The sequence below is a fragment of the Elephas maximus genome, chromosome 3 (genome assembly GCF_024166365.1).
Source record: "Elephas maximus indicus isolate mEleMax1 chromosome 3, mEleMax1 primary haplotype, whole genome shotgun sequence".
NCBI lineage: Eukaryota > Metazoa > Chordata > Mammalia > Proboscidea > Elephantidae > Elephas > Elephas maximus.
The window spans coordinates 206,834,960-206,979,138 of NC_064821.1; the positions used below are offsets into that span (position 1 = coordinate 206,834,960).

The 144,179-nt window shown below is 45.4% G+C and overlaps 1 protein-coding gene across 1 annotated transcript; it reads right to left on the minus strand.

Moving 5' to 3' along the window:
• Window positions 1–3,415: 3,415 nt before the first annotated feature.
• FAM78B (family with sequence similarity 78 member B) lies at window positions 3,416–107,164 on the minus strand. Its single transcript, XM_049881137.1, has 2 exons — window positions 106,844–107,164; window positions 3,416–4,251 (listed from the first exon to the last, which is right to left on the minus strand). Exons 1-2 carry the CDS (start codon window positions 107,104–107,106, stop codon window positions 3,729–3,731), a joined length of 786 nt encoding a protein of 261 aa, XP_049737094.1. The 5' UTR covers window positions 107,107–107,164; the 3' UTR covers window positions 3,416–3,728.
• Between the last annotated feature and the right edge of the window lie 37,015 nt (window positions 107,165–144,179).

Here is a 144,179-nt window from a genome sequence, read left to right on the forward strand (position 1 = left end):
CGGATGTACTCAAGATTTCAAAAGAAATTACCGGCAATAAGGCTCTGGGGTAAAAATATCTGTGAGCGTAGAGTTTGCTCACTCAGCCCCCTTTCTATCTAAGGATCATTTAGGCTTAATTATAGAGTTCAGGCGTTCATTGCGTTTTTGATTAATTTTCCTTTCAGCTCCAAGAGTAAATGAGTGTAGCGGGTCTGTGCGTGTGTGTGTTTACATCTTTCTTTGCAACTCAGTTGAGAGCTGGCTCCGGCCATGTTTCCTTGTGCCCTTGGTTCTAACGAAAATGTTCAATGTGCCAAGCGGAGCTCAGGAAGCCATTGTTTCCCCTGCCTCTGCCCCCTGGGCTGCTCCTGCCGGTGTTGAGGCATGTGGCATTGAGGCCTGAGAGTGGCAGGGCCTCACTCAGCTGCGATCTCAGCTGCGGGAGGTATGCTCTCCTCCTCCTTTCACGCTCATGGTGTTTCAGGGATTCTGAGACCAGGAGAGCAGATTTCCTGCTCTGCTAATTACCAGGACTGTGCTAAGAGCTGCAGAGTGACAGCCAGCTCACCCACACTGCAGCCCCTGACAGGCATTTTTCTGGGCCAACCTCCCCAGGGATTACGAGGTTCTGTGCGTAAGGAAACAGCCTTCATTCTCTTGTTTCTAATATGTCCACTTAGTAGATTGGTAAGAACTACATGACTGTGCAGGTGAAAGTGACTTGCGTTCTCCTCTCCTTCCTTCTTTTCTGTGTCCTCTGGACAGAGAACAGCCTGAGTAGTGCATACGGTTAATGTGCCCAGCTGCTCACCGAAAGGTTGGCGGTTCAAGTCTACCCAGAGATGCCTAGGAAGACAGGGCTGGCAGAGGTCTCAAGGTGAATTTGCTTTTGTTAGACTGCCTCTCATTTGGCCATATCCTGACTAAGATGAAAGAATCAGAAAAGAAAGAGGGGCCGTTTCCCTGTAAAACAACTAGAAAGGTAAAATAATCAGCTGACGGGCAATAGAGAGTTCTGCCAGGCTGACTGAGACCCAACTGTAGAGTTCACAGTAGCAGAGCTGCCAAATTCACAACGCATGTTTGCATAGCGTATGAACTTTTACAATCACTTTCCCAACTACTTCTCTCCTTTTGTCATTACACAATTTCCCAGAAACTTCCTTGGGGTCTTTTCTTTGAAAACTCTGAAAAGTGTGAGTTTTCAGGAGGGAAAAAGTCTAGCTCAGTATAAATACAGACATGCCCTTGAAAAAGTTAGGTTATGTGAAAATATAACTGTGTGAGTCGTATCTTATTTAAATGGACAAGGGGAACGTGAAGACACATTTGATATAGGATTTCATAATGTGAACCATCCTTCTCATTAACCAGTTGGTTTTTAAAAATTTTGGATTTTTAAGTATCAGGTTTTTTTTTTTTTTAAACATGGGACCCACATGGGTCAGGATTCTTTCATTCTTCAGCATCCCTAAGATATTCCTGACAAAAGAGAAACTGTCCTTTGTGAATTAAATTCCAGGATCAGTATCTACTCTCTAGAATCCCCATAAGTGTGACATGTAATTCATGTTGTTTCTAGTGTCAGCATGGGAAATAGGCAGCCTTATATTTTGGCAAAGGAGCTTTCTGGGCTACTTCTCCCAGAAAAAGCAAAGAAGCATGGGAAGGGACAGAAGAATCCAAATGCAGCAGCTGAATTATTTCTACATGGAATGTCTCCAGGTCTTCTGTGAGTCACTGACATGTCATTAATGGGCTGTTATAAATAGCGCCCCTTGCCATCAATAACTAATCTATAAGAGAATAGCTGTGGGTGTGAGGCTAACACTACATAATGTGGAGTGGATCTGTTAACCTTCTCATCGGAATAAGCACCACCCTTTGCATTTAGAACCTGAAAGAAATTAGACACGATTGCATTTTAAATAAAAATAATAAACAAGCCCTCTTGATTTTCCTTCACCCCCAAACTCTGGTGGGAGACAGGTCTTTGGAGCAAACCAGGGACTGTAAAAACTGCTCTGAACCTCAGCTCTTTCATCCTGAAATCAGGCTAACAGCATCTACTAATAAAATCCACAATGACCCTGTAAGAGTTTTATGATTAGTGTGAATGGGCAGTCTCTGGAAAGGGAACGTTTCCATTATTGAAAATAAAGGGAAAAGCTCTTTTTGGGGGCAATTTAAGCTAGATGAGTTAGAGAATCCTTATTGCAAAGACAGGTAACTCTTTAAAAAGTTTTCAAAAAGTTTTTTACTAAAGGGGACACGGTCTCCCATCTTTATTTGATTGGATCTCAGTGATACAGGTTTGTTTAATGTGACTAGCTCAGATTTTCTTTGAAGAGCTCTGAAATAAAGCTGTGTGAAGCAGTTTTTCACAAATGCTCAAGCAGTTCAAGTTGAGCTTCTGTGAAACAGAGCCTAGTAAACATATATGGATCTGCAGTGTGTGTACTGTGTATGCACAAAGCATACAAGCCATATTCAGGAACTGCTGGAGGATCTGCTAGTAATTATGCTATATACATCCTGGCACACGTGTGTGTGCGCATCTGGCTGTGTTGTATGTGTTCAAATCATTTGGAAACTAAAAAAAAAAAAAAAAGGATAAAGATGCTGTTCATATTTGTTGGAACATTCTTGAAACCCTTTATGGCTTATGAACAATTATCTTTTTGCAAATTTAGGGGTGATGGGAACAGAATAAGCAGCTGTAAACAAAATTGCAATTTGGGTTTCACTAAAAATATGGTGTGGGCCCCCCAAATCACAGCCATCACAGAATACAGCAACTATGCACCCAAATGGAAACCCTGGTGGTGTAGCGGTTAAGAGCTACAGCTGCTAAACAAAACGTCAGCAGTTTGAATCCACGAGGCGCTCCTTGGAAACTCTATGCGGCAGTTCTACTCTGTCCTATGTGGTTGCTATGAGTCGGAAGCAACTCGACGGCAACGGGTTTTGTTTTTGGTTTTACGCACCCAAATACTGTGATTAAAAATACTTTGAATGAACAATTTCTGGGAAGGGGTGGGTAGATGTAATCATTGTGAGTTCTCAGGATTTTAGATCACATCAGCACCTTGGACAGTTCCCAGGAGGCTCCACTCCCCCGTGGAGCAAATGCCAACATTTCTCCAATTTTCTAAGTGTTTCTTTCATTCTCATGAGTGTGTGGATGATATGACGATCAACTAAGAAATGCACAGGCATTACTTTGTAACAACAGCATATTCTCTCCTCATCACCCATTCTCTTCCCCACCCAACCTTCATTCAACCCCTCTCCCCAGCACCCTCCAGTCAGACAGTGGGACTGTCTGTCTTACGAACACCTGGTGTGGATGTTTTCACTTCCACTTGTAATTGGTTTGGAAGCAGCATTTGCCACAGGCACTGTTTAATTTCATTTCTATCCTCTGCATCTCACAGGAAAGAAATGGTCAATAGTTCAGATAAAAGAATCATCCTGGTCGGCTCCAAAATATGGCTACTTGCATGGTAATCACAGCAAGTCTGTCAAGTCAGTGACTTCTTTTACTCCTAAAAGGAAGGGACTTTTCCTAAGGATTATGGTTCTACCACCCAAGGAGCAGCCCACTCTTCACAAGTGGCTGCAAAGGCTGACAAACCAAGAGGTCTGCTTTGGCTCAGAAACTCAGTTTGGCTCCTGCCACCCCTGGCAAGCTCACTGCGTGTCTCAGCAGCATATGCTCCACACACTGCCAGGCCAGTCTGCTTCTACTTAGGTGGGATCACGACCAGAGGTGGCCCCCGCTTGGGCCTCCACATGAGGACCTGGGCATCATTGGCGTTGGGTTTCACTAGTGCGTTGGGGGGGATGGGTTCCATCCGGCTCAGGATCCGGGGCTGCTCCTGCTGAGTCCTGCCCACCAGTCGGGCCCGTTGCCCCAAGAGCTGAAGAGGGTCCACCTCAATGTCCACCTTCATCCTCCACTTGATAGTCTGCAGAATGATCTTTTCCTTCGTGGTGGTGTTCATGGCCACCAGCCACGTAGTAAAACTTTGGTCCCTCTTGATCCTCGTGAGCAGTGGCACATTGCTGTCACTCACTGGTACTGCCCATGTCACACTGGGGTAGAAGTTGTCATTCATGCTGACGGAGAACCTGGAGATCTTGTTGGTGGGGCCAACCAGGGTCACAGTTTCTGTGGTGTTCCCGTACCAAGGATAGCTCACCCCATCTGAGTCACTGATGGCTTTTACTCTCCCTTCCCTCAAGTCAGGCAGTTCCCAGCTTGACCTGGCAAAGCAGAAGAGATGCACAAGAAAAGAGGCTGAATGAATTTTTCAAAAGCTGGAGAGATGCCCACCACTTACTAACATGATCAACTTGGGTAAAATGGGAATTTTGGAGAGGAATTCAGGTCAAAAATATCTATGCTGTGCTGTTTCAGGAAACCCTGGTGGCGCAGTGGTTAAGTGCTATGGCTGCTAACCAAAAGGTCGGCAGTTTGAATCCACCAGGAGCTCCTTGAAAACTCTGTGGGGCAGTTCTACTCTGTCCTATAGGGTCACTACGAGTCAGAATAGACTCAACGGCACTGGGTTTTTTTTTTTTTTTTTGGTTTGGGTGCTGTTTCAGGATAAATGAAAGCAAGATAAAATAAAAAAAAATACCAAAGCAAATTAAATAAAACCATAGCCAGCTCAGTTGGAAGCAAGAGGCTCACAAAGGCAGCTGTGAGACCCACAAAGAGGCATCAACTAGTTGGGATGGTGGAATCATAATCAACAGGTTACAGGCATTCTACTGTAAGAACCACTTTCTCAGGAAGTATGAGTACGTGCAAGATTTGTTGACTGAGGAGCAGTGGTGGTTGAAATCTGATGTACTTGGAAAGAAGTATCAGGTGAAAAGGAGGCAAAATTAAAGGTTACACTGATTTCTTAGGAAAGCAGCAGAATTTTTACTCAACAAACAGTGTTGTTTAAATTCAAGTCAGCAGCCAATCCAACGTGTAGAGAGCATAAGCATAGAAAATGATAAAATAAGGAGATAATGGTTACCTTCCAGAAACCACCTCGGTGTGGAAGTTGTGCTGTTTCTAATATGCTATTCTTCCACTGGCTTCAAGTCCAGCCTGGAAGCCTAATTGCTTAGTTTGGCCAACTTGCCATTCTGGGCACCTGCCTACTCTTCCATCCCAACTAGTTGATGCCTCTTTGTGACAGGAAATCCTGCAAGGATTTATACCAATGGCCTAAAAAGAGTTGCAATGTTGACTTGATGCTGATAACATCTCAAAATCCCATACTGTCACATGGGGACATGGGGACACTAACCCTGCTGCCTCCTGCTGGCTTCTGATGGCATTTCCTATTTGAGCCAGCCCCAGCCTGAATGAAGGGAGGGCTGAATGCCTAGGAAGAGGTGAGCCCACACTCCAGGAGCCCTTTCTCTTGTCTCTGTACCTGTGAAAACTGCTGGGAATAACTGCAGTGTATCATGGTTGGCAGAAACTAAACAGGAATTGATCCAACTCAGAAAGGTAGAGAGAACCCATTTTGCTGCACATGCTAATTGTAGTCATGCCATAGGGGTAAAAAAAAAATCAAACCCGTTGCCCTCGAGTTGATTCTGACTCATAGCAACCCTTTAGGACAGAGTAGAACTGCCCCATAGAGTTTCCAAGGCTGTTATCTTTATGGGAGCAGGCTGCCACGTCTTTCCTCTGCAGACACTGGGGTAACTCTCAGATAATTCTATAGCCATTTCTTACTGGACAAAAGGCAGTAAATGCTGTTTGAGTGGGTAATCACACATGCCTCAGAGGTTGGCTGGAGACCCATTCTGCTTGTTGGATTTATGAGATAGCCATGCTGGAGTCAGCTTGATGCCCCCAGCCAACAGGCTGAGACAGGTACTCGGTCACTAGGCATTTATTTTCTGTGTTGCCTAAAGCCTGGGCTTCATTTTGGGTAGTGACCAGGTCCTGCTGGCCTTTGGGTTTTTCTCTGGCATTGGAGGACAAGGAGTCTCAGCAGTGGTGACTGTATCTGCCTTCCTGTCCCAAACACTGTGCCAACTGTAGTGTATTGCCTGGGGAATTTGGTTTTGAGTGGATGTCCTTTTATTCTATTATAATGCTCTCCTTTGATGATTGGCTATCTTGGCTTGATCAATTTCATTACTTTGTCAATAGAGACTTTACTGTTTGTATTTTAAACTCATGTTCCTGCCCCGAGCCATGTCAACAGAGACTTGGGCCAAAGGTCTAGAAGTAAATCTTATGGAAAAAAAGCACAAAACTTAGTTTGATTCAGATTTTCTCAAAATGGAGATAATACAAGAAAGTTACAATTTCATGCCTGTCATGGGAGAGAAGGAAGATACCCTTGTCTTGGAGGATTCTCTGAAGTAAGGGAATAAAACAGGCTTCTTAATCATCACATCAGAACAAAGAAATCTGGCCCAGTGCAGTTGTCGCAGGGTGTGATGGTTTTGGGCGGCGGGTGTTAATTCCATCCACAGGCTGCTACTGCTGCCACTGCTCCTTTAGAAGTATCTTCTGTGCTCGAGCCATGTTCTCTTCCACTATCCCAGTGATCCCAAGACTACATCATTAAGACAGGGTTTGAGTTTGCAAATAGCCAAAAGTCATTATGCCCTAAGTCCAATGAATCAGGGAGTGGTTTTCTCTCTAAAAAGTATTATATCATCTTAATTTCTTTTATGAAATATAGGGGCTTAAGTGGCCTTTTTTTGAGGGGGGGTGGTTGTTAAAAACAGAGTTTATGCTTCTAAAATGTATGACTTGTTTATGCAGCTGATAAATTCCTTTAGAGAAGTCCCTGAAAAGTTCTGAGAGCGACCATCACTTTCTGACCAGTTAAGGGGACTACTTTGAGTGGGACGGCAGAGACACTTCAAATTCCACACGGTTCAAACCAAATTTATCATCTTCACCATCAACCAGACCTTCTTCTCCCCATCTCTGCTGCAGGAGGTGGCCCCTACTCACCCAGTTTCCCAGGCCAGGACCCTGAGGATCATCTTTGGCCCTTCTCATCCCTCACGCTGATTGTCACAGCTGCCGTATCACTGCATACTGTCAATTCTACCCCATAAGTAACGGTGAGTTTACCTCCTTCTCTCTGTCCCAGCTCTTGCTGCCCTCATTTAATTCAAGCTCTCAGAATCTCTTACCTGGTCTACTGTAATTGTCCATAATTAGTCTCTTGCATCCAATCCTGATCCCTCTCAAATTCATCTTTTAGGCTGCACTAGTGTTAAAAAATGCATACTTCCCTCGTTGAAGACCCTCAACGAGATAGATTGACACAGTAGCTGCAACAATGGGATCAAGCATAACAACGATTGTGAGGATGGTGCAGGACTGGGTGGTGTCTCGTTCTGTTGTACACAGGGTCACTATGAGCCACACCGACTCGACGGCACCTAACAACAACAGTAGTCAAACAAAGAGCCCTTGTGGTGCTGTGGTTAAAGTGCTTGGCTGCTAACCGAAAGATTTGCAGTTTGAACTCACCAGCCTCACCATGGGAGAAAGATGTGGCAGTCTGCATCCATAAAGATTTACAGCCTAGGAAACCCTATGAGGCAGTTTTATTCTGTCCTTACAGGGGCGCTACGGGTCAGAATTGGCTTAAGGGCAAAGTTAATATTCAAACACACCAATCTGATCCTGCCCTTTCTATACCTCCCAGTACCCAGTGCCGTCGAGTCGATTCCGACTCATAGCGACCCTATAGGACAGAGTAGAACTGCCCCCATAGAGTTTCCAAGGAGCGCCTGGCGGATTCGAACTGCTGACCCTTTGGTTAGCAGCCGTAGCACTTAACCAGTATGCCACCAGGGTTTCCTTTCTATACCTGACACCCTTCAAAGGTTCTTCTACGTGGACATGACTGTTAACACCCATGGACAAAGTGAAAGTTTCTTAGTGGGACATATGTGGCTCTTGATGACCCCTCTCCGACACACCACATTGTTTCTCACCTCCGCTTCTTTGCTCGTGCTGTGCTTTCTGTCCGGACTGCTCTTTCCCTTACTCATCTCTTCACTGGGTCTAATCACTCATTCTTTGAGTATAACTTCCTCCAGAAAGCCTTCTTTTCCAGATATTCACACGTACCAAGTTATATTATAATTATTGGCTTATGTGTCTGTAGTTCCTATCAGATTATGATTTCCTTGAGGCTTGGCAATGTGGCATTTACTTTTGAATCAGTAGTTGTCTACCACATTGCTGGCACATGTAAAAATCTTTGTTGAAGGAATAAATGAATCTTTTCTTTGCATCATTTTCATGCCTATGCACCTGAAACATGATAGAGCTGTATCAGCTTTACACTTTATATATTCACTCACTTTGTTTTTGTTTTTTTAAAAACCTAACATCTCCTATTTAGAATTATTAGACTATCGCTATTCTTTACTGAAAGTTATTTACCCTTGGAGAGGGGTAGGAACAAGCCACATTTAAATAAAAGTGAATGAATAAATGAATATATTCAGTGACTATTCAAGCCACCATATACCTATATACAACAAGGATTTGCACAGGCTCCACGTGATACAGGAATTCAGAGATGTGGGCATGCACACAGGCTATGGTGGGGGAGAGCTTTGTGGAAGAAATGAGAATGAACCGTTGAGAACGAGGGAATAAAGAAAGGCACTCCCATCATGGGCAAAGGCATGACATCAAGCATGAACGTGGAGTGTCCAGAAAACAGCGGAGGGACCACCTGGGAGGGTTAGTGTCGGGAAGAGTGGAGACAAGGCTGGATAGGCAGGGTGGGTTCAGTTTGTGGAGTGCCTTTAACAATGGGCTAAGGAGTTTAGACTTCATCCTAGAGGTAGTAGGACTTCTGAGCAGGAGAGCGATGTGCCCAGAAAGAAGAGTAACGTTAGAAGGAGAATCGGAGGGCAAAGGGGAGGTTGTGAGGTCATTTAGGAGCTTTTGCAACATTCTAGGTGAGATTTAATGAGGCCTTCGTCTAGGTTGGTGGCAGAGGGAATAGAGAGGAGGGACCACATATAAGATCTACTACAAAGGTAGGTTCTCTGAGGGTTGGCAACTGATTGCCTACGGAGACAAAAGAGGAGATAAAGTAAAACAATCACTTAGGGGAGCCCAGTTTGGGTGACTGAGGTGGATGAAGTAATTCACAGGTGTAACAAGGGTGCATGCGCTCTCACTGTCTGTAACATCCACCCTCATCACTGGATACCTCCCACAGCAGCATTTCAGTGTGTAAAGCTCTGACATCCTTCATTAGAAAGTGAATCTTTGAGAGTCATGTTTATCTTTGTATTCTTTGCACAGAGCACAGTGCCTGACACACGGTACATGCCTACCACTCTTGTTTCTTCTTCTATTTAACTGATCACTCTTTTTCAGTATCCTTCGCTGGTTCTGCCTCATCTCTCGACATATTAACTCTGGAGACCCCAGGGCTCAGTCTTTGCTCTTCTTCTCTTTACTATTTACTTGCACTTCCTTGGTGATACCACCCAGGCTCATGGCTTCAAGTACCATTTACACTCTGATGACTTTCAAATTTCTGTCTCCAGCCTGGGTTACTTCCTTGAGCTCCAGAACCATATATTCAACTGTCCACTTGACAGCTCCACGTGGATGTACATCTCAAACTTTGTCTCCAAAGTCTAATTCCTAATCTCTACCCCTTCCCTGCCAAGCCTGTTCCTCCTGCAATTTCCTGGTTTTGGTGAATGGCAGCTACTTCCTTCCCATTGCCCAGGCCAAATAAACCTTGGAGTAACCCTTGACCACTCTTTCACATTCCACATACTACCTATGAGCAAATCTAGTTGACAGCAACATCAAAATATGTCCACAATTCAACTTCTTCCCACCACCTGAGTCTCTACCACCCTGGAACAAGCTATAGATGTCTCTCCTGGATTACTGCAATAGCCTCCTTCTGGTCTCCTGGCTAATGTATCTGCCCCTCTGCCCTAGTCTATTCTCAACACAGCAGCCAAATGATCTTGCTAAATATATATGTTATCCCATCACTCTTCTGTTAAATGCTCCCATGGCTCCCAGCCCTCTCAGGACAAACCTTAGTCCTTGGAAGGGCCCACATGGCCCTGCATGACCTGGCTCCCCAGTTCCTCTCTGACCTCATCTCCTTTTCTCTCCCTCTTTCCTACTCTGGCATCCATGATGTTCCTTGAATATGCCAGGTAATTTCCCACCTCAGAGCCTTTGCAATTGCTGTTTATTTTACCCAGAATATTTTCCCTCAGATATCTGAAAGGCTTGCTTTCTTGCCTCCTTTGTTTCTGGCTCAAACGCCACATCTCAGTGCAGCCTTTCCTGACAACCACACTTAAAATTGGAGCACTGGTGGCATAGTGATTAAGAGGTTGGCTGCTAACCAAAAGGTCGGCAGTTCAAATCTACCGGCTGCTCTTTGGAAACCCTATAGGGCAGTTCTACTCTGTCCTATATGGTCACTGTGAGTAAGAATCGATTCAACAGAAACAGGTTTTTTTTTTTTTTTTTTTTAAATACTTAAAATTGCAACTTCCTGTCCCGCAACTCCCCACCTGCTGTCTCTGCTTTCTGTTTCTTCCTAGCACCTTCTAACATGTTATATAATTTACTTACTTTGCTTATGGTTTGTCTCCCTTCACTTCACTCCCCAAATGTAATCCCCAAGAAGGAGGAATTTCCTATGTTTTATTTACTGCTGTATCTCCAACACCGAGAGCAATACCTGGCACGTGGAATGAGTTTGTAAATATTTGTTGAATAGATAAGTATTGAACTGATCTGAAATGAAAGATGGGAGAAGATGATGAATTTCAATTTGGACACTCCTGCTTTTACGGAGTCAACTGGACATATGGGCATTAGGTCTGTGAGGTAGCTGCAAAGTTGAGTCCAGCACTTAGGAGAAAGTCATGGTTAGAGACGTAAATCTAGCAATTGTCTGCATCAGTTGATGTCATGGCGATGGTTGAGATCTTTGGGGGTGATCTTAGGAGGCCTGTTTACAGGACTAGAAGAGAAATCTGAAAAGCAAAAGAAATCTCCTCCAGCAAAGGAGAACTAGTTTCCAAAGTCAAGGAAGGAGAGAATCTCATGCATTCAGCAATATTAAAAGTCCCACTAATCCAGGAGAGAGGGGTTGAGAAACAGCCATCCAGCTTTGGTAATTATCAAGACAGCGTAAAGATATGCCAGTGGAGGCCATTCTGTATGAGGTCAGGGAAGGAATGAACGAACACGTGGAAAAATTAAGAGTTCAGGGAATTTCTTCAAGACATTGGACAATGAAGACAGAGAAAGCAAAGAGCTGGTCTAGCATCATGGCTGAAAGCAGATTTTCTGGAGTCAGGCTGCCTGAGTTTGTAAACCTAGCACTACCATTTACCAGCTATGTGAGCCTGGACAAGTTACTTGCCCTTTCTGTGTCAGTTTTCTTGTCTATCAAAATGGGGATAAATAACAGTATGTACTTGAAGCACCTGGTCTGAAGATTCAAGGAGATCATGAATGCAAAGTACTTAGCACTTTGGGTGGCACAAAGTAAATGACATTTAATTTTAGGTATTCAGTAAGTCACAGAGGTGGGAGTAGGTTTAGGGAAAGAAGGAAACTAACACCTATGGAGCCCTTCCATACACACACACTTGAGAGCAACCATAAGAGGCAGGAATACTCTGTTCATGGCCGAGGAAAGAAGGCTTGGAGAAAATGGTCCAAAGCCACACAGATGAGGAGGGGAAGAGGCAGGTCTGAAGCTGGGCCTCTCTGACTCTAGTCCTGTCTTTTCCACTGTACACCGCGGGAAGAGCTCCTTTGAGTTCTTCATCTCATCTTGCCTTCTTTGGAGTCTTTGGGATGGTAGGTGGAGGAAGCACCAAGACCGACCTCAGGAGACCTGGGTGTCAGCCCCAGGGGAACAGTTGGTGACTTCAGACGAGTCACCCCTGGCAGCCTCAGGTTTCTCATGTGTAAAATGGGAAGAAAAATAACTCCAGGCCTCCCTACATCTCAGAGCTATTACACAGATCAAATGAAGTGGTGATGTCTGGGCAAACGCTTTGCAAGCTCTGACGCACTCTGTCAATATTAGTCATGATCTCATTTCCCTCCTCCTCCTACAACCCTTCTCCGTGCTGTAATAAACACAGTGTTTTCCTTTTAGACACTCAACTATTGATCCAAAGCTCACAGCTAACAGACTTGCCAATGAACCTAATAATGAAAATATCGATGATAGCAACCTTCATGCTTTCTGCATTCCATTTTTAGAAGAAAGGCAAATTCCAATCAAACAAGCTCATGATAAGCATTGTATTCAACCAAGTCATCCCTGGGTTAAGGTCCAGGCTCCACTCAGCCTCGGCCAGTCTTCCCAGTGCCCACGGGAGCAGAGCAACCTCTCTGGGGAGCTTTGTTTCTCCCCCCTTGAAGCCCTGTGTCACCAGGAGGATGGGGGAGGCTGGCAGCAGCAATATGGGGGCAGGGCATGGGCAGGTGTGCAGGGGCACTAGTGATACTGATGTCCCTTGAGGGGGTGTGGGATGGGAGTCTGGGGGCCCGTGCATGAAGGGAATGGTGCTTTCAAGCCTGGAGAGCTCCCAGGTAGAGGCTTTGAGATTCAGGATGGTACTGTCCTTAGAATTAAAAGACAGGCACCTCTGTCTGGGCCCTACACTTTAGGGGACCCACTCTGGTATCTTCTGGCTATGCCCCTCCACATTGGAGCCTGTGCCCCTCCTTACAGACCACCCTTAGAGACCTGGGATCTTGGTATTCCTAGCCCAAATGGCCCCAAACATGCCTCCAGGTTCTATGCAGGCCTTTTTCCCTGCCTGTCTTCCAGAGGGCACCTGTGTATGTGCCCCTGGGCCCGAGGGGTGTCCAAAGGGTGGCTGTGTATGGGGATGTACATAAAATTTGGACATGTGTGTTGGGTGTCTACATACATGTGTGTGATCCCTCTCGATAAGGCACAAGGCCAGGGGTGAGAAGGGAAGTGGTCATGGCCAGGTGCTGAGGGTTGGCTTTTCCTATGCTGCCATATCCTGGCACAGAATTTTGAGGAGTCCAAGAATTCTAAATTTAAACCTGGCCTTCCAGGTTGTTAAAAAGGTAGGAGGATAAACTTATTTGATTAGCACTTTGTTTGTTTGATTTATTACATTTAAATGTTTGGCAATATGGTATGTGGGCCTTTGTTTGTACCCTTAGCCTGGACACTGCCAGTGCATGAGACAGGCCAGGTGAGAGATGTTGATCCATAGCTCTGCAACCCTGGGCCATTTCCATGGGGAATTTCTCTTTGGTGTGGTTTTTTTTTTTTTTTTTTTTCTCATACCTGGTGCTCTCACAAACTATCACATCCACTCTGGCATCAGTTGCATGAGATGAGCATCATTACGCAGTCCATCAAAGAAGGAGGAGCTTGCTCAAGGTCATACAGCGAGTGAGGGGCAGAGCCCAGTTACCAACCCAAGATCTAATTCCAAATCACATGCTTTCCCACAATGGCTCCCTGGTATTAAATCAATGGTCCCAAAGCTCTGAAAAATAATGGTAATAGACATGGATGATAATAGTGATATCATTGCTATGACCATAAAAAACCATACCAGGTGTGAAAATACTGAAAAATTTGGGGGGGGGGTACTCAGGTTCCTCCCCTGAGCCCTGGACCTCTCCAACATCTGTCAACTCAAGCATCAATGCTGGCACAGCGGGGCCTCCAGTACTCTGGCTGGGTATCAGTTCTGATGAAATCACTCCTGATCATAGCTAACGCGCGTAACTTCGCCCCACTTACAAACCAAACCGGCTGCTGTCGTGTACATTCTGACTCATGGCAACCCCATCTGTGCCTGAGTAGGACGGCACCCCATAAGGTTTTTGATGGCTGTGATCTTTTGGAAGTAGACTGCCGGTCCTTTCTTCTGAGGAGGCTCTAGGTGGACTCAAGCTGCCAGCCTTTTGGTTAGTAGCTGAGTGCTGCACCATTTGCACCAGCCACTCACTGCACTTCATTGCCACTGCTGTTGAGTCAACTCTGATTCACAGCAACCCTACAGGACAGAGCAGAGCTGCCCCATAGGGTTTCCAAGGCTTTAATCTTTACAAAAGCAGACTGCCACATCTTTCTCCTGCACAGCAGCTGGTGGGTTCAAACTGCCCACCTTTTGGTTAGCAGCCAAGCGCTTAACCACAGCACCACCAGGGCTCCTCCAGAGGGTGCAAAAAGAGGCTTCTACCTTTTCTCTTTATTTTAATGGTGTAAACCTCAGGAGTTATCATTCAGGCGTGTGGGACATTCAGTTCAAGAGTATACTACATGCTCTGAGAATCCAGGCTTTCCCCACAAAGCACCACAAAGTGCGTGGGTGCCCAGGGTACACAGAGGCTCAGCTCAGTGTCATCTGGGTTTGCCAAAGGAGCGCCTAGCACCTTTCCCTCCCCCCGACCCTTCCACAGAGGAGCTGGAGATAACAGTGATAGCAGTTGACTTTGACTCATAGCGACCCCATGTGACAGAGTAGAACTGCTCCATAGGGTTTTCTTGGCTCTAATCTTCACGGGAGCTGATTGCCAGGTCTTTTTACCAGAGCTGCTGGTAGGTTTGAACCGCCAGCCTTTTGGTTAGCAGCCAGCACTTTCCCGTTGTGCCACCAGGGCTGTTATAAGAGAAAGTAGTGTGAAGATAAACCACTTTCCAAGGAGTGGGTGGTACGGGGCTCAGGGCTGGAGAAAGGGGGGCGCAGAAGGTGGAAGGGTAGGGGAGCAAACGGGGGCTGAATCAGTGTCCCGCGTGTTTGTGGCTCATGAGCCCACTGCCTCCAGGAAACCCTGAGCCGACTCAGACATCAACTCCTCCCAGCGCTGGCGAGCCTCCCAATTCCCGATGGTTCACTCCAAGATTACAGAGTGAGTTTTAAAATTAGGTTTTTCCTCCTTCTGCACTGTTTATGTCAGACTCTGAGAAGCCTGTAAATACTCCCACCTCCCCTTCCACCCCCTTCCTTTCTGACCACATCCTTTTCTTTTTGGCACACAGGGAAGTATTTTTTCCCATAGCAGAAAAGATAATTTCCAGCGTTTTCAAAAGAGGAATCTGTGTTGGGAGAGGCTCCGTGTTTAAAGTGGCAGGGCTTCTTTCATGACCCACACTCATGTTCCGCTTTAATGACGTTTTTCTAGACTCTAACCTCTAAGCATGGGAGGTATCTTCTCCTTTCGTATTTTCTGTCACTGCTTGGAGAACAGTTAAAGTCGTGTCCCCTAAATTGTACTGGCTGGGTTCTCACAGGCTTCTGCCAGTTCGTTTCTACTTGACAGCCCTGAGGTCTCAGGTCGGTGGCCAGCTTTCTGAGTCATGTCTGAGGATGGTTTCCCTCCAATTCCAGTGCTGAGCTTCTTGGAGCAACACGCCTTTCCCCACACAGAAAGGCTACGGAAGCTGGGAGAGCCAGTTGCTGTGTGTCAGGGTAGAACTTCGCTTCACAGAATTTTCAGTGGCTGATTTACTGGAAGTAGATTGCAAGGACTTTCTTCTGAGGTGCCTCCGGGTGGACTTGAACCTCCAACCTTTTGGCTAGAGGCCAAGAGCATTAACTGCACCAGCCAAGGACTCCGCAGAAATCAGGGCAGACTTAAAAATGGCAGCACCCTCTCTTGCGTCTCCAGAGCAGGCTTTCAGATGGTGTCCAGTCAAGAGCATGGTATCCCCTGGCAAGGTGGCAAGCCCTTTTGATTCTGCTACGCACAGAGTAAGACAGGGAGCAAAGGCCCTGAGATTGGAGGGTGCCTGTTTGTGAAACAGCGAAGAGACTGCTGTGGTTACAGGAGAAACAAGTAAAAGAGAAATAGACTATACTATCAGGAAGGTAATAGGAGGTTGAGTGTGGAACCCAGAGACTTAGTAAGACAAGGAACAGAGGGGCCCCCAAATCTGCAAAAAAGGTAACAAGAAATGGGCCAGGGCCCAGAAACAAAGCCATTCCCCAGAACATTGGTGCAGGGTATCTAAAAATAGCCCGCTAACTTCTTCAAAGTTGCCTTTCAGAAGTTGTTGGAGAAGACCAGGCCCAGGAACATGCGCAGAACATCCACCTGTGACCGCTGTGACTTTCCACCAGGGGCAGTGAGGGGCTATAGCTCCAGTCAGGGAATCAAACCCAGGGAGCGAGAGACTGCACAGGCGTGATACCCCATAATAAGTGCTGCTATGAATCCCAGAGGCCACCGGGACAATAGCCATCTTGGAAAGCTGCTGCGCTGGCACCTTAGTTAACATATCCCCGCCTGTGCCTATGAATAAACATGAATCTTTTCCTGCCCAAGAACTTTTAAAAACTCAGGGCCATCTTTTGTTTTCTGAGATGAGGGTATGCATTGCTCTAGCCCCTCCTCATCTCTGCTTGCAAGCCTCTTCAGTAAAGCTTTGCTTGTGTGGAAAACTGTGTGCCTTACCCGCTCATTCTTGACCAGTGAGAGGCAAGAACCTTATTCCGGTAACAAGAGCACTGGGCTAAGCATGATGGGAGGTTTTGCCCTGTCCTCAAGGACCTCAAAGCCCAAGTTACAGGACATACGCCTTTCTGAAGGAGTAAAGTGACAGTGCGTGTCCAGCCTTTGTGTGTTAACAAGAAGCTGAGGGGACTGGAGTTGGGAGCGGTCATCAGGGAGGCTTCCCAGGGTGAGTGGGGCTTGAGTTGGGCCCCAGTTGCCATTGAGCCGCATTCCAGGAGGAGGCGTAAGCACAGTGTGGAGAAGCCCATCTTTCCCTCACCACTCTGATAACCCTCCCCCACGCTGTCCGTTGGTGTTTTTCCATTCTGCCTCCACAATACAGACAGAACTGTCCCTTCTCTCCATCCCCACCACCCTGGTCCAAGGATTTCATCTCTCTCTAGGACAGTGCAAAAACCTCCTTTTTGGCTCCCTGCCTCCAAGCTTCCTGCCCTCACAAGCAATGAATGTGGCTTCTCAAAAATGTAATCAGATCATGCCTCATTTCTCTGAAAAATTCTACAATGATATACCATTTCAACAATTCCACCAAAGGCAGGGGGGAATTCCAACAATGGCCTTCTGCATTTAGACCACCCACGTCTGCATCATCTGGCCCCACAAGTTCTCCATCCTCATCCCCACCAACTCTCTCCCGGCCCTTGAAGCTCCAGCAATACTGACTTTTCTCACCCTTGAACAAGCCAAGCTCCTTCCCACCTCTGGGTCTTTGGACTTGCTGTTTCCCTTGCCTGAAACCCTCTTCACTCAGTCTTCAGATGGCTGGCCCCTTCTCACTGTCAATTTCCAGCTCACAGTCACCTCCGCAGAGAGGCCACCTGAGTGCGTATGTATTTCAGTGTGTTTCGTATACTTGTTTGCACACCCATCTTCCCTACTAGACGGTGTATATCTCCACGTCAGCCATTGCTGCATCTCTCTCTCATGAAGAGCCCAAAGCAAATGCTTCCTTTGAGCTGTGGCCATGAATGGAGTGTTTCTGGTAGAGCAGGCAGGTCTGGCCAGCGAGGTTAATTCAAGAAGGCAGCAGAGGCGATAAGTCCAGGGGAGAGGCTGACATGAAAGCCAAAGGGATCGGAAGGGGTCCGAAGCAGACACAGTGGGACGAGTGTCCCTGGGGCTCCTGGCTTGGTGCAAAATGTCCTCCATTTGACAATCTGCACCACCCATGACCCCAGCCCTGCAGGAGGGGCCGGGTGGTGGTGGTGGGGTACAGCACAGGGGTTCAGCACACAGTCAGCCCAGCCTGTAGCAATTAACTGAGTCTTCCCATCCCTGGGGCCAGACAAACTGTGGGTAAGAGGAGAGGGGGGCTGGACATGCATTTTTCTCTTCTGATTTTGGAATTCTGTTCCTACAGGCAGAACCTTAGTGAAAATTAAGAAAGGACAGTATTGGATAAAGACACTAAAATGTTAAAAGTGGTTACCTATGGAAACCCTGGTGGTGTACTGGTTAAGAGCTATGGCTGTTAACCAAAAGGTCAGCAGTTCGAATCCACCAGGCACTCCTTGGAAACCCTACCCTGTCCTATACGGTCGCTATGAGTTGGAATTGACTCGATGGCAATGGGTTTGATTTTTTTGGTATAATCATGGGACTACGGGCATTTCCCTTTTATTTTTATTTTGTATATGTCCTGATTTAAAAAAATTAATTTGCATTTATTCTGTAATAACAGGTAATGCCTTACTTCACAGGATTTGCACAGCATGATTGTGAAGCATTTTGGGGGAAAGGAAAGAGGAAGAGGAGCAGAAGCATATGCTAGTCTGGACAGAGCTGGGCAGGCTGAGAGGCTGCTCAGGTTGACTTGGTGAGGCAGTTGGGGTGGGGAAGAGTGTGGTGTGAGGAGTCACAGTGACCTATGTGCCAGTCTGCACATCACCACCTGCTGACCAGCTGGCTTTGGGCAAATGACTAGGCCTCTTTGGGCTTCAGTTTCCCGTGTGAATGAGGATAATAATATACATTTTGTTTTGCTTTTTGGAAATAAATAAGAAACCACCTGGAAAGCAATCTGTACAGTACCTAGCACATAGTAGGTGCTTTGTAAACGGAACCTACAAGTGAACAGAAAGCTGACTGGCTAGGAGTAGAGGGCCGCACCTCATTTACCTAATGGGGACTCTGAAGTAGGGAGACAGGAGATGATGATGTATTCATGACATACACCAAGACAAAGGCCCATCCACATACTCATTGCACAAGATTTTTCTGAGCACCTACTTTGTTCCCAACATTGTGTTAGATTTTTGTGGATAACACAGAAGAGGTAGAAGATACACACACACACAAATTCTGCTCTGGAATACCTCTCATGTTCTTCTGGGATGACTTTGGGCTACCTTCTCCAATTTTTTTTTTTTTTTCTTCTCCAATAGGAACCCCTCACCCTCAATTTCCTCATCTATAAAACCAGGAGGCTGGGATAAACAGCCTCATGGATAAAGCTGTCTGCTCCCTATATTCTTTGACCAAAGATCTCCATCCTTGTGCTGATGGTAAATAGGATTTTCAGGGCCACAAATAGCAGAATTCATGGTTTCAGGACAGAGAAATGCAGTACTTATTCCCCAGGAATGAGCTGCTCCTTCCAGAACACAGGACCCCAAACAACTGGTCCTCTCTGGGTTTTGAGGCCAGCAAAGACTCATGGTGGCTTCCTTGGATCTGTGCTAGGCCTGGGTCCTCCCTCATTCACTCTCCAGGCTTCTGGCACACGCTACTTTGAGTCTCCTACACGACCCACTGCTGGGGAGCTGCTGCAGCTCTTGAGCCCTGATGACACCTCTGATTTGCTGGTTGTCAGGCATCGAGTGGAAGGAGACACTGCTCCTTGCCTTCACACTGCCCGGATCACAGCCCCAAAGCCAGGCCTCTCCTGAGCTCCTACCGGAATCTAGAATCCTGAAGCCCTTATGACTATATCAAGGTCTTTGAACTGTGAACATCTAACCCCTTTCTTTCTCTGCATTTTTTCTCTTTTGTTTGTCATTGACTGGGAGGAGGTATGGTTCACTTATTTCTTTTTGTGTCATTCAAATGGGATTCCTAGCATGGAAACCTCTGGTGGATTCCTGGAGGGTGAGATCTTGGGGTCCCCACATTTGCCCTTCTTGGTTAACTGGCACCATCAGGCACTGAATGCTCTGTAGACTCATGAGCTGTTGCAGCACACAGCATCTGCAGTTATAACTGTTATTTATAAAGACATGACTAGTTTTCTGTAGCTGGATCTAATGGTGGAGATGATGAGCAGTGAGGATGGCTGGCAGGGCTTTGGGTGGCCCTGAGGTGGAGGACAGCCACTCTACCATCCTCTGGCAACTGGACTAAAGCTGGTGTTTCAGCCTCAGAGGCCAGGGCCAGAACTTAAGGTCTCTTCAGATCTGTGGGCCAAGATAAGAAGCTGTTGAGATTTCTTCTCATCTGATTTTGGAAATCATGATGAAGAAAGAATCTTCAAGGTCAAGAAGATATTGGTAATGACATGATTGCCAAACTTTCTCCAAGACACGAATAACTAAAAAACCAGTTGACGTCGAGTTGATTCCAATTCATGGTGACCCCACATGTGTCAGAGTAGAAGTGTGCTCCATAGGGTTTTCAGTGGCTGGTTTTTTAGAAGTACATTGCCAGGGCTGTTTTCTGAGATGCCTGTGAGTGGACTCAAATCTCCAACCTTTCAGTTAGCACCAGAGTGGGTTAACTATTTGTACCACCCAGGGACTCGAACAGATTAATAGGAGTAACTAAATATTTGTCAGATGAGTGAATGAATGCATAAACTAGGGCAGGATTCCTGGGCATAAGTGTTTGAGCAGACATGCAGGGGCACCACCAGCTCACTGGTATCAGACAGCATTCTTGCCCTTTTCCTGTTTCACAGAGGCCTCACCCACCTAGTGAGAAGTGACCAAGACCAGGACAAGTCCCCTACCATTTTGTTGAAAGCCAGCTTCTCTGACTATAGCTGTCTGAGGCTCACTGATGTCCAGGTACTGCCCAGCCTGGGGAAGGGAGGAGATTGCCCCCTTCCATCCCACCCATTCAGCTAACCCTGTAGAAGGGCTCACAGGGATCAGGCAGCACCAAAGGGCATTTGCTCTGGGGAGCTGGAGCTGAGGAACAGCTAGAAAGGCTGACAAACCAGAGTGGATAGCCCACAGAGGCCTGGATCTGGGCTGTCGAGTTAGGGTGGGGCTCAGAAGGGACCCAAGGGTCTGGGCACCAGGACTCAGTGCAGAGACTGGCCTCAGAAGTGTAGAGGGGTCCAAAGTCTGGAAACCAAGAAATAAAGTCAAAGTCAAAGAGATCTGTTTCTTGAAGCAACAACAAGGCCAGGGGGACTGGAGTGGTGACAAGGTTGAGATGGCCAAAGCAGACAGTGGCAGGCATCTCAAAAGTTGGGTGTTATTAATATTCCTGAACTGATAGTAGCAGCTAATATTTACTGAGGACCTATCATATGCCAAGCCTTTGGTAAGGGCTTCCTAAGCAGCCTCAAGGTAGGCACTATATTACTCCCTTTCTTTGCATAAGAGAACGGAGGCCCAGGCCAAATCACTTGCCAGTCACAGGCAAGTAAGTGACAGAGGTGGGATGAAACCAACTCTTAATTCCAAAGCCTACTTTCTTCAGCACCTGTGCCCACTCTTCTCAGACCAAAGGCTGCTGGCAGCCATACTGACTGGGGTCCCCTAACCTCCTCCCCCTAGTATTCCCAAAGCACTGGTTCTCTTCACAGGTGACACTAGTGCCGAGGCATGTCCCCAGGGGAGAGATGATGGCAGAGGACAGGACTCTGCCAGGTGCTGCTGGCCAGCTGCTGGGAGGGTGAGGGCGAGAAGATGGAAACAGCAATGGCAGAACGCCCATTTCCTCTTCTCCCAGCTGCCAACACTCCCACGTCTCCTTCATGGAGCTTCCCAGTTGGCACCAAATAACACCCAAGTGTGGATAGGAGAAGAGGATAGGTTGGGTTCATGAAAGCTGAGCAAGGAAGGAGGCAGACACCAGACACAGAGGGCCAAGGCTGAGGATGGTGGTGAGTGGTCTAGCAGCACAGACGTCGAAAACCAGAGTTTATTGTTTTCCACTTTGTGTGTTCTCCACATGCTACGTTTCGCTGGATGCTGAGCGGGGCACAGCTGCGGGAGTTTCCGGCAGCAGTGAAGCCGAGGGCAGAAGATATGAGGGCACCAGCAGCTCAGTGTGCGTCCAGGTGACAGGACCGTGAAAATATCTTACTAGGCCAGCTCCTGCTTAGCACCCAGAAGGGATGCCCGTCTGCAGTGTGAGGAGATGGGGCCCTCCTGACGCACGCGCCAAACCTGACGATTCAGAAGTACAATCCACACAGTGTGATCTAGGTGGGGATGTCCCATCCAGCAATTATCTAGGTCAATGTTTCACACACCTGCTCTCCGTCAAGCCTAGAAATGCTAACAGGTGGTGACTATTATTACCATCCCATTGTGCAAATGAGGAAACTGAGACACAGAGAGATTAGGTAATCAACCTGGGATCACACAGCTGATATGCCACCAAGTCGGTATACGCTGCCACAGCCGAAGTATAAGCACCTGGTTCTCCGAAGAGGGAAGGAAGCTAACACTTTTTTCTTTTCTAATGTTTGAATTTTTATTTCATATTAGCGTGCCAAGATCACACAGTATTTCATGTGTTAACACCTCTCGGAAAGTGTATACCAGTTGCCATTGAATCGGTTCTGACTCACGGCAACCCCATGTGTTAGAGCAAAGTTGTGCTCCATGGAGTTTTCAGTGGCTGATTTTTCAGCAGGAGATCACAGGCCTTTAGGAAGCTACCATTTTTTAAGCAACTTCTATGTCTCAGGAGGAAACCCTGGTGGCATAGTGGTTAAGTGCTGGAGCTGCTAACCTAAAGGTCAGCAGTTCAAAACCACCAGACTCTCCTTGGAAACTCTATGGGGCAGTTTCACTCTGTCTTATAGGGTCGCTATGAGTCAGAACTGACTCGATGGCAATGGGTTTGCTTTTTTTTTTTTTTGGTATGCTTCTGGAGCCATGCTAGGTGCTCCATATGAGTTAACTCAGTCTCCATAACTGTTCTTGTGAAGGAGGCATGATTACCACTGTCTTACAAATGCAGCAATGTAGACTGAGAGAAATTAAGTAATTTGTTTATCTTCTCACAGCTAGTAAATCCCAGAGCTGGGAGGTAAGCCCGGGAAAGCCCCCATGCTGGTTTTCTCAACTGTGTGCCTCTCATGTCATGACTGCATCATGTTTCCAATTTTTATAATTTACATTATTTATCTGCCCCTTGCCCCAGCTGCTTGCTTGCTGATTAATTCCTGTAACACATACGTTTTCAAATCCTACTGCATCCAAGGCAATATGGAGGGAGGGGACACAGAGATGACCATGACCTGGCTCTTGTCCTCAAGGAGATTTCGGTCTGGCGTCATAAAAAATATAGCTGTGCATAATTTACTGTGACGTAAAGAGGAATGTGAGGAGTGCTGTTGAGACCAGAGAACATTCTAGGGTGCTGGGGATGGCAGAGAATACCTGTGTCTGCTACTCCCCTCTGTACCCTGGGTAAGGTGGCACAGAAGTCAGCCTCATCCACCATAAAGCCCAGCCTGTGTAAGATTTGAGCCCATTCTGCTCAAGCTATTGGTCATCTCCATCAAACCATCCACGTGACTGGTTTTTGTCCCTGGATGGGTTATTTCTGCAGTGATGCTTCAGGGGTCAGTGTGAAAGCCAGCAGAGAAGCCGGAGTATAACACAGACCTCAGGAACCTCACACTCTTTAGATGTTACATTGAAATCAGGAGCTTATGACTTGTCCTCTGTTGGAGAGCCCATCAAAGTTGTGTGGGAGCTGACATAGATTCAGAAGGAACACCAGCATCATACCTGTCTGGCCCTACATCACACCTGCCTGGTCCTTCATCACACTTCCCTGGCCCTACATCACACCTGCCTGGCCCTTCATCACATCTGCTTAGCCCTACTATATCACACCTGCCTGGCCCTCCATCACACTTGCCTGGCCCTATATCACACCTGCCTGGCCCTACATCACATCTGCCTGGCCCTTCATCACACCTGCTTAGCCCTACATCACACCTGCCTGGCACTTCATAACACCTGCCTGACCCTACATCACATCTGCTTAGCCGTACATCATATCTACATGGCCCTTCATCACACCTGCCTGACCCTTCAGCTTCATTTTCTTCTTACTCTCCTCCCAAAGGAATTTTCCCTCTTCTGTGGACCCTGCTGGGTGGGCCAGAAAGGGCAGAGGTCTCAGAGTCAGAAGATCCAGGTCCACATTCTGGTCTGTCACTCAACTGTGTGACTTTGTCACAGAAGCTCTCTAGTCCTTTGTCTCAAATGGAGATGATAATGCGCCTTCACAAAGCCACTGTGTGGGTTACATGAAAAGTATGTGGAATGTTGGGTTTTATGACTACTACAATTTCTGGGCCTCACTGAGTAACGTCCACCTGTGGCCAAGCCACTTCCACCTCAGCATCCTCTCTGAACGGCTTCCTGGCAGGTCCACCCCCTGACTTCTGGAGGGCTATGGAACTTTTTCTACAGCACTCAGCCACCTAGGCATAGGAACCGAGGTGGCAGATAAGGGTTAGTCTGGGGTTTGGGCTTTGCTAGGCTGGTGGCCTTCCTAGTGTACAACTCTTCGAAGTGTCCCTCTTGGTAAAAAAAAAAAAAAAAATCCACCCCCTAACTTGTTTTACACAGCCCATATAATCTTACCTCTGACTCTTCCCGCAGCTTCATCTCATGCTATGCTCTCTTCTGGTTCTCAGCACTCCATTCCCGCCAGTTTACCATATTTATAGCTCTCAAACATGCCAGGCCCTTGGCACATGTTATCTGCAAGGTACTTCTTCCCACTTTTCACCTGAGTAACTCTTTATATTCTTTAAAGTTTTAAAAAGTAAAGATGCTGTTTTGTTAATTAAGGTGTGTCAGGCCAAAGCCAGGGTCTTTCCAATCACCTCATATGCATGTAAAAGCTGGAAAATGAAAATGGAAGACAAAAGAAGAATTGATGCATTCAAACTGCAGCATTGGCAAAGAATATTGAATATACCATGGACTGCCAGAAGAATGAACAAATCAATCTTAGAAGAAATACAACCAGAGTGCTCCTTAGAAGCGAGGATGGTGAAACTTTGTCTGGCTTACTTTGGATAAGCCAATTACGAAAGACCAATTGCTAGAAAAAGACATTGTGTTTGGCAAAGTAGAGGGTCAGTGAAAATGAGGGCAACCCTCAACGAGATGGATTGACACAGCTGCCACAACAACGTACTCAAACGTGCCAACGAACTTGATGATGGTGCAGGAATGGGCAACGTTTCGTTCTGTTATATGTAAGTCTCCATGAGTCGGAGCTGGCTTGACTACAGCTAACAACAACACTGGATAACCTGTAGGACTAGGCGTACCCTCCCCTCAAATAAACCAGGTCTCTCTTATAGAGCCACAGTCTTTGCCTCCCAGACCTTACCACCATTTGTAAATACTGATGTGGGAGTGTGTTTATGGTTTCATGTCTGTCTCTTCATGGGGGCAGGGACCATGTTAAGCCTGATTCCTGTTATAGACTGAGTACCTGCCACAGTGTCTGGCACAAAATGGTACTTAGTGAACATTTGTGGAATGACTGAATGTCTGTGCAAAGGAGGTAATGACAAGAGGCAAGAAGATGGAGGATATCAGGGAAAAGTGGCGGCAGTGACGTACCTGAGTGGTCAGGAAGAGGAACAAGGTAGGGGCAGGCAAGGAGAAAGCAGAAGGCTCTATGAGCTGAAAGAGCCAGAAGAATGACCCAAGAGTGGGTAGTTTGGATTTCAGATTTCAGAGGAGCAGCAGTGAAGGCTGGTCTGTTCTGATGATGATGGGTCAGAAGACTCCTAGAAAGGGGCACGTATGACCTTCTGATGGGGTCTGGTGCAGTCAAAGCAGAGTGTTCTGGGAGGTGAAGTGGGGCCAGGTAAGAGGAGGGGGCCCCATGCCAGGGGGGACAAGTTTGCCCATGTCCCTGTGTTAGGGGGTGGTCCTGCCCTCCAGGTGTCTGAGCAAGTTGGAGTTTCCACAGTATCCTGTTGACTCAGTAGGAGGGGGCTGACTCTGCCTCCTGGGATCCAGGGAGCTATTAACCCCAGTGGGGGTTAATGTAGCAGCTTCTCCTTAGGGCTCCAGAGCCACTCCCTAAGCTTCTGCTTGCACTGTCCCCTTGCCACACTGGGCTGTTTGTCCCTCTGGCAGCAATGATGAGGTTGAACAGCAGGGTTAGGGAAGGACCACAAGCTAAACAGGAAGCAGATAATAGCCTTTTGCAGAAGTAGCACTTTTAAAAATAAAAGTGGGGTCCTGAGGTTTGTACCCAGGTCACTTATCCAACATTCCTCCTGTCCCTCCCAGACCCCTAGAATTCTTCTTCCCAGTGTCTACTTTCTGACCCTGGACTCTTCAGAATTCCTGGCAGAGGCTAAAAGATGGAAAGCCAGCACGCAAAAAGCCCTATCCCTGGTGCACCACCTTTCAGAGCTCCTGAGCACACAACCATAGTGCTGACTCTGTCTGCTGCAGGCCAGAACCACTGCAGCTGTCAGTTCATTCAATGGACCTACCCAGCCCTGGGACAGGTGAACGAATGCCCTGCTCACTGACTGACGCCCCATTCACCAAGAAACCTGGGCTGAAAAAGCCAAACTCAGCAGGCAGAATAGGTGCCAAAGGCCAAATGAGGAGGGCATGTCTCCAATGGCAGAGGGATAAGAGCCACCCAAGATCATAGGTTACTAAGTCCGTTCTTCCATGGCCACAACTAACCCCATTGAAGGCAATGTAGTCTCAATCAGAATCAATAATAAAGAAAACCATGTCAGAAATGTTACCCTTTTTAAACCAATTCAGTGAAGATTTCTTGAACACTTAGCATATGCCCGGCACTGTCCTGGGTGTGGAAGACACCAGGACTAATGAGACAGAGTCTCTGCCCTCAGGGAGTGCCTACATTATGGGGAAGGCAGACTTAGGGCAGATCACCTCCATACAACATGGGACATTTAGTGACAGAGACAAGCCATCACAGGGCAACAGCAAAAGTGCCTACGTCAGCTGGGGAGAGAAGGCTGGTGGTGATAATGATAATGATAATAGCTAATGTTTATTGAGTCTGTCTTAGTCATCTAGTGCTGCTATAACAGAAATACCACAAGTGGATGGCTTTAACAAAGCGAAATTTATTCTCTCCCTGTCTAGTAGGCTGCAAGTCCAAATTCAGGTCAGCTCCAGGGAAGGCTTTCTCTCTCTGTCGGTTCTGGAGGAAGGTCGTTGTGATGCATCAGTCTTCCCTTGGTCTGGGAGCATCTCAGCCCAAGAACCTCAGGTTCAAAGGACAGGCTCTGCTCCTGGCACTGACTCGTTCCTTGGTGGTATGAGGTCCCCAATTCTGTCTGTGTCCCTTTCATCTCTTGAGAGATAAAAGGTGGTGCAGGCCACACCCCAGAAAAACTCCCTTTACCTTGGATCAGGGAGGTGACCTGAGTAAGGGTGATGTTATAATCCCACCCTAATCCTCTTGACATAAAATTACAATCACAAAATGGAGGACAACCACACAATACTGGGAATCATGGCCTAGCCAAGTTAATACACACATTTTTGGGGGGACATAATTCAATCCAAGACACTGATGCTTATTAATTTTTTATCTTTTTATTGTACTTTAGATGAAGGTTTACAGCCTGAACTAGTTTCTCATTAAACAACTAATACACATATTGTTTCATAGCATTGGTTGCCAACCCTATGACACGTCAACACTCTCCCCCTCTTGACCTTGGTTACAGAGCCTAATATTTATTAATGTGTACTCTGTGCAGACACTGTTTATAGCACTTCACACACATTAACTGGTTAATCCTCACGACAGCCCAGTGAGGTCGGTACTATTATTATCCCCATTTTAAACTGGAGGAAACTGAGGTTTGGGGAGGTCAACTGCCGACTGGCCACTGAGTAGACTCTTGGCTAAAGAATAAGTGGCAGAAGAGGGACCGGCATGAACAATGGCTCTGAGGTGTGGTATGGGCAGAAAGCGTAGAATGAGTAGTTTCTGTAGTACTTGAACATAGAGCGGGGCCAAGAGTGACAGAATACAGGCTGATGGGGAGGTATTGGCCTCAACAACTCCGTGGCTGTCTGGGTGGGTCTGTGCACAAAGGCGGTGTCTCTGGCATCATTCCTTGTGTGTCCCACCACCCTCCTGTTGCCATGGAGATGATCCACAAGTGTTTGGTGACTGACTGAATGGAAAAATAACCATGACTAAACATCAGGTTAACACTTTACATTTTACAAAATGCTCCTCATATAAATTATTGAATCCTCACAATAACCCTATGAGGCAATATTATTTCTTCTATTTTATAGACGAGGAAACCAATGCTGAGAAAGAGGAAATGATTTCCCCAAGTCCCAACGGTCAGTGAGTGACGGAGACAGGTCAGGTAGATCAGCATATTTCTCCCACATTCACCCTGCATCCGAGGATAGCAGGAGAGTCTGGAAACTCTGTGGTTAACATGGTTGAGCTATTGTTTTTTTTGGAAAACAAAAAGGGTGGAGGCCTTATGTATCATGAGTCTATTTTTCTGAAGAATTTTGCAGAACTTGGCTTTCAGGGAGATCTCTTCAAACTGCCTGTAATATACTCGGTAAACATAAGCCAGAAATAATTAGCTAATGAGCTACAGCAACACTAATTATCTGTGCTAATGGAAGCAAGCACTGATGTGGAGGATAAAAAGCTGTGGAAAAGTGGCCCTCACAGGGTAGGCCATGGCCCTGCTCCCCCAGCAGGGGATCCTGAGCTGGCCTGCCTCATTTGTAGTCTGTACCCCAAACCTACATGGTGTTCTTAAGGGGCCCCTGCCCACCTTAAGGGGCCCCTGCCTGCTCAAAGGGCCTCTCCAGGTGGTCAGTGTCCTCAACGCTCCCCATCCACCCACTCCTCTGTGACCCCTGTCTTGTCTCTGCTCTCCTGAGGACCCTTCACTTTGCCGTTCATTCTGGATCAATTGCTCATTCTCTGCCTAGCTGTCTTCAAGCTTCAAGCTTCCTTAAGTCTGTTCTTGTTGTCCAGAATGAAGCTCCTGGTTCCCCTAAATGGGATTCTCAGCTGCAAGCCAGCCTTGCCCACCCAGAATTCCAGTCCTGACTCCTGGACCCTGGGCACTGGCTCCTCAGAGAGAATCTTGTGTCTGCAGCACAGCTGTTACCTTAGGTCAAACCATCCCAAACACAGTCTTTCACGTTTGCTGAGATCTGCCGAGCTATTTTTATGTGATATGGTGAGAGTCAGAGAGTCAGAAAGGCCCTGAGAAATCTCACTCTAATACACAGTTTTGATGAATGAAAGGATAAATAACTTGTTTAATCCTCCCAGCAAGTCTGTTTAGGTAGATATGATCGCCATCCCCATTTAACAGGTAAGTACACTGGATCTCAGAGACATTCGGGCTTGCCACTAAGCGGCTGAGCTAGAATTAAACCTGGATCTATCTAAGGCCTAAAGCTATGCTCTTTCAAGTATGCTTGTAACTTCAATGGCAGTTAAGGATATGCAAAGAAACAATGAAATACACTGAGGCAGCTACTCATTAAAGGAGCCTTGCAGAGAAGCATTTTCGAACAGGAGAAATCTTTATATAAGTACCCGAAAACCTCATTGCCATTGAGTTAATTCCAACTCATAGAGACCCTACAGGACACAGTAGAACTGCCCAAGAGTTTCCAAGGAGTGCCTGGTGGGTTTGAACTGTTGACCTTTAGGTTAGCAGCTGTAGCACTTAACCACTACGCCACCAGGGTTTCCTTATGTAAGTAAGCACCCATTAATGTTTGTTTTATAAGTTTATATATCTACATATCTCTCGTTTTTTTATGTGGGGCATGTCAGTTTGTGAACAATGACCCAGAACAGGTATCTGGCAGACAGATGGTAAAGAAGACATGGCAAAGTCATGTCTCAATTCTAGGTTTGAATGTAAATGGTGAACAACAAAAGAAAAAAAAATGCAGATGATCTTAAATTCTAATTTTCAAGCACTTGTCCCCAGTCCCTCTCCTTCCCTTGCTCCCACAAGAGCAAAGGGGCCCAGCTGTCTCCTGTTATTGCCTTTACTCCTGGGCCAAAGGCAGAAGCGTCATTGCCCTAACACACCAGGCCCCGTATGATCTAGAGTTCAAGGCCCCCCCCCCCATTTTAAAACAGAGGCCTTACCTTCTTTTACATAAAGTATCTTTCTGGCTCTTCCCAGATGTAAAGACTCTAAGAGATCGACCCCAGTGCCAAATTAATGGAGAACAAACTCCTGAGAGAAAAGGGTGTCAGTGCAATTTTTTGCAGAGTAAAAGAATCCTGATTGCAGAGGCCTTGAGGGCCTGTAAATGGCAGGCAAGTGGGTCACATGGGAAGCTCTCTTCTTGATTTTTTTTAAGAAAGCCATAAAATTAGCAGATGTGGACCAGACACTGAAGGTAAGGCCACCACTGATTTTTAGGAAAGATTTGAATTGTGATTTGGTGAGCCCTGATTGGCTGGGATGATACAAGTATAAAGCCCCGGGAAGGGAACTGCATAGACCCGAATCAGTGATTGCACAGAGGAGAGGAGAGGAGATGAGGTGGGGGGGGCGGGGCAGGGGGGAGGTGGCACAGAGGAAGTGTGAACGAGAGTGTGCACGTGTATGCATACACGTGTGTGCATGCGTGCATTTGCATGTATGATGCGTGGTGTCCCTGGGTCCACAGCTGGAGGGGAAGCAGGAGGCTGGGATGCAGGACTGATCCCAAACAGGAAGAGCTGAATGCAGCTCAGAGAAGAGCCCATCTGAGTGGGACGGCACCCAGCAAAGATGGCCGTTCCCACAGCTGAGAGAAATGGTGGCAGGTGAGGAGCAGGAATGGGGAGGCAGGGACGGTGGACGTCACCGGGCCCCGATGGAATGGGAGACTACAGCACTTGGATGGGGGCAGAGCAGAAGCTGCCCCCTGATACAGAGGCAGGCAGACATAGAAGGTGTGTCCCGTGCTCGTTGCAGGGCTCCATTTCCGGTCCATGGTGGCCTCCCCTCTGGAGGAGTGTGCTATGCAGACGTAAGCACTCTGGTAGAGGGCTGCAGTGGGCACTTCCCATCAAGGGGACCCCAACTGTCCCCTGCCGTGCTGAATCAGAGCTGGGACATCCCCATGCATTCATGCTGTCCTGTCCCCTCAGGGTAGACTTTTGCTGCTTCACACAGACTGCACTTTTCTTAGAAGACCGAGTCCTAGAGAAGGGGGCACAAAATGTAACTTATTCTTCTGCAGTGAATGTTTGGACCCTCTAGGGGATGCGCCCATGAATCAAAATGCTCGTGTATTCTTGAAGGCACTCTGAGGAGCAGGAGGATGGTTGGGGCCAACCGAAGCTGAGGTCGTGCAGGGGGGACAGGATGGACTTCCTTCGTAGTGACAACAGTAACAACTGTAGTCGTAGTACAAGTTACTGCAGTTCCTGTTATTGTTATCAGAAGCTGCAGAGCCGGCCCCTGACTCATGGTGATCTCATACACAACGAAAAGAAATGAAACAAAACGTTGTCCCATCTTGTGCCATCCCATGATCAGTGTGCATCAGACTGTTGTGATCCACTGGGTTTTCATTGGCTGCATTTTGGAAGTAGATTACCAGGCCTTTCTTCCTAGTCCCTCTTAGTCTGGAAGCTCCTCTGAAACTGTTCAGCATCATAGCAGCAAGCAAGCCTCCACTGACAGACAGGTGGCAGTCGTGCATGAGGTGCACTGGCCGGGCATTGAACCCAGGTCTCCCACATGAAAGGTAAGAATTCTACCTTCTAACCACCACTGCCTGGTACTGCAGTTTATATGCCTATTAAATGCCGGATGGTGTAGGGCATTTTACATATATTTCTTCATTTAACCCTCATAACAACTCTCTGCACCATGGATATTATTAAATCCACTGTACATTTAAGAAGACTGAGGTTTACGGAGACTAAGCAACTTGTCCAAACTGACCAAGCAAGGAGGCGGCAGAGGTGGCAGGTCAGACCCTCAGACCACACCTGTCCCTTATCATTAGGCAAGATGGACGTTGGTCTGTCTGCACCCACCCTCACCAGGCCCTGCAGGAGCAAGTCCGCCGACACTGTGGCTGCATTCCTCATTCCCAAAGGGTGGTGTGTGAGGGGTGGCTTCCCTGGGAATATTTAGAGAACATCTAAATGTACTTCCCTTCCTTAAACCGAAAAAAAAAAAAAAAAATCAAACCCATTGTCATCGAGTCGATTCCGATTCATGGCAACCCTACAGGACAGAGAAGATCTGCCCCATAGGGTTTCCAAGGAGCGGCTGGTAGATTTGAACTGTCGACCTTTTTGGTAAGCAGCCGAACTCTTAACCACTGTGCCACCAGGGCTCCCCTCCTTAGCGTGTGGCAAACTCAATTTACTCGTCCCTCCTTCCATCCCAGACCCACAAGTGAGGGCAGGCCAGGCGCAGCCAAGGGTGTTGGTCCCAGGAGATCTGGGTAGTGGAAGCATGGACAGGTATTGCAGGTGGACCAGAGGTGTAAGAGGAGTCTGGACAGGTAAAAAGAAGGCAAGGGGCAGGTAAAGGCAGTGGTCAGGGTAGACAGTGGGTCAGGGGCCAGGACAGCCAGGCAGGAGAGCTCACGGCTGAGGGCTGAGAACACAGAGGAAGGCCTGGTATTGGCCTGATGTTTGACTCATCTGGGGGCATATATCCCCTTCACACAGTCTTGATTCTGTGGCTTGGGCTGTCCTAAGCCTCCAGGGAGGGGAGGTTAGCGTCTGCACGTGTAGGAGGGACACCTTCAGCCTTTCCAACAGGAGCATTAGAGCTGGCGCCTCAGCACACAGCCTGTCAGGTGCTGCCCTGGCATAGAATGCTGGCTTCTGCCTCTGCTCCACAGGGACCTAGCCCACAGAGACCCCCAGGCCTCCTCAGATTCCCTCTCCTCGTCACGGCCAAGAACGGGGTGGGGGAAATAGGTGGGGAATTGCCCAAATGATAGACACAGCGAGTGACGAGGAAATCCTCCCCGGATGAAAGTCTCTGCAGCCAGAGCAATGAGGGAAGCAGCAACTATTTGGGGGTGACACTCTGCTGGCAGAGAGGAATAAGGTGCCAACTTTGAGGACCAGTGACAGAATAAACACAGAGATAATCAGATACTAAATGCAAAAAGCTGCAGACAGAAATGTAATTCCCCAGCTGGAAACCGCACTACCTAAAAGTACGGAGCTGTGGTTCTCACAGGGATGCTCAATGGCCCACATTCAGTATAAAATGGCTCTGGATTATGGGTTAGAGTAAATAAAGAAGATCATCTAAGCAACGTAACCATCAGTTTTTGGCTTAACATGACATCTGGTACCAACATATTGTCTGTCTCTAAAACTCAAATTGCCAGTAGTCCTGGGAGCCTTGCTGCTCTCAGCAAGTTTTCATCCTGAGTTGCTCTGACTGGTGGGAACAACACGGGCTGGATTTCCGGCTCTCCTTTGGGCCTTCAAGTCCCTATAGCTACCGAGGAGCCACTGCTGGGGATGGGCCAGGCCCTGTTTAGCTGGTGACTCTGGCATGGGGCAGTGAGCTTGGTCAGCTCCACATCTGAGGAAGGGAAGCTTATCTTGGCTGCCCGTCCCAAACAGCCCCACTCGTACAAGGGTCTGTACTCCAAGAAAAACAACCGTTTAGCGCACGGATTCTCGAAGGTTGGTCAGTGGCAGCATTTTCTTCGTGAAGAGAGAAAACTCATTCCACGGTATATGAGATGGATTGACACAGCGGCTGCGGCAATGGGCTCAGACATACCTACTGCTGTGAGGATGGCGCAGAACCCGGCAACGCTGCATTCTATCATATGTGAGTTTGCTGAGTTGGAACTGACTTGACAGCATCTACCACCACCACCACAACGTACTAGCTATGAGACCTTGGGCAAGTTACTAGCCATTTTATGCCTCAGTTTCCTCATCTGTAAAGCAGGATAAAAGCATCTGACTCTGCTCAAGTAGTCAGAGAGGCCTGCTTCAATGTTTTTATCCTCCTCTCCCACCTCCTCTCCTCCTACAGGCCTGCCTTCCCTGGATATCCGTTACCCAGATAGCCTACGTCTTCCCCCTCTCCCTCCCTGACCTTTGACTAAGGAAGTCAGCCCAGTTGCCAGGGAAACCAGCCTGGAGTCCCAGGTTCAAGAGAAGGTGAGAAGCTGTCTTCAAAAGAAAAAGAGAGGGGACTTATCGTTGGCCTTGACCCTGCTGTTCCCTGGGGTATCGAGAAAGCTCAGCTTCAGACCCTCCCTTTGCCCAGTCTGGCATCTCTGAAGAGTCAGGCAGCAAGTGCCTGTAACTGTTCTCTTACTTTTGCCGTTTTGGGCATTATTCATTATCTATTTTTTCCCCGTGGCTTAGGCCAATGCAGGTGGTGTGCGGTCACTGGCTTTTTCTCCCACATGATGCTGCCCAAGCCCAGGTCAGCATCCACTTCACTATGCCTTCCCCGCTTGCCCGTCACTGAAGCAGTGGCTATATCGTATGTGCAGACTGGCTGGTGGCTACGTGGGCAACGGTCACTTTGGAAGCTATGAAGCTCTGAACTGAGCCACGTGGAGAAACCTGAGGTGTGCCCAGTTTGGGAAAGCAGAACTTGTGGCCCTCACAGTCAGAGACCCAGCTCCTGAGACCTCATCTAGCAGAGCTCTGGGAAGCTGAGCACGTCTGGACTTGTGAGCAGAGGGCAGAAGGGATAACAGGATAAAACGGTCTTAGGACAGGCTCAAGCTCTGAGTGCCTCTCTGCTGGTTGTTGTTAGTCGCTCTGGCTCATGGCAACCCCATGTACGACAGAATGAACATTGCCCAGTCCTACGCCGTCTTCACAATCATGGGTATGCTTGAGTCCACCATTGCAGGCACTGTGTATTTGGAGTGCCTTCCGACCTAGGGGGCTCATCTTCTAGCACTATACTAGACAATATCCTGTTGTGATCTGATCCATAGGGTTTTCACTGGCTCACTTTTGGAAGCAGATCGTCAGGGCTTTCTTGCTGGTCTGTCTTAGTCTGGAGGCTCCTCTGAAACCTGTCCACCACGGATGACCCTGCTGGTATTTGAAATACTGGTGGCATAGTTTCTAGCATCATAGCAACATGCAAGCCACCACAAAGGACAAACTGACAAATGGGTGGTGGTCTCTGCTGGTAATATCTGGGAATTAAAAAGTCTTGAGTGTGGGCATATACTGGCACTGCAAAATGAAGCTTTAGAAGGTCCTCTGCCCTATAAATGTATGGGGGAAATGAGAGAGAAACCTGAAAGGTTCCTGCTGGACAAGTACAAAGAAGGACCCAGATATTTTGATAACCAAAGTGACCAATATGAATTCTCTCTCTATAGTGATGACCAGACTTGGAGGCTGGAAGGTATACAGCCTCTGGGGGAAGACAAGCTGATGGGCACTGTAGACAGGGGTCTCCTAACCATGCCGGAAGTGCTGGCCTTTCTCTTTTATGCCTCTCCTGAGTCAAGCAACTCTGAGGCCCAGATGGCTGTGTCCATGGAGAACACTTCTCAATGCGCCTGCTGTTTTTTTTTTTTGCATCAAGGAGATCTCAAAATTGCTGAGTTTGTGATAAACGGGAACTGTTTCTAGGACTGATGGTCAAGGACAGAAAAAGTAGGGTTATACTGGGTTTGACATTTGCTCTCTGCACCCCAAAAAGTAGGCCTCTGCTTTCAGAGCTTGGTTGTCAAGTTCCAAGGGGCTTGATGTGGATGACCTCATTAAGTGCAGAGACGAAACTGGGAATCCCAGATGTGTCCAGAGGCTGGAACAGCCGTCATTCAGCAAGAACACATTGGCTGTAGCTGATGTACAGGGTCCCTGCTGTACCCACAGCCCATTCTGCAAAGGTAATACATCTCTTGTTTTAGTTACAAGTAACTGGGAATATCACTTATTTCTGCCCACCTTCAATGAGGAAGGTCAAACCCACAAGTCCCAAGAATATGTCTTCAGAACCAAAAGCTCTCAAGTGGTTACGGGACCAGGTTGCCAGGGCTTAGGATGAAGGGACAGAATAAATTAAGGCCACAAAGTTCCCAGCACAGTTCCTGGCACACAGGAAGCACTGGGTAAATGTTCAATATGATCTAATTCCCTGTAATACTTGCAACACAACCAGCCATAGAGAAGGACTCTGACTTCCCAGAGGCTACTTCGCCACCTGTTGCATTCCATTCTTTATTGCTCTCTGGCTAAATTTTCATCCAGGTCAGAGTGATTTTGCCTAAGAGGATACAAATTGAGTTCAGTAAATGGCCTGATCTAGGCTCTCAAAGACTTAATTAACATCGGGAGACACTACTCAGAGCTGTGGGCTTCCCCAGCTATCATTTTACAATTTCGTCTCCAGAAGCAACTGGACCTCTCCAGCATCATCGTCTCTGTTTAAACTCTTGGGATGTCTTTCTCCGTTGGTTCTGCAATTCTCTCCCAGCTCAGTCATTTCCATCTTCAGAGTGGGTTTACTAGGGATTAGCTTTCTTACTCATGTATCACATTTCTATTATAATTGTATTCACAACCCTAACCAAACCAAACCTGTTGCTGTCGAGTCAATTCCGGCTTACAGTGACCCTGTAGGACAGATCAGAGCTGCCCCATAGGGTTTCCAAGGAGTGGCTGGTGGATTTAAACTGCTGACCTTTTGGTTAGCAGCCAAGCCACCAGGGCTCCCTTACAACCCTGGTCCCTGGACATACAGACACAGAACAGAGAGAGGCTGAGGGAAAACAAAGGTGTGGGCCCAAAGCAGGGCTCTATGAAGCCCAGCCTACTTCTCTTCTGACCTCACTTCACCCCATTTATACAATGGGGTGAAGCAAGCTCTCTCACAATGGCCTTTTGGGACCAGTTTTGCTGTCCTCAGCCAGGATTCCCCTTCAGTGGGCCCTGGATTAATAGCCCTCCCCACAACTAGGGTCCTGCCTACAGGCCCCCTGGGAGACAAGCTTTGCAGGATGAGGAAGCTGAGTTTGAAATCTCATCTCTCTTCCTTGTAGCTATAGGTTTAGATTACTTCACTTCACTGCTCCAGCTTCAGCTTCCTCATCTGCAAAAGAGCTACTTCACAGAGTTGTGAAGATTAAATGTGTGTTGAGAGAACACTTGTAGAAGCTTTGTAACATTAGCAATTACGTACATTACTAAATTTACTTCCATAAGGGTGTGAACTACCTTTAGGACTAACTCTCCAAGAGAAACTGCATTTTAAAAGAGGAATTTGATAAAGCAAGTGAGGCTCAAATTTGTGGACTGTGTGTATGGCCTTAGGGCTCCAGGAGTCCCCATATTTCCTGCAGTCGGCCAGGAGGCCTGGAGTGGCTGTGTGACGCCACTACTGGGAGCACAGCCCTGCTGTGCAGCTTTGGCCGCCCTCCTTCACTCTCATCACGGGCTTTGCCTTGAACAGCCACAGACAGCAAATGAATTGGTGTTCCCAGAAACAGAAGGGCTGCTGAGTGGGGGACAAGTGACAGGGTCTGCCTGTGGATGGGCACAGGTGTGTAACCACAGGCAAGGCCTACACTCAGCTCTGCTCTGCAGGGAGCGGGGAGGGAGATGCTGCCTCCAGCAGGAGCAGTGGCAGGATCTAGGCTGGTGTAAACCAATGAAAGTCAAGCCCAGGTCTAAAGGAGGCAGCCCATCAGAACCCACTACCCAGCATCATCTACCATGTGGGGACCCACTAACCTGCTGGCACCTCCTGGGCATGGCAATTCTTTACATAACAAGACATGAGACAGTGAATAAATCAAGTAGACACTGCTTATCCTTTCAACATTCAGCCAAAGGCTTCCTCAGTGCATACTCTAGGCTGGGCACCTTGGGAAGATATGATGTATGATGACAGAATACATTCTTATTGCCCCTTGGAGTTTTTGAGGTGCTTACACATGTATTATCTAACTGAATTCTTGACACAAACCTGTATGGAACATACTCTCACGCCCATTTACAAGTTGGGAAAATGAGGCTCAGGGAGATAGACTATCTGGAAAAAAACAAAAAAACAAACCCATTGCCATCAAGTCAATGCCGACTCACTGAGACTTTACAGGACAGAGTAGAACTGCCCCATACGGTTTCCAAGGTTGTAAATCTTTACAGAAGCAGACTGCCATATTTTTCTCCCATGGAGTGCCTAGTGGGTTTGGACTGCCAACTGTTCGGTTAGCCAGGGCTCCTTAGACTATCTTAAACCAAAAACCCATTGCTGTCAATTCCTACTCATAGTGACCCTACAGAACAGAGTAGAACTGCCCCATAGGATTTCCAAGGAGCAGCTGGTGAATTCAAACTGCATACCTTTTGGTTAGCAGCCAAGCTCTTAACCACTGCACCATCAGGGCTCCTAGAATATCTTAAACCAAAAAAAACCAAACCCATTGCCATCAAGTCGATTCCCATCCATAGCGACCCTATAGGATAGAGTAGAACTGCCCCATAGGGTTTCCAAGGAGCAGCTGGTAGATTCAAACTGCTGACCTTTTGGTTAGCAGCCAAGCTCTTAATTGCTGCACCACCACGGCTCCTAGACTACCTTGAAAAAAACAAAAAACCAAACCCAGTGCCGTTGAGTCGATTCTGACTCACAGAGAAAAAAACAAACAAACAAAAAAAACAATCAGCTTTAGCCTGAGCTCTAGAGCTGAGGCTAAAGCTCATTTTCTCTTTCATTCATTCATTCATTCATAAAACAGGTGGAGTTTTTAGAACTGAAATTGGCACCGTTTGGTGTAGTAGACCTACCATTTTTGGCAAAGCCTTGCTGTGAGGCCAGAGGACCCAGGGCCTCTAAGAGGAAAGTGGCTGCTCTTCTGGACACAGCGGGAGGTGCAGAGGTGGAGAAACAGACCTTCACCTCCTTCAAACCCTGGCTTTCCCTTTAGCTCAGCTCTCAGTTGTATGGAGACTGATCACACTGGGGAAGTTGTAGCAGCCCAGCAACCATCACACTGGCATAAGCTGCCACTTTTACACTCTGAGTCCCCACAACATGCCTACAAAGTAGGTATTACAACTCCCGCTTCAGAAATGAGGAAAATCAGGTAAGGTGCAGGAAGCCGCGGTGTGCAATGCTCCCCACTGTCCTGCGCATCCCCGGGAGCTCTGGCTGCTCAGGGGTCTGCCCACTGGCCTGCATTTCCCTCCCTCCATCCTCTGGCTGTCACGGCTCTAGCCCAGCTACACCCACTTTCTCCTCCCCTGCGTTATTACAATTGTTCCATTGGACAGTCATTTAAAAACTATACTTACTGCGCACCTCCCATGTTCCAAGCTCAGTGCTGGACACGGGGGATATAATGATGAGTAAGACATAGCTACTGCCACTCTAGTGAGGGGCACAGACAAGGGAGCAGCAGGGACAGCAGGCAGGATGACTGCATGCCGGGGAGACATTCACCTGCTGTGCAGTCAAGTTGCAGAGGTGCCAGGGCCAGCTGGGTCAGGTGAAGGAGGTGGTGGTCATGGGTCAAGGGAGGCTTGGAATCTCCATGATGATTTCAAGGTGACTAACCTCCTAACAACCCCCTCTTGAGGGTCCTTTTGAAAATGAAAACCCAACCAAGCCATTCCTCTGCTCAGTACCCTTCAATGGTTCCTCATCACCAACAGAATGAAGGAGAAGCTCCTTGACGTGGCCCACAAAGTTCTCCCTGCTCTGATCTCCTCTCCCACCATACCCCCATACATAGGTCTGACTCCTCCAAACTGTAAGCACCTTGAGGGTAAGGCCTAGGTCCAATTTATTTTTCTCTCTCCAAGGCCCAGCACAGGACTTGCTGTACAATGTTGTTGTTAGGTGCTGTCGAGTCGACTGCAACTCAAACAGTGATTCCACATGACAGAGTAGAACTGTCTGACAAGGTTTTCTTGGCTGTAATGTTTATGGAAGCAGACTGCCAGATCTTCTTCCTGCAGAGTCCATGGGTAGGTTCAAACTGCCAACCTTTTCGTTGGCAACCAAGCGCTTAACTGGCTGTGCCACCAGGGCTCCTTCTCCCATGTATATTTATTAAAACAATGAATACATCCCTGAGGTCAGAGTTATTGTCTCAAAAAGAAGGTCATTCTGCTTTCCCTTGGGTCTCATGGTAGGAATGGCCAAATCCTGTAATTTTGGTCAGTGGAGGGAGAAGGGTGGTATACAAAGCAATGGGGCACATGACTCCTCTGGGATGTGAGGCAGGACAGCTCCTGCACACCCGAATTCCCAAGCCCAGCCCCATGGGGAGCTCTCCCTAAGTCTTGGGACAAGCCTCCCAGTTAGTTTGTAAGTCCTCTGTGGATGTTTCTTTTGTATGACCTGCCCTTCTCCTGTCCTAATTGCTCAAGCCCCCAGCCCAGTGCTCTGCACACATCAAGCACTGAGAAAGGTCTGTGTGCTCAGCTTCTCATCAGGATGGGGCTTATAATAGTGACAAATTCTCCTGCACTAATTTCAAGGAGAAAAGAAGTGCCCTTTAAGTGAGAAAATTGGGTGTCTGGGAAAGTTTCCAGGCAGGAGATTTCCAGCAGGACATGACAAAACTTAGTCCACCCTGCATCATAACAACACGGTGGGGATAGAAAGAATAGCCTTTCATTATCCTTCCCCCAGCCCTGTGCCAGTTACCTCAAGGACACAGAAGAGGAAGGCATGGGGCCTGCCCAGGAGTAGAACAATGTGCATTCTCTAACACAGACAACAGTACAGCTTAGGTTCTTTGTTTTTCTTCAAAAACTCAGAAACCATGTCTATCCCAGCCAACATTGTAGCACAGTTAGACCGTGTCCGAACCCTATCTACCCCTATGGTCTTCACTTCCTGGGAAGTCATCTGGCCATGTAGAAATCATTACCCTCATCCTTCTCCATTTGCCAGCACAGTAATGGCCAATCCTCAAATTTCTTAGAGAAAAGGATAAGAAGTGAGGGATTTGGCAGGGGCTTGTGGCACTACGTTGCACAATGTCCTCTCAGGATGTAGGAGAAAGCAACTTTTGGTGCCTTACTCCCACTGACAGGAAGAACGGTATGGTGTGTTCATTGATTTCACAGATATTTACTGAGAGCCCCAGGCTATTCCAAGCACTGCTGTCACAGTAGTGAACTTAGCAAAGCTGCTGCCCTCATGGAGCTTAGATACTGGTGGGGGAGGTCAACAATTAACAAATAAATGTTGCTGTTGTTAGCTGCCTTCAACTTGGCTCCAACTCATGGTGACCCCATGCACAACAGAACAAAACACTGCCCAGTCCTGCACCATGCCCATGATCGGCTGGGGATTTGACCAATGTGCTTAGTAGGGTTTTTATTGGTTGATTTTCAGGAGTAGATGGCTAGGCCTTTCTTCCTAGTCTGTCTTAGTCTGGAATTTTTGCTGAAGCCTGTTCGGCATCATAGCAACATGCAAGCTTTCACTGGCAGATGGGTGGTGGCTGCGTAGGAGGTGCATTGGTGGGAATTAAACCTGGGTCTCCTGCATGGAAGGTGAGAATTCTACCACTGAACCACCATTGCCTCCAACAAATAAACAGGAGAGAGGAAATAAGGAGGAATGGGGATTGTTTTTTAAGCCAGAGTCACAGGGAAGTCACATAGGTTGAATTGTTCCCCCCTCCTCAAAAAATATCTGTCAACTTGGCTAGGTCATGATTCCCTTGTATGGCTGTATGATTGTCTACCATTTTTTCATCTGACGTGATTTCTCTATGTGTTGTAAATTCTATCACTGTGATGTAATAAGATGGATTAGCAGCAGTTATACTGATGAGATCTACAAGATTAGACAGTGTCTTAAGCCAATCTCTTTTGAGATATAAAAGACAGAAATGAGCAGAGAGATAGGGGACCTCATACCACCAAGAAAGCAGCATTGGGAGCAGAGTGCATTCTTTGGACCTGAGGTTCCTATGCTGAGATGCTCCCAGATCAAGGGAAGATTGATGACAAGGACCTTCCTCCAGAGCTGATAGAGACAGAAAGGCTTCCCCTGGAGCCGGCGCCCTGAATTCAGACTTCTAGCCTACTGGACTGTGAGAGAATAAACTTCTCTTTGTTAAAGCCATCCAGTTACGGTATTTCTGTTATAGCAGACTAAAACAGAAGGCCTCTTTGAGAATGCGGCAATTAAGTCAACACCTGAATGAGCCGAGAAAGAGGACCACATAGATATCTGGAGGTAGAGTGTTCCAGGTGGAGGGGGCAGCAAAGGCAAAGGCCCTGAGGGGGGCAAGTATTTAATGTGTTTGAGGTCAGCCTTAAACTGAGGCAGAGGGGAGGTCAGAGAGGTAGTAAGGGCAGTGCAGATCTTGTGGGGCTCTGAAAGTCACCGTGAAAGGATTCTGGGCATTTCTGCTGATCTTCAATGTGCCAGACACGTCCTAGGATCTGAGAATACAAAGATGAACAAGTCATGGCTCCTGCCTGCATGGAGAATAGGATCTAGTGAGGGTGGCAGACAATGACAGAGAGGAGTCCAGGACCCTGTGGAACGTGCTGAGGGGTACTCAGAGGGGCAGAGGGCTCAGGAGAGCCTTCCAGAGGAGAAGACACCAAAGCTGGCAGGCACAGAGGTGGAATGAGCCTGAAGGTGGATGTACTCTGCACCCGGTCTTGCTCTACTGCCATCTGAGTAAATCCCCTGACCTCTGTGAGCCTCAATTTCCTTGTACACAAATTGCGAATAACAATACCTATTCTCTGAAGAGAAAAAAAGGTCTGATGTGTGAAAATGTTCTGAAAACTGTAAATCCTTGGACAAATGCTAAATACTGGTACTATCTCATTGTCCTGTTTTCTCTTCCTACGTACTTTGTGTTCTGTGTGTGAGTGTGCGTAGGTGGGTGACTAATGCAGGCAGGTAAGTGCCCGCAGGCGGGCGCGCCGGCTCCTATCATCTCTTCACACTCTTGGAACCCACCAGAATCGGCACTTTGATCTTTAAAGATCTAGAGCCAGGCTTCTTGACCCGAAGACATGGTTGCATCCTGTGGACTTGATGGTTAGCGGGAACTGCTCAACTATGCGTGCACACTTCCATTTGCTTTGGGGGCCCTCACTCTCTCCAACCAGAGCCAGCAAGGTGGCCCCTGCCCCTGCATCCCAGGCCCCAACAAGAGGTGGCCGCTGAGCTCTGGGTGTTTGGCTACCATTTGTTTGCACGTGGAACGGGGATGCTGTTCCCGCATTAGCCAGGTTTGGCTCTGTCCGGAGCTGAATTTCTCTATAGCAGGAGGCATTTTGCCAGGGAAAGAGAAGAGTCTGCCCTCTCTCTATAAGAAGGTACATTGGGGAGTAAATTTCCACCAGCAGATTGGCAAGGTCATGGTTTAAAACCAAACAACCCCCAACAACAAAGCTGGAATGAAGTGCATTCCACATGCCCTATCCCAGAGTTAAAAGCTCTTTTTCTCCAGGTCCCTTCAGAAAGAAGTCTCCCTCACTAACCCTGATGCTTTATGTATTTCATCTCCCACTATAAAGTCTCCAGTCAAAGCTGGCCTACAGTAAGCTCACCTGCCTCAGCTGAAACAGCCACTCTTGACTCATGGGACAACACCGGCAACCTTGGGGCTCAAGGTCCACCTGTAAAATGAGGGGAGCAGAGCAGATGACCCCAAGGTCCCTTTCAGCTCCAACTTCCAGGACTCCATGGCTCTTGGTTTCTAATGGCAGTGGCTGCCATCTGTTCTGGCTGAGAGGTTACTGCGTCTCTTGGCTTTAACCTTGACGTTTGCTTTCCTGTGTTCTCTTTCTGCTTTCCTCCCTAGTTTAACGGACACAAGTCCCTGGGTAGGATTCTTGCCTAATTTTGCATTTTGCACTTTGTGGAATATGTAGTTTGCTGTTGGTGTTCAATAAATACAACAGCAGAATAGCAGACTCTCCAAATAGCATGTTTTCCTTTCTTCATCCAGAAGATTAGCCATTACTCTCTGGACATGGTCAACCTTTTGAAGACTGTGGATAACTAGGAGTCAGGAACTTTTAAAGGGGCTTCCAGCATAGAGGGGGCTTTGGACTCTATACTCTCAAAGATCCCTTTGAGCTCTAAGAGTCTGAGATTTGATGTATGTGCCAATATAGCTATCTAACACATCATTTCAATTAATCACCCAGCGAATAAATTAAACCATAATTTTACCTTCTGATAGGTTTCATGCCTCTTGAGATAAAACATTCAAGATTACCATTAGAAAGAACCTTACTGGTCATCTAATCCACGGCCTGGCAAACAATGGCCCACCACTTGTTCTTTTTTTTAAAATTTTTATTGTGCCTTAAGTGAAAGTTTACAGATCAAGTCAGACTCTCATACAAAAATTTATAAACACCTTGCTATATGCTAATTGATCTCCCCCTAATGAGACAGCACAGTCCTTCCCTTCTCTATTTCTTTTCCAGTCTATTCAGCCAGCTTCTGATCCTCTCTACCCTCTCATCTCCCCTTCAGAAAGGAGATACCAACATAGACTCATGTGTCTACTTGATCCAAGAAGCTCATTCTTCACCAGTATCATTGTCTATCCCATAGTCTAGTACAGTCCCTGTCTGAAGAGTTAGCTTTAGTACTGGTTCCTGTCTTGGGCTAACAGAAGGTTGGGAAGCATGACCTCTGGGGTCATTCTAGTCTCAGTCAGACTATTAAGTATGATCTTTTTACGAGAATTTGCGGTCTGCATTCCACTGCTCTCCTGCTCCCTCAGGGATTCTTTGTTGTGTTCCCTGTCAGGGCAGTCATCTGTTGTAGCCAGGCACCATCTAGTTCTTCTGGTCTCAGGCTGATGTAGTCTCTGGTTAATGTGGCCCTTTCTGTCCCTTGGATTCATAACTACCCTGTGACTTTGGAGTTCTTCACTCTCCTTTGATCCAGGTGGGTTGAGATGCATCGTAGATGGCCGCTTGCTAGCGTTTAAGACCCCAGACGCCACTCTCGATGTGGGATGCAGAATGTTTTCTTAATAGACTTTATTATGCCAATTGCCTTAGATGTCCCCTGAAACCATGGTCCCCAAACCCCCACCTCTGCTATGCTGGCCTTCAAAACATTTGGTTTATTCTGGAAACTTCTTTGCTTTTGGTTTAGTCCAGTTGTGCTGACCTCGCTTGTATTGTGTGTTATCTTTCCTGTCACCTAAAGTAGTTCTTACCTACTATCTAATTAGTGAATACCCCTCTCCCACCCTCCCTCCCTGCCCCCTCTCATAACCATCAAAGAATATTTCCTTCTCTGTTTAAACTATTTCTTGAGTTCTTGTAATAGTGGTCTTATACAATATTTGTCCTTTTGCAAGTATAATGCCTTCCAGATTCCTCCATGTTATGAAATGTTTCACAGATTCATCACTGTTCTTTATCGATGCATAGTATTCCATTGTGTAAATATACCATAATTTATTTATCCATTCATCTGTTGATGGGCACCTTGGTTGCTTCCAACTTTTTGCTATCGTAAACAGTGCTGCAATGAACATATATATATATATATATATATATATATAGGTATGCATATATCTGTTCATGTAAAGGCTCTTACTTCTCTAGGATATATTACAAGAAGTGGGATTGCTGGATCATATGGTAGTTCTATCTCTAGCTTTCTAAGGAAGCACCAAACTGATTTCCAAAATGGGTTGTACCATTTTACATTCCCACCAGCAGTGTATAAGTGTTCTCTCCACAGCCTCTCCAACATTTATTGTTTTGTGTTTTTTGGATTAATGCCAGCATTGTCGGAGTGAGATGAAATCTCATTGTAGCTTTGATTTGTATTTCTCTAATGGCTAATGATCGTGAGCATTTCCTCATGTATCTGTTAGCCACCTGAATGTCTTCTTTAGTGAAGTGTTTGTTCATATCTTTTGCCCATTTTTTAATTGAGTTATTTGCCATTTTATAGTTGAGTTTTTGCAGTATTATGTAGATTTTAGAGATCAGGCGCTGATCAGAAATGTCAGAGCTAAAAATTTTTCCCACTCTGTAGGTAATCTTTTTACTCTTTTGGTGAAGTCTTTGGATGAACATAGGTGTTTGATTTTTAGGAGCTCCCAGTTATCTAGTTTTTCTTCTGCATTGTTAGTAATGTTTTATATACTGTTTATTCCATGTATTAAGGGTCCTAGTGTTCTCCCTATTTTTTCTTCCATGATCTTTATCATTTTAGATTTTATTTTTAGGTCTTTGATCCATTTTGAGGTAGTTTTTGTACATGGTGTGAAGTATAGGTCTTGTTTCATTTTTTTGCAGATGGATATTCAGTTATGCCAGCACCATTTGTTAAAAAGACTGTTTTTTCCCCATTTAACTGTTTTGGGCCCTTTTCCAAATGTCAACTGCTCATAGATGGACGGATTTATGTCTGGATTCTGAATTCTGTTCCATCGGTCTATGTATCTGTTGTTGTACAAGTACCAAGCTGTTTTGACTACTGTGGTAGTATAATAGGCTCTGAAATCAGGTAGAGTGAGGCCTCCCACTTTGTTCTTCTTTTTGAGTAATGGTTTACTTGTCCAGGGCCTCTTTCCCTTCCATATGAAGTTGGTGATTTGTTTCTCCATCTCATTAAAGAATGTCGTCGGAATTTGGATCGGAATTGCATTAAACATATAGATCACTTTTGGTAGAAAAGACATTTTTACAATGTTACGTCTTCCTATCCATGAGCAAGGTATGTTTTTTCACTTATGTAGGTCTCTTTTGGTTTCTTGGCAGAAGTGTACTGTAGTTTTCTTTGTATAAGTCTTTTACATCTCTGGTAAGATTTATTCCTAAGTATTTTATCTTCTTGGGGGCTACTATAAATGGTATTGATTTGGTGATTTCCTCTTCGATGTTCTTTTTGTTGCTGTAGAGGAATCCAACTTATTTTTGTATGTTTATCTTGTATCCTGATCCTCTGTTGAACTCTTCTATTAGTTTCAGTAGTTTTCTTGAGGATTCCTTAGGGTTTTCTGTGTATAAGATTATGTCATCTGCAAATACAGATACTTTTACTTCTTCCTTGCCAATCTGGATGCACTTTATTTCTTTATGTAGCCTAATTGCTCTGGCTAGGACCTCCGGCACAATGTTGAATAAGAGTGGTGATAAAGGGCATCCTTGTCTGGTTCCCGATCTCAGGGGAATGCTTTCAGACTCTCTCCATTTAGGATAATGTTGGCAGTTGGCTTTGTATAAATGCCCTTTATTATGTTGAGGAATTTTCCTTCTATTCCTATTTTGGTGAGAGTTTTTATCATGAATGGGTGTCGAACTCTGTCAAATGCCTTCTCTGAATCGATTGATAAAATCATGTGGTTCTTGTCTTTAGTTTTATCCATATGATGGGTTACATTGCTTTTCTAATGTTGAGCCATCCTTGCATACCTGGTATGAAACCCACTTGGTTATGGTGAATTATTTTTTGGCTAGAATTTTGTTGAGAATTTTTTTATCTAAGTTCATGAGGGATATAGGTCGGTAATTTTCTTTTTTGTAGAGTCTTTATCTGGTTTAGGTATCAGGGATATGCTGGCTTCATAAAATGAGTTTGGGAGTATTCCGTCCATTTCTATGCTCTGAAATACCTTTAGTAGTAGTGGTATTAATTCTTCTTGGAAAGTTTGGTAGAACTCTGCAGTGAAGCTGTCCAGGCCAGGGTTTTTTTTTTTTATTGGGAGTTTTTCAATTACTTTTTCAATCTCTTCTTTTCTTACGGTTCCATTTAGTTGTTCTACCTCTGTATGTGTTAGTTTAGGTAAAAAAAAAAAAAAAAAAAGTAGGTAGTGTGTTTTTAGGAATTCATCCATTTCTTCTAGGTTTTCAAATTTGTCAGAGTACAATTTTTTGTAGTAATCTGATATGATTCTTTTAATTTCATTTGGGCCTGTTGTAATATCACCCATCTCATTTCTTATTCTGTTTATTTGCTTCCTCCCCTGTTTTCCTTTTGTCAGTTTGGCCAATGGTTTATCAATTTTTTCAGTGAACCGTCTTTTGGTCTTGTTTACTCTTTCAACTGCTTTTCTGTTTTCTATTTCATTCAGTTCTGTTCTAATTTTTATTATTTCCTTTCTTCTAGTGCCCGAAGTTTTCTTTTGCTGCTCTCTTTCTATCTGTTCAAGTTGTAGGGATAATTCTTTGATTTTGGCCCTTTCTACTTTTGGATGTTTCCATTTATTGATATAAATTGACCTCTGAGCACTGCTTTCGTGTCCCAAAAGTTCTTATAGGAAGTGTTTTCATTCTCATTGGATTCTATGAATTTCTTTATTCCATCCTCAATGTCTTCTATAATCCAGTCTTTTTTGAGCAGGGTATTGTTCAGTTTCCAAGTGTTTGATTTCTTTTCCCTGCTTTTTCTTTTATTCACTTCTGCTTTTATGGCCTTATGGTCAGAGAAGATGCTTTGGAATATTTCAATGTTTTAGATTTTGCTAAGGCTTGCTTTATGACCTAATACGTGGTCTATTCTCAAGAATGTTCCATGTGCACTAGAAAAGAAAGTATACTTGGCTGCTATTGGGTGGAGTGTTCTGTAGATGTCTATAAGGTCAAGTTGGTTGATTGTGGCATTTAGATCTTCTGTGTCTTTATCGAGCTTCTTTCTGGATGTCCTGTCGTTCACTGAAAGTGGTGTGTTGAAGTCTTCTACTAAACTTGTGGAGCTGTCTATCTCACTTTTCAATGCTGATAGAGTTTGTTTCATGTATCTTACCACCCTGTCATTGGTCATTGTCGATAGGTATGAGTTTAGTGCTGTCATTTTGATGTCTTTTTTGGTGTGTCATTGACAGTTTTTTTTTTACTGCTTAATTTTTTGTGCTGAGTAGTTTATCTTTATATATTGTCTTTTTCTCTTATTCTTTGCTGTTGATTTTGTTTCTGCTGAGTCTCTATTTCTTGTATTTTATTTTGATTAGTAGGATAGTTAGTTTCCTTTGTGGTTACCTTTCTAAGTTTAAACCTAACTTTTATTTCTTTATATCACCTTGTCTTCCTCTCCATATGAAAGACCAATGGCTACATTTCCTAGTCCCTCTTTATTATTCTTATGTGGTCTTCTTTTACATAATGACATTGCTGTTTCCTTGTTTTGAGCATTTTTTTAATCTTTATTTATTTTTTTTAAATAATTTTTATTGTGCTTTAAGTGAAAGTTTACTAATCAAGTCAGTCTCTCACACAAAAACCCATATACGCCTTGCTACACACTCCCAATTACTCTCCCCTTAATGAGACAGCCTGATCCTACCCCCACTTCTTTTCGTGTCCATTTCACCAGCTTCTAACCCCCTCCACCCTCTCATCTCCCCTCCAGGCAGGAGAGGCCAATATAGTCTCCAGTGTCCACCTGATCCAAGAAGCTCACTACTCACCAGCATCCCTCTCCAACCCATTGTCCAGTCCAATCCATGTCTGAAGAATTGGCTTCAGGAATGGTTCCTGTCCTGGGCCAAAAGAAGGTCTGGGGGCCATGACCACCGGGGTCCTTCTAGTCTCAGTCAGGCCATTAAGTCTGGTCTTTTTATGAGAATTTGGGGTCTGCATCCCACTGCTCTCCTGCTCCCTCAGGGGTTCTCTGTTGTGTTGCCTGTCAGGGCAGTCATCAGTTGTAGCCGGGCACCATCTAGTTCTTTTGGTCTCAGAATGATGTAGTCTCTGGTTCGTGTGGCCCTTTCTGCATCTTGATTTATTTTTGTGATTTCCCTGTCTGGGTTAACATTCGATTGCTCTGTCCAGTGTTCTAGTCTTTGGTTGATACCTGATAGTATTGATTTTCTAAGCAAAAAACTCCCTTTAGTATTTCTTATAGTTTTGGTTTGGTTTTTATGAATTCCTTAAACTTCTGTTTATCTGGAAATGTCCTAATTTCACCTTCATATTTGAGAGACAGTTTTGCTGGATATAAGATTCTTGTCTGGCAATTTTTTTTCCTTCAAAACTTTATATAAGTCATCCCATTGCCTTCTTGCTTGCATGGTTTCTGCTGAGTAGTCCAAGCTTATTCTTATTGACTGTCCTTTGTAGGTGACTTTTCATTTATTCCTAGGTGCTCTTAAAATTCTCTATCTTTGGTTTTGGCAAGTTTTATTATAATATGTCTTCTTGACTTTCTTTTAAAGTCTAGCTTCTGTGGAGTTCGATGAGCATCTTGGATTGATATCTTCTCATTTTTCACGATATCAGGGAAGCTGTCTGCCAAAAAATCTTCAATAATTCTGTCTGTATTTTCTGTTATCCCTCCCTGTTCTGGTATTCCAATAACTCGTAGGTTATTTTCCTTGATAGAGTCCCACATGATTCTTAAGGTTTCTTCATTTTTTAAAAATTCTTTTATCTTATTTTTCTTCAAATATACCAGTGCCAAGTGCTTTATCTTCAAGGTCTCCAATTCTGCCTTCTACTTGCTCAATTCTGCTCCTCTGACTTTCTATTGATTTGTCTAATTCTGTAATTTTATTGTCAATCTTCTGAATTTCAGATTGGCGTCTCTCTATGGATTCTTGCAGCTTATTAAATTTTGCATTATGTTCTTGAAAAACCTTTTTAATTTCATCAACTATTTTATCTATGTGTTCCTCTGCTTGTTCTGCATATTACCTGATCTCCTTCTTTATGTCTTGAAGAGTTCTGTGTATTAATCTTTTGAATTCCGCATTTGGTAATTCTGGGAAGGCACTTTCATCCAGAAGATCCTTTGATTCTCTGTTTTGAGGGCTTGTTGAAGCGATCATGGTCTGTTTCTTTATGCAGTTTGATATTGCCTATTGTCTCTGAGCCATCTATAAGTGATCATATTAGTTTATTTTATGTTTGCTTACTGTATCCTAGTTTCTCGCTTTGTTTTGTTTTGATATGCCAAAATGGATTGCTTGAGTGAGCTACCTTGATTATTTTCACTTTTGGAGCTCTGACGTCCTGTCACCAGATGGCTAGAACTGTTATCAGGTATATGAGCTTATGAGTCCATTCACTTTTCTTGTGTGGATTCAGGTCAGGTGTCCAGGTAGCTGGTCATTAAGTGTGTGGTACAGGCTCTGCCCTACAGTCTTAGAGGGGCACGGGTGATTGGTGTAGGTACTGGTATCTGACTGCAGCCAGAGGTCACGCTCTGAAAAAGGGAGGGGGTGAGAGCCATCCCGAGTGTCTCTGAGTAAAGTGCGTCCCTCTTCCGTAGAGTGTGCAGGTGGGTGGGTTCTGCAGATGGACCATGGGCACCCAATGCTTTTAGTTGTTAAGGACTGGGAGGTACCAGTTATCCTTGGACCCCTGTCATGGGGGCTGGCTAACCTGAGAGGAACCACCAGTCCTTAGGCCCCTGATGTGGGTAGGTGAGGACCCTGTTTAATAGGCAAAGGCATATCAAATGTCAAACAAACACCTCTCCACCGCACAGCTTAAACAGCTGCAGTCTGCCAACAGAAGTCCATACAGGGGGGAAAGTTATTCAAAGCCCACAGACCGTTTATGCCTGGACAGGAGCCGCTTCTGTCCTGAGCTCCCCAGGTTACTGGAGGTGGCAAATTATCCTTTTCCCCTGTTGTGAATTTATTCCTTTCCAAGTCCAGGATCATCGCTCAGCATGCTCAGATGGGCCTATCTCAGGCCCAGGGAAATCTACAGCCACTGAAGCTTCGGGGCAGGGTCACAGTAAGGTATATGCAAGTACTTAGCTTGTGCTGAGAACACCGTTCTTCTCTGGTTCCGGAGGTGTGAGTAGGCTGCATGGCTGGCTGCTTCTTCCTGAGAAATCTGTGGCTGAATGCTACCACCAGCTCGCCCCAGCCGCTTCTGGGAATGGTGCCTGAGGGATCTCTGCAATCCAGGTCTGGCAACTCCTCTCTGCTTCTGAGCGATCTCACTCTCCCCCTGCCACTTAGTCCGTTTTCTAACTTTGTCTTTCATGGTCAGGGCTCCTAGCTTGTTATAAATATAATCATTTCACTTGATTTTTCAGGTCTTTGTTGTAGGAGGGATTGCCGGAAGTATCTGACTATTCCGCCATTTTGGCCCAACTCCTCTGCCACTTGTTTTTGTAAATAAAGTTTTACTGGAATGTAGCCATGCCCATCTGTCTGCATATTGTCTATGGCTGTTCCCATGCTACAATGGCAGAGTCAAGTAGTTGTGACAGAAGCCATATGGCCCACAAAGCCTAAAATATTTATTATCTGGCCCTTTAGTGAAAAAGTTTGCCAACACTTGATCTAATCCAACCCCCATTTTATAAGTAAGAAAACTGAAGCTGACAGAGTTAAGTGACTGACTTTAGGTGAGTGTGGTGACTGACATCCAACACCCAGGCCCATGTTTCTTCCTTAGCTCACAGCGTCCCACACACCTCGCTGCTATGTTCATGAGCACTTCTTCACATCCTGCCATGTCCTCATGTTACACACAAAAGGTGGGAGGAATGGAGGTGAACCACCTAGCCCAGGGTCACTCTGCCTGCTGGCCACAGGATGGGCATCCTACTTGAGTTCTTACCCTACAGAGCCAGCTATAAACTGCTATTTCATGAGCCTGAGGCCTTGGCAAGCAGACAGCACTCCTAAGGGCTTCTGAGACAGGAACTGGCTGGGCTGCAGTTCCCTCTCAGCATTAGCATTCACCTTCTGTTATCCAACAAAAGGACACATTTACAACTGTCCTGAGTTCAACTTGAAAACTCTGTGAAAACACCCAGGTTTCGAGGGAAATTATTTCAAGCAGCCCTGATCCGTTAAAATGATTTTAACACACCCAGTTGCCTTCAATTCCTTCAGTGGCATCTGCTACAAACAGCACAACACATGAGTACTCGATATTTACTTTTCTTTGAAATAAGAGATTCCAAAGGAGACTGTACAAAGAGAGAAAATAACAATGGCCAAAAAAATCAAACCCTATCCACCCACAGTCACATTTAAAGGAGCTGATGGCCAACCTGAGGCTGAGGTGGGGCTTCTGCCGTCTGTGTGGGAGATTTCCCAGAGTAAGGCAGCAGCCATCAGATCATCGGAATGAGCTACATTTGTCCAGGGAAGCATAAATTGAAAGCAGGCTTCCCACATCAACCCTTCTCACAGCTGCCTCCCTGCGAGGGCTGTTTTCCTCCCTGCCTTTTATAAGGCCTTTAAATTTTCTGCACTTACACGTCTGTTATGCCTCTCTCTTGGACAGACAGGAATGAATATTCATGAAGAGATTAAAGACCATCAGCAAGCCTAACCCCAGCGGTCAAGCGAATAAAGGAAGTGTGTTGTAAGTGGCCACATGAAAGGCCCATCGCCTTGGCAGTGCAATACATTTAAGACATGTGCATGGGTCCACAGGGCTCCTGTCTGCCTCAGACATCAGCCTGAATTTCAAGGGTGATGGTTTCTAGCCAAGAGAAGAAGCTAAGGATGAGAGAGAAGACGAGTCAACAAAGGCAGCTGTGCTTGGAGCTCAGCCAGGAGATCTACAGTTATTCATGCCTGCGGATCCCGCCCGCCCCTCGGGGCAGAGTCAGCGCCTCACAGCTTGAAGGAGATGAGGACCAGCAGGTGTCAGTCTCTGGGTGGGTGCTGGCAATCAAAGGTAAGTAAGGCCCTTGCCTACACTTAAGGTCACCGGGTGGCACAGATGGTTTACACTTGACTGCTAACCTAAAAGGTGGCAGTTTGAACCTACCCTGTGGCGCCACAAAAGGAAGGCCTGGTGATCTGTCTCCATAAAGATTACAGCCAAGAAAACTCTACAGAGCAGTTCCACTCTGTAAAACATGGGGTTAACATGAGTCAAAATTAACTCAACAGCAACGAGTTTGGTTTGGTTTCCTATAGTTATTGAGACTTTAACCATGCCAGGTGCCATGCTGTTGTAGTTGCCGTCATGTTGATGCTGACTCATGGTGACCCCATGTGTGCAGAGTAGAGCTGCTCCATAGGGTTTGCAAGGCTGTGACCTTTCAGAAGCAGATTGCCAGGCCTGTCTTTTGAAGCACCTCTTTTGAACCACCAACCTTTTAGCTAGTAGTTGGGTGCTTAACTGTTTGCACCACCCCGGGACTCTTGGTGCTGTGCTAGGAGCTTCATACATGCCCTCTCTTTATATCCCCCCACACGGCCATAAGGTCAGCATTATTATCTTCATTTTGTACATGGAGCACCCACAGCTCAGAGAGGTTATGTAATTTGTCCAAAGATACCCAGCTTGGAAGTGGCAGAGCTAGGATTTGAACTCATGTGTGTCTCTGTATTTTCCATTACATGATGCCTCCTACAAGGCCTGAAGACTTTAATGCACCGGGGTTACTGACCTTCTGTGCCTTGCCCACTGTGGGGTACCCAGCAGCTGCGGGAACATGGATCCAGGCACAGATGCACTGGACATGTTGTGCATCATCTTGAAATGTGAACAGGTTGAAACCAGGGCTTCAAACTGGTTTGTTCCAGTTCGACCCCTGCTGAGAATCTGCATGTCCACCTCAGATATACTGAATCGGAATCTACAGTTTTACTAGATCCTCAGGTGATTCTTAGGTATACATCTACAGCTTAACAAGATCCTCAGGTGATTCTTAGGTATACATCTATAGTTTAACAAGATACCCTGGTGATTCTTATGTATGCATCTACATTTTAACAAGATACCCAGGTGATTCTTATGTACACACCTACATTTTAACAGGATCCTCAGGTAATTCTTATTGTATATATCTACATTTTAACAAGATCCCCAAGAGATTCTTACATATACATCTACATTTTAATAAGATCCCCAGTTCTTATGTATGTAAGAATCACCAGATGATCTTGTTAAACTGTAGAGTCTGATTCAGTACATCTGGAAGGGGCAAGCAAATTCTCAGGAGGGGGTTAAACCAGAATGAGCCAGTTTGAAGCCCTGGTTAAAACAATGAAGGTCATCTGGAGAGGGCAGGCAGAGGAGTGAAATGACAGAACAACAAACCCGACAGAGACAGAATTGTTTATGTTGGTGTGAATCATCTGAATTGATCTTCGCTGGTGAGGGTGCCAGCTGTAGAGACAGTTGTGCTCACTCAGCCCTAGGGGTTCCTGAAGAGGGATCCCTGAAGGCCGCTGCAGGGGATACCTGTGATAGCAAAGACTCTAATGACAAACACAACATTAAATGAATCCAGAGAGCAGTGGGTGGAAGAAAATAGGAGAAGCTAAGAGCCATTTTACAGGAGAAGGCACGAGTCGTAAAGCAGAGAATCTCCACTGTGGACTCACAGTCAGGAAGAAGGGATGAACACTCACAAGTAGGAGGGGCAGCCTGACTCCAGAACCTGTGGCCTTAACAACAAACACCATTTGTCTTGGTCTTTGCACCTAAGTTTCCAACACCTCCACCTTCCATTTACTTGACCAAAGTTAGCCCAGTGTAGAAGTGAGAATGCAAGTCAATTCCAGGCACTGGTTCCCAGCTGGTCTTTTTCTTGATCTCTCTCTACCAACAAGATTATCATCACTAGATCCACTCCTAAAATTTGCAGGGTCCAGGGCAAGAATAAAAAAAGTCCACATATCATATGACTAAATATTTTAAAGTTATAAATCAAGCCTATGAATTTCTAAATAAAATACGTGCTGTGTTCCAACTTACACCTTCATATTTGAAATACCAGATTCAAATTTAGAATTCTCAGACTCCACAGAGTTCTATGCCAGAACATGGCAGGAAGGGATGTGTTGTGGATTGAACTGTGTCCCCCCAAAATATGTGTCAACTTGGCTAGGCCACAATTCCCTGTATTGTGTGGTTGTCCATCATTCTGTGATCTGATGTGATTATCCCAGGTGTTGTAAAATATGTAAATCCTAACCTCTATGATGCCGAGGCAGGACTCAATCTACAGGATTAGGTTGTATCTTGAGTCAATCTTTTCTGAGATACATAAAAGAAAGAATTGAGCTGAGAGGAGAGGGTCCTCATACCACCAAGAAAGAAGAGCCGGGAGCAAGCATGTCCTTTGGACTCAGGGTCCCTGTGCTGAGAAGCTTCTAGACCAGGTGAAGGTTGATGACCAGAACCTTCCCCCAGAGCCGACAGAGAGGGAAAGTCTTCCTCTGGAACTGGTGCCCTGAATTCGGACTTTCAGCATCCTAGACTGTGAGAGAAAAAATTCCTGTTTGTTAAAGCCATCTACTTGTGGTTATTTCTGTTACAGCAGCACTAGATTACTAAGACAGAACAGCACACTCACGGCACTGACACCATGGTCCATGAGGGGCTGTACACCATGGTGTGGACACCATCATCCATGAGAGGCCACATGTGTGAACACGAGTCCACCAGGGGCCACACATGTGTGGACACTATGGTTCATGAGGCTCTGCACACACACAGGTGTGAGTACCACGGTTTGTGAAAGGCTGTATACAAACAGACATGTATACAATGGTCCATGAGGGGCTACACACTCATAGTGTGCACACCAACGTCCACAGGTCCAAGCTCCATCCACACCTCCCACCTCCAGCCACCCTTGGGCTTACAAGGGTACACAAGGCAGTGGAGTCCATCCTCAGGAGGCAAACCCAGGGAAAAAGCCCACATGGGCTCCGGAAGCAGGCTCGAGGCTGTTTTGGCAGGTAATTCTAGGTGCTAGGTACCAACGCCTGGCTTAAAAGGAAGGGCATGGGCTCTGCCCTGCAGAACTCCATACCGTGTGGCAAGAGACACCAGAGAGGGCCAAGATAGGGTCTTCTAAAGCAAGGGCAAGGACAAGGGTCTAAGAGTGGTATTAATCTTCACGAACACCCACCGAGCACCATGTACTGAGAACCGTCCTAAGCATTTACGTGTATTAACTCATTTAATTCTCAAACAACTCTATGAGCTAGGTACTAGTATTATTGCCAGTTTACAGATGAAGAACCTGCAACACAGAGAGGGTAAACAACTTGCCCAAGGTTATACAGCTCATAAGTGATGAAGCCAGGTAATCTGGCTTCGAGTCTTCACATTTAATGACTATATCACATCACTTGCTCACCTGGCAGAGCCCACCTTCTGGGCATACAACAGCTCATATGGCAGTCCCCCAGAGGGATACACTGACTGCAGGAGGCAGTTCAGCCCTGAAAAGAACTCTCAGTGAGGCACCATGGAGTGCCGACTATATACTGGTGGCCTACTTTCATGACATTTGGAGCAATTGTCTGTCTGTCACATCCCAGTATTCCTGACTCTGCTTTGCTGAATCACGGGTCACTTCCCAGATTTGTGCAGTGGATTTGCTGTGGCATCATTTTAGAAAGCTGGATGTGAGTCAGGAGATGGCGTTTTCCCACTCTTCCCTTCTATATCTTTGCCATAGCCAAGATAAGGAATGGAATCACCCCCAGGGGAGGGGAGAACCATGGTCTGGGGGCATTTGTGGTTTGATGCCATAGCTGCTAATCAGAAGACTGCCTTGCCCAGGGTGCACATCTACTTGATGCTGCGAGCAGGGTGTCCAACAGCCAGTGATGGCAGCTGCTCCTGAATTGGAGGGAAGTACAAGCAAACAAAGAGCTGCTGTGCTTAGTGCCTATTCTCTTAAAAGTTTAATGCACAGCTACCTAAGCCAGATAATGCAGGCTAAAGAACACACCATCAGCTTGATGTTCACCCATGTTGTAAAATTTATCATCCAACACTATGTAAGCCAACTCATATTTTAGGTATTAATAGACCTTGACATAGAGATTGGCTGAAACCCACTCACAAAGGGTTACATATAATCTATGTAAAGGTGGGAGGGCTGCAACATGAAAATCACAGGAATCTGGGTTCAGACTCTGGTTCTCTCTCTTAGGAGCTTGTGGTGTTGGGTTCATCATTTCACCTCTCTGCACCTTAGCTTTCTCACTGTAAAACGGCACTAGAAAGATCTACCAAACTACACTGGTGTGAGAATTAAATGAAATGATGTACGCAAAGTCTCTGGTATACAGTATGTGCTTTAAAAATGACATTTTTTACATGTAGAAATGGATGAATTGGTGTATGTTTTTTGCTCTGTATATTCTCAACAACAAGAACAAAATAAATTTTTAAAAAATGACATTTTTTCCCCCTTAGGCCATTACCACTTCTGTACCTCCTCTCCTGGAGCCTTTGTTCTCATTTTCTTTCAGATCCTGTGGGGTGGGCTGCTCACAGCCATCACGGCCCTCTTTCACATGGGGAAGATGGTCAGGCTGCTGCACTCTCCCTCATTTGCTGAGAGCTGCGGATGGATGTGTGGAAGTGGGAAAGGGCAGGGCCTGTCTGCAATCAGGGACCACTCAAAGGAAGGCAGGAAACTTGACAAATACATTTAAAAGAACTCCTTTAGCAACTACAGTCCTTGGTATGCAAGCATCTACTATTCTAAAGGTTGGCAGTTTGAGCCCACCCAGCAATGACTCGGAAGACAGGTCTGGCGATCTTCTTCTGTAAAGATCACAGTCAAGAAAACCCTATGGAGCAGTTCTACTCTGTAACAAATGGAGTTGCCATGAGTTGGAATTGGTTGGACAGCTAGGAGTTTTTCAGTGGCAGGAAAGGGACGGGGGAAAAGACCACAACACAGCAAGGTGGAAGGGAGGTTTTGGCTGCAGGGTGGAGCAGAGACATCTTTCTACCTCAATTGCCTCCTTCAGGGCCTTGACCTTCAAAGTCAGGCCAGCCTCCCACACCCTGGACCTCCTGCAGCTGGCCCAGGGACCTCACTGGAGGGAGAACTCTGACTCTCTTTCTTCGCCGTGGCCATCACGTCCCTCACGGGGACGGAGCTGACAGCCAGTCCCCTCCTCTGGCCACTCTTGGCCGCCTCAGGTAATCGTCTCAGCGTGTCTCAGATGGGTCTCTAATCTCTACTCCTACTTCAATTACCTCAGGTCAAGCCCTTGCCACTTCTCTCCTGGACAATGATGGTAGCCCCTAGCTGGGGTCCTCAGCGCCCAACCTTTCTCTCTAATCCATCCTCCACAGTGCTGTCAGGGCAATGTCTCTAAAATGCACAAGCTGCCCAGTCACAGTCACTTCCCAATTTAACACCCTTCAAGAGCTCCTCACTGCTCAAAGGGTGATCTGGGCTCCTCAGCTCGGCCTATTAGGCAGGCTTTTTCATTTGCAAATGTCAGAACCCAACTTGAAGAAGCTTAGGTTTTTGAAAAAAGGTTTGTTGGAGGGATACTGGGAAAGTTCCCAGCACTGAAGGGAGAACAGGATCTCAGGTGCCAGGGGTGAAGCCTAATCCATGGGGTGGAGAAGAGGCCATGAGTCGCCCAGTTCCACCCTACTCTTCAATATGCCGGGAGGGGCAAGGTGTACCTGGCTCCAGCAGAAAAGTCCCAGGGGAGGACTACAATTGGTCAGCTTGGGTCACATGCCCACACATTCATAATTATTGCTGTCAGTAGGGTGGGGGATGGGACGGGTTCAGCCTGGGTTCCATAGCTGGGTCTAGTCCAGAGTGGGGATGAGGAGTGGAATCTGGGCTAAAAGAAGTCAGAAGGGTACTGATAAAGACAAAAGCCCCCCCTGATGGGGCCCAGCTTCAAGACCACCACTCACTGTGTCCCACCCAGAACCTCACACGACAACAACAGCAGTCTCCTTGCCATCTTGGCAACTGGTTTTCTGAGCTCCTAGCACAGCTGCACGTGTTTACTGTACTTATTACAGAATTATACTAAACAATAATAACAATAATGATCACAAAAACAAACACTATATGCCAAGCACTGTTCTAGGCACACGACATATTTTATTTCATTTAATCCTCTCAGCTACCCTATGAAGTAGTTACTACTGTTGTTGCTGTTAGTTATCGTCAAGTCGATTTTGACTCACGGTGACCCCATGTTGCAGAGTAAAACTGTACTCCATAGAGTTTTCAAGGCTGTGACCTTTTAGGAGCAGAGCAGCAGGCCTGTTTTCTGAAGTGCCTCTGGGTGGGTTCAAATTGCCAACCTTTCAGCTAGTAGTAGAGAGCTTAATTGTTTGCACCACCTAGGGACTCCTGGTATTACTATTAAAACAAACAAATAACAAAACAAAACAAAACCCACTGTTGGCAAGTTGACTTGGACTCATAACGACCCTATAGGACAGAGCAGAATTGCCTCATAGGGTTTCCGAGGCTGTAATCTTTATGGAAGGAGCCCTGATGACACAGTGGTTAAGTGCTCGGCTGTCAGTTTGAGCCCACCAGCTGCTCTGTGGGAGAAAGATGGGCAGTCTGCTTCTGTAAAGAATTACAGCCTTGGAAACCATATGGGGGCAGTTCTACTCTGTCCTGTAGGGTCACCATGAGTTGGAATCAACTCAGCAGTGATGGGTTTGGTTTGGTTTAATGGTACAGATCATTTGTACATGTGCTTATTTGCCATCTGTATATCCTCTCTAGTGAAATATCTTGTCATGTTTTTTCCCATTTTCTAATGGGAATGGTTGTTTTTGAGATAATCAAATTTGTTGTGTTTCAAGAGTTTTTTAATATTTTAGATACTGGTCCTTTATTGGAAGTGTGGGGAGCTCTGGTGGTGCAGTGATTAAAGCATTCTGCGTGAGAAAGATGTGGTAATCTGCTTCTGTAAAAAATTACAGCCTTGGAAATCCTATGTAGCCGTTCTATCCTGTTTGGTACGGTTGCTGTGAGTTGGAATCTACTCCACGGCAACAGGTTTGGTTTGTTTTTTTTTTAATCTTTATGGAAGCAGACTACCACATCTTTCTCTTGCAGGGTGGCTGGTGGGTTTGAACTGCTGTCCTTTTGGATAGCAGCCAAGCACTTAAACCACTGTGCCACCGGGGCTCCATTTTACATAGCAAGGGAACTGAGGCACAGATGGTTTATGTTACTTACCCAAGATCACAGAGCTAATAAGTAGTAGAACCAAGTTCAAGTCTGGGTAGCCATGCTCCTAACCGCTGCCTCAGAAATAATCTGGCGAGCACTGGCCTGTGTGTGGGGTTGTGAGCTCTCAAGGGCAGGAACTGTGGTGGCCACCCTCACATGCCTAGCGCTGACTGCTGGGGCCAGCACTCCTAAATAGTGTCTGACTGAACTCAACAACACTTTCTCTGGTGGGTGGCAGGAGGAGAAAGGCGAAAGGAGAAAAGGTCATTTGGGCCCCTGGGAGTTGGAGTTTGGAAGGTTGTGGAAGAAACAGGGTCAGAAGAGCCCAGCTCCAAATCAGCTGTGTCCTCACAGGCATGGTGTGGGGAGGGGCACAGATACCAAGCCTGCCCTATCCACCACGGTGCCACACTGTGAAATGCCTCTGGCTGACTCAGCCACACACACACTCTCTCTCTCCAGCTTGTCTCCATATTCTTTAAGCAAATTCGGCTTCTCCCATAGGTAACTAAGATATGCCTGGTGGCATGAAAAGGAGGCTTCTGTACTGAGCCCTCACAACTGCAATTCTTTATCAAAAGACCCATGTTGGGGTGTGCATGTGTGGGATGGTTCTCACCCAGGGCTGGGGCAACTGTGCCAAACTGAGGCCTCAGTTTGGCACAGTTGCTGGACAAGCAGGCAGACAAGTCTCTGCCTCACTGCCTGTCCTTAGATAAGCCTATCGAATGCTCCCTGGCTTTGTTTCTCCAGTTGCCCGCTGAGATGGACTCTGAGTACCTGCTGTGGTGCTCAGTAAGAGGGCCTACTTGTTTCTACCAGGAAGGCCAGCAGCAACCATCATGGACAAGTCATTACACATAGCTTGTCATCTCCACCAGTGGTACCTGAACACCAGAACTACAACCCGACAGCAAATTAATCAGTAACAACGTCAGATACAACAAGAGCAGCCTTTTATTGAGTCCTCACTATGTGTCGGAAACCCTGGTGGTGAAGTGGTTAAGTGCTACGGCTGCTAACCAAAGGGTTGGCAGTTTGAATCCACCAGGCGCTCCTTGGAAACTCTGTGGGGCAGTTCTACTCAGTCTTATAGGGTCACTATGAGTCGGAATTGACTCAACAGCACTGGGTTTACTATGTGTCAGGCATCGAGCTAAGTTATTAACATATACTACCTAATTTAACCCTTAAAATTTATATTAATCCTCTGAGCACCTGTATATGCCAGGCTCTATCCGGACACCTGGGATACAGCAGTGGACAAAGTGGACAGAGATCCTTGCATAAGTTCTTAGGTGCCATCAAGTCAGTTCTGACTCATAGTGATCCTATAGGACAGAGTAGAACTGCCCCATAGGGTTTCCAAGGAGCAGCTGGTGGATTCGAACTGCTAACCTTTTGGTTAGCAGCCAAGCTCTTACAACTACACTACCAGGGCTCTGACCTTGTATATAGTCAACAAGAAATGAGTATCATAAATCAGTAAACCATGTAGTATGTCAGGGGAAAGTACTATAGAAAAAAAAGTATAGCAAATAAGAGGACTGGGAGTGCTGGGGGAGGGCCAAGGTGGGTGTCACGAGGCCTTGAGAACATGACATTTGAGCAAAAGTCTGAAGGAGGTGAGGGAGTTGGCCATGTGGATATCCTGGGAGGAAGCATTCTGGGCAAAGGGAATGGCCATCGTGAAGGCCTGAGGATGGGAGCCTATCTGGTATGTTCAGGAAACAGGGAGGAGGCCAATGAGGCTGGGAAGGCATGATGGAGGGGTGATGAGGATGAGGCGCCATCTCATGTAGGGCCTTGCAGCTACAATCTGAATATCATCATTACCCCTATTTTCCAGATGAGAAAACTGAGGCAGAAAAAGATTACATGTCTTGCCCAAGGTGACATGACTTGAAGGTACTGGAGTTGAGATTTTAACCTGGGTGGTCTGTGTCCACATGTGTTTTTAGCCCCTCTCCACATAACTAAGGAGTTTCATGATATACTCCCATGCCAATCAAGTACACTGGGCAGAATACATGACTCAGCTTTTTTTTTGAATTGGATGAGACCAAAAAATTCTCTCAACTGAGCCTGGTGTTGTGGAAGAAAAACAGACTTTGTGTTCCTCTCGCTTGCTGGGTGACAGGACATGGGGTGTAATCTTTCTGAATGCTGTATCCTCACCTGTGAAATGGAGACAGTCATCACTGCCTCACAGGATTGGACAGATTAATTGAAGTGATGTATGAAAAGTGCTGACAGAGCTTCTCCTTTCCTGCCTCCTTCCCCAGCTTCTTGGAGCTGAGTCACTGACAATCTATCTCCAAGTTCAATTCTGCCCTAGACAGAGATGGGCTATGCATCAACAGCCTGTATGCTAATCACCACTGATCCAATGGAGAAGCTTGTAATTAAGCCCTCCCTACACCTTGGGGCCAGGGGTTTATCTGAGATAGTCTCCTAACCTGTCACATCTGTTGAGTTCAATTTCCCCCCAGCAGGCCAGGAACTGAAGGTCCAGGGGGCCCCAATCTTGAGACTCCACAGTCCCTCTCCCACCAGCTGGGGCCCTACTATACGTACTCACATCTCTTTCCAAAGTATTAAATGTTTTAGTTATCTAATGCTGGTATAACTGAAATACCACAAGTGAATGGCTTTAACAAAGAGAAATTTATTCTCTTGCAGTCTAGGAAGCTAGAAGCCCTAATTCAGGGTACCAGCACCAGGGAAAGGTTTTCTTTCTCTGTTGGCTCTGGGGGAAGGTCTTTGTCATCAATCTTTCCCTGGTCTATGAGCTTCTCAGGCACAGGGACCCAGGTCCAAAGGATGCGCTCTGCTCCCAGCACTGCTTTCTTGGTGGTATGAGGTCCCCCTGTCTCTCTGCTCACTTCTCTTTTTATATCTCAAAAGAGACTGGTTTAAGACACAACCTAATCCTGTAGATTGCCTCATTAACATAACTACCACTAATCCCACTTTAACATCATTGAGGTAGGATTTACAACACATAGGAAAATCATAAGAGATGACAAAATGGTGAAAAATCACACAATACTGGGAATCAGGGACTAGCCAAGCTGACACACATATTTTTGGGACACATAATTCAATCCGTAAATTAGACACATGTTAAACCAGTTGCCTGGAGTTGACTCCAGCTCATGGTGACCCCAATTGTGTCAGAAGAGAACTGTGCTCTGCAGGGTTTTCAGTGGCAGACATATATTAGGTGCTTAGTAAGTGGTTCTTACTGTTATTACTAATATTACTAGTAGAAACAGACTTTGCTGCCACCAAAAATGTACTATCTGTTTGAATAGACATTGTTAAAAGGAAACCTGGTTGATGGAAAGAGAAAGATAAATTTAGTTCCCAAATTTGAAGAGCTGCTGTGTGTGTGTGTGTGTGTGTGTGTGTGTGTGTGGTGATGGGGCAGTGAAACAACCAAGATCAGAGAGCACACGGACCGCCTGCTGGTGCTAAGCTACAGGCTGAGACTGTTAACTAAGATTCTGCTTCACCAGTGACAGCCCTGGTTGGGTGGCAAGCAATTCACAAAGAATTACTTAGTATGCATCTAGGATTATTTTAGAAATAACCACTATAAAATGTGATGTCATCCTAACAGACAAGGCATCTTCCTATTTGGTAAAAACAGCCTGTGAAATTCACCTTACTAGTGGAAGCTTTATTGGAGGAGTACTGAAAAAAACTTACATAATAGCCTACGCCAAAGGGATGAAGGAAATGCAGAACCTGAGAAATAGCAGAGCTAAGCCAGTTTTGGTATTGCTGACCAGGTGGTTTCCTATATTTTACCGAGCGGGGAAATTGCAGAATTGGAGGTGGTTCATGCTTTCGTCTTGGCTCCAAAAATGTGGATGGGATATCTCCATCATCATCAGATGTCTATCTCCACAACAAAGTCATAATATATCCAATCTTGGGCATCCATGCTTTCTTTTAAGGCTTGTCAGAGTTTTATACGTGGTACTAATTGTAGCCATTAATGGAGCCGCCTAAAAGGTTGTTTTCAGAGTTACATTTTTTACAAGGTTTTGACCTTAAGTAATAAATAAAACACAAGACAGAAACTCTTCAAGCTGTTGTCTTTTATTCCCAAATCCTTTCTGTCTCTCACATACTCCCAAAATACCACTACGGTAGGTTGTTTCTAAAAATGGCTTCAACGACCCTTCCGTTCCACCTGCCCTTTGGCAGCGTAATGTTGCCACTCCTCCCATCACAAAATGAGTCTTCTCTCTCACTGGATCAGAGCTGGTCCTGTAATTGGCTTTGACCAACAGAATGTGGTGGAAGTGACATTCTGTGAATTGAGCTTAGACCTCAAGACTAGGTCTTGCAGCCTTGATTTTCTCCTACTGGGAACTCAGCTGCTATGTATGAAGCCCCTACTAGACTACAAATCATGAAAAAACCCAGAAAACCAAACCTGTTGCTGTCGAGTCAATTCCGCCTGATAGCAACCCTATACGACTGAGTAAAATTGTCCCACAGAGCTTCCAAGGAGTGGCTGGTGGATTCCAACTGACAATATTTTGGTTAGCAGCCAGAGCACTTAACCACTACACCACCCAAAGAAAACCCAGCACCAGCCACCAGGGCTCCCGAATGAGATACCACGTAGAATGAGAAGCCCTGAGATCACGGGGATGAAGAGGTCTAGCTGCCCCAGTGTCCTAGCCTCCGTTAGCCCTGCCAGCGGAAGGAAGCTACATGAGTGACCACCGAAGCCCCGCCCAGTCAGCCCACAGAATTGTGAGACAAGATAAATCACTGTTGTTTTAGACCACTACGTTTTGGGGTGGTTCTTACGCAGCAATAGATAACTGATCCAGCCACCGACGAAATCAGTTTTGACACTCTCATTAGAACTATTAGGGGCAGTGGTGGTGTTCAGTGGTAGCATTCTTGCCTTTCATACAGGAGACCCAGGCTCAGTTCCTGGCCAGGGCACCTCATGTGCGGTCACCACTCATCTGTCAGTGTTGGCTTGCGTGTTGCTATGATGCTGAACAGGATTCAGTGGGGCTTCCAGACTAAGATGGACTAGGAAGAAAGGCCTGGTGATCTTCCAAAGGGCAGTCAATGAAAACTCTATGGATCATAACAGTCCAGTCCTGTGGTACCTGGGGCCACCGTTAGATATTACTAACAGTAGCTAAAACTCTTCTTTGGGAGGCCCTGGGTGGCCCAAACGGTTAAGTGTTTGATTATTAGCCAAAAGGTTGGCAGTCTGAGCCCACCCAGAGATGCCTTGGAAGATAGTTCTGCTGACCTGCTTCTGAAAGGTCACAACCTTAAGAACCCTGCAGAGCAGTTCACCTCCGCACACGAGGGGTGGCTATGAGCCGGAGTTGATTCCACAGCAACCAACAACACCTTTTTTCACCTTGGCGTTCCATGTCCTTTTATCCCTCCTCTACTCACCTCCTGCCACGAAAGCCCTAATCCTCAGTGAAATGGGCCGGAGGAGGTCTGCAGCAGGAAGGGAAGGAAACAAAGGGCCTTGGCAGATGTCATCAGGTGGAAAGAGCCTGGAGAGAAAGTCAGGTGGCCAGCGCCCTGGTCCTTGCATCTGCACACAGGAGGATGATCACCGACCTCTCTGCACCTGAGCTCCTCAGCTATAAATCGGGAGTTAACACCTGTGTGAATTTCCTCTGTGACAACTGAATGGGCGAATGCTGAGGAAAATCATTGACCCATTGTGAAAAGCTTTACATAGGTGAGATGGGTCTTTGGGTATCAGTTGAAGAACAGTAGAGAGATGGTTTCACAGCCTCTCCCACTGCCAACATCCACAAGTGAGAGCCAAAGGGGGTCAGGTCTTTGGGCAGCTCCTCCTACTGACTGTCAGCAGAGATGGTCTGTCAGCCCCTGACTTAGGGTGGCCAGCCTTCCTCCCTGTGGCAGGCCACAGATGCAAGGAGCGTCCCTTTGGCTGGAGAGAAGATAAATATTAATGACTAAATATGTATATAGGGTGGAAGACGGATGGGTGCCCCGGGAGTCTTCACTTTGATTTTCCCTTGTGAGATGCGTTTAAGGATCTCAACGTTCTAACTGCATGGAGCGTTGGAATGAAATAATAAAAAGGATGGAGGCAGGTAAAGCGAGGTTTGTGGGAGGAAAAACAGGCCTAACTCGGGTCACCTGCTGGGGGAATAAGATGGAAATATGATTGAGGTGTCACAGAGCCTTTTTTGCTGTAACACAATAATGGGAATACTTGCTCACACATTCAAGAGTCCAGGCTCTGCTCTCCTGCCTGGGTGTGTGAGCAGTGGCAGGGAGCCCAGCTGTACCAATCGGTGCTCAGGGCTCCTGCCGTGGGCACACTCCTGTGTACACGGATTTAGAATGTCCGGTGTATTGTTAGAGTATTAGCAAAAAACAGCATATGGCAGAGGCTCCACATGCAATTCTGCTCCTGCTGTTAACTTAATTCCAAACTCTGATTCTTTCAGTTTACAAAAAAGGTGCTTTGCACAGGGCTAAGACTCCAGGCAGAGCGTCTTTTCTTTTTTAAAAAACTGTTATTTTTTTGACGTTCGTATGAATTGTTCCTAAAAAATGATAAATGAATTCAAGAAGCTCATCTTCTTTGAAAAAACCAAGCATAGAGCAAACAACGGCACGCCTTTTCCCGCAGGAAGTCTGTAAGCAAGGCCCTTTCAGGCCCGGATGGATGTGCAAGCATTTGACACTCACTCAAATAGAACGCTCTTCCCTGGCCCTTCTCTAACGCCCAAAGTTTCATATTCCTGGTTCCTCCTCTTGTCTTCTCCCATTCCCATTAATGGAAGCCCCCTTCTCTGGGACCTGGATTCAAAAATGAGTCCCCTGGGCCTCCTCCCCTTCCCTCTCCGTCTGCACTTTCGCTTCCATTCGCCTCTTCCTCCACCATCCCTCTAGTTCACGTCCTTAAAGTCATCTTCCACCTGGCCGCTCCTCACCCCAATCCATTCCAGACACTAAAGTGAAACCAACCAGTAAACCAGTTGCCTTCGAGCTGATTCTGACTCATGACGACCCCACGGTGTCAGAGTAGAACTGGGCTCCACAGGGTTTTTGATGGCTGATTTTCCAGGAGTAGATCCACAGGCCTTTCTTCCAAAGTGCCTCTGTGTGGACTCGAACCTCCAACCTTTCAGTTAGCAGCCAACTAAGCATGTTAACTGTCTGTACCACCTAGGGACTCCAAAGTCAAACAAACCATGCCACTCCACTGCTCAGAAACCTTCCATGGCTCCTACTGCTGACTAAGCTAAGGGCAACTTTCAAATCTGGCATTCAAAGCCTTCCTAAACTGGCTACAGGGCATATATGTCCTGCTGCCTCTCATGTAATTCCATATGCTCCATGCCCTTGACCACACTCTCCCTCTGCATAAATCACCTTCTGATGGCTCTTGTGGTCCCATCTCTGCCTGTGGGAGCCCTCAGGTCCAATCTCCCACATCACCTCCTCCGTGACACTTCCCGACTACAACCCAGGCCTGCCTCTCTTGGTCGTAGGCACAGATACTCTGTGGTATGCTCCCACTAGAGTTTATCATCCATTAAAACAGGTGCTGCTACTCATCTTTGTGGCTCTTCACTTTACACACCAAATCAAACCCAGTGCCATCGAGTCAATTCCGACTCATAGCGACCCTATTGGACAGAGTAGAACTGCCCCATAGAGTTTCCAAGGAGCGCCTGGCGGATTCAAACTGCCCATGCTTTGGTTAGCTGCTGTAGCACTTAACCACTACGCCACCAGGGTTTCCACTTTACACACAGCAGATATTAAATACAGTAAAATAGAAACTTAACTGACCTGCAGGAATTAAAGCACAGACCATACCTAGTTACTCGTTAGACCATGTAGGGTCTGGTACAGAATATGCTGTTTTTTCTTTCCACTTCTACACAATTACTATCAAATCAGAGAAGACTGAAATCCTACTGGATATGATGAAGACACCCTTGATTCCCTGTGTTCTTTCCACACAGAGTTATTTAGTGTATTCTGATAACCCGAGTTACTTCAGTGGCCCTCAACTGGGGGTAATTTTACCCCCAAGGGGCATGTGGCAACATCTGGAGACATTTTTGGTTGTCACAACTGAAGGGGAAGGGGTGCTATTGCCATCTAGAGGGTAGAGGTCCGGGTGCTGCTAAAGGTCCCACATGCACAGAACAGTCATCCCACAACAGAGACTTACTCGGGCCAAAATGTCAACAATGTGGCTGTTGAGAAACCCTGGGCTGATGTAAAATAGGCATCATTATCCCCACGATCAAGTTAAACTGAGGCATAAACAAGTCAAGTGCCTTTCCGAAGACAACGCAGCTACTTAAGTGGAGGAGATGGGCCTACACCCCAGGTTCCCTGGTTCCCAGCACCGCGTTCTTTCTCCTGGATTATGCACCCATCTGCAGAGCCCGACACTGTGGCTCCAGACTCAGCAGAGGAGGCTGTTACTATGATCTTGGTAGACGTCAAAGTGACCACAAGGGTCTGGCCCAGCTAGGCTAACCCTGAGCCAGGGCTAATTAAATAGCCCCTCCAAATGAAACAGGACAACGGAGGCAATGCCAGAAGCCCACAGGCCAGCAAAGCCACAGCACAGTGGGTGAGCCAGACTGCTCCAGGGTTGGAGCAACTCCATGGGTCCATGCTGGGAAGTGGCCCAAGGACAGCAGATATCCCTGGGGTGTGAACACCATGCTGGGAAGTCCTACACCAAGCCTTGGTCACTGAATTCCTTGACTTAGGAGAGCAGAAGGCTCACACACTGGTACAGAGGAGAGAGGGCTTGACAGACACATATGTCATTTATTCTGAGCATTTGGGCTCATGTGCTAAAACCTATCACCTGCGGAGGGGGGTGGTGGTGTGGGAAGACTGAGGTGGACAGGAGGAGACCCCGGGCATGAGTGCTTCCTCACGTATCTGCAAGGGAGCCATACAGATCAATGATGAAACTTATCCCAGGTGGCTCCGGTGGGTAGAACTGGGATTCATGGAGGGACTTCAGCTGGACAGATTTGGGCTCAATAGGAGGGAAAATGGGGAGAACTGTCTAAATGGCATGGGGTTTGGGCTAAGCTGGATGACCTCTAGAGGATGCTAAAGAAGTTCCTGACTGGGTACCTGGGGTCCGTTATGTTTTATAAAAGAAAAAGGAAGGCTATGTGTTAACTGTAGGTCCTGAGCTGAAGACCCCAGGAGCAGGCTCATCCGGGGTGGGTGACGTGACTTGAAACTGTCCCGCTCCCATGTGGCAGGAGTTGTTCGGCTGAGTGCAGAAGACCTAGGTCTTCAACTGCAGTGACAGCTACATACATGCCTTGCTCTCACTAAGGTGAAAACTGTGGACTTCGGTTGAGAAAGGCTTCTTCTTCAATCTGAGGCCACAAGTCACCTAAGTACAGTTTTCTCTAATTTTTAAAAGTTGTTAGTGGATCTCCATACAGCAAGAGCAACAGGCTCTGAAGACTGGGCACGTATCAGCTGTTAATAAATGAAACATAATAAAATGAATGGCATGTTCAGTGATATCATTACTATTGCATAACACGGAGATTAAGCAGTTCACAGGAGTCCCTGGGTGGCACAAACAGTTAAGCACTTGTCTACTAACTGAAAGGCTGTCAGTTTGAACCCACCCAGAAGTGCCTCAGAAGGACGGACTGGTAATCTACTACCAAAAGGTCACAGGCACGAAAACCCTGTGGAGCGCAGGTCTACTCTGGAACACACAGGGTCCCGATGAATTGTCACTTAGAGGAGTGGTTCCAAATCTTCCCTCTCTCCTAACACTATGTCAAGGACCTGGCACACACACTCGAGTTGAATGAACCGCCTGAGTCCAAAAATCTTTAACTGCAATTTACCAGCGTGGCCCTGGCCAAGTCACTTAACCTGTCTGTGCTGTGGTTTCCTCATCTATGAGATAGGAATAAGAATAATGCTTACTTTTATTGGGTTAGTGTTGGTGATTAAATTAGGTGTCTGTGAAGTGCAGAGAAGAACGTGTGTGCACCATCAGTGGCTGGTGAATGTCAGCCATTGTCACAAAGGGCTTTCCCATATGTCATGTTCCTTCTCCTTGTACCACCATACGGTGCAGCAGTGGGAGATCCCCCCCCCATACCTCCAATGGATGATTCTCCATCTAACTGTTTGTGCCTCTTGCCAAATTGTTCCACCTAATTAGACAAAGGTTCTCATGTTAAGATGAAGGCACCAAGTTCAAAAGCTACTTGCCTCCAGCTATTTCCTGTGAAGGAACAACTATTAAAAAAATATACTACAGCAACTTCGTGAACCAGTTGAGGTCAGCTTTGTTATCAACTGCCCAAAACTACTGTCCGAGAAACCGTGACTTGTTACAACACCAGCTCATCAGCATGATGAGAAAACGCTTCCTAATATCTGCTGGCTTCCCAAGATGAGCCAGGAAGAAAGTAGTAAGGCTGGTTCGTAGGGGTGTCCACTATCCTGTTAGTGCCTTCGGGATATGGGAACAGTCTCTGGGACCAGTCTAAAGTCATTAGCAATGCTGCAAACTTGTTGGGGGACTTGAGCTTCCAACAATGAGATATTAAACTTGGCATAGCAAGTGCCACTGCAGACTCTGGGAGTGGCAAAGTGGCTCTCTTTTTCTTTTTGCAACAGGATTTCTATGAGATACTGGACCCCAGTGTTCTTCCCTTGGGTTAAAGAGCCAGGTGTCCTGATCTCTGTGCCTGAAACTCCTGATAAGGCCCTCTTTGGTCTTACTTAAGAGTATGATAACTCTCAGGAGAAGAAAGGATGCTTTTGTTGTTTAGAACTACACTTTTCCAAAGATGTACATTAAAGGCACAATTCCTAAAAAAACAAAACAAAACAAACACAACCCTTCCCCCACCAAAAAAGAAAAAACACAGAAAACCAGAACCTGCAATTTGCATACTCTGCCAGCAGGTCACAGTGATGTGAACCAAATTACAGCGTGTCTGATTCATCTGGTGATCTTGCCTCAAATCCCACAAATGTTATTTTCAGTGACAGTACTAAAATACATACATCTTTTAAACAATATTCATCTGTAAAGCTGAGCAATTTTAAAGCAAAAAAAAAAAAAAAGAACTTTAGATGTAATTTGGAACACTGAATCTGATTTTTTGTGGTTAGGAACATATTCCAACGCTAATCTATCTACTTAATTAGAACAGGTCATTGCGAAGCTGCTTCCTCCAGCCGCACTAGCTTTTCCTCCTCTGACAGCCCTGCACAGAGAGCTTGCCATAATAATCATCCTGCTTTGGGACTCCAGTTTCCTTTCTTTAAACGTTATTTATTGAGCACTTGCTGTATACCAAGAACTGGACAAGACACTTTTTGCCATTAATCTCATTTCATTCTTACCCCAACCCCATGAGTGACATATTACTATCTCCATTTTACCAATGGGAGGCTAAGGATCAGCTGGTGACTGAGTCACGTCTGAACCCAGATTGGCCTGACTCCCCCACCTCTGGTCTTCCTGCTATATCACTCGTTTCCTCTACCAGGTTCAAAGAAAAGGAAGTTTTTCTACGCTGACAGGGGTTTCCAAATGCTGTTTAGACAATGCTGTTTTTCTCCTGGAAACCCTGGTGGCGTAGTGGTTAAGTGCTGTGGCTGCTAACCAAAAGGTTGGCTGTTCGAATCCGCCAGGCGCTCCTTGGAAACTCTATGGGGCAGTTCTACTCTGTCCTCTAGGGTCGCTATGAGTCAGAATCAACTTGACGGCAGTGGGTGGGTTATTTTCCTCCTGCCCGAAAGGTATAACTTTCTACTTCATTCTTTTTGGAAAAGAAGACAAAGCAGTCCTCCACCCTACTATTCCCTTATTCTAGGGATGCCCCAAGTGGGCGTGCATATCATATTTATAGGTTTAAAGAATTTTATCCCCAAATGGACCTCTTGTTTGTTTTGTTAGCTGTCATCAAGTTGGTCCCCAACTCATGGCTACCCCATGCACAATGGGGTCATCCCCACAATCCATTGCAGGTCAGACTGCTGTGATCCATAGGGTTTTCACTGGCTGATTTTGCCGAATAGATCATCAAACCTTTCTTCCTCGTCTGTCTTAGTCTAGAAGCTCTGCTGAAGCTCATTCAGCGTCATCGCGACACACAAGCCTCCACTGATAGGTGGGCGGTGGCTGCACATGAGGGGCACTGGCCAGCAATCCAACCCAGGTCTCCTGCAGGGGCAGTGAGAGCTCTACCTCGGAACCACCAGTGCTCCCAAAGGAACCTTGTTGTTGTTGTCGTTAGGTGCCATCGAATCGGTTCTGACTCATAGTGACCCTATGTACAACACAACAAAATGCTGCCTGGTCCTGCACCATCCTTATGGTCATTATTATGCTTGAGCCCATTGTTGCAGCCACTGTGTCAATCCATCTTGTTGGGGGTCTTCCTCTTTTTGGATGACCCTCTACTTTACCAAGCATGATGTCCTTGTCCAGGGACTGATCCCTCCTGATGACGTATCTGAAGTATGTGAGAGGAAGTCTCACCATCCTTGCTTCTAAGGAGCATTCTGGCTGTACTTCTTCCAAGACAGATACCTTAGAGGGTATTTAATGCAACTCTCTCTCTTTGCTCAGAAATGTGAGGCAGGAGAGGTGATGTAATGCCCCAGAGTCAAGCAACTAGTTAGTGGCAGAGGCAGGATTGGAGCCCAGATTCCCGTCTTAGAGTTGGGCTACATTACCCTCTAGCTTTTCCACATTATTTCATAGAGTTCTGAAGAACTGGCCATTTGAAAGAGACCAGAACATTGAAGAAAAAAAAAAGAGGTTAAATTGGCTTAGGAAGAGCAGAACATGAGAATTTAAAAACATCACAGCTGATAGCCCAGCAATCACTCCACCTTACACTCTGGCCCTGAGACTGGTGCCAGTGAGGGCCATGGGAGAATCGGGGGTCTGTCCATAATGTTAACTTTAAGTATTTAGGAAATGTCCCCTAATTTCTCTTTAATAACCCAATTTATATGTGTCATCTTTGACTTTCTCTAAAAGTTCGTTCCTGGCGTCAATTTATAATTTCAGCCCATACCGTTTCTCAGAGTAATGATTTCCACACGTTTACTACCGACAGCGAAAAGCACTACTTCCTTTTATTTGGCCTCAAACTATCAAGCTCTCTGGCTCTGCTCAGCAGGGCAGGAGGATAAGCCATTAACATCTTTCACCTAAAGAATTATTTTTAAAGAAGCTAATTAAGTTGACAACGAAAACAGGTATATTACTATGCAAAAACATTAGGCCAATTTTGAGGTTCCTACAAGTTCCCTTAAAGAGTTCAGCCCGCCCCCCCAACAGGGGCCTACCTTCTCCAGGTGGCTCCCACTTAGAAATCACTTTAGTAGGAATTTTCTTTAGACACATGGGTGGACATGGTTTACATCTGCCTCAGAAGAAAAATGTAAAACTTGAGGCCGAGGGTCAGGAACATATCTGTAAGTTTGAGTATAACAGCAATGGTACCTTGAGACACATTCTTTCAAAGTCCACAATTCTGAAAACTATTCCTCTCTGAACAAAGGATATGCTGGCCATGGTTAGCCAACTCCAGTATTTAAAACTGGGAGACAGGCTAGCAGGAAGCACCATCTTGATGAAGATTCATGCTGCTTTACCTGAATCCTTCAGGACCAGGATTTCTAATGGAAGCATATATTGCCCCTTATCTTTCACTAGCAATAAGTAACAAGCTATCATTGCTTTTCTACTCAGTCCAATGGGGTAAGATGTGTTGGGTAAAGACATTCTCCTTGAAGATCCAAAGAAAGGGCAGAGACATGGGACTCTCTGAGCCTTCTTTTGCAGCCAGGGGAGGAAAGGATGGAGAGGGAGCCAAGGCAGAGAGGAGTTCCAAAGGGAACAGTTGCGACCATGGTCCCAGGGCTCTGGATTCCCTGCCCCAGCTAACACAGGCACAGACAGCACTCCTAACTCAATGCTTCCTCTGTTCTGTGTGGGTTCTGCAGAGACAGTGCAAAGGTTAGTAAGCTGAGGGCTCTGGGCTGCACCTGGCTCAGTGTAGCGGTGTGCTGTGATTGATTAGCCATGTCTGCCACAGGCACAGAATGGACTAATGGGAACAAAGATGTCATGTATTTGCCTTATTTTCCTCTTCTAGTTCATCTATTTATTTTATAGATGAAAAACCAAATATCAGAAACAAACAAAAAACACTGAAGTATCTATCCTAAGTCAAACAGCTAGACAGTAGCAGAGATGAAATTTGAATCCAGGTCTCTTTTTAACTATGTCATACTATCCTGGTCCTTATACCATTTATAGATCCATCCAAACAAACAAACCAAAAAAAAAACATGCCCATTGCCATTGAGTTGAATTCTGACTCATAGCGACTATGAGATTCCTGTGATTTAGTTTCCTCACTTGTAAATTAGAGGGAGTAACTCCTGTTTTATTTCTCTCACAGAATTACTGATAATCATATGAAATGTCTGGATCCCAGAGCTTAGAGCTCCCAGGTTCCTGTTCTCACTATGGCACCATGATGCTGTGAAAACTCCGAAAAGCATAAGTAGCCCTACAAGATGCAGATTAGTATTATGGGAAGGGAGGTCAAGAACCTTAGACTCTGCTCTGGTTGCATCTACTCCATCCAAAAAACCAAACCAAACCCACAGCTGTTGAGTTGAATTCTGACTCATAGCGATCCTTAGGACAGAGGAGAACTGCCCCACAGGGTTTCCAAGGAGCTGCTGGTAGATTCTGACTGCACACTTTTCAGTTAGCAGCTGAGCCCTTAAGCACTGCACCACCATGGCTTCATCTGCCTGCAGGCTTTCTCTCCACATCCCCATGTACAGAAGTTCAGGAAGGAATCGCGGCTAATGGCAGAAATAGACTCCTGTACCCCGGTGGTAGTTAGTTCCAGGTGTGTTTCAGAACAGGGCATGTGGCTGGAGGCAGGGCTTCCATCCTTTTACATCCCTCCCATCCTCTTCCTCCTCATCTCCAAAGTGGATGTCTCAGACCTAGTCTAAGGGTATGCTTGGATGGTCAGTAATCTAGGCTGTGTAATCAGAAATTGGGACATTGCAACTAGACTCCCACCTCTTCAGAAAAGATGGCAGTAGGGGCCTAGAGGGGAGCGAGGCTGGGTTTCCTGGGTCACAAATTGGTGGTCTCCTCTTGATCTGTCTCCTGCTTCTGCTCTTTCCTCACTCTCATGAACAGCTCCATCTCCAACTCCCCTGCTCAATGTCTCCCCCTCCTTTCCTTCTGGACTCACTCTCCTTGGTCCTTTCACCAAGCTGCCCATCCCCTGGGTCCTCTTTCTTTAGCCTCAGTATCACTGTGATCTGCAGAAAAGGCAGCCCCTCCACACACACTTTTAAAGTACTGTTGTTTGGCTCCTAATCATAAAAAAAGCCCCCTGCATCTACCTTTCTCTCCTCTCAGAGTGAGAGCTGCCATAGAGTGGAGGCTGTGATCTGGCCTAGTGCTGTTAGAATAAAGGGACATAATTCACCTTAACTAGACTTTTTTTTTTTTTATGGGATTGCAGGGCTAGCGGGGACTAATAAGGTCATCTAGTCTAACCAGACATTCAAACTTAAATTCCAAGTGTTAAAAGTATCCTTGAACTTAACATAGTAAAAATGTCTATTCTACCAAAAGCCATCTATACATACAGTGCACTTCCGATCCAAATTCCAATGACATTTTTTAATCTGATGGAGAAACAAATCACCGACTTCATATGGAAGGAGAAGAAGCCTTGGATAAGTAAAGCATTACTGAAAAAGAAGAAGAAAGTGGGAGGCCTCACTCTACCTGATTTTAGAACCTGTTATACAGCCACAGTAGTCAAAACAGCCTGGTACTGGTACAGCAACAGGCACACAGACCAATGGAACAGAATTGAGAACCCAGATATAAATCCATCCACATATGAGCAGCTGATATTTGACAAAGGCCTAGTGTCAGTTAATTGGGGAAAAGAAAGTCTTTTTAACAAATGGTGCTGGCATAACTGGATATCCATTTGCAAAAAAATGAAACAGGACCCATACCTTACACCATGCACAAAAACTAACTCCAAGTGGATCAAAGACCTAAACATAAAGACTAAAACGATAAAGATCATGGAAGAAAAAATAGGGACAACATTAGGAGCCCTAATACAAGGCATAAACAGAATACAAAACATTACCAAAAATGATGAAGAGAAACCAGATAACTGGAAGCTCCTAAAAATCAACCACCTATGCTCATCTAAAGACTTCACCAAAAGAGTAAAAAGACCACCTACAGACTGGGAAAGAATTTTCTGCTATGACATCTCTGACCAGCACCTGATCTCTAAAATCTATATGATTCTGTTAAAACTCAACCACAAAAAGACAAACAACCCAATCAAGAAGTGGGCAAAGGATATGAACACGCACTTCACTAAAGAAGATATTCAGGCAGCTAACAGATACATGAGAAAATGCTCTCGATCATTAGCCATTAGAGAAATGCAAATTAAAACTATGATGAGATTCCATCTCACTCCAACAAGGCTGGCATTAATCCAAAAAACACAAAATAACAAATGTTGGAGAGGCTGCGGAGAGATTGGAACTCTTATACACTGCTGGTGGGAATGTAAAATGGTACAACCACTTTGGAAATCTATCTGGCATTTTCTTAAAAACTTAGAAACAGAACTACCATACAACCCAGAAATCCCACTTCTTGGAATATACCCTAGAAAAATAAGAGCCTTCACACAAACAGATATATGCACACCCATGTTTATTGCAGCTCTGTTTACAATAGCAAAAAGCTGGAAGCAACCAAGGTGTCCATCAATGGATGAATGGTTAAATAAATTGTGGTATATTCACACAATGGAATACTACACATCGATAAAGAACAGTGATGAATCTGTGAAACATTTCATAACATGGAGGAACCTGGAAGGCATTATGCTGAGCGAAATTAATCAGAGGCAAAAGGACAAATATTGTATAAGACCACTATTATAAGATCTTGAGAAATAGTATAAACTGAGAAGAACACATACTTTTGTGGTTACAAGGTGGGGAGGGAGGGAGTGTGGGAGAGGGTTATTTACTGATTAGTTAGTAGATAAGAACTACTTTAGGTGAAGGGAAGGACAATACTCAATACACGGAAGGTCAGCTCAACTGGACTGGACCAAAAGCAAAGAAGTTTCCAGGATAAACTGAATGCTTCAAAGGTCAGCGGAGCAAGGGCAGGGGTTTGGGGACTATGGCTTAAGGGGACTTCTAAGTCAATTGGCAAAATAATTCTATTATGAAAACATTCTGCATCCCACTTTGAAATGTGGCGTCTGGGGTCTTAAATGCTAACAAGCGGCCATCTAAGATGCATCAATTGGTCTCAACCCACCTGGATCAAAGGAGAATGAAGAACACCAAGGTCACACAATAACTATGAGCCCAAGAAACAGAAAGGGCCACATGAACCAGAGACTTACATCATCCTGAGACCAGAAGAACTAGATGGTGCCCAGCCACAACCAATGACTGCCCTGACAGGGAGCACAACAGAGAACCCCTGAGGGAGCAGGAGATCAGTGGGATGCAGACCCCAAATTCTCATAAAAAGACCAGACTTAATGGTCTGACTGAGACTAGAGGAATCCCAGCGGTCATGGTCCCCAAACCTTCTGTTGGCCCAGGACAGGAACCATTCCCGAAGACAACTCATCAGACATGGAAGGGACTGGACAATGGGTAGGAGAGAGAAGCTGATGAAGAGTGAGCTACTTGCATCAGGTGGACACTTGAGACTGTGTTGGCATCTCCCATCTGGAGGGGAGATGGGAGGGTAGAGAGGGTTAGAAACTGGCAAAATTGTCACGAAAGGAGAGACTGGAAGGGTTGACTCAGTAGGGGGGGAGTGAGTGGGAGTATGGAGTAAGGTGTATATAAGCTTATATGTGACTGACTTGATTTGTAAACATTCACTTAAAGCTCAATAAAAATTATTGAAAAAGAAAAAAAAGTATTCTTGAACACAGAAAACTCAATAGCTTCCAGGCAGCCCATTTTGGGAGCCCCCCAGAAGTTCCCACTTACTGGATTTATTTTATTTTTGGGTCGTATCTATTCACTAGAATGTAAACTCTATGAGGGCAAGGATTCTTGTCTGTTTTATTCCTTGGGGCAACCCTATTGCCTAGGAAAGTGTTTGGCATATGGCAGGCAATCAATAAATATTGGCTGAATGACTTAATAGCAACTGAACTTGTTTCCAGCCTTTCAAGAGAATCTGTTTTGTCTCCTACATGGCAGCCTCTCAAATAGTTCAAGACAGCTGTCATATTCCCTTGAGTTCTCTTCCTCTTTGACCAATCATTTATAGTTCCTTGGACACTATATGGAGACTATCTAGGCCTTTTACCATTTTGAGGTATTCTCTGAACGCGTTCCAGGATCACAAAGCAGTAACACCCCCCCCCCTCCAATTTTTCTCTGGCTTGCACTTTATAGACAAGGAAATGGAAGCCCACAAAGGTACAGCAGCTATGTTAGGAGCGGCATAGGTTCAGGATTTTGTTCAGTAGGATGTGGGCCAAAAGCAGAGGCTGTTGAGATAAGCTCCATGATGCAGACTTTGTAGGTGAAACAACTCCCAGATGAATGTTATTTCCCAGTTTTTCGAGGCTGTTCCTTATAAGTAGCAGAAATCCAAAGCAGGCACCTCCAAACCAAATCACTATTGGGTGCAAACAGACTCTTCATTTACTCAGTCAGCATTGTTGAGAGTGCAGTGTGTGCTAGGAACTGCTCCAGGTGTTGGGGATACAAAGTTGAAAAGTCTCTACACAATTGATACTTCAAGTTTAGTGAGGTCACCCAAGCAAATAATTAAAATTCTACTAAATGGCCACAGTGATGTAGGATCAAAGTTCAGAAGGAACAGTGAATCAGAAAGAGCCCCGAAGTCAGCCTCAGGGAGGTGAGGAAGGCTTCCTGGAGGAGGAGGCAGCATCTGAGCACCAGCAAGACCACCCTTGCCTCGGTTGGGTTTGCCACTGGCTTTAGCTTGAACCCTGAGTGTATGTGGTGTGTAGCTGGCAGAGGGGGCTTCAGGATTGGTCTTAACCAGGCTAGCGAACCACAGGGGCAGACTTGCATGGCCCCAGAAAGAGCATAGCACGATATTTCAACTACTGAGGTGAGCAGCATCATCAGATCCTACTGTTGCTGCTGGCTTCCACATGAAGGCCCAAGTTGAGCTGTCCTACCTAGGGGATGGAGGTTAAGAGACTGGATACCCCAGGATGTGGGGCCAGAAGGCAGCCTCTTACCACCATTGCCAGGGGCCCTCTGAGGTGGGATGTAATGAAGACCACGGATGATGGGGGGCGGGGAGTGGAGAAAGGTTTCTGCTGTCCACTTCACAGAACTGCTTTAAATGAGCAGGAAAGAGGGGTAGAGGGACACACATGTTCCTGACACCCTACATCAGGGCGAGACTATTCTAAGGTATACAATAACATTTCTGAGAGTGACGAGGACCTTCCATGAGCAGTAGAGCTATTTTCTATACCCCAAACCCTCAAACATGCAGGTTGCACTTTCACTCCTTCCTCCACAGCACAATCCGCCTCCAACACGGGGCCCCTTAGAGTTGCCTCAGTCCTGGAGGAAGAAAGCCAGCTTGCCCAGCCGGAACTAGCAAGATCACAGTCACATGAGAGAAGCAGCCTTAGCTTGATTGGGAGGGTTTGGATTGGACGGTAAAAGTGAACATGCAAGTTGGACTCCAGACATTGTTAGGGGTTAGAAATCACGATTATAAATCAGTGAAACCAGACAGCAGCATTACAGAGCTCCAGGCCTCCAGGAAGCCATAGTTAGGACGACTAATAAATCTGAAACTTGACTTCTTAACAGAGGCAGAGAAGGGAGAGAGGAGCTGCCATCCCTGCTTGAGAGAGGAAGGATGAAGCTGGTCTGTAGGAGACCTCTGTCCTTTGCTAGGTTGCCGATCCTGAATAAGCCATCATGGCATGCCTCAGTTTCCCTTATTGAAAACAGAGAGGGATAAACACTAGGAAACAGAGTGGCTTTCACTAAGAAAATGTTTGCTGATAAAGCACAATAAAGAAGGCTTTTTGGTTTTTTGCATGATTTGTGTCAGTCCCGATCGTTGGTCCATCACCTGACTGTAATACAGAGAGGCAGCACCCTGAAGTTTACAAAATGGTTTCACATAATTCTGTTCACTCTCAAAACAACCCTGTGAGGCAGGTATTACTAACACCTCCATTTTTCAGATAGAGAAAACTAAGTCTCAGAGAAATCAAGCAACTTTCTCAGAGTTCACAGCCAACCAACAGCAGACCTGTGACCAGAATCTGGTCTCTGACACCAAAGCCCAGGCCGCCTCTGTGAGCTAAAGCGGCAGAGTTAGAAGGGCTTTAAGTCTTTACAAAGCCTCTTCACGCATCAGCAATGCTCTTCTGACATTAAAGGCCAGGCCAGTGAGCAAGTGAACCACTCACGACAGGGAGCCCCAAAGGTCTCACTTGCTGTAGTCCAACAAATATTTATTAAGTGCTCACTAGGTTCCTTGGAAACTCTGTGGGGCAGTTCTACTCTGTCCTACAGGGTCACTATGAGTTGGAATCGACTCAACAGCAACAAGTTTGGCTTGGTTTCGAGGTGCACAGTGCTGCACTAGGTACTGGGGACCAAGGTGATACAGGTAGAGAGATGGGGTCTCTGTGCTCACGGTCGCTAGTGGGAGATACAGACAAGTCAACAAGCATTTACATTACAGTCAGATGCATGGTTGACAGGGGTAGTGAGAGAGAGGGAGAGGATATGAATATGAACGTGTGTGCTAGAGCTTTCACAGATCTACTTGGATGAGAGGAAAGAGCTGTGAGTAACGGGGGGGGAGGGGTCTGGGAATGGGTCTGATCTTCCTTATGAATGATCTTGACATGGGTGTCACAGGAATGAAATCAACAGATGGCAATAAGTTTGTATGAAATGAAAGAGACATATTTAAACCCAGGATCCCAGGAGCCCTTAAACTGTTCTATGCAAGGGAGGCATAGGGACATTAACACTTTTCTAAAGGATTAGCTCAATTCCTACCTGTCTCCTTCCAAAGGTGGGAGGAGGGATGGGGAGGAGTAGGTTGGAGGTCCTCACGATGGAACAGGAAGAATCAGAGAGTTACGGGGTGGGAGGAGGAGCAGAGAGAGGGCCACCATTCATCTCAAACTGTACTGGCTCTTGACAGACAGGGAGTGGGTGGCTGTTTATGTCTCAAACCTAGGCTATTTTCTTCAGGAACAAGGTGTAAACTAACTTTCCTCAGGGCAAAATCTTCAGCTGCAAGGAGTCAAAAAGCACATCACTGGTATGGAGTCTACAAAGGAAGAACAGAGAAACCTACCATTTCTTTCCTGGCTCTCCATCATAGTGCCTAATGCAGAAGATTCTCTGTGAACTCATTCATCTTTCCATTACAAAACAAAACAAACCCCAAACAGCAACCCTCTCCTTCAAGTTTCTGCCCACAGAAGGGACATCTTTGAGTTTCTTTGAAACTGGGTGGGGTAGGGGGGAGGTGACTCAATACCACATACTAGACTAGACTATCATTTTAAAGGCAAACATCAACCTTCAGGTCTTTGAATCTCAAACTATGCCAAAGAAGACAGGTGGGAGAACCCAGTAAAATGCCCTCAGGTTGGATAGAGTCCATTCCAGTCATAGTGCAGGATGTGCCATCTGAGTGCCCCTAGGTCTGACACATACAGACTCAGGAAGCCAAGGACTACAGGGATCTCCATTCCTGCCTCAGACTCCCATCTGTCCATCCCAGAAGTTGGTCACTGACAGGGACGTTAGGAAATATTCTGGATGGAGTATGGTTGCTCCCATGAAGTTTATCTTTGCAAGTCAGAAGTGCCTCGTAAACATGGAACCAAAGCAAGACTTCACATTTTGGGTGTGCTACCACCTGTCTCACCCCCCGCCTTTCCTCCCCACCCCGCAAACTGTCTGAACAGCAAAAATCTTCCCGGAGCATGTCTGTCATCCTGTCTTCCAGGGCATTCTGCAGGTTGGTACCAGGTGGGTCATGGCATCAGCACTCTGTTTGGGCTTTCAAAGGGAAAGAAGTCTTCTCAATGAGCAGAAGGGAGTGTGGGAGGGCCTATATGTCACAGAGCATTCACCTGCCTCTGGGCTGCCTAGAGGAGGGGGAGGGATGAGTCAGGTGTTTTCCAAATTCCCTTCCCGCTGCTTGCTGACTCTAAGAGAGGGTACAAAGCATTGTCTTAGCAAAAGGCAGCAAAAAGCCCAGTCTTGGATCTATACACCAAGACAAACTCAAGTCAGACACAATTTTGGTACCAAGTGGGGCCCACTCTCTCCAAGCTTTCCAAATGAAAGGTGACTTTTTGTCTTGGTCGGTTGGACATTAAGCTGATGCTCAAATTCAGAAATGAGAAGGTCAGTATGAAGGCAAAGTAAATAAATAATGAATGAGTCAGAACATACTTTTTTAGTCTAATATCTGCTCCTTCTGGACTTGAAGAAGCCACATAATTTCTCTGAGTCTTAAGTTCCTTCATTTGAAGGAGAGATGGTACCTTCTCTGCCTTCCTCTCATGGCAATTATGAGGAGCAAAAGAAATGTTTTCAGTGAAAGTACTTTGTAAGCTTCTGTTACCAAGATGAAGGATAGTTATTATTCACTGGCATGGAAGGTTCACAATCTTCCCCTAGGACTGTTCAAGGGAATGCTTTCGGTCTTTAGTTCAATGGATTAATGCCTCAGAGTCAATGCCACTGCCATTTTATTGAAAAGGCTTCCTTCCTCTCCAAGGGCCAATTCCTACCTTCTCCACTCAAAGTTTTATGGTATCTGGGACCACTAAGCATTATGTTTAAAGGATACTGTATGAGTCACCTTTCCACCTCTGAATTAAACTTATCAATTTTCATACCCCCCCACCTCCAGTGCCTGGCACAGTGCTCGATACAATGCTGGTTCTCAAAATATGTTTGATAAAATAATGAGTAAAGAGCTGTCGACTGGCCAGTAGAGGATTGTATGTTGTTGTTAGTTGCCATCGAGTCAGTTCTGACTCACAGCCACCCTATGTTTAACAGAACAAAACAAATCTCTATGGAAATGAGACAGAGAGTCAATTTTGTTTACCGGTTTTATGAGATTTCTGTAGCCTTAAATGGCTTGTAAGTGCCCCAAGGTCAGATCTCTACTAAATAAAGGTCAAAGATGTGAAATTATCTAGGCGGAGGGGCAGAGTGGGGTGGGGGGGCTGGGACTGCCTATAAAGGGAATCCAGATGATTAGGAAAAGGGGTGTTGAGAATGCATGAGTCAGAAGTCAGAGGTGGCAGAAGTCTTAGGGGACATCTTGGTCAACCTCTCACCCAGGGTACAAGTAGCTTGCTGAGCCATCAGCATTTATTTCCTTTTGGCTGGGAGGACTTAGAGTTATCCTGAACTCCCTCTTTTGGAAGCTTCGGGTCCTTTCTTTGCCTTGCCCAGTATTTGGTGGTCAGGCTCAGTTTACCATTGCGTGATAATGACCTTCAATCTCTCTCTGCAGGTCTGATACCCATGCCACCAAGCACACACATAAACCCACCAGTATTCCCAGACATTCTGAAGTCATAATTCAAGCTCAGGGCTTTAAGTTCTCAGTCTGCTTCTCACCTGGCTGGGGTTCAGGAATGACCAGATCTGGAAGGAGATGATCAGAAAGAACCTCACGATAGGAGAGGTGGTCAGGAAAGAATAAAGTTCAGTAAGAGCTACAGTGGATGGGAAGGAAGCCGAGGAAGAGACACTTGCTCAAAGGCCAGGCAGGAAAGGCTGGTTGTGCGTGAGGTGAGTAGGGCCAGAAAAGTCTAGGGTTGTCTAGAGTAACAGGTGACCTCTCCTATTGGAACACTGTGGTTTATCAGATAAAAAGCAGACACAGTGCCGGGATAAGAATGCCCAGATGAGTAGTAGTGAGTGGGAGCCATGATGAAATCCTCTCATGGCTCCATTCTGCTCAGGCCAGGCATTCTCTGGGAACACTTTCGAGAATTAACATGACAGAATCCATTAGGACACTTTAGGGAACTGGGACAATTCTGCCTGACGAAAACTGGATGAAAAGGCAATTTACAGGTCTACCAGGCCCCCCTCCTCTGCTGGCCCTCCCTGACCACAGAGCCAGTGGTGTACCCAGCATGACACCCAGCACCTGGGTGCTTAATAAGCACTGGTGGCTGACTCAGCTGTATAAAGGACTCTTAGACAATCCTGGCAAGCTTTTCTTCATAGTATGAAAAATTTCCTAGCATAGTTCTAGCACATAACAGGTATTCAATAAATAATTGTCCATTGTTGTTTGTTCATCTATTTTTAAATCATTTTAACAAAAGCATATAGTGGTTGCAGTACATCAGGCACCATTCTAAGCAATTTACAGATGTTCCTTTGTTCTAATCTTCCTAACGAATTCATGAAGTAGGAACTATTATCCCCTTTCACAGGTGGGGAAGCAGAGGCACAAAGAGGTTAGGTGATCTTCCTGAAGTCACACAGCTAGTAAGTGGTGGAGGCAGGATTTGAAACTACATACTCCAGAGTCCATGCTTTTAAACACTTCATTGCCTTCGGTCAAAAAGGAGTTAGGGGCCATGAACTTTTGGTTCAACCCATGCTCTTCTCCACTGTGGTAGACTCTTCCTGCTAATCTAACCCTTCAACGTGAACACCACCGACCGTGAATCTCCAGCTGTTGTCCACTCAGGTAGAAACCTTGGATGAATGCAAGGTAAGCTATGACAGGCCAAGAGAGCTGGTAACAAAAACTCAAATCTTTGATAGTATTTTTTAAAGAATGTTTTTAAATCTGGAAATACCTTTCACATACTTGCAGCAATAGTTGTTATCAGATGTTTGAATTATTTGGCATTCTCAGCTTTATGAAGCATTGCTCGTAATCTGAGGTTCATTTTTCTCTTTCAGGTGAAGCATCTATGCTCAGGACGGTGGTCAGAAGCACAGATTTAGAGTCCTCTGAAGCTAGCATTAAACTCTGGTGCCAGCACTGGGAGTTTGGGCAAGAGTCTGTTTATGTGTAAAATAGAGCTATTATGAAGTTTCAGTGAGCTCTAAATGATACATAATCTGTGTAAAACACCGAGCATCTCTTGTTCATCTTGTGCCTATTGGGTGATTAATCAAGGGTGGATATCTGGGTTAGGAAAGGACCTACCCAAGAGGGAGGTAGGTGGGATGCAGCTCTGATGGAAACTAGGTGGACATGAGGGAGGATACGACCCATTCTGCCACTGTGCGCTGGCCTGTGTATCCTTCTCAGGGTGCAGTTGACCATGGGACTCAGGCTCTTTCCTCCCAAGACACTTGTCTAGTAGGCTGGGTTGTTCCTGTAGACTGTCAGTCTAGTACAGTGTGTGCTTCTAAGAGGAAACATAACCTTGCAAAAAAAAAAAAAATCCACTGAATTTAATTGTTATAAAAATCACTGGCATATTTTAAAACAGGGCTTTGAACTGGTTCAAACTGGCTCAGTCATAGCCCATGAAGCCAAACAGGAACGGACCCCAAAGGTTTACAATTTGGCAGATTTGGCACAGTATCCAGAACAGAAAAAATTATGGGTTGAAGCCCTATAATGGGAGACTTGGAAGAGGCACAGTGAGCCCTTTAGGAGCCTGTTGGGTGAGATGGCGTTATTGACAGGACTGTTGCAAAGCGACACACATTCAAAGCAGTGTGGTCGTCTGCCATCTTTGAGCAGGGCGCCACCATTTTTTAGTGGGGCAGCACTGCTCTGGAATTTGCTTAAAATTCGAGGGCAAGAGATTTGGTTGTTGTGCAATGCATAAGCTGCCCTTGTTCTTTAAGAGGGAGATTGTTTCTAGCAGGGCTTGGACCTGTAATTTTTCCTTTTCTGGCTATCTTTCTGGTTAACCCTAAATTTAAAAATTCGGGTCTGTTCTGGTGCCGCTTCCTCAGCAATGACTGAACCAGACAGAACTGGTGCAAAGTCCTGTTTTAAAATAAACTACACCCTTTGAAGATCTCAGCTGATCTGCCACTTAGCTTTGGGTATAACCTTGAGTAATTCTCTTTACCTGTTTCCTCATTTGTAAAATAAAGACCTCCAAGGTCTTTTTCAGCTTCTAAAGTTCTAACACTTTCTCTTTTTTCCAGCATCAGCTACCTAAAGGGAACAATCAATTGGGAATCCAATGACGAGTGTTGCCACTTCCTAACTGTGCAAACCTGCCAAATCACTTAAGCTCACTAAGCCTTGCTTTTCTCACACAGAGAACATAATACCATCAGTAACGTAGAAGAAAGCACTTTTGTAAATGCTGACGTTCTAGCCTAGCTGTTTTTCACCGGATCCTAGTTTTATATGGCTCCAACCACCTTCAGATCTCCATACCCCAGAACAGTTCAACGTAGGGAATCCCCACCCTCCACTCCCCCTCTAGAGATAGTCAGCTGCTGATTTCCAGGGGGATATTAAGCATTGTACCTAAGTGTGAGGCTACCAACCAAAAGGTAGGAGGTTCTTGGAAATTAAACAGCACACTATTAAACTATCAATGAGTCAAGGAAGAAATCATAAATTTTTTCAGAGTCAAAGGAAAATGAAAGCACAACATACCAAAACTTACGGGATGTAGTGAAGGCACTACTCAGAGGAAAACTTATAGCAATAAATGCCTACATAAACAAAGAAAAAAGGTCTCAAATTAACAGGTTAACAACTCCAGGAACTAGAAGGAGAAGAGGAAACTCAGCCTAAACCTATCAGAAGACAGGAAATAACAAAGATCAGTGCAGAAATAAAATAAAAAACAGGAAAACAATAAACAAAATCGATAAAACCAGAAGTTGGTTCTTTGAAAAGATCAATAAAATTGACAAACCTTTAGCTAGACTGACAAACAAAAGAAGCAAATAACCAAAATAAAAAATTAAAGGGGACATTACAACTGATCCGATAGAAATAAAGAGAATTATGACAGAGTATCATGAACTGTACAGCAAACGAACTGCAGAACCTTGACAAAATGGACAAATTCTTAGTAGCACACAACTTACTGAAACTGACCCAAGTTGTTGTTGTTGTTAGGTGCTGTCGATTTGGTTCCGACTCATAGCGACCCTATGCACAACAGAACGGAACACTGCCCTGTCCTGCGCCATCCTTAAAATCATTGTTATGCTCGAGCTCATTGTTGCAGCCACTGTGTCAATCCGCCTTGTTGAGGGTCTTCCTCTTTTCCGCTGACCCTGTACTCTGCCAAGCATGACGTCCTTCTCCAGGGACTGATCTCTCCTGACAACATGTCCAAAGTATGTAAGACACAGTCTTGCCATCCTTGCTTCTAAGAAGCATTCTGGTTGTAGTTCTTCTAAGACAGATTTGTTCATTCTTTTGGCAGTCCATGGTATATTCAATATTCTTCGCCAACACCACAGTTCAAAGGCGTCAATACTTCTTCAGTCTTCCTTATTCATTGCCCAGCTTTCACATGCACATGATGCGACTGAAAATACCACGGCTTGGGTCAGGCGCACCTTAGTCTTCAAGGTGACATCTTTGCTCTTCAACACTTTAAAGAGGTCCTTTGCAGCAGATTTACCCAGTGCAATGCATCTTTTGATTTCTTGACTGCTGCTTCCATGGCTGTTGATTGTGGATCCAAGTAAAATGAAATCCTTGACAACTTCAATCTTTTCTCCGTTTATCATGAAGTTACTCATTGGTCCAGTTGTGAGGATTTTTGTTTTCTTTATGTTGAGGTGCAATCCATACTGAAGGTTGTGGTCTTTGATCTTCATTAGTAAATGCTTCAAGTCCTTTTCACTTTCAGCAAGCATATATATGAAAAGCCAATAGCCAAAATTATATCTAAAGTAGTAAGACTAAGAGCCTTCGCCTTGAAATCGGGAACACGATAAGGGTGCCTGCTCTCACCACCTCTATTCAATATCGTATTAGAAGTCCTAGTGAGAGAAATAAGATAATAAAAGGTATCCAGATTAGAAAAGAAGAAGTCAAATTATTTCTAGTCATGGGTGATATGAGCCTATATACAGAAAATCCCAAAGAGTCTGAAAGGTAGGTGATTCTAATCCACCAAGAGGCACTTTGGAAGAAAGGTCTGGCTATCTACTTCTAAAAGGTCACAGCCATTGAAAATCCTATGGCGTGCAGTTCTACTCTGAAACACATGGGGTTGCCATGAGTCAGAACTGACTTGAAGACAATGAGTTTACCTTCTCCGGGCAGGGGGGCCCCCTGGTTACACCTTCCAAATGACAGACAGCTTTGCCCTCCACAACCCCGCCATACACACACATCCCATCCCCCTGTCGGTTCTTCTAAGAGTCATCTGAAAGAGAAGAAGGCAGACAAGGTTATCGCCTGCCAGATGCCAAATGCCAGAACAAAATGAGACTCAAGGATAAGGCCCCGGGAACAGGCACAGGGAAACTTGGAGTCAACTACTTCTGAGTCTCCGACACTACACAGAGACATTGGGGATGGCTGTGCTGGAGGGGAGCCTTGAGGCTTCTTGGGAATGCAGCTTCCTCTTCAGCAGAAAATCCTGGCTTGTCAAGGGCAGACTTTGGGCCCTGGAGTATACAAAGGTGAATGACAACGGCCGTTGTAATTCCTCAGAGTCACAACACCTTAGAGAGACCTGGGTCCATCCGGACAGCAGGATACCCCCATCAGTTGTGCCCCAGTATACAGTGGGGGTGTTTTTCTGGACTCCCTATCCTTGGCCTTAGATCCAAAACCCTCACAGGGCCTTGGTTCCCCTTTCCACCCCCAACAAAGGAGTGCTAAGAAACCTCAGCTGTTTTTATCAAAGAGTCCTGCCTAGACAGGACTAGAAAAACATTCACTCTAACCAGGAAAAGTAGCCACTAAAAGCTTACTTTCATCTACAGTTGAGGAACAGAAGAGTCTAATAATTAAATCCCGTGGCAGGCTAAATGGAAAAAAACCTCCACTACAAATTTCTTCTCAAATGCATGGCTGGGCTTGCAAAATAAATCCCCGGGGGTCGAAAATGAAGAGGAAACTGAACACCAAAGAGGTAAGCGGGCCCAGCCCCAAAATGTATAAAGCAAGAGTTGAGAGAACTGCAAAAAGAGTCATGAACACACTATCATAGACAGAAACCTCAACGAGCCTTCTCAATAGTTGATAGATCAAGCAGATAAAAACTGGTAAGAATATAAAACATTTGTGCAACACGAGTTTGATGTTTTGGACACAAGGCATAGTGAATACGCATGTTTTAAAAGCATACAGGGAAGCAAATAAGAAATGTTTAAAAGTTGGATGGTATAACCCAGAACTGGGATTTTTAGCTAGTATGGAAGTAGATTTTTGCTGAGGTGCTGTAAGTCAAGGAGGACTACCTCAGTTCTTTCCTGGGTCATGTATGTATCAAAATATTTCCAAATAGGAATGGCATCACAGAAGAAGTTGACGACTTGAGGCTGGAAACAATTGCATATAGAGTTGTCGCAGCTCAGGAGTTCAATGCTGTTGTTAGTTGCCACTGAGTTGGCTCCAACTCATGGCGACCTCATGCACAGCAGAACGAAACGTTGCCCCGTCCTGTGCTATCTTCATGATCACTGGTGTGTTTGAGTCCACTGCTGTGGCTATTGTGTTGATCCATGTCATTGAGGGTTTTCCTCATTTTCAATGACCCTCTACTTTATCAAACATGATGTCTTTTTCTAGTGATTGGTCTTTTCTGATGATGTGTCCACAGTAAGCAAGTTGAAGTACTGCCATCCTTGCCACTATGGAGCATTCTGTGCTACCCTGTGCTCTCGAATTCTGCATACACTTAGCCCTTGAACTGTCCCAATGAAAACAACCTGACTATCCCATTGACTTCTTTTTCTCTGGTTACTCTGCTTCTGTTTAATGAGGGACATTTCTAATAGAATATATTTTCAAATGTCTTTGCTTTTCCTTCTTACGGTAAATTGTATATACACTAAAGCGTAGTCCGAAATTCTGATGATCAGACAATTCAGGAAGCACCAGACACTGAAGGCTTTCTTGAAGAAAACTCTCAGCATCCAAGTAGGAATCTCCCTCTCAGAATGAAGACCTAAGCATGCCTGCGATCTGATCAGGTCAAATGACTGAACCTCTCAACTAATAAATCATTTAAGTGGCTAAAGAGAACTAGCTGCTTAATGAAAAAGAAACTATGCACAGATCCTAAGGTTAAAGGTCAACAGATAGGGCTTCCACAAAAGCATTATCGTGTAGACAAAAGCTACTTCCTTCCCCCCATTCGTCTTTGTGGTCTCGTAGTTCCTGTAGAAGAAAGGGGACCTTTAGAGTTAAATTAGGCAGTATTTTGTTGTGATAGGTAGGGTTTTCACTGGCTAATATTTAAAGTAGATAGCAAGGCCTTTCTTCCTAGTTTGTCTTCATCTGGAAGCTCCACTGAAACCTGTCCACCATGGTTGATCCTGCTGGTATTTGAAATAACCAGTGTCATAGCTTCCAGCATCTTTGCAACACGCAGCCACCACAGTACCACAAACTGACAGAAGGGTGGTGGACAATGGACTCAAACATACAACAGTCATGAAGACAGTGCAGGAGGTGGGCAACATTTTGTTCTGTTATACATAAGATATTGACGCATTGGAGATGATTCAACAGTAACTAACAACAACGGGATTATATCTGAACAATGAACTCATTCAATCACCCTTTCTCCAGGTTCCAACTCTTGGCCTAATTATGCAGCAGTTCCATTTCTCAAAGTCTTTCAATTGTGGTTAAGCAACCACACAGGTACCTGGATGGTCTAGATTCTCTCTGGGGGTTCCTGTTCTGAAAAGACACCTGTCCTAGCGACAGTTTTGAAATAATTAAAAAAAAACTGGTCACTGTAGGAAGACACCTACCTTGGCTGCAAAGGGGCTACCTCAGCGTTCTTGCTCCTATGCTCCTTTCCATCTTAGGAACCTCTTAGCTAAGGCCATTATGCTCAGCCACCCGACTGGAGATTATTACCTCAGGGAGCTTTTCAGCAGCCTTGGAAAACAAAAGAAACTCTGGTGGGTGGTTGTTCTCCAACACTGGGGGCAGGGAGAGTAGCTGCAAACCCTTCTTGGGTTTCCTAGCTTCACACATGACAGGGCAGGGTTGGACATTAAGGTCAAGAGTTTTGTTGGGTCTTGTTGGGCAGTAACTAGGCTGACTATGGCTTCCCTTTGGCCTGGCCACACTCCTTCAATTGTTCTCTTGCCCACATTTTAGCATCTGCTCTTGACATCCAGCCTTTCTGATTATGTGTTGAATTGTGCCCTCCAAAAAGATAATGTTGATGTTCTGACCCTTGATACCCGCGGAGGTGACCTTGTTTGAAAATAAGGTCTTTAAAGATGTTATCAGTTAATATAAGGTCATACCGGAGTAGGGTAGGTCCTAATCCACTATGAGTGATGTCGGTATAAAAGAAACAGAGACACACAGAGAAGAAGGCCATGTGATGATGGAGGCAGAGGCTAGGGTGACACATGCACAAGCCAAGGAATGCCAAGAGGGGCCAGGCACCACCAGAACCCAGGAGAGAGGCATGGAACAGACTCTCCCTTAGAACCTGTTAACACCTTGATTTTGGACTTCAAGCTTCCATAACCATGCGACAATGAATTTCTGTTGTTTTCAACCATCCAGTTTGTGGTACTTTGTTACCATATCCCTAGGAAATCAATACAGCTACCAGGAGGACGAGGGCAGCAAACCATACTCTCAAACCTCTTTAGTACCCTCTCTCTTTGCTACAGACCTACTGTGAATGAGCAGGCCCTGAATGAGTGCTTCTTGAATTAATTCCTCTTCTCCCTGCACCCCTCTCCTGGGTTCCATGCTATGGAAAAGCCCCCCGTACTCTGCTCTCAATGTGTTTCAGCATCCTTACCAGACATCCAAACTGTAGTTGCTCCTTTAAGTCACAAGTAATTTTCCGTCTGAAAACCTACCCATGAGATGAAAGTGGAAGCCTGGTCCAGGCTTGGAGTGGACATGGAGGACACAGTGGCTCATGGACTCCCAGAAGAAGGGGGCAATTCTGCCCCAGGGTCAAGGACAGGGTTGCTCCTTGAGCTGTGTCTCCTTCTGCTTTTTTCCCCCCAGCTCAGGAAGGGAGGGTAAGCCTAAGACAGTGAACCAATTACAAGTCCAGAGGATATAGGAGTAGGAGAACAGGGGGCCTGGAGGTTAGGATCTGGTTAAGGCCCAGCAGCTTGAAAGAGTGACTGGCCTGAGAAAAGCAGTAGTCAGAAACCAAGCAGGAAGGCACTTGAAAGGACATAGATATGGTACAAGCAATGGACAGGGACAAAGACAGGCAGGAGCCAGGCAGCAGGAGCCACAAGAGTTAGAGGACCTGACAAGGCACGTCTGGCAAGTGGGGCAATGATGGTGGACCCAAGAAGGCCAGGAGACCTGAAACGCCTCCTCTCCAGGAAGGGCACAAGCTAGGTTCCCAGTAGAAATTTTGAGACAGAGGCCCATGCTAGAACATGACTATGTAAGGGGTCCCCAGCAACCACCTGACATCACCCTGGATTTCCAGATTCCTCCTCATGAGAGGCAGCCTGGAGAGATGCAAAGACTACAGCTTTGGAGTCAGCCAGATGAGCAGCAGTGATGGGCTGCTCAGAGGCACACATTTGTCCCATCCCACCTACAGTCCTTCCTCGGCACCCCCCTTAGATCCCAACACGGACAAAGCAGACTGTATGGTGGCCTTGGCCTGCTCTCTCCTTGCCCACCCCCACCTCCTCTAGATAAACAGACACAGCACAATTAGATCATGACCCTGTGCTAAAATAAAATACCTCACTTTAACAAAAAATAAAAGAAATAAAAGAAAAAAAATTGAGAGAACCGTTAACTAAAAGCCACACCAGAAACAGAGTCTCCAGGCTGCTAGGGTCTCCCTCTCAGACTTCCCCATCTGTTCTGCTCCATGGGGACCTCCCAGCTGAGCTGGGCTGTTGGGGGAGGGCCCCCTGGCCTCCTCACAATCTGTCATCTTTTACACCACTTGGATCTTGTTTCTTCTGGAGCTGTCAGGGGCCATGAGGCTACCTTGCCTGTCTGGTCACCTCCGCGGGTATCAAGGGTCAGAACATCAACATTATCTTTTTGGAGGGCACAATTCAACACATAATCAGAAAGGCTGGATGTCAAGAGCAGATGCTAAAATGTGGGCAAGAGAACAATTGAAGGAGTGTGGCCAGGCCAAAGGGAAGCCATAGTAGGGGGCCAGGGACCCACATATGCCATCAGCACCTGGGTAGAGGGGGTGAACGGGTGGAAGAAAAGGTTTCTGGGCTCTTGGGCATCCAGGCTGAATCTCAATTTCTCCGCTCATCCCTCCTCCCTTGGGCGGCCAAGCCATCCCATTTCCTGCCATCTGTGAAGGGCGTCCCTTGGGAGGCCTCTCCTTTCTTCCTTGCTAATCACTGTGTATGGACACTGGGAGAAGACTGGTGTCTCTGCCTGCTGGCAACTGTGTAGACATCCCTAATTTGTGTTCCTCTCTTTGCTGCTGAGGGACGCTGTTCTTCCTGCACACTAGCTGCTGCTGCTTCTCTGGAGCACAGGACACCTCTGCATGGAGCCCAGGACCCTCAGCAAATAAGGGGGGAGGGGTTGATGAAAAACTAAAAGGTAGTAACCGCCGATTACTGCTGTATAGGGTAGGGGTGCCCACAGCCTTGACCCACAGAGTGACCTACCTGTCCCCAGTCAGGGCCCAGTGTAACCCACTGAAGAAGAACATTTGCTGTGCAGTTCAATAGGCCTGCATCTGAGTCCAGGTTCTATCCATTCCACTAGCTGCATCACTGCCCCTCTTTGGGCCTTAGTGTCACCATCTACAAAATGGGTGGGCCGGGCTAGATGGTTTCTCATGCTGTCCTCACATCCTAGGAGTCAAGGATGATTCTGTTGACCCACCACTTGCATTTTTCTGGCTCTTTCTCTACTCTCTAATCTAGACCCTGCTGTGACTGGTAGCTGGTAGCAGTCACTTGCAAAGGAGTTGGTAGGGTAAAGAGGGCTGACTCAGGCCTGGAATGGTCATGTGGGTCTGACCCCAGGACTGTGGTCTCATTAGCATCCTGTCCTGATCAGCTGAGCTAACCAGACAGCTGAGAGGTGAGTAGGCTAGCCGTTTTTCCCCCTTGATTTAAACTCTTTGTTTCCCATGGGTCCCCAGCAAGAACAGAAGCAAGCACTGTGTTCCAGCCTGAAAACGCCCCATCCATCCAACCAATCCATCCAATCTAATCCATCCAATCCATCCATCCATCCATCCCTCCATCCCTCCCTCCAACCCTCCATCCCTCCATCCACCCACCCACCCATCCATCCATACACTTTCTCATTCATTCATTCAACCCTAAGAAAAGAATGAGGCAGTATAACATAAAGAGCCACTGGAATTAGTTCGATCTGATTTCTAATCTTGTCTCTGTCACTAATTGGTTACCCAGCCTCTTCAGGCCTCAGTTTCATCATCTCTAAGAAGGAGAAAACATACCTACTTCACAGACAGTGCATATAAAGCATTTATTATCCATTAAGTGTTCAGTAAGTGGGTGTTGTTGTTATCATTAAGTTGAGTAATTTGCTTATGGTTTCAAGGGAAGACAGAACAATAAGCAGACATCTGCCCATTGCTCAAAGTATACTTGTGTTCCAGCCAAAGACAGGCTCCTTGGGCCAAGAAGAAACCAACAGGAGTTTAAGGTTTAGCTTTTTGGTACAAATCTTTCACACTCCCTAAAAAAAGTGTAGAGGTTGTTCATGGAAGTTTAAAACAGATTCTCCCATATTTGAGTCATTTGAAAAAAAAAATCTGGTTTTGAATTGAGTTCCTCAGGCTCAGGTTGGGGGCCGCCATTTTGGAAAATGGAGTACCCACCGTGTGATCAGCATGACTCTTGGGAGGAGGAAGAATGAGAAGAAAAGATCCCTGTTCTTGGAAGCAGCATCTCTAAAACCCCTTCAAGCCTCTCTCTTCCCACATATGTGGCCCCTGACTCCCACGTGCCCAGGGCAAAACAACATCTAATTTGACTGTCTCTGGCAGTTCCCAGCCTTGCTGAAGCCTGTCCTTGCCACCACTCCTGCCCTGGAAGCCCTGGCTCCTTGGTTTGCCTGGACCTTCAGGATGCTGCCAAACCTGCTGACTGAGGAGGCTGATGTATTGCTTCCCATTTGCCAGACCTCTGACAGCCTCCGAGTGCTCAGCCTGACGTAGCCCGGAAAGGTCAGGTCCCAGAAGAGGGGGCCAGTCAGAGGGTTTCCAAGGCAGCCTGTCACAATGACCCTACTCTCCCCATGCGCCATCAGTCAGCACTCGGTCTTACTTATTTTGGGTTAATCTGACAGCCTGAAAGTTTCTCTTTGCTTCTGTTGTACGCATTTAGGTGTCTCTTTCTCGCCTTCAGTGATACCCCCAACTGTGCTTGCGAGCTGGCTAACCCAGAGGTACACATGGCACACCGCTGAGGAGGATCTCTGTCCCTGGTTGGCTGACCAGGCACTTGGCATGGGAAGGGCACTAGGGCAGGGGCTGGGAGGCCTGATTCTCCCAGTGCCTACCAGGGCAACCTTGAGCAAATTATTCAATCTCGTCAGGCCTCAGCTTGCTTATCTAAAATGGGAATAATGGTTTCCCTTAATAAATTTCATGATTATTTTGAGGTTAAAAAACAAAATTAAAAAACTATTTTCCTTTTTTTTCAACTGTTGTAAAATCATGTATTGCACATTCACCAATTCAACTTTCTTCATGTGTACAATTTAGCAACACAAACCACGTTAATCGTGTTGTGCAACCTTCACGGTAATTGTTGCCAAACTTCCCATCGCCACATGAGTTCACCATGGGTTGGAATTGACACAATGGCAACTAACTACAACAACAGACAGAAACTCACGGCTTCCTAGAAAATGATCCCCCGCCCATCTGCCCCCCACCCCTGGTAACCACTAATATAAATTTGATCTAAGAGAGATGAAAAAAATTTTTTTAATTATATTGTGCTTCAGATGAAACTTTACAGTGCAAATTAGCTTCTCATTCCAAAAATTTATACACAAACTGTCTTGTGACATTGGTAGCAATCCCTGTAATGTGTCAACACTCTCCCCCTTTCCCTTTACTTCCTGGGTTCCCTATGTCCATTTGTCCAGTTTTCCCATCCCTTCCTGCCTTATCATCTTTGCTTTTGGGCAGGTGTTGCCCATTTGGTCTCCTTTACTTGATTGAACTAAAAAAGCACATTCATCACATATGTTTTTGTTTGTTTTATAGGCCTGTCTAATCTTTGGCTGAAAGGTAGACTTTTAGGAGTAGCTTCAGTTTTTTTTTTTTTCAGTTCTTAGTCAGCAGGGTGTCCGGGGGCCACAGTCTTGGGGGTTCCTCCAGTAAGAGATGAAATTTTAAAAGGCACTTTAAAGGAATTAAAGCACATTAAAAACAGTTATGGACCCAAGTTGTTTCATGTGTTGGTCTCATTTATCCACTCAGGTGGGAAGCTCTATAACCCTTCTTGAGTACAAACAGCACATCTTACATGCTCTAGGGTCTCTCCTCTCCCCCGTTCTTGGTTTGGGCAAACTGTGGCTCCTAGGTGGACTGATACCGTCACCGAGGGTGGGCTGGGGCTGGGGCATGCAGTCCATCTGAGAACATGGCCGAGCCACAGGCATCATGCTCAGAGACTGGCTGCTGCCGAATCCACAGCTCAGGGCAGAGCTGGGAGGGTGACTTGTGGCTGGGGTGAGGGGTCTCCATCACCCCCCTCTGAAGTAGGAGTAGAAACAGCCCTGGCTCCAGCTGTCTCCTCCTCTGGGGGAGAGGGGGTTGATATGTCAGGGACCCTTTCCAGAGTCTAGATGCCTCTTTGCCAGGGGAAGCCACAGCGCCACAAACCACAGCCTCCCTGTTCCTTGAGACTGACCTAGAGGCACCCTCTGATATAACAGTCTCTCATCTTCTAACAACGTGTGCACAGCGTATTACAGGTGGAAGGGCACTTTCACATTCTTCATCTCACTTAATTCCTGACCCCTGCAAAAGACAGACCTTACCATCCACCCATTTAAATACAGGCAAACTAGACACTGGATGGTTAAGGTACCTGTCTAAGGTCACATAACTGAACTCCAGCCCAGGTCTTCTGACTCCAGCCCCTGTGCAGGGGAGCCAGGAGCTGTACCTTCCATTGGCACAGTCAGTAATTCCAATTGGCGTATATCCCAGAACCTAAGGAGGGAGCAGGGTCCCTGCAGCTGACAGGGTGGCCTGTGGGGGCCTTGGCAGAAGGAATAGCATAGGAATTCCTGGAGTCAGACGTCTGCCCAATGAGCTAGTCCCCCTTCCACCACCAGAAGGGAGTCCTTTTTCCCTGCTCTTTCTAATCATCTGCCAAACAGCAACTGTCTGGAGAATCTGAGGGATGAACAGACATCCAAATCCAGCACTGGAGGGGTCTGGATAACCATCTGCTCGGCCCCAGCGTTGCCCATCAGGGCCGACGTGTGGCCCGTAGAGAAGCTCCCAGAGGCATTGGCACGGAGCTGGTTCCTGCTGCCCTGATGGCCAGCTTGGGGTCCCTGAGAGCTGAGGACAGCATCTCAGTGTCTCAGTCCCTGTCTTCCTTATTACCATCCCCTTACAAAGCCTTTCCTGCTTGAACGCTTTTCCAGGAAGAATTCTAAGAGGTTTACACGTGTACTCGCAGGGTACATTTCTCACTTACAACCAAAGAAAAAAAAAAAAAAACCCAAAACCGAACACATTGCCATCAAGTTGGAACCCTACAGGACAGAGCAGAACTGCCCCATAGGGTTTCCGAGGAGCACCTGGTGGATTTGAACTGCCAACCTTTTGGTTACACCAAACTCTTAACCACTAAGCCATCAGCGTTTTCTCTCACTTTCAAAAAAAAAAGTGAGCAAATATGCCACCCAGACAAAAACAGTAAAGCCAGGTCCATTTTGGGAAGGAACAGAAAGCTATAGGGGAACAACAATATCTTACCTGGGAGATAAGGCAGGCTATGAGAAACTGAGCCATCAAAGGATGTGGGCTTGGCTCCTGGCTTGGCTACTTTCTGGCTGTGAGACCTCAGGGTAGCTATCTAACCTCATTGAGCCTTGCAATAGGAGTACTGCTCTCATTGGGTGAGTGATTTCAATGAGGTCACGAATGGAAAGCACAAGCACAGTGCCAGGCACACAGACTTCAACGTGTTCCTTTATGTTCTGGCCCATCCTCCTCCTTCCCACAGAAGCATCTCCCAGGCTCACAAGGCATTCCTTGATGCTGACAATGCTCCCCAACACAGGCACACTCACATTCCTTTCACTAAAACCAGTAACAACTCCAAAACCATCCTTAACCACCACACCTTGCAACTCCTCCTATGCGGGATACTGTCCCACACTGTGGGCATCTCTGGCTTAGCTTGTGGGCTCCTCAGTACCTCCGAGGCCCTGCGCCTTTGTGTGTTCACCAGAATGCTGTTACCAATTACCATGGACTGACTTGTGTGCCCCCAAAACATGTCAACTTGGTTAGGCCCTGATTCCCAGTTTTGTGTGGCTGTCTTCCATTTTGTGATGGTAATTTCATGTTAAAGAGGATTAAGGCAGGGTTGTAATGCCCTTACTAAGGTTACAGCCCTGATCCAATATAAAGTTTCCCTGGGCTGTGGCCTGCACCATCTTTTATCTTACAAGAGATAAAAGGAAAGGCAAGTAAGCAGAGAGTGGTGGCCTCATACCACCAAGAAAGCAGCACTGGAAGCAGAGCACATGCTTCGGACCTGGGGTTCCTGCACAGAGAAGCTCCTAGTCCAGGGGAAGATTGATGACAAGAGCCTTCCTTCAGAGCTGACAGAGAAAGCCTTCCCCTGGAGCTGACGCCCTGAATTTGGACTTCTAGCCTATTAGACGGTGAGAGACTAAATTTCTGTTTGTTAAAGCCATCCACTGGTGGTATTTCTGTCATAGCAGCACGAGATGACTAAGATACTGATCATTTCCTTCTATTCCCAAGAAGTCCATAACAGCCAAATAGGAAATTACAGCCTGATTAGTGGCTCATCTGTTAATCTGAGGCTACTTTTCTTCTCAGTGGACCAAAGTGGCTGAGAGGAGGAGGAGGCTGGTGAGAAGATGTGACCATTTCCCTGGGGTGCTTGAGAAAATGAGCCAGGCCTGTGGCTGCTGCAGCCATACCCACTAGGCTTTCCAGTGCTGATATGAATGGAGAGCTGACCTGTCCCTGTGACAGGCCAAGCTGGACCAAGCAGGTGTAATGCACAGACAGGCAGGACACGGGGTCAGAATTCAGGGTTTACCGACCCAGCCCGGCCACTCACCAGATGACCACGGACAAGTCATCCAGCTCATGGGGTCTCCGTGCAGGTCAAGTGAGATCAGAGTCTACTCAAATGAGAAGGGATGGGGATATGTGGGATCCTGAGTCCCACACCAGATTCTGCAATTGCTTAATCAATTACCAGTTTTCTTTCTTGACCTGGAACAGGTAGCTTCTGCAGACCTGGCCCTGAAGGCGGTATTCACTTCTGCTGCTGTGTGGAAGGTCACTGATCACCTGCAGCTCAACACCCAACCAGCTCTCTTGTCCCTACTTTCCTGGTCCCACCTGGTGCCTCTGCAGCCATATTTTGGCATCTGGGCTACACAGGCCACACTGCAACGCTAACTCCATCGTGTTCTCCCTGTCTCTCTCTTCCTAACCATTTGTCTCCCCCTGTCCTTCCCACCCTGAAAAGCCTGAGTTGTGCTTTATCTCCAGTGAGCCTAATGCTTCCTGATAAGATCAGCTAATCCTCTGCTGCTCCTCTTCTGCAGAGATGGAGAAGATTAGAGGCAGAAGGGTTAGGCCATCTCCCCTTCAAGGGCACTCAGGACTTGAGTAAAGGAACTGGATCCTGCTTTCCCATCTGATGCTCCTGAATGGGGGCTCCCATCTGCAATGTTTCTGGTGAGGAGAAACTCCAGCTACTTCCAGACCTCAAGCCCTCTGACTGGGGGTGCGATGAGAGTGCGCAGGTAGTGGGTTGGCACAAGTGGCTTGGAGGCTCCTTGGGCTCCCTGAACAGAGGGGCCACTCAGGTCCTCGAGAGCAAAATGCCCAAAGGCGGCAGTATCTCTATGACGAGTGAGCGGCATGCTGGAAGCCATGCTGGACATGCAGGCAGCGAGTAGATGGGGAGCCCCAGATCAGGGGGAAACGACTCTCTACTGCGCAAAACATTTCAGTGATGGCTAAAGCCGCCACCTCCACAAGTCTTGGGATGCCGGCTACAAGTCAATGATGCAGGTGGAACAGTGTCATGACAAGATTTGTGTCACGTTTCCTTGGGCAGACAATGAATGCCACTTGCCAGCAGGTGACATGGGAGTGAGGCTTCAGAGTTTACTGAACACCACTGCCCATGTACAGAACACTGCAGGGAGACAGGGGAAGGGACAGACATCGCTCTGTGCCGAGGGGAAGACCATCTGGCGGGAATGAAGGACAAAATGATACAAGAGCACAGTGGAGTTAAACTACACACACCAGTGCTGGGTGACCACTGGAGTGTCCAGAGTCGAAGTGTGCCATGGGGTCAGCCTTAGGTTTAATATGCAAAGCTAGTATCAAAGAGAGACATGATTTGTTGAAGAGAACACAGACTCTTTGAGGTCAAAAAAATAGTTCATTTATTTATTTATTCATCAAATGTTTACGGAAATCCGCTATGGACCAAGCACTGTACATAAAGTAGAGAACAAAATGGATACAACACCTGCTTTCCCAGAATTTATAGTTTAGTAGATGGGTCAGAGGTTACATAAACACAATTATATTCCTTCAAACTGTAAAAACATAAAAGAAATGAACAGGGCATTTTAAAAGAGAAGAGCAGGAGAAATCTAATTAAGACAGGAAATCTCTACGGAGGGAAGAGTTGGGACCTGAATGAGGAGTAGGAATTAGCTAGAAAGGGGTGCGGAAGAAGGGAGTTTCAGAGAGGTCAGCATATGGAAAAGCTCTGGGTTGGGATCAAGTTGGTTGCCTTTGAAGAACAGAAAGAGCGCTGCCATGGCTTAAGAGAAATGCAGAGACAGCCAGGAGAAATTTTCAACTTTTATCCCAATTGCAATGGAAAGTCACTAAAGGGTTTAAGCAGGAAAGCGATGGCAGTGATAGCATTCACACATTTTAAAACTATCACTCTGGGTGCTGGACAGGGAATAGGCTGGGGTGGGGGGCAAGAATGGAGGTGACAAGTTCAGTTAGAAGGCCTCTTCTGGGGCAGATGATAGCTGATGGTGACATGTCCTGAGAAGGCAGTGGTGGCCGTGGAGAGCAGTGGCTGGATTAGCTATATCTTGGTGATCGAGTCAGTAGGAACTGATGATGGATTAGATGTGTGGCGAAATATCAAAAATGATATATTGACAGCTTCAGCAACTGAAGGACTAGAGGTGCCATTTACTAAGATGGGGAAGAATGGTGGAAGAACAGATTTCAGGGTGCAAGGCTGTAGTGGAGATCAAGAGTCCAGGTTTGGATACATTAAGCTTGAGACACCTTTCAGAAAGCCAAGTAGAAACTGTGTGTAGACACACACCTGGCCTGGAGGTGACTGCACATCACAGAGAACACCTCCTGTAGTGGGGATGGAAAGAATTACCCAGGGAGAGTACAGCGTGAGAAATGTCCAGACGAACTTTATCTTGAGGTACAATGCAAAGAGAGGAACAACTAGAGAAACAGCATAAAAGCCAAAAGGTGGTGGTGATTCCAGGTAGAGGAAGCTGTCAACTCATGAAACACTCTGGAAAGATGTGTTTCTCTCAAAAGTGTCTGCTGGATATGGTAACAAGGAACTCACAGATGAACTTGGCAGTTTCTGAATGGATAGAAACCACCTTGAATTGAACTGAACAGTCAACAGAGGGGAATGGGTAGTAAACTCAGTAATTTTTGCTCTTAAGGAAGTGTAGAGAGACAGGCAGCTGTTGTCTCCTGAAGAAGGGGAGTAGGCATGACCCCCTGAAGTTCCACTCAGGCCCAGGGTTCTAGAAAATGGCGGTGCGAGTGGCTTCTGTGCCATCCGTCCTGGGCTGACCATAGTGACTTTGTTTGCTAACAGCTCCAGAAGACAGTGCACTCAGAGCTGCGGGTAGGGGCCGTTAGCCATTGCTGGCTCTCCCCAACCTCGGCTTCAGCTCAATCATCCCTGGCCCATGAGCACCACTTCTTGTTTAAACTCCACTCAGGAAACCTCTTGGGTGTTCTGCTTCAGCATTCAAACCTGTTCCATCAAAAAGGTCTTATGCTTCCACTGAAAAGCTCCTACACACCCAAGAGGTAGGAAAAGCCTAGGGAGAGCCTCCTGACACCCTCTGTCCGGTTAAGAAGATCTGATCTCAACCTTCTCTTTTCCAGATCATATCATCCTAGGTCCTTCACAAGAGGCCCCAACCTCCCTTTCATACCTCATCGCCTACTGTTCTACTTGAATGCTCTACTCTAGCCTACTTCAAGTCCAAAACCAAACCTGTTGCTGTTGAGTTGATTCTAACTCATGGTGACTCCATGTGTTAGAGAGGGGTTTTCTTGGTTGTAATCTTTATTGAGGTAGTTTGCCAATCCTTTCTATGATACCACTGGGTGGGTAAGAACTCCCAATCTTTTGGCTAGTAGCCAGTATAAACCATTTGTACCACCCAAGACCACTGGCCTACTTATGCCCCCCCAAAACACCTTATATTTTCCTACTTCCATAGGTTTGCTTTTTTTTCTCCTCTGGAATTACTCTCTACTCATGAGGCCTCCATGAGTTGGAACTGACTCAGTGGCAACTGTTTTCTTTTTCCCCCTGCCTTAACAAATCCTATTCATTCCTCAGAGTCCAGCCCAAGTCCTTCTACCTCTAGAAAACTCTGCCTTGTGGACTACCCCCCTCTCGTCCTGACTGTGCTCCCTTCTCAGGAATTTCTCCTACACTAGCTGGGAGCGGTGGCGTAGTGGTTTAGTGCTATGGCTGCTAACCAAGAGGTCAACAGTTCGAATCCTCCAGGTATTCCTTGGTTTTAGCTACAAGTGGCGGTTTTCTCTGCACATGTTCACACCTTCTACAATGAGGAGCAGTGAGGCTGCCTCATATTCCTTTGTTTTCCTTGCTAGTGCCTGCAAGTCGAAGGCCCCTGGTATCTGTTTACTGAGAGTTGATTGAGAAAAGCCCCTTCTCCCTGAAGGATGAAGGCTTCAAACAGTCGCTTCCCTCAGGGCTGCATTAGGATCCAGCTGGGCCAAATGAGAAATGAATAGGTGCTGCAAGTACTCACCAGCCTGGTTTCTACAGAACCATGTGAGGAAGTTCCAAGTCACTTGAGTTCAAGTTCAAATTAATCTCTGGCCATCACCGCCATCAGCTATTTCAAATGCTTTTTTAGAAACCTACCTTTTCTTGGAAATGTTGAAAATGTAAACCACAAAAGCTCACGTTTTCTTTTAATACTGTAGATGTAGGTTTTTTGCCCTTTTAAGCTGTGGATGTCCTCTGGCAAGTCCCTTTTAAAACGGTGAAAAGGCAGCTTTCTAACCCAAACCCTCTTGCCATATTACGCTTCATGTAGCAGGAACACTGCACAGGGGTGAACATTCAGCCTGCAGTGTTTTTTCTACTCAAGGTACAGGCTAAAGAAAGCATAATAACTAATAGACTGCAGTAATGTTCACGCAATCTGAGTTCCCATTAAGAAGTTTACACTGGCAAAGTTTTCAGGGCATAGACATTTTTGTGGAAATTGGTTCCATTAAACCTGGAATCCAAAAAGGCTTTAAACACACAGCAATGATTACAACCACAGAGGGACAGGTAGACTCTGGACCCAGACCTATAATAACATGCTTTATGATTTCTTGGGAACTATTTTTGCTCCTCTGCATCAATAACAAAACCAACAATTGTAAAATATCGAGAGTGGGAGTTTAAAGCCAAAGTTTTTTTCCAAATCCCAAAGGCAAGAATTCAGTGGGGAAGGATCAGGGAATACGTGTCCCTCTGAGCCATCACTGATTCACGTCCAGTAAAGCTGGGTCTAATGTGGACACACCCTCGCACAGAGTCAAGGAAGTTCCACCACCAGGTCATTTCATATGTCACCTTGGCTTCTCCTGACACAAACCATAATCTATCTTTTATGGAAAAGAGTCCTTTATTTAAACTTTGATCTACTGATTTACAAGAGATTCGAGGGAACAGAGAACTCAGCCCTGTGGTCTTGGGAAAAGTAAGGCTGCTTCTGCTCAGACCCTCCTGGCCTCCTATACAAGGGATCCAAGGCCGGCCCGGAGAGCAGTTCCTGCCCCCAGCAAGGGTGCATGCTGCCATCAGCATGAGGCCAGGGGCACAAGGGCATGGGCCCTTGCCCCTTCTGTGGCTTTCCCTGACTTGACTGGATATAACGGATTTCTAAAAAAAAAAAAAAAAAAAAAAACGGTTTTAAGAGACACATGTGTTCAGATATAATCACTTTTTTAAGGGTGTGTCTGTTTTGAAATGGTATGATTCACCAAAAACAATGTCCTCAATTTCTCACATCCAGTTGCTTTCCAGAAAGACAACACAGCGCCCAGAAGCACGGGAAGCTGGGTGCTCACACTAGGAATGAGCTTGCTCCCCCACTGAGCTTTTATGCTCAAAAAGAAAAGTGCAAACTCTTTGGGAGGAAAAAAAAGAAACAAAACGACCTGTCAAAATTCCTTTCAGCGCTTAGGATGCTAACTTAAACCCTCTCATAGTAGTACAATAAAAAGCCTACAAACTGCTGCTAAAAAGGTGGCTTGACCTTTTTAAATGTGAACTTCCCCACCCCACACCCACAGTAAGTAAATGAACCTTGGAAGCTCTATAGTTCTAAATCAAGAAAAGAAATGAGGCTGAACTTCCAAAAAAAGGGGTTCCCTATAGACTGCAGGCTAATTAGGGCACTCCAGTTTTAGTCCTATACTGTAACAGCGGGTGGAATGCTGGCCCCAAACCTTTTAGCCATTGTAGCTGCCAACTGATCGAGTCTAGTTCTGAAAAAGGCGAGCGAAGAATTATGAAAAATTAGTAAATAAAGCCTTGGACGCGCCCTCCCGCAGCCTAAGTTCCGGGGCAGGCTGTCGGCCCCTGGCGGCAGAGAAGCCGCGGCGATTCTGGGTCTTCACCGCAGCTGTCAAGCCTGGCGCGCACCGAGCGGCGCTGCTGAAAGAAGTTGGAGAGCTCCCAGTTCGCCAACAGGATTCCGCGGTGGGCTCTGGGAATCCCTTCCAGTGCCGCAATTAGGAAAGTTTTGAAGAGTAAGTAAAAACTCTAGACAGACAACAGACTCATCCTTTTTTTAAGCATAAGAAACACCCCGCGTCGCGCCAGCCGAAGGTTGCGCGCACAAGGTCATCAGCCCAGCTCGGCCGGGGCTCGCCGGCGCTTTCCAGCGCCCCACCACCCAGAACTCGTCCGGAGGGCGCGAAGCCAAGGGCAGCACTGCCGGGTTGGTGGTTCCCGAAGGAAGCGCCTCCAGGCTCCCTGACTTCGGGGAGATAGAGCTAGTATTCAACAGTCCAAGAGGCAGGTGCAGAACCACCAACTCCCGCTCGCAAGCCCGGGACCTTCTCCTCCATGCCCGCTCCGGTTTCTCCACAAGACGCGCGGCACAACCCACACGTCCTCGGCATTCCACTCCTCTCAATACGTCACCTCAAACTCTTCGCGGGAAGCCCACAAAACACAGACGGCACCCCGAAACTCCTTGGGCACTCGCCAGCCACCCCCACCTGCGCCTCTCGAACCCTCCTTGTCGCGTTCCTCGCGCCTTGCACGGTTTGCTTTAATTGGGAGTCAGAAGCAAATCAAGAGAAAATGCCTTCTTAAGAAGCCTCCCTACACCCGCCCTGTCACTGAAACAAAAGCGGAGGGAGGAGGGAAGAGGGAGGTGAGAGAGGAGGCGGGAGCAAGGTTTAGAAAGAAGATGGGGAGAGCGGAAAGAAGGAACTGGGGAGTGGGGACAGGGTGGGGACCGGAGACTGGGGCTGGCCCGCTCCGGCTCCGCGCGGCCGGTCGCTTACATGCCCAGGTCGCTGTAGGTGTTGAAGAACTCCATCTGGTTGCATGCTTGGATCCAGCCCACCACCCAGGTCTCGTGGCGGGGGATGGGGGGCATGACCACGCGGGCCGAGGCTTTGAAGTACGGGGTCTTGTAGCGCAGAACGATGGGCGAGGTCTCCTCGATGCGCGTGGGGCACTGGTCAATGGTGGCGCACACATCGTATACCACGATATTCTCGCGTCGGATCCGCGCCTTGCAGGTGATGCTTTGGATACAGCCCATCCTGCCGCCTGGCGCCGGTGCGGCGCGGCACGGGGCAGAGCGGGGGCCGGCGCGGGCAGCCGGGGGCGCCCGTCAGGCCGGCATGGCGACGCGCCGCCCGCACCCGGTCCGGCTCAGCTCGCGCCTAGGAACCGGGAGCCGCAGCCGGGCATCCTCCGGGGAAGCCCCCTCCTCTTGCCGCCGCGCGGGGTCCGGGCTGCCCGGACTCCGGCCCGCCCCCGCCCACGCCCGCCCCTCTCTCCAGCAGGGCGCGCGGAGCGTGCGCTCCTAGGAGGCGGCGGGCGCCCCCGCCGGCTCCAGCGCCCGCGCGGAGGGCAGGGAGGGGAGCGACGCTGGGAGGAGTGGTGCCCACCCCGGGCCGGAGCCCCCCGCCCCTCGCTGGAGAGGAGGAGGAGGCGGCGGCGGTGGCATGGAGCCGGGGAAGGGCGAGGGCGGCGGCGGCGGCGGCGGCGGCGGCGGCGGCAGCAGCAGCAGCGCCCGGTCTGTCTGCCTCCGCGGCGGCAGCAGCAGCAGCAGCCGCCGCCGCCGCCGCCGCCGCCGCCGCTGCATGAACCTCTGCACCGCGGCTGCCCCCCGCGTGCAGCGCACCAAGCGGCGGGCGAGCGGCGGCCCGAGCGGCAGGCGGAGGCTGCGGCGGCGGCGGCGGGGACCGGTGCTCTTGCCGGCCCCGCCCAGCAGCCGGGCCGCGCCGCCACTCCTCGACCCGGTCGCCCGGGGTTGGGGGACGCCAGGAGTCTGTGGCCCCGGTGGAGGGGCCCACGGGCTGGTGCAGCCTGGGACATGCCCGCGGAGGAAACTGGCTGTACGCCATGCGTTTTGTCCCTCCTCGGCTGCCGTCCGGGGGGGGGGGGTGTAATGTGTAAGGGTGGGGGTGTTTAAAGGGCCGTTAGCTCCGGGGTGGGGTGGGGTGGGGTGGGGCCGGGCGGCGGTAGGTGGTGCCCGGGGGGGAAGGATGCGGTGCTGTCCGGAGTTCGGGTGGGAAGCCGGCAGCCCAGTAGGGGTTGGGGGAGTGAGTTGGACAGCAGAGGGGTTAGGGGGACAATTTTATGAGATTGGCCCTCTATTTATAACGCAGTTTGTTGGATTAGAGTTGGACTTGAGCTCTTCTAGTATTCTACTTTGAAGAAGGTTCCAGCAGTGGTACTAAATGTAATGAATTTACCTGTTCCCTTGACTGGGTTTGTTCTGAAGGAGCCCTGGTGGCGCAGTGGTTAAGCACTCTGCTGCTAACCGAAAGGTGGGCCTTTGGAACCCACCGGCAGCTCCTCGTGAGAAAGATATGGTAGTCTGCTTCCCTAAAGATGACAGCCTTGGAAACCCCACTCAGTTCTGTAGAGTCACTAGGAGCTGGAGTCGACTTAACAGCAGTGGGTTTGGTTTTTTTGGTTTTGAGTTTGCTCTGGAAGCTTTTCTTTTCACCACTGTGTATGGTGAAGGTACAAAGGATCTCTCCGTGCCCTAACACCAAGTCACCAAAATGCCAGATTTTTGGTTGAAGCATGAACTCAGATTATATTCATCTCCTTCCCCCAATCACATCCTTTCCTTCTTAGGAAACTCTGAACAAAACAGCACACATGGAGAGTTAGCAAGGTGGTGGACTTACTCGGGTTTTGAAAACTGCCTTCTGAATGTCGCTGCGTCCTGAGAACCGCTGGCCTAACCACCGTCTGGCTGGATTAGAATGTTTAGCAGACTTCTTGAGGTTGTCTAAGGTAACCTGCGGCCTGCTAAGTTTATGGGAACTGGAGAACATTTTTGGAACCGAGAAGGATTGAAATCGTAAGTGCTTAATAGTACAAATGTAGCATATCTATTTGTAGTCCATCTACTACACAGAAAGCCTGGAATCCCAGGGACTCATTCTTGTCTTTGCTTAGTGGCTGCCCCGCAGTTGTCTGTGAACAAATGAACAAAGAACAGCAGTTGCCCTCTGGAAACTGCCACCACAGATATTGGACGTTTTGTGTATGGTGTGACCAGTGTTGTGTGTCCAATACTGTGGTCTAATGTAACAAACAGAAGAAAATATTTAGCAAATGATCTTACCAGGCATCTTTTTACATTTATATTTTCAAAGCATACATTTTACATTTATATTTTCAGTACCCAGTGCCCTGGTGGAGTCGATTCCAGCTCATGGCAACCCCACCTGTTACAAAGTAGAGCTGCTCCATAGGAGTTTCTTGGCTGTGATGTTTACGGAAGCAGATCCCTAGGCCCTTCCTTTGTGGCCCTGATGGGTAGGTTTGAGCTGCCGACCTTTCTATTAGTAGCTGAGAGCAAACAGTTTGTGCCAACCAGGGACGTTTCAAAGCTAATAGCTTCTTTTAAAGTATTGAACATTTGCAGGATCTGGTGCCCAAGAGTGACATACTCTGACTTTTAACAGGCCACAGGAGGCTGCCTAGAGTTACCTTTTTTTGTTGTTGTTATTGTTGAAAATATATATATAACATTTGCCAATTTAACATTTTTTTATGTACAATTTAGTGACATTCCATTAATCATGTTGTACAACCATCACCAATACCCATTGCCAGATTTCCTCCATCATAAACACAAACTCAATGCTTCCTAAGCAGTGACTGCCCCTTACCCCTGGTAACCAGTAACAAATTTGGTTAGAGTTAGTCTTTAGCTAGGACAGACAGGATGAGTAATTTAAAAATCAGTTGTGGTCTAAAAGCACTCTTCATCCTTGTTTCAACTTTTCTGACACCTTGATTTACTTTATAGTTAACTAAGAAGCTGTTTTTGCCCTTTTGATGACAGGCTTCTCTCATTTTATTGTGTAGCCACAGCCTCAATCATGGGTCTTTTCACTTAGCAAACAAATGCTTACTGAGGGCCTGCCAGGAGCCAAACATTGTGCTAGGTACCAGGGATTCAAAATGAGTGAGAGGACACAGACGATTGGAGAAGATAAACTTTCTAACAAGTTGGGACCCATGTGCTTTAATAGGGTTGTATATTCAGTGCTGTAGGAGCCCAGACAGGACAGCCGCTAAGAGATTTACACATGGCTCTGGTGAGAGCCTACCACCTGCCTGTCAGTTTGTTGTACTGTAGGGGCTTGATACTGGAAGCTACACTACTGGTATTTCAAATGCCAACAGGGTCCCCCATGGTAGAAGGCTTCAGCAGAGCTTCTAGACTAAGACAGACTAGGAAGAATGGCCTGGTGATCTGCTTCTGAAAATTAGCCAGTGAAAACTCTGTGGATCACAAAAGAATATAGCCCAGTATGGTAATGGGGAACCCAAGGTTGAGAAGGGCAGAGTGTTGACATGTCGTGGGGTTGACAACCCATGCCACAAAACAATGTGTGTATTAGTTGTTTAATAAGAAACTAGTTGGTAAGTGTTTATCTGAAGTACAAGAAAAAAAATATAGTCCAATACAGTACTGGAAGATGAGCCCCCTAGGTTGGAAGGCACTCAAAATATGAACACAATAACTGCAATAATGGACTCAGACATATCAACAATTGTGAAGATGGGACAGGATTGGGCAACATTTCGTCCTCTTATATATAAGGGTGCCATGAGTTGGATCCTGAAGGACAGAGGCTGCCAAGAAGAAAGGGTGAGAGGGCAGAGCAGGAAGGGAGTTTCACAAATACAGGATTCACAGAGGTGTGAAAGAGTATGGTATGTTCAGGGGGTAAACCACTCCCTTCCACGGTGTTTCTCCAAGTTTTAACATGTGGACCATGGCATCAGAATCACATCAGGAACCAGTTATAAATAGAGCCCTATCTTGATCTTCAAGGAGCCCTGGTGGTGCAATAGTTAAGTGCTCAGCTGCTAACTGAAAGGTTGGCGGTTCAAGCCCACCCAGCGGCTCTTCGGGAGAAAGACCTGAAGATCTATTTCTGTAAAGATTACAGCCTAGAAAAACCTATGGGGCAGTTCTATTCTGCTACGTGGGATTGCTATGACTTGATGACATCTAACAACAACGGTCATGCTTCAGTGGATGCCAGTGAAAGCAAGATTTGCAATTTTGAGAAAAATTACTCTGTATCAGTGTGGAGGATGGAGGAAGGACAGTTTGGAGACAAGGTGTCAGGATATTGTGATGAAAAATGATTTGTCCCTGAGCTAGGGCAGTGCCATGGGGCTGGAGAGGCCTGGCTGCATTTGAGTGTCATTTAGGAGCTAAAAAGTGTTTGTACTTGGTAACTGATTAGATACGAGGAGGGAGTCTAGGCCACCTCTTGAGTTTTCTGACTTGAGTGATCAAGTACGTGTGTTCCTAATAGTCAAAATGAGGAGAAAGGAATAGAAGCAGGATGGAGTGGCAGGTTAAGTCATGCTAAGTTCAAGGTACTTGGAGGGTATTTTGAGGAAGAGGACCAGAGTTTGTGTTTTAATGGTTCTTAGGTTCCAGGAAATGGACTGAGGAGAAAAGTATTCAGATGGGGAATTTAGTTCTTTTTGTTGATTTGAGTTACTTTCCAGCAGTAACGTCACTGGGGTGGGGGGGTGTGTGTGTGCGGGGTATGGACTACACCCGGTGACGCTGTCAGAGGGGGTGACATCAAAATGACTGTCTATAAACATACGCCTGTAGTTAGTTATAACAACAAACACACTTTTCACAAGCCCAGCTTACATGTATCAGTATACCTACAGGCTAAAGTTCTGTGCTCATTTACTTTGTGAACCCTTCTAATGGGTTCTAGGCAGAGCTGTCATTATTACCCAATTACAGTGATGCTTCGAATGACATGGTTTCATTGGCACGTGTTACAGCACGTGCTGTTGTTTTTGTTGCTGCTAGTGTTTTTGTAGTCGGTGATTTTCTCAAATTTTCTGATGTTTTAGCTACAATATTGTAGTAACTAGTGTCTGTGAACCTATAGCAATAACTTTTTGAGAATGAAGTAGTAATTAAAGGAAAAGAAGGAGTGATACACAGGAACTATGATTAATGAGTAGCATTAGTACAAAAAAACGTTACTAAGGATTCTGTAGGGATTGGTATGGGAGGAGGTCCTTGGTGGGGGGCGGGGGGTGACAACCATGAGTTACCACACTGGGTGACACCAACTCTAGTGATGCCGCTGGTTTCCAGGCTTCAGTTTTATGAGTAAACATCTTCCTTTGTCTTCAGGTGACACGTGCTAAGCCTTCATAAACAGGGAAGGGCAGTAAAAGCCTTCCCCAAATCGTGGAAAGATCATGTAAAGGGGCACAAATCTTATTTTTCAAACTTAAACTAAGACCCAGTTATATAGAGTGCCAATAAAGTACAACTCATTAATCAGAGACTTGGACCCTTGATATTCTCAAAGGGTTCATCCCATAACCTTTCAGAGTATCCGAGATCACGAATGTCACAATGGTACATAATTGCCACCATAGAATGCAGTATAGTATGACTGAAAAATGTGAGGAACCCTTTCAGACTCTTAATCGTTCTACAAATTGGGGCTAAGGTAATTTCTAAAGCTTTTTAAGTAAAATTTGCCATTAAAATTAACTCATTACTTTGTTGCATATGTATTTACCTTATTACTCCATATTCCCCTGACTCTGCAAAGAAAAAAAAATTTAACTACAGTATGAGAATTACTATGTAGATGTCAGTGAGAAGAGAAAAGCCAAAGTGTGCTGAGATACGAAGGCCAGATGTTGGGCATGGTCCATTCTCTAGCTAAGTGAGCAGCAAGTCCACTTTGGCCTCCCAGCAGGCCATTCAGATTCAAGCCTCAGCATGTTTCCTCCTGGCAGGAGCCTTCCTTTCAGCTCTCTCCCTGGGGTCTATTTCCATGCGTGAACATTCAGTCTGCAAATGCCAATGGACTGCTACAGGTAGCTCCAGTAAAGTCCCCAAAAGTGCAGTGATTTCTCTGTGCTGCTCTTGTAGGTTTCTCCATTTTAGCACTGTCAGTCTCCCCAACTCTATTAGCACACGTACCTGCCTCTATTAACACCTTTCATGCTGTTCTCCAGGTGTTTGCTCACACTCCTCTCCCTCACTAGGCTGTTTCCTTCTCAAGGGAATGTGTCATCAACTCAAGTTGTCCAGCCTAGTGCCTGGCACCTAGGAGCTGCTCAATAAATGTTTGAATGACCAAAATTATTCTTAAAAATCTGCTAAAACCTTACTTCCCATAACTATAAGTTCTGTCCCATTAACTAACGGCAAGCATATATTTTTATCCTAGTCGGTTCTGCACTGTACCTCTTTGTCCTCCTACTCTTTTTTCCCAGTGTGGCTCTTTGATGTTAAGCGATGCCCTTTGTATTTGATCACTGTACATGATCTCAAGGTTATCAGTTTTAGGCACCAAGAACTGGGAAAGTTTTAGTAACAAGTCCTTGGTGACAATCATTCCTTGTGAATAACTTCATTCGAGTTTGTTCTCAGGGCATAGCACAATTGCTCCTTTGTACTTCATGCTTTTGATGGTCTTGTGCATGACAGGGCCCCTCAGTTCCTCGAGTTGAGCCCTACAGCACACTCTCCAGGGTCCTCAGCTGCAGATGACCCAGCACTCCTTCCAGAAGCAGAATGCGCTCTGACTGTGTTTTTCCTATCAGTTGACTCATTACTCGGTTTGTCAAGTGAGCCTTTTAGAAACTCTGGGTTACAAGGGCCTATTTTCCAGTTGAGCTTGGCAAGGATTTTCAGAAACTATAGAACAGACTACCAAAATTTGTTGAGGAATTGCCTCTGAAACTGTTAAAAATGGAGATCAATTTATATCTAACTTAGATGAACTGAAGGCAGGCAACGGAACTAAGTGAATCCTCAGGGCCCAAGAGCACAGGAGTAACAAAACAACTCTGTCTTGGTTGTGACCTCTCCCTCCCACCACTTCATGGTCAGAGTAGCCAATTTTTCTTCCAGGCTAGGCTAAGAAACTTAACACAGAGTGGACCCTGGCAATGCATGCAGGCTGCCTTGGGGAAGCCATTCAGCCCAGGATGTGGCAGGTGCTACAAGTGGCCAGTAGTTATCTATGAAGGAGGATGATTTGGTTCCTCAGGTGTACTGTCGAAGGTCACCTGTGTCTGTCTCATCACCACATTCAAAGGCCTTTCTCAGTCCGTACCTGGATGATTTGACCCTCTTCTTCCTGTAATCCTGTTTCTCAGCTTCTGTGATTCCTCTTGCTTTCCCCCCTCACCTTTGGTAGTATTTCCTAAGGTTTTCTCCTTCCCTCAGGGTCTTACCTACACTAGTGGCTCTAACTGTTATTTTTCACGGATGTTTTCCAAGTTTGTCCCTCCAGCCCCAACATTCCTCCTGAAATTGTGTCCCACATGTCCATCTGCCTGTTAGTTGTTTCTCTTTGGCTTTATTATCAGCTCCTCACCTCAGTGAGCTGAATCCTAGTGCACACTCTTCCTGCAAGCCAGTGTTTCTTCCCAACTCTTCTGTTTCTGGCCGAAAGCACCAGTGCCCTCCCTATGTTGAATCTCAACCGTCTTGGGATCCTCTTTATCCTTACTCCTCTCATCCAACACACCAAGTCAGAGTAAACACTGATGGTGTTTCTCCCTTTTGTTGAAACCTTCAGTGTTTTCATCTTACTATCAAATTTACTGCAAATCCCTCAGGTTGGTGTTGAAGCACTCCACACACAGTATGACCCCAATATGCCATTCTAGCCTTGTTTCCCTCTATTTCCTACACACCCTCGGCCTGAGCCCAAGCAGATGACTCACCATCCCCTCAACTGGCCTCCATCCTTTCCACTCCTTTGTCCTTGCTTAAGCCACATCCTCCAACTGCGTGTTCAAATCTTGACCTGATCCATGGCAATTATAATAACAGCACTTTGTGTGTCTCATTTATTCCTTACGTAAGTCTGTGAAGTAATGTCATTATCCTCTTTTACAAAAGAGGGTACAGTTGCAAAGAGAGGCCAGGAATTTCCCCAAGGTCACAATTAGTGAGTGGCTGGGCCAAGATTCAGACCTCTGTCTGATCAAATGCTCCTGTGTTCTTAGCCTTTGTGACACTCTAACCCCTGTAAGAACTTTATTGAGCACTTCAGCTATGAATGATGGTTTCCACCCCCTGAACTCCTGCTCAGAATATATAGTGGGTGCTCAGTAACTCTCTGATACATGAACAAATCAAATCTTGAGATTTTATAATAGATTAATGGAATGATCAAAGGACAAGGAAGAGTCAAGGATAAATCCAAGGTTACAAGGCTAATAGCTTGAAAAATGCTAATGCCACTGTCAAGTTGAGTCACTTGAGAGGAGACTTTGGTGGGTTGGAGCTACAGTGATCTTGATCTTGGGGTATCCAAATGTTCAAGTTAGTGTCTGGCCCACTACATTCCAGAGCCCCACCCCTGCTGGACTGAGGAAGTCACTGGTAGACACATCTTTTTTCAGTTGTCATTTAGATAATATAGTGTTGTGCAGTTTCTTCTTTCTCTGATTTCTGCCTCCTTCCTTTTCTGTTCCTTCCTTCCCTCCTTTACTTTCTCCCAGAAATATCATTGAGCCCTTTCTTGGTGTCTGGCATTGTGAATGATGCATGGAGATACTTAGGCATACTAAGATACTACATCCTGTTCTTATCTCATTCATAGTAATCACGCTTTAAGAAATGCTGTTTGTCTTAGTCATCTAGTGCTGCTGTAACAGAAATACCACAAGTGGATGGCTTTAACAAACAGAAGTTTATTCTCTCACAGTCTAGTAGGCTAGAAGTCTGTACTCAGGGCACCAGCTCCAGGGGAAGACTTTCTCTGTTGGCTCTGAAGGAAGGTGCTTGTCATCAATCTTCCCCTGGTCTAGGAGCTTCTCAGCACAGGGACCCTGGGCCCAAAGGAAGCACTCTTCCTGGCACTACTTCCTTGGTGCCATGAGGTCCCCATGTCTCTCTGCTCACTTTTGTCTTTTGTATCTTAAAAGAGATTGACTTAACATACAACCTAATCTTATAGATTGAGCCCTGCCTCATTAAATAACTGACTCTAATCCTGCCTCATTAACATTATAGAGGCAGGATTTACAACACATAGGAAAATCACATCAGATGACAAGATGGTGGACAGTCACACAATACTGGGAATCATGGACTAGCCAAGTTGACACACATTTTTGGGGGACACAATTCAATCCATGACACTGTTAATGTACATGTCTCTCATGAATACATTGTCATCATCTGGAGTTTATGCATGGTATTCAATTTGACTTTGTGTCCACAGTTCTAAGCACAGTGCCTGGCATATTGTAAGTGCCCACCTGATATTGAGTAAAAGGTGACCTGGTGAGGAGTAAGGGCAAGGGTATTACAGATTGAAATCAGTGCTTCTCAAACTATACTCACATACAAATCACCTGGGAGTTTTATTAAAATGCAGATTCTGATTTAGTAGGTCTGGGGTGGGGCCTGCAATGAGCATTTATAATGAGCTCCTAGGTCCTCCTTACTCAAAATGTGGTCTGAGGGCCAGCAGCAATGGCATTCAAGTTTGAGAAGCGTGATAGAAAGGATAGTGTATTGGGAGACAGGAGGAGTTTAGTGTGGGTATGGGAATGGGGAGATATGAAGCCAAAACAGAGGGTGGAACCAGAGCATAGGGTTTCCAGTGTCTACATGAGGCCAGGTGAGATATAGTGAAATGCTAGTGCAGTTGAGAGCCAGACATACTGTTATAGATTGAAATGTGTCCCCCCAAAATGTATGTCAACTTCCCTAGGCCATGATTTCCAGTACTGTGTAGTTGTCCACCATTTTGTGATCTGATATGATTATCCTATGTTTAGTAAATCCTAACCTCTATGATGTTAATGAGGCAGGGTTAAAGGCAGTTATGTTAATGAACCAGGACTCAATCTACAGGAGTAGGTTATACGTTGAGTCAATCTTTTTTGAGACATAAGAGAGAGAAGTGAGCAGAGAAAAAGGGGACCTCATTACCACCAAGCAAGAACAGCCAGGAGCAGAGCTCGTCCTTTGGACCCAGGGTCCCTATGCTGAGAAGCTTCTAGACCAGGGGAGGATTGATGACAAGGTCTTTCCCCCAGAGCTGATAGAGAAAGCTTTTCCCTGGAGTTGGCACCCTGAATTTGGACTTCTTGCCTCCTAAACTGTGAGAGAATAGATTTCTGTTTGTTAAAGCCATCCACTTGTGGTATTTGTTATAGCAGCACTAGATAAATACCTAGGTTCTAATATCAGTTTGGACAATTAATAGTTGTATGTCTTTGATGTCCCTAAGTCTCATTCTCCCTGTCTATAAAGTAGGAATAGGGAGAATACAAGGTCTACTTCATGGGGTTGCTTTGAGGATTAACTATATATGAGTCTCTTAGTGTAATGCCTGGGACATGGTAGGTACTCAGTAAATGTTAGTGAATATTATTGCTGTTAAACCCGATGGGCATGTGAAGACTGGGCAGATGGATCAGACACAATCCCTGCGTGAAGGAATTTCCAGGGTGATTGGTGGCGAGTTTGGAGGAACCTCTGCGCTGCAACCATTCTATTTTCTGTTTCAGTTTCATGGCTGGAGGGGATAAGCTGTGAACTGGTTGCACAGCTTGAGCATGGGTGGGATTACCACTTGCAGGTAGACCCAGGTCAGTAGATACGCTCAGCTAAAAACAGTTGACTTCTCCGGATTTGCCTTTGGCCTAGATCACATTTCTTCCAGAGAGCTTCCCTTTCTCTCCTTCCTTGCCTCACCTTTGGGTTATCCTGCCAAACACCGATTAGCTTGTACTCACCGGGATTCCTCAATGTAGGTCAGATAGTGGAATTTAGACAAGATTTGTCTAACTCTGTGTTGGCGCAGCAGCTTAGCACTAATGTGTATCCCCAGGTGTTCCTCATCAGCATAGCTGGCTCCTCTTGTCCACCTCGTTTGCCACTGCCATGGTACAATCCTCATCACCTAGAGCATGGTCCCCAAAATGGTCTCCACCGGAGCAGAGGAAGAAAATAATATAATTTCTATTTGTAATTATTTTTGACCTTTCCTGTTAAAGTTTGTATTTTATGCTTTTTTCATTAGTGAATGTATCTGTGTTGTGGTACTGACATGTATCATTTATAATAATATAACGAGAAAACTGTACAGGCCGCCACTGATGTAGACAACTACAATTCCTTCTAGCTGGTCTCTGTGTCTCAATCCTTTCTTTTATGTGACTCTCAGAATTAGCTTTTTCTAACACACTTCTCGTTATTCACTGGCCTGTCGCAAAGCCTCTCATTCATTCATTCCTTCATTCATTTACTCATTCACTTGCTGGAGCGGCCATCTGTCAGTCATCATATGAAGTGCTGGAGAGATGAGGATGAGTAAGCTACCGCCCTTGCCCAGACAGAATCCAGTGAAGTGGGCTCTTGTGATCTCATCTCAGTGTGAAGAAAAAGACTTTCTGGCCTCTTCCTACCCTGCAGTCGATCTCCTTCCCCTGCCGGCTCACATTTAGCCACATGAGGATTTGGTGGTTGCTCAAATGATTTTTGAACCCATGTGCTTTTCATTTTCATGTTCCACAAACATGTAAGCACCATGAGGGCAGGGCCCATTGCCTTTTTTGTACTTGTATGCCAAGTACCTGGTGCATAGTGGATATTCAAGTGTTTACTGAATGTACAGCTGCCCTGTGCGTGCTCTTTCCTCTTCTTCAGGCTCTTTTCTCTCTGGCAAGTGCCCATACCCCTTTCAGTGCTACCTCTGCTGTGAAGCCTCAAAGCCACTTTTTCTTTTTTTTAATTGTACTTTAGATGAAGCTTTATAGAACAAACTAGTTTCTCATTAAACAGTACACATGTTGTTTTATGACGTTGGTTAAAAACCCCACAACATGTCAACACTCTCCCTACTCAACCTTGGGTTCACCATTTCCAGCTTTCCTGTCCCCTCCTGTCTTTTACTTTTTGCCCCTGGGCTGGTGTGTCCCTTTAGAAGTCTTGTTTTGTTTTATGGGCCTGTCCAATCTTTGACTGAAGGGTGAACCTCAGGAGTGACTTCATTACTGAGCTGAAAGGGTGTCTGGGGCCATACTCTTAGGGTTCCATCAGTCTCTCTCAGGCCAGCAAGTCTGGTCTTTCTTTTTGAGTTATAATTTTCTTCTACATTTTTCTCCAGCTCTGTCCAGGACCCTCTATTGTGATCCCTGTCAGAACTGTCAGTGGTGGTAGCTGGGCACCATCTAGTTGTACTGGACTCAGTCTGGTGGAGGCCATGGTAGATGTGGTCCATTAGTCCTTTGGACTAATCTTTCGCTTGTATCTTTAGTTTTCTTCATCCTTCCTTGCTCCTGAAGGGGTGAGGCCAGTGGAGTGTCCTAGATGCTGCACATAGGTTAAAGCTTCTTTTTCTTTGCTCCTGTGCTACTCCTTATGTTTCTCCACATTAGAAATTGTCAAAATGTCTTGCAGCTCTTTGTTTAAGTGCCAATGTGTCTCACTAGCTTGTGTGCTCATTTGGGGTGGTCACGTATCTTTTTGCACCCCTGTGCTTGTCTCACACTAAATGCTTAATAATAATGCTTAAGGATAATTGAATGGAAAGAGCGGGGTGGCAGAAGCTAGAGTCTCATTAAGGTTAGCATTTGTATAGATTTTTCTGGTCAGAGACCCTACAACATATGAGGGGGGAGGTCATGCCCTGGCGGCCCCTACCTCAATAACTCTCCTCTACCTCCACTGAGGTCACTGGCCTCTTCCTACAGACTCAGTGCCAGGCTGCCTGTGTGATCAAGTCTCATTTGACGCAGGGCTGCCAAGGAGCTGTGGCCCCACACTCTAAGCCTCAGCAGTGTCAGGGCACCCTGGTTGTGGGCTGAGTCTGACCTAGAGCATCGTTCTCAAGGCCCAGTGACCACTTTAATCTCAGGGGCACTTATGCTGTCACAGGGTCTCCATCTCTTTCCTCAGGACCTATGCCTCACCCTCTGCACCATGTTTAAGAGCTAGCTCTATCTGATTCTCCCAACTGGTTTCTGCACATTTACCCTTCTCCCCTGCCCCCAATCTTTTTTTTTTTTTTTACCCAACAGTCAACATGATCTTTTAAAAATTTAAATAAGATCATGTCACTTATTCCCTAAAAAACATTTCAGTGGCTCTCCACTGTTCTTGGGAACCCATTCTCAATCTTATGTCCGTGACTATGACAAGGGACTGCATGACCTGGTTGCCTGTCCTGCCTTCTCTTTACCAGCTCTGTCATCTGTTCCGTCCACACACTTTCTTTATTTCATTTCATTGAATATATCTAGCTACTTCCCACCTCAGGCCCTTTGCACAAGCTCTTCTAATGGGGTCACTCTTCCTCCTTCACCTCTGCTCTGCCCTCCAACTTCTGCCCTTTCACAAAGCCAGCTCAGCCTTTAAAACTCCACCTAGATGCCACTTTCTCAGCAGTGCTTTCCATCTCCCAGGTCCAGCTCAAGATTGTGTTCTTTCAAAGGCCCCTGTGCCTCTTCCTCACAGCACTTATCATGTTTGTAATTAAGTAGTCACTTGTGTGGTTATTTACCTATAATCTGCCTTACTTGCTGGATTATAACATCCATGAGGGTAGGAACTATATTTATCATTTTTACTGCTGTTTCCCCTGTCCCCCAAACAATGCCTGATATGTAATGGTTGTTCACAAAATATTTGTTGAATAAACAATTGACTTTGGGACCTTGCCTTGGTAACCTGCACAATATCTCAGTCCCTTTAGTGGTATAGTCCTATTTCTTCCTTGACACCCTCTTACTCCTCCTCCCCTCAGTGGGACAAAGATCTCCAAACTCCACCTTGGTGACCGGACCCTGCTGCTTCCTCACAGACTTCCTGGTGCTGCTGGCCTTCTTGCTGCTCCTGGATTTGTCCCTGCCCTGCCCTGTGCCATGACACACTCATCACTCCATCTCGAAGCTGCTGGTGTGAGGCCAGCCCTGCTAGATCCTGCATCTTCTTGTGGAACTGAGCACATCTCTCTCAGCACTTGCTTCTGGATCTCCATGTTAGTGCCTGTCCCATTTCATTCCAGGGCCCCACCCCTACTGAACTGCCCTATCTGAGCTGAGTTGGGGACACGTATCTGGAGATAGAGCAGGAGGTTTGGAGGAGCTGGTGATGGGATCCTCATGGACTGATCACATGCGGAGCTCTAATGTGTTCGTGTTTACTCAGAAAAGCCAGCACGGGCCTCAGTCCACACTAAATAAACACAACACGAGGGCTGAAATCTTTGTGAATATTTCCTGTTGGAGTAATTATTTTTTATTACTCCTGGAAACTATTGATTTATGAGCACAGAGCAAGTCCAAATCACATTACAATAAAGAGAATGACCAGTATAGGAAGAAAACAATACAAAAGGGGAGGAGAAAACCCGAGAATCTCTTCAAATTGGGTGTTGTGTTTATTGGACTAGAAACTAATTTCATCTGTATCGCTCGATACATATCACACACAGTGAAAGCAAAATAACATTAGGGTTTGCACTTCCTGAGGCAATTGTAGACAACACCCACAATCCTGTACCAACATGGGACCAGCATGGAGCCAGTCACACATCACAATTTCATTTTCCACACCCCCTGTAGAGCTGGAAGGATAAGACCATGCTGTTTCCCTAAAATGTTTGGAGTACAATTGATTGTATCTTAAAATAGGTCCATAGCCTGGCACTGTGAGCTTTGCTGTGTGTCTCTGAGGCTAATGTCTTTCAGTTAACAAAAGACTGGCAGTGACATTGATCACTGTGACCTTGGGTAGGTCACATAAACTCTTTGAGCCTCAGTTTCCATGTCTGTATCTGTAAAACAAAAAGTTTATTTTCATAGCTGCCTCTGGATTTCCTCCTGTTTTTGTTTTGGGAAATACCCTTATAAACTGCTTGGGAGGAAGATGAGAATCTGATGGCATGGACACCTTAAAACCTAACAAAAAGTGCTGGATGCTTTTCCCATAGAAATGAGCATGAATTTGGGAGACAGGCAATGAATAGAGCAAAGAGGACCGAGGACAGAAGATGGCCTAGTGAAATGTGTAGGGAGATATAATATACAGTTTTTAAATGTTGTTTTCTTATGCAAAAGCCCCACACTATACCCCTAAACCTTCAATAAAGTCTTCTTTACATACAAAGGCTTGTGTGAGTTGTGTATGTGTTTATGTCTTAGTTACCCAGTGCTGCTGTAATAGAAATACCATGAGTGGGTGACTTCGACGATTGTAAATTCATTTTCTCACAGTTCTGGAGGATAAAAGTCCAAATCAGGATCTTAGCTCTGTCGATTCCTTTCTTGTTGGTAGCCCCAGGCATTCCTTGGTTCCCTGATGCTCTTTGGCTTGTAGATGATCCTTAAATGGCATCTATCTTCTCTTCTTTTTATAACTCAGAAGTTATCACGTCTAGGATCTACCCAACACTGATAAGACCTCATTAACATAGGAAAAGAAAAACCCTGTTTCCAAACAGGATCACAGGGGCGAGGAATTTGACACATACTTTTGGAGGGATACAATTCAATCCATAACGGTGTGTAAATTAAATAATAGGGCTGAGTTTTATGTCCCAGGGCAAAGATACAGGCACAACTGGTAAGGGTCAGAGTGGAGAACAAGTGTTGAGGAGAGACATGAGTCAATTAGAGGTGACCATAAGGGCTCTGGGGTCCACAGTAATCTTGGAAGACAGAATGGATTTTCCCAGGGCACGAAATGAGCATTTGAGCCAATTCATTCCTTCTCTCTCAAGGAGAAGGAAGACCCATGCAGTGGCCTATCTAGGGTATTACACCAGCCCTGGGAACATGGTGCCACTGAGCAGTTTCTATTAACCTGGTACAGCCCAATGGCCTTCCTCAAGCATGGTAATGTGTTAATTAAAAGACTAACCAGCTTGACTTGTATTTTTGATCTGGTGTTATGGTAAAGTTATCTAAAAGAGGGATATCAAATGTTTCGACGGGGGCAATTTCAGTGCTTGTCATGGGTGCCATTTTCTGTAGATTTGCTGCTGGCTATATCTGACTAATAGCAACTGCTCAGTGGCGCCAGGAGCCCAGGGCTGTTGCAATACTACCATACCTGCCACACCCTAGTTATGCCTGTGCCCATGGTATACCCAGGTCACATGCAAAATGGGGAAAATATCTCCTACTCTGCCCTGCTTACATGGTTGCATGGTTGTTACGGATTGAGGAGAGCTGTCAGGTGGGCAATACATGTGAAAAGCTTTACCATTGTCAGATATAGCTATTACTGTTACGGCTTCAGTGTGCTTGAAGCCCTCTCTGTTTGTGTCCCCAGACTCTGTGGCTCAATTTTCAATCTAAAACACATTATACAAAGGTCATTATTTGTTCTTGGTTGTTGGAGATCAAGGGCCACCCCACAGGGGCAGCATCTTTCTGGCCATGTTATGATATTAGCTAAAATAAATGCAAAACTGAGAAATTTGGCAGAGGTATAAAGGGACTGAACGATTTTCTGATGGAAAAGGAAGAAATTCTGACGTTAAATGAAAAGGTGAATGATCAATCATGATGAGGCCTGAGAAAGTGGAATCTAAAGGTAAGGAAGTCAGTACAGGATGGATTGCTGGAGACCAGATCCGTTAAAGGAATTTGGGGCAGGTAGGAAAAACCCGGGAACATTAACACATGCTATAACAGCTTTTCTGGGGTAAACCCCACTTGGTATTTTGTATTATTCTCTTTATATATTGTTGCATTGGATTAACTAAAATTTGGGAATGAATGTTTGCATTTATGTTCTGTAGTTTTCTCTGGTTCCTGGGTGGCACAAATGGTTTGCGTTTGACTATCAACTGAAAGTTTGGCAGCTCGAACCCACCTAGTGGTACCACGGAAGAAAGGCCTGGAGATTTCCTTTAAGTATCTGTAAATATTCCAGTCAACAAAACCTTATGGAGCTTAGTTATACTCTGTAACACATGGGGTTTCCATGAATCAGAATCAACTCAGTGGCAATGTTTTTTTTTTTTTTTTTAATTTGTAATTCCACTGTCTGGTTGTTTAAGTATCAGGGTAATGTCAACCTCAAAGAATTAGTTGGGAAGTATTTACTCCATGTGTTGATTTTCTTTTGCTGCTGTAACAAATTACCACAAACTTAGTGGCTTAAAACAGCTCAAGTTTGTTATTTTACAGTTCTTGAGTACAGATACCAAAATGGGTGGTGACGTTAGTTGCTATCAAGTCGATTCCAATTCATGGCAACCCTGTGTGTACAGAGTAGAACTGCTCCATAGTGTTTTCAAGACAGTGACCTTTTGGAAGCAGATTGCTAGGCCTGACTTCCAAGGTGCCTCTGGGTGGGTTTGAACCACCAACCTTTTGGCTAGTAGTTGAGTGCTAAACCATTTGTACTATCCAGGGACTCCTTAAATGGGTCTTACTGGGCTTAAGTCATGTTATTGGGTCTTAAATGGATCTTACTGGGCTTAAAAAATGTTAGCAGGGCTGCGCTCCTGCTGGAGACTCTAGGAGATAATCCATATCCTTGGTTTGTCCGTATTCCCCTTTCTCCATTTTCAAAGCCAGCAGTACAGTATCTTCAAGGCTCTCTTACCCTGACCCTCCTGCCTCTCTTTCCCTTGTAAAAACTTTTGTGAATACATTGGGCACACCCAGATAATCCAGGATAATCTCCCCATGGCAAAATGCTGACTTAATCACATCTACATGTTGATAGGTTCTGGAGATTAGGACATGGGCATTTTTTTGGGAGGTTGTCATTCTGCCTACCATACTTGTCTTTCTATTTTATGGTAGAACTGACATTATTTATTCCTTAAATATTTCATACAGTTTGTCATTGAAGTCATCTGGGCCTGGAGTGGAAAGATTTTTAGCTACAAATTCAGTTTCTTTCATTAGCTATAAGGTCACTTAGGATATCTGCCTCTTTTTGGGAAACGCTGGTGGTATAGTGGTTAAGTGCTATCTCTTTTTGAGAGTGCTTTGGTAGTTCATGCCTTTTAAGGAATTGTACAATTTCATCTAAGTTGTTGAATTTATTGGCATAAAGTTATTCATAATAGTCCCTTATTATCCTTTTAATTCTATAGGATTTCTTGTGATAGCCCCCCTCTCATTTCTGATTGGTCATTTATTTGTGTCTTCTCTCTCTGTTTTTTTTTTTTAAACTGACACTGATATTCTCAAAGCACCAGTTTTTGGGTTTATTGATTTTTTTTTATTTCATTGATTTATACCCAGCATTATTATTTCCTTTTTTCTTCTTTCATTAGGTTTAACTTACTCTTCTTTTTCTAGTTTATTAAGATGGAAATTTAGGTCATAGGTTTGAGACCTTTCTGCTTTTCTAATATGTGTTCAGTGCTGTAGATTTCTCTCTGAACACTGCTTACACAGCATTTCACAAACTTTTATGTGTCTTGCTTTTGTTTTCTTTTAGTTCAAAATACTTTCTAATGCCCCTTGTGATTTTTTTCATTAACCACCTTTACTTTTTAACTCTTTATTACTTTAGAAGTGTGTTGTTTAATTTCTAAATATTTAGGGATTTTCCAGATATCATTCTGTTATTGATTTTCAATTCAACTGTAGAAAGAAAACATTCCTTTTATGATTTTAATCCTTCTGAATTTATTGAGACTTGTTTTATGGCCAAGGATATAGTCTATCTTAGTAAATGTTCCATGTGCACTTAAAAAATGTATTTTCTACTGTTTTGGGTGGAGTTGCTCACTAAATGTCAATTTGGTCAAGTTGGTTTAACTTTTTTTCTATCCTTATTGTTTTTTGTTTACTTGTACTTTTTCTGATATTAATATGGCCACTCCAGCTTTCTTTTGATTAGATTTAACATGGCATGTATTTTTCCATCCTTTACTTTTAACCTATTTGTGACTTTAATATGGTTTTCACGAGGACAACACGTGGTTGGGTCTTACTTTTTCAGCTAATCTCATGATCTTTGCCTTTTAATTGGGCTATTTAGACCATTTACATTTAAAGTGATTATTGATAAAGTTGGGTTTAAATTTAGCATGCCGTTATTTGTCCTACCTGTTCTTTGTTTACTTTTTTTTTAAACTTCATTTTGGATTAATTGAATATTTCTTATGATTCTGTTTTACGTGCTTTATTGGTTTATTAGTTATACCTGTTTGCTTTCTGTAATCATTACAGTAGGGTTTATACTATACATCCTTATCTTGTCACAGCATACCTTTAAGTAATATATAGTGTAAAAATCTTAGAATCATATACTTCCATTTCCCCTTTCTCAGACTTTATGATATTTTGTCCTATAGTTTACTTCTGCATATGTCATAAACCCCACAATACATTATTATTATTTTTGCTTTAAATGGTAAATTTCCTTTTAGAGATATTTTAAGAATAAGAAAATTATTCTTTTATATTTTTACTTTTACTCACATTTACAATTTTTGGTACTCTTGATTCCTTTGTATAGACCCAAATTTCCATCAGCTACAATTTTCCTTCTCCCTGGTGGATGCCCTTTAACATTTTTGTAATACTGACCTGTTGAAGATGAATTCTTTCAGCTTTTGTATGTCTGAAAAGGTCTTAATTTTGCTTTTGTTTTTGAAATATATATTCACTGAATTTAGAGTTCTATGTTGATGATGATGATGATGATTTTTTGGTCTTTAAAGAAGTTGTTCCCCTGTCTCTGCCTTGCATTTTTCTGATGAGAAGTCTCTTGTCATTATTATATTTGTTCCTCGGTATGTGAAGTGTCTTTTTCTCTGGCTGCTTTTAAAATTTTCTCTTTATTGTGGGTTTTAAACAATTTGATTATGATATACATTGGTATACTTCTGTAGTGTTTCTTCTGTTGAACTTCTTGGGTCTGTGCTTATAGTTTTCATCAAGTTTGGAGGAAAAAAAAGGCCATTATTTTTTCAAATTTTTTTTCCCTTTACCAATCCCCACTTACTTTCCTCTTTTAGGGCATCCAATTACACGTATAGTAGGCTGCTTGAAGTTTTTGTTCATGTTGTTTTTGTTCTTTACTCTTTTCTCTATCTGTTTCATTGTGAATAGTTTCTGTTGCTATTTCTCAAAGTTTACTAATATTTTCTTTTGCAGTGTCTTATCTGCTTTTCAAGTCCTCTTAACTTTCAGCAAGCAATGTTGTGTTATCTGCATAATGCAGGTTGTTAATGAGTGTTTCTCCAATCTTGATAACCTATTCTTCTTCATACAATCCAGCATCTCAGATAATTTGCTCAGCATACATATTGAATAGGTATGGTGAAAGGATACAACCCTGACACACACCTTTCCTGACTTTAAACCACGCAGTATCTCCTTGTTCTGTTGAACGACTGCCTCTTGGTCTAGGTACAGGTTCCTCATGAGCATAATTAAGATTTCTGGAATTCCCATTCTTTGCACTATTACCCATAATTTGTTATGATCCATGTAATCAAATGGCTTTGCATAGTCAATAAAACGCAGGTAAACATCTTCCTGGTATTCTCTGCTTTCAGCCAGTATTCATCTGACATCAGCAATGATATCCTCTTCTGAATCTGGCTTGAATTTCTGACAGTTCCCTGTTGATATACTGCTGCAGCTGCTTTTGAATGACCTTCAGCAAAATTTTGCTTGTCTGTGACGTTAATGATATTGTTTGATAATTTCCTCATTTGGTTGGATCACCTTTCTTGGGAATAGACATATATATGGATCCCTTCTAGTCAGTTGGCCAAGTAAGTTGTCTTTCAAATTTCTTGGCATAGGTGAGTGAGCACTTCCAGCACTGCACCCATTTGCTGAAACATCTCAGTTGGTATTCCGTCAATTTCTGGAGCCTTATTTTTTGCCAATGCCTTCAGTGCAGCTTGGACTTCTTCCTTCAGTACCACTGGTTACTGATCATATGCTACTTCCTGAAATAGTTGAATGTCAACCAACTCTTTTTGTATAGTGATTCTGTTTATTTCTTCCATCTTCTTTTGATGCTTCCTGCATTAATATTTTTCCCTGTAGAGTCCTTCACTATTGCAACACAAGACTTGAATTTTTCTTCTGTTTTTTCAGCTTGAGAAATGCAGTGTGTTCTTCCCTTTTGGTTTTCCATCTCCAGCTCTTTGCACATGTCATTATACTACTTTACTTTGTCTCCTTGAGCCACTCTTTGAAATCTCCTGTTCAGCTTTTTTTACTTCATCATTTCTTCTTTTTACTTTAGCTACCTGACGTTCAAGAGCAAGTTTCAGAGTCTCTTCTGACATCCATTTTGGTCTTTTCTTTCTTTCCTGTCTTTTTAAAGACCTTTTGTTTTCTTCATGTATGATGTCACTCTACAACTTGTCTGGTCTTTGGTCATTAGTGTTTAAAGTATCAAATCTATTCTTCAGATGGTCTCTCAATTCAGGTGGGATATACTCAAAGTCATATCGTGCCTCTAGTAGACTTCTTCTAATATTCTTCAGTTTCAACTTGAACTTCAATATGAGCAGTTGATGGTCTGTTCCACAGTTGGCCCCTGGCCTTGTTCTGACTGACGATATTGAGCTTTTCCATTGTCTCTTACCACAGATGTAGTTGATTTGATTCCTGTGTATTCCATCTAGTGAGGTCAATGTGTATAGTTGCTGTTTATGTTGGTGAAAAAAGGTATTTGCAATGAAGAAGTCATTGGTCTTGCAAAATTCTATCATGTGATCTCTGGCACTGTTTCTATCACTGAGACCATATTTTCCGATTACCAATCCTTTTTCTTTGTTTCCAACTTTCACATTCCAATTACCAGTAATTATCAACACACACCGATTGCATGTTCAATCAATTTCACATTGCAGAAGTTGGTAAAAATCTTCAATTTCTTCATCTTTGGCCTTAGTGGTTGGTATGTAAATTTGAATAACACTCATATTAACTGGTCTTCCTTGTAGGTCCCCACGTGCGTTTGTTGTACTGTGGGGGCTTGCGTGTTGCTGTGATGCTGGAAGCTATGCCACCGGTATTCAGATACCAGCAGGGTCACCCACGGAGGACAGGTTTCAGCTGAATTTCCAAACTAAGACAGGCTAGGAACAAGGACCTGGCAGTCTACTTCTAGAAAGCATTAGCCAGTAGAAACCTTGTGAATAGCAGCAGAACACTGTCTGATATAGTGCTGGAAGGTGAGGCCCCCAGGTTGGAAGGCACTCAAAAGATGACTGGGGAAGAGCCACCTCCTCAAAGTAGAGTCGACCTTAATGATGTGGATGGAGTAAAACTTTCGGGACCTTCATTTGCTGATGTGGCACAACTCAAAATGAGAAGAAACAGCTGCAATCATCCATTAATAATTGGAACCTGGAATGTACAAAGTATGAATCTAGGAAACATGGAAATCATCAAAAATGAAACGGAATGCATAAACATCGATATCCTAGGCATTAATGAGCTGAAATGGACTGGTATTGGCCATTTTGAATCAGACAATCATGTAGTCTACTATGCTGGGAATGACAACTTGAAGAGGAATGGTGTTGCATTCATCATAAAAAAGAGCATTTCAAGATCTGTCCTGAAGTACAACACTGTCAGTGATAGGATAATATCCAGACACCTACAATGAAGACCAGTAAATACGACTATTATTCAAATTTACGCACCAACCACTAGGGCCAAAAAGGAAAGAATGGAAGATTTTTATCAGCTGCTACAGTCTGAAATTGATCAAACATGCAATCAAGATGCATTGATAATTACAGGTGATTGGAATGTGAAAGTTGGAAACAAAGAAGAAGGATCAGTAGTTGGAAAATATGGCCTTGGTGATAGGAACAATGCCGGAGATCAAATGATAGAATTTTGCAAGACCAATGACTTTTTCATTGCAAATACCTTCTTTCACCAACATAAACGGCGACTATACACATGGACCTCACCAGATTGAACACACAGAAATCAAATTGGCTACATCTGTGGAAAGAGATGATGGAAAAGCTCAATATCATCAGTCAGAACAAGGCCAGGGGCCGATGGTGGAACAGGCCATCAATTGCTCATATGCAAGTTCAAGCTGAAACTGAAGAAAATCAGAGCAAGTTCATGAGAGCTAAAATGTGGCCTTGAGTATAAACCCAGTGCTATCAACAGAAGGTTTCAAAAGGTGGCTCAAGAAGTAAAGTATTATAATGACATGTGCAAAGAGCTGGAGATGGAAAACCAAAAGGGAAGAACACTCTCAGCATTTCTCAAGCTGAAAGAACTGAAGAAAAAATTCAAGCCTTGAGTTGCAATAGTGAAGGATTCTACGGGGAAAATATTAAACAACGCAGGAAGCATCAAAAGAAGGTGGAAGGAATACACAGAGTCATTATACCAAAAGGAATTAGTCGATGTTCAACCATTTCAAGAGGTAGCACATGCTCAGGACCCGATGGTACTGAAGGAAGAAGTCCAAGCTGCTCTGAAGGCATTGGTGAAAAACAAAGCTCCAGGAATTGATGGAATATCAATTGAGATGTGTCAACAAACAGATGCAGCGCTGGAGGTCCTCAGTCGTCTATGCTAAGAAATATGGAAGACAGCTTCCTGGCCAACTGACTGGAAGAGATCCATATTTATGCCTATTCCCAAGGAAGGTGATCTAACTGAATGTGGAAATTATAGAACAATATCATTAATATCACACGCAAGCAAAATTTTGCTGAAGATCATTCAAAAATACCTGCAGCAGTGTATCGATGGAGAACTGCCAGAAATTCAGGCCCGTTTCAGAAGAGGACGTGGAACCAGGGATATCATTGCTGATGTCAGAGGGATCCTGGCTGAAAGCAGAGAATACCAGAAGGATGTTTGCCTGTGTTTTATTGACTATGCGAAGGCATTCGACTACGTGGATCATAACAAATTATGGATAACGTTGCAAAGAATGGGAATTCTAGAACACTTAATTGTGCTCACGAGGAACCTGTACATATAAACAGGCAGTTGTTCGGACAGAACAAGGGTATACTGCATGGTTTAAAGTCAGGAAAGGTGTGCACCAGGGTGGTATTCTTTCACCATACCTGTTCAATCTGTACGCTGAGCAAAAAATGCAAGAAGCTGGAGTATATGAAGAAGAACAGGACAGGGCATCAGGATTGGAGGAAGACTCATTAACAACCTGCATTGTGCAGATGACACAACCTGGCTTGCTGAAAGTGAAGAGGACTTGAAGCACTTACTGAAGAAGATCAAAGACCACAGCCTTCAGTACGGATTACACCTCAACATAAAGAAAACAAAAATCCTCACAACTGGATGGACAAGCAACATCATGATAAATGGAGAAAAGATTGAGGTTGTCAAGGATTTTATTTTACTTGGATCCACAATCAATACCCCTGGAAGCAGAAGTCAAGAAATCTAAAGACACATTGTACTGGGCAAATCTGCTGCAAAATACCTCTTTATACCGTCAAAAAGTAAAGATGTCACCTTGAAGACTAAGGTGCACTTGACCCAAGCCATGGTGTTCTCAATCACCTCATATGCATGGAAAAGCTGGACGATGAATAAGGAAGACCGAAAAAGAATTGGTGCCTTTGAATTGTGGTGTTGGTGAAGGATATTGAATATACCGTGGACTGACAAAAGAATGAATAAATCTGCCTTGGAAGAAGTACAGCTAGAATGCTTCTTAGGCTATGTGTGTCTCACATACTTTGGGCACGTTATCAGGAGTGATCAGTTCCTGGAGAAGAACATCATGCTTGGTATAGAAGAAGGTCATCAGAAAAGAGGATGACCCTCAAAGAGATGGATTGACACAGTGGCTGCAACAATTGGCTCAAGCATAACAAGGATTGTGAGGATGGTACAGGACCAGGCAGTGTTTCATTCTACTTGACAACATCTAACAACAACAGCAATCTGCTCTTAGTAACTTCCTGTGTATTTTTTTCATCTCAGATGTATTTTTCACCTATGAAAAAATTTTTTGGATTTTTTAAATATATCTTTCATGTTTCTCTTTATTATGATCATGAGATCCTCTATCTTCTGGAGCATATAGAGTATATTTATCATAGTTGCTTTTATGTCCTTATCTAATAATTCTTCATTTGTATCATTTCTGGGTCTGTTTCTATAGATTGAATTTTCTCCTTGTGGGTCATATTTTACTGATTGTTTGTATGCCTGATGATTTTGCACTGGATGCCAAATATTTTGCATTTTATGTTTTGGGTACTGATTTTCTTGGTATTCCTTTAAATGTTTCTGTGCTTTGTTTTGGGATACAGTTAGGGACCAAATAGTTTGATTCTTTTGAGGCTTGATTTTAAGCTTTGTTAGGTGGAACCAAGCAACTCTTAGTCATGGGTATCTTAAAGTCTATGATACGTTCTATGAAATACAACCTATAACCCAATCATATAGCCTATGATTAGGATCTTATGCGAACAACATATTATATACCTAGCAAAGCTATTCGACGCTTCTTGTTTGCCTCTTGCTACTGCTATCGCTAGTGATGATTTTGCTGCTTTTGGGAGCCATGATGCACTTCAACGTAGTATTTTCAAAGGGAAACTAAACAGAGAGATCGTGCTACAGCACTCAAGAGATGAGCAGTGCATGAGATTGAATGCTGCTGCCTATGAGTTGAAGCATACAGTTATATGGTAAACTTTTTATCTGTAAGTATGGAAAGTCCGCATGAAAACAATGATAGAAAGTACAGAACGGTGCATGCGGAATCCAATAACAGGCATTTATTATGACTATCAAGACATATGTGTTATAGGTTATATATGTACTATAGCATTATATGCCCGACAGCATAATTGCTTTGTATACAAAACATGAGATACACATTTTGTGTGTCAGAAGCTGTTGTGTTCTCTACGTCTGGTTACGTCCACTGTGTCCTGTGCTCTGATTGGGATTTCTGAACTCTGTCGCAACCTTATGAGACCATGGTTGAATATGCGGTTGGATGTTGCCTCAATGGACGTTATGAAACACATGACTATATAGGGCTAATTTGATAATACTCTTTTGAATACTCTTCCTAATGCTCCACATATTTCAGGTTTCTCCATTCTAACTGTTGGGAACATGAACTATTCCAGCCATGTGTGAGCTTTGGGAATCATTTCTCCTTCATATTTCCAGTGGGTCTTTCTCCTGCCTCACATAGTTTCCTCATATACATGCATTAATCAGCATTCATCCAAAGAGTCAAGGGGAACCCTCTGAAGATCTCTGGAGCTCTTCTCTTTGCAGCTATGACTTCTCTGATAATTTGCCCTGTGAACTCTAGCTGCCTTGGGATCCCCAAACTCCTAACTCCATCTACTCAACTCAGGAAGACTGTTTGCATGGAATCCCTGTTTCTGTCCTATGGCCAGAAAGCTGTTTCTAGGCAGTAATCTGGGGCAATTATAAGGCTCACCATATTTGTTTCCTCTCTCCCTTTCAGGTACCCTGTTCTTTACCGCCTATTGTTCAGTATCTGAAAGCTATTGTTTCATATCTTTGTCTAGTTTTTTAGTTGTTTAAGGAAGGAGAGTAAGTCTGGCCATTTTTACTCCATCTTCGTTGGAAGTGGAAATGAACACATAATAGTTTAGATGAGATCCCTTAAAGAGAAGCCTCAGACTGAAAAGAATAATGCCATGGTTATAAAAAGTTAGAGCATGGAACCCTAGAGTGAGCTGGGGAGTAAGAGATTAATCTCAATATGCCTAACATCTGTATAATGAGTACCACCATAATCAAATTATGAGTTCACATTGGTCCCTGCTGGAAGTTTCACTAGAACAAGACACAGAAGCCCCAGTGCTCACTGGATGCTAGGGCTTTGACTTTACTTTAGTACTACCGAACCCACCTGCTCCAATCTGCTGGAAGGTGCTGAAGCTGGGCGTCAGTGTTGGGTCTAGACACCTGGCCGCAGTGGATTTTCTTGGCCTCCCAGAAGACAGTTTCTTTCTGTGTTTCCAGGGAAACAAGCCTGAGCCCCATGGGGCTTTCTAACACTTCAATACTAAAACTCAAGGTTGAGAAGTCCTACCAGGGCCTCACTTCTGCCCCTTGGAACCATAATTAACTCTGCGGTAGCAGAGTTATAATAAATGACTTTCTTTCCTTACAGTAATTCAGATTTCCCAGATGGAGTGAGTCTGCTGGGATAATGAATAAGAGAGTTGGGCAGCTCCCTGTGCTACAAGGGAACTCACAGCCTGGATGACCATCAGCCTGCATGATCCCTGGTGACTGCACTCTGGGAAAAGACAATTGCAACAGAATGATCAGGAGGGATGCATTTATTGAGCCCCTTCTGGGTGCATGGCTCAAACAATGTGACACACAAAACTGAAATACTCCTTCCCTGCCACAGGGAATTTTCCAGTCTGGGGAAAGATCTGTATCAAGTAAAAAGTTGTACTGTCTATAAAAGCAGTGTTTCACAAGGCCCAGGAGGGAGAGATTGCTTAGTTCTAGCTTCTTCCTTCAACAGTAGCCCTCTGAAGCAGCTGTTTGACGTGCTCCTAATCAGCATGTTTTGAAGCCCTCCTAGGTTTGTGGCATTTTCTGTGTCATAAGCTTCACCTCCCCGAGGGGAAGTTCAGGTACCCACTTTCCCAGCCTTCCTTGCAGCCAGCGCATATTCATAGAGCTGCCAACCAGGTACACCAATGGGAGACCTCCATTAGGGAAATAGCAGAGTGAGGGAGCCTAGGGCATTTCTAATGAGGGTGGCTGGACGATGCTTGGCTGTCGGGGGGCAGCAGAGGCAGAGTTTTGGCTTCCAGGGCCCAGGGTCAGGGGTGTGAAAAGTGTGCTGTGCCATGCACCGCAGTGTCTGCCACATTGGGGTCTCCACTGGAGCAATCCACGATGTGGTCCAACTGATCATGTTACCAGTAAGCCTGGACTTCTGACTATCCTGGAGATTTTCCAGGCTACCCAATATGCTTTAACAAGTTCTTTCTCTGCTTAAGCTAGCTAGAGAGGGCTCTGTTATGTGCAACTGAGAACTGACTGACGCGTCTCAAGATTGTTGGCTGTTAAAGGCCAGTGCTTCCTGTCTATGTAAATCCTGTCTGTGTAAATCCAACTCATTTGTCCTGTGAATCAAGGTACAACTCCCTAAAAGGAGCTGGGTCAGAATGAGTAAGCAGGTCCCAAAGCACCATGAAGGAGTGAGCACAGATCTCATCCCTGGAAGCATCCTTAGGGTTTCTTTAGTTTCAATATACTGGGGATGAATCAGGCTAGCCCCCGCCTCTGTTTGCATCACTGATTTTTGATTGGTACACCTGGATGCCCAAGGCAGAGATGTGCAGTCATCCCAGATGCTTCCTCTTTCACCTCTCAGTCACGAACCCTTAGGATTTGACTTTGTTTCTGTTGCTTCACTTACTGCTCTTCCCTCCATTCCCACTGCTGCTGCCCTGGCTTAGACCTTCAGCCATTGCATTTGTCTCCCACTTAAGCTCTCTGCCTCCAGCCTCTTTACATTGCAGGCCATCTTCTATGCTACCTAATTTAATCAGGCCATCCTCCTTCCAGGCTCCCTATTACTTACTGTCTAATGTCCAAACTCCTTTGTGATCTTGCACCAGACTCCTTTTTAAGCTCACTTATTGCTACTCTCTCATCTCCTGTGCTCCAGCCACACACCAGTCTCCAAACACCAGGTTCTCATTGCTGTGTCTTTTAGTATGCACTATTCTCTCTTCTTGAAATGTCCTTTCTCACATTACCCAGTTGGCATACTCCTACTCATCCTTCAAGATTTAGTGAGAATGCCACCAACTCTAGGAAATGGTTTCTGCCATTTCCAACAAAGCATAGCACTTCTTTTTCTGTGCTCTCAAAGTGTCTTTTTTTTTTTTTTTTCCATCCTTCTAATGTAGCACTTACCACATTGGTGTGGTTATTGATTTATGCATGTTATCTTCCCCCTAGGTGATGAGGATGTGAGGGGCAGGGCCAGAGTACTCTTCACCATGCATCTTTAGGCCCTAGGGCAGTGCCTGGCACTTAGTAGGTGTTTAGTTGATGTTTGTATAATTAATTGATTGATTAATGATAAAAAACAATCACAGGAAAAAAACCTAGAAACTAACCTAAAACATCAGTAACCTGCCTTTCCAAACAGAGGCTGTTACTGAAGTCGTAAGATTCTAGCCACTCCAGCCTAGCTGCCCCTCTCCAGCAGGCCACATGTGCCCTACCTCCCACCCACTGCCCCAAGGACGTCTCTTTCTGTGCAGGCAGCCTAAAGGCAGACCCAGAAAAGGAAATGAAGCATCTGCTGATTTACGAACACCTAGGTATTTGGAATAGCAATGAACACAGAGCTCACTAACAGTTCCCGTTGCCATCGAGTCAATTCTGACTCACAGTGACCCTGTAGGACAGAGTAGAACTGCCCCATAAGGTTTCCAGTGAGTGCCTGGTGGATTCAAACTGCCAACCTTTTGGTTAGCAGCCGTAGCTCTTAACCACTACACACCACCAGGGTTTCCCCACTAATAGATAGGAAGTAATTAGTAGTTAAATGTTGGTATTTAGCAAAGTGATGTTTTTCACGTTCTGTACTCAAGCAATGATTTTAAGTTGAAGATGCTCAGAATGGCTTGCAACGGGAGAAAAGATGCACGTGTATTTAAAAGGCAGCACTATTTGTGGGTGTCTTTGGTAACAGCAAGGTTTTACTGAACCTCTGCCAGCCAAGCAGAGGTGCAGGATTGAGGACAGGCCTACTTTCACCAAAATCTCTCATAAGGAAACAAATTATGCTCACAAAGCAAATGAATGTAGAGGGAAGCAGGTGACTGCTCACAATCCAAAAAGATCCTTCGCTATATAAAAGGTCTCCCACAGGGCTCCTTTAAATAGGGAACTCCTTGGGAGCACTTAAAACATCATTTGAGTTTATAAGGAATCAATTAAGAACTAGTTCTTTCAGAAATCAATCTATTGCACAATGGGGGTGTAGCTACCTTTAGAAGCACTGCTCCAACCTTTGCCTTGACATCAACTTTGTCAGCTGTCTTTACATTGTATAGCGACACTGTGTAAAGAAGAGTGTATGGACAGGGTCAGGAGAACTGGGGTTGAGTCTGACTTTGGGCCATGCTGGCTGAACATGGGCAAGCCTAAGCTTCAGCCTCAGTCTTCTTATCTGGAACTTGGGCCAACAGCCTTGCAGCAAGAAGTGAAGGGGAATGAGCATGAAATGGTCCTTGACGTAGGTGGCTGTTCACTCATTGTTGCTCTGGCTTTAAGTCACTGAAATGACAGACAAGCTGTGTTTTTTCTTGTTAGACTTTTGCTTTTCTTGGCTAATATATTGCCAAGTGAAAGGCATTTTTTATAGAAACAACAATAAGCTTCTGGACATAGCAATCAAGGTAAAAGGGAACTTCAGCAGGGAGTATATGGGGTTACAACTAGGGCAGCAGCTCCAGTAGCAGTTTTCTTCTCCCTACCAGTCTCTCTCACCTCCGCTTTTAGGAAAGGGTATATTCATCAGAGATTTGGTGACATCTTCCTTACCACACTGAGGAGTATGAGGGAGGCCTGGCACTCTGTTCTTACCATGACTCATTTTTTTTTGCAGGAAAAAGATTTCTCACATCCTGTGGAACCATCCTTCTGTCAGCTGGAGATGGCTCTCTGCCTCCAGGGTTCTGCCAAACCCACCACAGGAGCAATGAATTGGTCATTTCCTCCCAAGAGTGGTTTCCAGTAAATCCCAGAAATCTCCAGCTGATGCAATTGTCCTACAGATTCCATTGTCATTGAGTTGCTGGTGATTTGGAGGTCAGGGGCTGGAATAAATGACTTTGGGAGCTTTAAAGTCTGGGGCATACTTGTTTTGTGCTCTGGCCCCCTTATAGTAACCCTCGGATGTTGTGGTAGATTGATTGATGTAACGGCCTTGATTGTTCTCACCTCCTTATATCCATCCCATTTATTAATGCCTTCCCACATTGACTCTGGGCATGGCCATGTGTTTTGATTTGGACAAAAGGAGTGCCTGTAAAGTGCTTGGGCATTGGGGCTTGCCCTTTTGCTGCTCTTGCAGTCTCTACCGTTGTTACTAAGTGGTGGCTTAGGCTAACCTGCTGAAGGGAGAGACACGACACTTCAAAGAGACAAGTCATTTTGGCTGAGCCATCTTAGACTAGCCAGCTCCCAGCCAACTCTGCAGCTGCTAACGAGTGTATGAGTGAGCCTAACCGATATTAGCGGCATCTGGTCCAGGCCAGCAGAATCACTCAGCTGAGCCAAGCCCAAATTACAGACTCTCCAAAAATGTGAGCTAAAATAAGGTATATTATATTGACTTATTACTTATTATATTGACTTATCATTTATTGACTTATTGTATACATACTTGGTTTTGGGGTGGTTTGTTATATAGAAAAAGTTACATAGATATTTTCCCAAGTACGGCCTATGAGACCAGATGTATTGAGATATCAGGGATAGCTTTCTATATAAAAAAAAAAAAAAAAAAACAAGTGTAATTTGGGTGATCTGGGCTAGGGAGGTGGTATCCATTACCAGTTGTATTAGTTTCCTATTGCTGCTATAACAGAATAACACAAGCAGGTGGATTAAAAAGACAAGATTATTTTCTCAAAGTTCTGGAGGCTAAAAGTCCAAATCAGGGTATTGGCCATGTTGATTCTTTCCTTGTCAGTAGCTCAGTATCTTCTATGGTTCTTGGTGATCCTCACATGGCATCTGTTTTCCCCAGTATGTGCTTGTCTCTGTGTCTAATCTGCTCTTTTTATAACTCAGATGCGATTAGGTTTAACACATACCCTACTGGTATAGCTTCACTAACAAAATATTAGATTGCCTTATGGAAAGTGATTACATTACATTACATCCACAGGTATAGGAGTTAGGATCTAACACATATTTTGGGGGGGACACAATTAAATCAATAACACCAATCACTGTCCCTAACCTATGGGAGCACTGCATCAGTGCTGGCTAATGGCTGTAGTAAACAACATCAAAATCTCGGTGGCTTAATACGGTAAATGTATATTTCTCTTCTGTGTCATAGTCGGTTTATATATTTGCATCAGCCTTCCATGTAGAGATTCAAGGACCCAGGCTACTTCCATCTTGTGTCTCTTCTAAATTCTCCATTGGATTCTCTGTATCCCGCCAGGTCACAATGAAAGAAAGAATACGGAGAATCTGATGGTACTTGTTTTAGGGGCCAGGGCTAGAAGGGGTGTGTTATCACTTCTTTATTGGCTAGAACTAATCACATGGTCCCACCTAGATGCAAGGAAACTGCGAACATAATCCAATAGTGTGCTAAGGAAGGACAGAATGTGGATATTGGTGAGTACCAGTGGTCTGCCCCACTCAATTACTCATTAACTATGTACTTGGGTGAGTTATTTGACTTCTCTGAGCTCGGTTCCCTTAACTGTAAAATGGGAGAAGCAAAATCTGTAAAAGGCCTAGTGTGGAACTTGGCACATAAGGAAAACAAAAAACCAGACCTGTTGCCAGTCAAATTGATTCCAACTCATAGCAACCCTAGAAGACAGAGTAGAACTTCCCCATAGAGTCTCCCAGGAGCAGCTGGTGGATTCGAACTGCCAACCTTTTGGTTGGCAGCTGTAACTCTTAACCACTGCACCAGCAGGGCTCCTGGCACATGAGAGGTGGTAAAAATGGTAGCTCTTCTTATTTTTATTATTGCTTAACTAGGAGACTATCTGGGGCACACTGAGTGCTTACTTTTGCATCTTAAAGGCAGACAAAATAGTCATATGAGTGTGCAATCTATGCTCCAGTCTATGTCTCTTCATTCTGGTATGTGGCCATTCGTACTGGGGAAAATTAGGCAGTTTAATGCCTCGTAGTATGCTCTTGTTTTTCAGAATCAGGCCCTATAAGGCATACCAAAGACATGGCAGGGGGAGTAGCCAATCCTGAATATAGGCAATAAGTAGGTGCATTTTCTGTACAGAATTTAAAAAAAGCAAAAACTAAAAGTTGGTCTGTTTTATATTATCATCATACATCAGCAATAGTGGTAAATTACTCCCTCCTGAGGATAACTTTGGTTATCTAAGTGCTAACCAACTGCTGCATTACCATTGAGGTTTAATGACATATAAGCCCGGATGGCACAATGTTTAAAACAATTGGCTGATAACCAGAAGGTCAGCAGTTTGAACCCACCCAGTATCTCCATGGGAGAAAAGACCTGGTGATCTGCTCCATAAAAATTACAGCATAGGAAACCCTATGGGGCAGTTCTACTCTGTCCTATAGGTTCACTATGACTCAGGATAGACTCGAAGGCACACAACAACACAACAACAAAGTAAACTGCAGTTGGCCTAACACAGGAGAACTCAGCTACACACTTTGGTCTCAAGAATGTGTTATAGAATCATCTGGATTTCAGAATCTTTTGGGCACGGTTTTCAAATAATCACTCCAGCCTCCCTGTTTCACTTTTTTAGAATTTTAAGCTCAAATAAAAATAAGATGTGGTCACATAGAATGACAGAATCGAAGTAACTCAAGCTGTTTCTCCGTGTTCTCGATTGCTGTGCTATCACTGTTTATATTGAATTTACAGATTAAACAAAGAAGTATCTAGGACCACAGGTGTTAGAGACACAAACTGCTCCCAAAGTGTGCTTGAACAGTGCGGAACTATTATGAACTTACTGGTAGTTCACCAAGTTAACTACCATGTAGAATACAGTGTTTATTTAAAAGATAAGCAACAAAATCGTACTACTTTGAAAATAATTTTGTCATGGGAGATGTATTAGTTTCCTACAGGTGATATAATGGCCTCAAACTGGGTGGCTTAAAACAAGAGAAATTTAAAAAACAAAGACAAACAAACAAACAAACAAAAAACCCAGCCATTTATTCTCTCACAGCTCCGGAGGCCAGAAGCCCGAAAGCAAGGCGTGGGCAGGTCCATGCTTCCTCCAAAGACTTCTCAGGAGGAATTCTTCCTTGTTTCTTCCAGCTTCCAGTGGCTCCTGGCATTCCTTGTCTTGTGGCAGCATAACAATAATTTTCACAAGGCCTTCTTCCCTGTGTTTCTGCATGTCCAAGCCTCCCTCTCCTTTCTCTTATAAAGACACCAGTCATTGGATTTAGGGTTCACCCTAAATCTAGGGTGGTTTCATCTCAAAATCCTTAGCTAATTACATCTGCTAAGACACTATTTGCAAATAAGATCACATTCTGAGGTTCTGTGTGGTCTTGAAGTTTTAGGGGACACTATTAAACCCACTGGAAACCCTGGTGGCGTAGTGGTTAAGTGCTACGGCTGCTAACCAAAGGGCCATCAGTTCGAATCCACCAGGCACTCCTTGGAAACTCTATAGGACAGTTCTACTCTGTCCTATAGGGTCGCTATGAGTTGGAATCAACTCGATGGCACTGGGCTTGGGCTTTTTTTTGGTTATTAAAACCACTAAGTTACAGAGGCCTGGTCTTTAGTGCTCCTGCCTTGCTGGTGCTCCATTCTCTACTGTAATTCCTGGGTGCCCCTAGCTATAACATGATATTCTTAGGAGCAGGGTGACTGGATAGGCCTCAGGAAGTCCAGGTCTCAGGAAGTCCAGGTCTCAGATCCAGGCACTCATAGTGACCTGGCCCACACTATTCACTGACTGGTAGGCAAAGCCATATCCAAGTCAAGTGGTCCAAGCCATGGCCACGCATTGAAGGGTCCTGATTCATTACCTCCAGTCTCTTGCCCATCGTCTGCTGCCCTGCCCTTTATTGACCACAACCTGGGATTGTGTCTGGCCATAAAAGTGAAAAACTCAATAAGGCAGGAATTCTGAACCCTGTCTTCTTTATATTTGTTACTGAAAATTTTATATTTTAAAGGCACACGATGTCTGTTTAAAATAGACTGGCAGTGAATTCTTTCTAAAAAAGAAATAATTACTCTGAGACTTCATATTTTTCATGTTGGAGTCTTTTACTAGTGAAGCATGCCTGAGCTTTAAAAAAACAAACAAACAAACATTTTTCTGAGTATTTGACTGCGTGCCTCCTCTCCAGTTTTTAAATCTCTGTTCTCAAGTTAGATTGAGTTGAAACGTAGGTGCTGTTTTCCACCTGACACCTATTAGCTTGCATGGGGCACGTTGTCCTAAGTTACTTGGGGATCCTGTTATTTCTATTAGCATGTATCCTCGTTACTATATGCATCTCCTGGCTATTATTGCTTCAGCATTCAGTTGTTCAGCTTCTAAACAACCTAATTAGAAACACTTTTCCCATTCTTTCTCTGTAATTCTTTCAGCCTCCAGTTGGATTCCCTCCCTCGCATCCTTTCTTCCTCTGTGAGTTTTCCTCAACGTCCTGCTAATGAGTTCACGTTCCACTCTTGGCTCTCCATGGATTACTGCCCAGGCATTTGGAGGCCTCCTTGCTTTAATTATTGGGGGGGAAAAAAAATCTCTTCTTGGTCTTACTTTGCTGGACTCTGCTGCTCTGAGTGTCCAATTACTTACTTATCATGTGTCTATGTCTTTCACAGGGAGACCCTAAAGCAGAGAGGAGCCCTGGAGAGCACATAATTTTACAAATGAGGAAATTTTGGACTAGAGACTCAAGTGACTTGCTCAAAAAACCTGACCAGTTAGTGGCAGGTCCAAGACCACAACCCCCATCTCCAGACCAAGAAGATCAGGTTTCCCTAATTTTTTTTTTTTTTGGTGTGATGCAATGATGCAATATCGAACCACATCAAGCTAATGTAAACTGATCAGTTGATGATTGGTTAATCAGCTCTTATTTATAATTAATTAATGGTTTTTAATTAAATCTCTGCTACATTCTCAGACTTAGGTTAAAACTGTGGGGAAAATAAGAGCAGTACAGTGTACTCAGAAGTTGTAAAGTATATAGTGATAGTTCGTAATTTTTTTTAGGGTTTAGGATTTTGGTGAAAGTTCTTAAGTCTCTCATTAATTTAGTCAATAAATAATTTTTGAGCACACAAAGGAACATTTTCCCTAGATCTGTGTTAAGGGGACACTGTGTGAAATTGTGTACAATATGCTCATCAATAGTTTTAGAATATATACAATTACAAGTTTCATGCCCATTGCAACATACCAGAGTCTGTAGGGGGTGCAAACAGTCAAGCGCTTGACTACTCTCCAAAAGGTTGGCAGTGCGAACCCACCTACAGGCGCCTCAGAAGACAGGCCTGGTAATCTGCTTCAGAAAGATCACAGCCTTGAAAACTCTACAGAGGATCTAGCTGCGCGCATGGGGTTGCCAGGAGTTGGATTCAACTCAATGGTAACTAACAACAACAATGTACCACACACTTCTTGCTTTTCTGGGGAAAACGGACACTGTGATTTCTTATATATACATTATCTTCCTAATCATTCTCACGTTCCCATTTCCTAGAATCATCTGACCATTATATTTCATAGTGAGGGATCTCAACTCAAAAGTCTTCAGAGGCTATGCAATTAATGTAAATAAGTGAATCAGGCCAGGTGTTGCACAGTGGGAGTGGTGGGGACTGGCCACCTCAGGATCACATACCCATTTATAGGGAGCAGCTGCTACTCCGTGTCAGTCGATTACTGTCATGTGGGAATTGAAGGGTCCATATTTCTAGAACTTCTGAATTTTGAATAGATGCTAGAAATCTTTATTTTATGTGAAATGTTGGTAACTAATTTAAAATATTAAAACCACTGCTTGGGCCCCAAACCCTACATTTACCAGATTCATCTACTGGGCTGACATTTGCCCACCCACCTTGTTGTGTGTGCCTTCCCCATTGTCAGGGAGGGGCAGATCCAAACTCCCTAGCAGTGGGGCTCTCATTTTCTAAGAATTCTGTAAGTAGTGCCTCATAGCAGTGGTTCTTAACTCATTGACCTCTTTGGAGTGGTCAAACAACCCACCCAATGATTTGTTCGGCTAGTCCACAGTTGATATCATTGAGGAAATCAAAGTCCCTCACCAGAATGAATGGGAAAATGGTAGCTGCCTTTTGGAGATTCAAATAAGGGACTACCTTATTTTTATTAGTTCAGAAAATGTGTTAATTATTCTAAAGAAATTAAAATACTGTGTTGGCAGTTCCATCTGTTGAGT

Coding starts and splice junctions, on each gene's coding strand:
- FAM78B (XM_049881137.1), bottom strand. CDS start 107,106: ATGGGCTGTATCCAAAGCATCACCTGCAAGGCGCGGATCCGACGCGAG. Junction 4,252..106,843: donor ACCTACAGCGACCTGGGCAT/GTAAGCGACCGG, acceptor CTGCTTTGCCAG/GTCAAGCTGGGAACTGCCTG.